Source organism: Anarhichas minor, unplaced genomic scaffold, assembly GCF_050575085.1.
Source record: "Anarhichas minor isolate MPS153535 unplaced genomic scaffold, ASM5057508v1 ptg000003l, whole genome shotgun sequence".
Lineage (NCBI taxonomy): Eukaryota > Metazoa > Chordata > Actinopteri > Perciformes > Anarhichadidae > Anarhichas > Anarhichas minor.
The window spans coordinates 7,077,175-7,210,000 of NW_027466449.1; the positions used below are offsets into that span (position 1 = coordinate 7,077,175).

Below are 132,826 nucleotides of genomic sequence, written 5' to 3' on the forward strand. Positions count from 1 at the left end.
ACAAGAAGAGACAGCCACTGAGGTTTGTCTCTGCTCAGTCTGCAGCATGTATTCATTCTTTGCAGCAATGATGTGTTTTTTTTTCTCCTTCTCTCTAACAGGATGATATTACATCTAGTGTTGTTCAATCCTCCTGGTAATGTGATGCAGGTGTACTTCATAATATTTCTTTTTTTAGCTTTCCTTCAAAGTTTACACAGACAAGACTTCACAATCGAGGCAAAAAGGAGCACATGATTACGCAAGTAAATGATCTTGAAGCAATGGCTATTCTTTTAGAAACAAGTATACCAACACAATAACTGAGTTTTGATTCTAATAATACTTTCTTTCAATTCTTTACTTTGAGGGATAAACACAATTTTTTATTTCAAAGTTGTTGTTTTTTTAACAAAAGAAACCAAGGTTCTCAAATGTTAAATGTACAATCTAATCTACAATCTAATATAGGCAATTAAATGTAATCCAGGCAGAATTGGTATTAAATATCTGATTAAAGATCAGAGAAGACACTTTTATATATACTCGCTGGTTCTGCTACTACAGACACATTTCAGTTGGTAGCAAAAAAGTATTTTGGTTTGATACTGAGCCCTTTTATTTATTTTATTGCTGAGCACCGCAGAGCCACCCAGTGCCACCACCACACTCCTTTACTGTAAGCAGCTGAGAAGCTCTGCACCAACTGGGAACTCAGTGGCTTGTGAAAGTGCACTTCGGAGAGGACAGAGTTCTAGATTTCCTCAACAAATAGGCAGATTTAAGCACAGAGGCTTTGCAGTCACCCGCCCATGTCTCCAACCTTTTGACTTGTGAAGATGCACCTTTACGATCTGTGTGCAGTGATAGCTGAGGCAGCATTACAGGCAGAGGTGATCATCCGGAGCCAGTGCAACCAGAGTAGGGCAGAGTGGATCAATAGGAAAGCCTCCCAGATTGATACTCCCTCTTGTCCCGAGCAGCTCCACCCTCCTCCTGCTCTAATGTTGCCTCTGGAAACTTTCTCCCTGACTATAATGAGCCCTTGGCAACCTATAAATAAACTCTTCCAAAGCATTTCAACACACGCAACGCAACTGCTTTCTCACCAAACACACAAAGTCCTCCCACTGACAGCAGCCAGGACAGAGGTTTAACAATTGGACACATCTTGTATCAGCCAACCGCAAAGAGAAATGTTACTGGTGCACTGAGGACAATGTAATGATGACAGAGAAGATGGCTAGTGGAGGAAGAGGAGCAGGACGCAGCGGTTCCAGCCAGGAATCTCTATATTTCATCCCCACTGTCGACTTGGCCTTGCAGGCATACGCTGTGCATACTTAGGCTGTTATCCCCCCCGGGATCCCTCAACCTGACTTCACCAAACTGCTTCAAAGTGCAGAGAGGCTAGAACTAACCCACATAAAGCTGTGTGCCCACAGTACAGAACATAATGGCACAGTGCTGCTGCATCCTTCATTAAATCAGATGTGTTTGTTACATGCTGACCTGATTTATGTTTCAGTTATGCCTAATTGGTGCGTCTTGGTGGGCTGAGCTAACTGAGGGAATGTCAGACTTATCAATATGTAATGGTGCCCTACATATTCACGCATTCCAGCTTTACATCTAAAAACAACGTGCTTTCTTTCAAGTTTGAATCGTAAACGTTTTTTTGTGACTAAACAGGGTTGGTTTATCAAAATGAAAGTAATTTGTGTGTACAGATCGCAGATGTTACAGCCAAGAACGAATGAATCAACTGGAGATGTTTAAAATGGTAGACTAGAGAGTTGTCCTAGATAAGACCAGCCAAACATACAGATGAATAAATGAGAGAGAGTATACATCCTTACGTCTTTAATAAGTAAAACACAATAAAAAGGCAGTGTTTCTAAACAGGAACTCAAACAGAAGCTGAACTGGAATCTTTGGTCATCTCAACATTGCTGGTTCATCAAATTTAATCAAGGCATTGCACACTGATGCGCCAACACCCACACACACACATATGCATGCACGCACACACACACACACACACACACACACACACACATAGAGAAAGCACTCCACTCCTCACGGGATAGGCTTTTAGTGCTCTGTCTCATGCAGTATTTAATTGACCCCACACAGGAAGCCTAGCGGTCCCAAATGCACTCCTTCCCCCCACCTACAGAGAAAGCATGAACGCCTGCAAGTATGCCCACAGCTTCCCACAACGACTGTCACACAACTGCACTAAATGCCATTTTCTGCTTTAGTGCAACTCAGACTTTCCACAGAAATGTCAGTGCTGACGGTGAAGAGCAAATTTGTTCAAAACGCTCCAAATGTAGATGGAAATTCTGCCATGCCCCTCTTTGAGAGCCGCATACATCAAGTCACATTTCTTAAACTTTCACTCAAAATTCCAATAGCAGAGTTGAAAGGATTTCCTGTTTCTTTGAAGTAAACCTGCGTCTTTCATCACCGTCTGATCAGGTACAACTCAATAAAGCATGTTTATCGTGGCCCATCAATGCAGTTTGCAGCAGAGATTAGATGCAGAGGAGATAGCGGTGTACTTACTCAGTTAGAGGTTGGAGAGCACACTCCCCGTCTCTCGTGTTCGCTCTCTCTGCTAGTCAGTCATGGTGTGCTCTCTCTCTTGGGTAACACTGAAGTGTACTGTAGCGTGCTTGTAAGCAGTCTATCCCTCTCTCTTTCTCTACAACCCCCTCCTCTCTTATTCTCCACCACTCTCAGTACACAACCCTTGGCTACGTCAGTGAGGCTCTCTCTGCTCTGCATATCATCCTTCCCACCCTCTTTGCTGCTCCCCTCTCTTACCTTCATCTCTACTTCGTCTGTCCAATGGGACTCTGTATCGCAACCGCATCTTAGGTTCATTCAGGACTCCATCACGACAGAACATCAGTGTGGTGAACACGATTACCGGGTCTTGGTATGTTGGATGGGATTGAATCTTACAACATGACATCTCTTCTCAATGCTTTTGTGATGCAAAATCAATGCACACTGTCAGATCCGGAATCTCATTATGAACAATGAGTCCACATACAACTTGTATGTGGACAAGTGAATAGTACAGCCATATGTGACTGTTGATCGATTTCCAAAATCACAGGCAATTACACGGCGCCTCAACTCTTCTGGAAAGGCTTTCCACATGATTTTGGAACCTGACTGCGGAGATTTGCATTTGCATCCATTCGGCCACCTGCACATTAGTGCTGATGGTGGGTGGGTGAAGGTCATGGCTTACAGCAATTTGCATTCCAAAACGTGTTCAGAGATCAGGTGTCTGGGCAGGCCAGTCAAAGTCAGGAAACTATATCTATTTATGCAAATAGCTTTGTGCACGCAGTCAATGTCATGCTGAAGCTGTTGGAAGCTCTCTATTGTCTAAAATATCATAAAAATGTCCCTTGATTGGAACTAACATATCAAGCCCAGACCAAAAGTACAAACAAGTAAGTGGACACTGGTATCTTCAACCATGTTCTGTACCTTACAAACACAAAGACAATATCTCAAAGAGGAAAATCAGCCATGTCTACAGTCCTATCACATTGTTATTTCTGCCACTAAGGATTTCAACGTGTCAAAAAGCCAAAAGTTTAGAGACTGGAGAAAGTGTGGCGGTGGTGAGGGGATATGGGAGACATGTAAGTTGTCTCTGTTCGACATGTGGAGGCGTCCCCAGTGTAGCCCTCTGTTCACCGAGTGTGTTTGCTAGATGTCATGGCTGGCTGTACTCTGACACCTGCTCAGCTGCCAAGTGTACAGTATATGTCATGGCTATGTATGGATGTGGATGTAAAACAAATACAAATAAATTAAAACTTACCAAACCAACTAAACATTTCAAGAGAAGAATAGCTGCTTCATGAATTCATTTCTGAGCAGAAAGTTGTGCGTAAGATAGAGTGTGAGATCCACAACATGCATCTAAAGACCAGTCTGACAGCATAAAATCATGACTATGGCTGGTGTGAAATTCTCCAGCAAAGCTGAGATTCATAATTCATAGGATAGGTTGCAGGAAACAGTGAGGCAGAGAAAAGAAGGAGAGAGAGAGAGAAAGAGAGAGAGTCGTTCGACTTCTGCATGAGCAGTAGATGTGAATAAAACATGAATGAATGAAGGTTTGAAAGTTAAACTCCACAGTGCTTTGCGCTGAGCGTGAGACAGGCAGGAGCAAGAGAGAGAGCAGCTTTAGGAGCTGCACCCAAGCATTGAGTGCAGATGTCTGTCAGTCTGTCCCATAAGAAGCGCCTCTGTGGGCAGAGCTGCTGCTGGTGCATTATGGATGAGGGGCTATTTTAAGGTACCAGGGATGCTGCGTTTTGATTTTTGAGTGGAGGTAGATGACACCCGGCTGCTGCCAAATCCTTTCATGAGTATGTACGGTACTTGATGGGTTCAGACATGCGGGTACAGCATGTGTTCCAACACAGACCTGATCCCTGTTTGAAGTGCGCACACCAAGAGGAGGGAGGAGGTAAGCAGACGGTAAAGTGAGTGATAGTGTCACCAAGCAGCTCTTCACACAGACAGAGTACTTTCTGCTCTGATAAAGCACACATACACATGCACATTATGTAATATCTGGTGGGTTGTTGGTTCTGAGCAGTTCATTATTTACAAAGTGAAATTTATCAACAACAAACAACAACACAAATTTACTCCGCAAGCTATTGCTATGGAAAGAATTGAATTGTACCAAATGCACCAAACTCCAGTTTTCTGTCTAATGCTACAATCTAAATTTGTTTAAATCAACTATCTGACAAATAAGATCAGATTTTTGTTGCTTATACTTCATTTTTCAAAGAACTCAGTAACTTCTGTTTTCTCGATATCATTCTAAACCATGTATCCAATACCTCAGTAAAAGTCATTTGCTGCTTGTTTAATGTGAAGTGCAAAACCTGCTCCAACATGACGCTGGAGAGACTTTTACCACACACCGGATGAATCTCGTGCAGAGAGAATGCATCGACCCCCTGCAGTTTGCCGACCAAACACACACTGAAGCAAATCATCTAGCTCATAGAGGACCTTTTCCCAGCTGGGAAAGGCTAGCAGCACGGTCAAAATCATGTGGTTTGACTTTTCAAGCACCTTCAACCCAGTCCAGACTCTCTGGGAGGGAAACAAGATCATGGAGGTGCAGATGGACGCCCCGAAGGTGTCCTGGATCACAGATTATCTCACAGGGGAGCCACAGTTTGTCAACCTTCAGCAATTTGTGTTCATTATGGAAAATACAGTATCGTTCTCTCTATCTCTGTCTTCTATAAATCAGCCCTGCAGGAAAGAGTGACCTATACAGCGTGTCAACCCTTGATCTCATGGCCAGGATGGTCAGGCTTAAGCAAGCAAGTCAGCAACCATCATAACAAACACACAAAAACAAAACGAATAAATATATTTAAAATAAAATTTGCATTACTATTTCATCCCACTGCATTTTCTTCATATGAAGAAAATGCTATTCATTCTATTCACCAGCTAATAGTGGATCACATTATCAAGAGATAATTATTACATTTGGAAACATACTGATATTACAATTCAGAGTCATTTAGATGAATTACATCATGTGTATGCATATTGTATTTACAATTACATTATCTATTACACACAACAATGTTACAGAGGACAGTCCAACTCTAAATGTCCCTCTTTATCATTTGGTGTTTCCCAAACAAACAAGCCTTTAACTGTTTTCTTTACATTGTTTCACTTGAGACCGTTTTAGTGAATAATAATCTTTTCCTGACGTCATTCTGTTGCAAACAAAATATACAGAATAAGATAAAGTAAGCCTCATAAGCATGCAGGTATAAGTCAGTCTCACGTGTACTGATATTACAGGAGAGAGTTGTTGGTGACAGTGGATTGATTCCTCTATAGTCATATGGAGTAGTGGAATATAAAGGTTTTTTCTCATTCAGATATAAGTAACAACTGTTTTATCACTCTGACTGCATGTTTGCTATGTGAGAAAATGATGATTATAACCTAAATGTAATTACCGTAGATGATTCTGGAGCAACACTGTAATCATTTCTGTCATAGCCTCATGAAAGATAAAGTGAAAGCATGGGCAGTCCCACAGCGCTGGATGATTGTTTTCATCTGTTGCTCCAGCAGACCAATTATTTTATTTTGCTCCAAATGTTTATCATGAACATTTTACATCCCGCTGCAGCTCATCTGTCCCTAATTGCTGCTGGCAGACGGACAGTGCCAGCGCATGCCTCCTATTCTCCGAAGTGAAAGATTCCCAGTGAGGTCAGCCAGCCTAATTTAATTATCGGTAGCTGCTTCTACCGCGACTGCATGTTTATGTCTGAAGGGACAGTGATGAAAGGCTACACGACGCATGCATATTGGTCTCCAACCCCTTCTTCTCGTTCATTCGTTAAAATACCTCGGAAGAGATCTGAAAGAAGAGAAAAGCTGAAAACAACCCACCTCGTTAAGCAGCAAGACGCTTGAATTGGTCAGGGACATCCGCAGTTAACGGGGATCTCGGTCACCTCAGCCACAACTTGGGTGTAAACAGACACTGTTTGTACAGTAAAAGGCATCAACTAAAGGCAGAGCACCGCGTCATGTCCAAACATTTTCACAACACAGGAGAAAAAAACGGCTCGGATGCTGTTCAGCGCTTCATCTGGATGTGGTGCTCCGGGGGAATCTGCGCTGTGAAATCTCTTGTTTCTGGATTCACGGCATGATCAATGACTGTACACAAAGCCATAGGCACGGACACACGGATGGATAGATTACAGCTTTCTCAATAAATTATGCAAGACCTGCACTTTTCACACAGCCCCGAGAAATGTCTGTTTTGATTTTTTGAGTTTGGCGTCAGCCCTCTTTAATTTGTGCCCGAACTCGCTCACTTATATTTTTTATTAGAATTTAACTATATGGATTCACATTAACGGAATTAAACTGGATGAAAATGTGGCCCTTGAAGCTCAATGTTAAGGATGTGTGGCTTTGCAACACATGAAAGAAATGGGATGACCCAATATTCTATACCTCTTATCATTACACATCGATACGACAATAATAGTCTACATTCTTACATCACTCTGAGATATTCCTTTTGTTACACGTATGAAGCATATATAGTAGTGGCATTAGTTGGGGTGCTGTTTTCAGCGGAAGGAGACGTCTTGTGTTCGCAGGCTGAAGATGTCCAAGCAGGCTGCAGAGCTGAGATGCAGGTCTTCTCGGTTTTCACTGATCCAGCACTTTGGCCCCCTCACATCCTGTAAATGCCTTCAATTTACGCAGGGTCAATCGACCGCTCCAGTCACTTTACACTGCCAATGTCAAAAAGACAGAAGAAAGTCACCACATACACACACACACACACACACACACACACACACACACACACACACACACACACACACACACACACACACACATAAAGGCCCATAAAGAAGACTGAAGCACAATTCTGGAACAAGCAGAAATAAAATGTTGTGCAAGACAAATGTAAAGATCCCCTTTTAAGATGCATATTAAATACTCTCTAAGTTTAGTTACTGGGTTAAAATGTGTTTGTTGAAAACTAAACTGAATAGCCTATAAATAGTGTTCCTTTCTTTATTAAAAAAAAGCTTAACTACTGTACACAAGATGATACCTTCAATCTCAGTGTATGTGCACACAGGATGCTACCAGTTACTGGAGCTAAATCCAGGTCAAAAGTTTTGTTCATTTGAAAAAAAAATGTGAACGTGAAAGTTCAAGTTGTGGTCTTGAACATTGAAAAATACAGCAATGTATTCAAAATAAAAATAAGTGAATGAAAAGTTTTTTTGGGTTGAATATAATTTTGATTCAGTTCTGGAATTTTTTCGAATACACTTTTTTTTTTTCATTTTTCACTTTCATATATATTTTGATATTTGAGTTCTTATATTTTTCAGTTTCAAATCTTTTTTTTTCGGTTTCAAATCTTTTTTTCAGTTCAGACTTTTGACCCTGATCTAACGTGGGGGGCGTGGTATCAACTGAGAGGGGCGTGTCATCATGAGTGACAGCATAACAACGAGGGCAGAGGACCGTCCTCAACCACGTTGTCTTCAGGTAACGTGGGCACCGCGAGAATTATGATTCAACACTTTCTATACACCATATTCACGTGATTGGAAGTAAAAAAGATTACACTAATGCCAAAATTCTGTTTAGCAAGCTGTTTTAGCCTCTACTTGGCACGAATCACAGTAAAAGAGCAATAAACTATGCCGTATTGGGCCGTTCAACTACCACACTTTAATATCTGACGTTTCACACTTCCACACACCACTGTGAACGCAGCGTAGTATCCTTACAACTTCCTGTTGTAAGCTGCAGCTGCCGCGGCAGTTTAGTCTTTATTTGTCGTTATCTGACACTATGTATGTAACAATACATTGAAGGTATGACTGTTGGTAGTTGTAATTGGTTTAGTAAACAAATGCCAAATTGTAATAGTATGGCTATTCGTTTTTATTAAGCTAAGCTGATGTAGGCTAACATCAGTTGGCACTTGTTGCCATAGCAACTACACCAGCAGACTAAACTGGGGTGAATGACGGCTATGCTAACGAATTTCATTGCACAATGGATTTATAAACTCATAAACATATATTTTCAAAAAGAAACAGAGGAAAACATCTCTGTACCTGTGGTGATAAATAAAACATATGTATGTGCCCTGCATTAGTTTACTGCTGACAGAAGCGCTCACTTAAAGGTAAACTCCCTCTTGTGGCCAAACGGGTCAATAACGCTGGTCTTCAATATGTACTATCCCTGGGTGCAGAAAGTGCGTAGTAAGGGTGTTAGCAGTCGTCAACGTTGTACTCCCTGGAAGTATCATTTCCATCATGTGATTTTTGCATTCATTTGCAAGGTTTCCTTGATTATTATTGATGTTCTTTATCAATATTTTTAGCAAGGTATCCATCCAGTTATATACTACAATGTTATTTGAAATTCGATAGTCAAATGTATATGTTAGGACAAGAAGTTCAAAGTTAATGGCAAGAAGCCAGCCCAACATATATGTTATTTTATTTTATTTCATCTCAATAAAGCTCCATGGCATGGTGTTGTAGTTTACAAAGTAGTGACTGTGGTCCAGTTGTCTGGACCACAGACAAGTTCGTTGTTATGCTGTCACTCATGATGGCACGCCCCTCTCAGTTGATACCACGCCCCCCACGTTAGATCAGGGTCAAAAGTCTGAACTGAAAAAAAGATTTGAAACCGAAAAAAAAAAGATTTGAATCTGAAAATATAAAATCTGAAACTGAAAAATATAAGAACTCAAATATCAAAATATATATGAAAGTGAAAAATAAAAAAATAAAATGTATTCGAAATAATTCCAGAACTGAATCAAAATTATATTCAACCCAAAAATTTTTTTCATTCACTTATTTTTATTTTGAATACATTGCTGTATTTTCAGGTTCACATTTTTTTTTCAAATGAACAAAACTTTTGACCTGGATTTAGCTCCATAGGTTTACAACTGTCACCTCAACAACAATTGTTTTATAATCTAACTTCTACTTAACTCACTAGACGGACGATAACTGTATAAATACTATTACTGCCACACGTGCAATAACTACATTTCAAGCTGCTAACACTGCCATGCACACACACAACACACTTTACCCACCACCGAAGTTCATTCTCTCAAGTGCAATTTTTGTATTTAATTATTATTAATACAATGTCCGTGTCTCTTTTTTAGGACTATGTTTCAACTCAATGCATTTGACAGTTACTATTTATGTTGGTATTTTTTTCATACTTGATGTAGATTTTAGTTTTTCAAAGTAACATATATATGTTCTTGTGCCTATAGCTACTGTATAGTGATCTACATGCTATGCAGTATATGGTGTAACAGCTTACTGTAACCTAATGTCTCATGTTCCCGGTGGGATCTTCCAGGGTGTGTAGTTGTTTTAAAGGGTGAAAAGTCAACATGTGCTTCTGTGTCAACACCAGTGTGGTTTTACTGGTTTGCAGATTAAACTTGATCACGTGATGGGCTGTTTACTGGCTGGTTGTACAGCCATTAAACGTGATACTCTTTATTTAATGTCTATATTGTTTTACTGTTTACTACTCTTCTAATGATTGAGTAGTTTCAGTCCGACTTCTTTGGGGATCTTTGCAGTGATTATACACTGTCTCCACTAGGTGGTGCTATAACGCTGTCTGAATGTGCAGTTTGACAGCACTGCTTGAGTTTTACATTGCTTCCTGCCACTTAAAAATGGAAATGCATATGTTTCTGATCTGTTTTTTTTTTGTGTGTTGTAATTTGGGTGACACTGTGGGCTGATGTGAAAGTGACAAAAATAAATTGGAGAACAAATGGACAATATTACAGCAAAGGGGTAAATCACACTCGCGCAGGAAGAGGCACACTCGTGCCACCTCTAGGGGGACTCCTGTGTTCACGAATGCAGGCTGTGTGTATCAATGCTTGTGTGTGTGAGAGAGAGAGAGCGCGCGAGAGAGAGAGAGAGAGAGAGAGCGAGAGAGTCGGGGAGGTCGAAGCGGTGGGAATGTACTGTAGCTCTGGCTGAGAAGAGCGAAGGTTGTCCGGCCAAAATCCGTAGTTTTTCCTCGCTCCCCTCTGAACCAGCCCCTCTCTTCCACGCCGACAGACCCGCATCTGAAGCGCGTGACGGCGGCTGCGTGAAGACTGAACACGGAGCTCCACTGCGGTGTTATATAGTTACTCATGTAACGAGGATGTCCAATGGTAAGTAGGCTACGCTGCCTCTCTTAAAGCTTTCCCGCGGCTGTGTTGGGCAACCGCTGTGCACAATGTTATTGTATTTGTTGCGGGTCGGCTGAACTGAAACGCAGTAAGAGGATTCAGCAGTCCGGGGAAAAAAAAAAAAATGCCAACAGCTGACTTGTACTACAGTGTTTTGCTGTGAAGATTGCGGCGGCGTTCAGGAGCCTGACCTGTACTGCAGGACTGTACACATAAGCATTGGTCCGTGTGCAGGCACAGGCAATTCATTTGCACTTTCTTTTTTTTTTTTTATAACGCGAAGCCGCGATTAAGAGGCAGATCAGCTGTTTTACACAGCGCATTTCGGCCCACAGCATTCTCACCAATTTCTTCTCGCTCAGTGACCTGTTTTGAGTCCAAACATAATGACGTACACGTTTATATTGAGGGAGACAGGCCCAGTATGTGGACCCCGTTATCACTGCACACTGGTTCCTGTGGACGGGGCTGCTATATCCCCGCGACGTCAGGAGATACGCTGCCAAGATTGAAGTTGCCCGACAGAATGTTTATACTCCTGATAAGTTGGTGAAAGGCGGCGATGTGTGTCGAGTTGTGTTCCTCTTGCAGTCCACAGACTCCAGGCTGACTTCGGGCTATCCTGTAGTACAGTGTCTCCATGTGCAGTGTGAGGCTTCATTCGAACACGGAGAGCTGTCGACTTCGCCCGTAGGCTACTTGGAGCGTCCTGTTATGTAATGCGCTTCGGCCGACTGCCTGCATCCAAACAGCCTGGGCCTACACGTGTAATTGCTAAAACAATATATATTTTCATTTTTTTTTTTTGACACCAGGCCTGTGTTAGCAGTGGTGATAGGAGGACTGTTGGCCAGTGTCAATGTGGCGAACACGGCAAGATGTTGTTTATCTTTCCTCAAGTGAAAAGCATCACCATCTTGATTTGCCATGCATGCAGGACGGCTGACTCAAATCGGCCCATATGTGGCACAGATTATGTTCATGTTCAATGGCAGACGCATGCATGTAGCCTACAGATTGTATAACATCCGCATGCCGCTTTTGAATGCATCAAAGGTGAGCCGAGGATTGAGGTTATTGCTGGAGGAAGCCTGCAAGCTCGGAGCAGAAGGTGAACATGTATTTGCAGCATCCCAGACTGGGTCATATGCTAAATTGATGCTCTCAATAGTGATATCATGCGGATTCTAGTGCTAGTGTAGTAGTTGCGGTTATTTATGACTAGATCATTACTTGAAGGAGTTTAATTAATTATAGCTATCCGGGAAAAAGGTTTTCCAAGCAGGAACACATTTCTAATCTTTAATATAAATATGTACTTTAGACACAATGCAGACACACATATTTTTGTACGTGTGGTGGTTGATCAACTCATATTACTAGCTGCTGTTGATTGTAAACACAGCCATGTGTGCACTTCATGTGAGCTCTTCCCACTGTTGTCTGCCTGGCAGAGATTTGCTTATTAAGTTTAGAGGTTAGCAGTGTCCTTGACATGTGCTGCCAGAAGCCAGCTATAGTGAGTCATCAAAGCTAATGGGTGGAAGCATGGGCAATTTAATCTGGACTGGATAGCTCTTGATCTCTGATGGTGCCCACTCAGTAGGCCTTTGTTGTCAAATAGAGCACACCTGTTCCTGCCCACTCAAGATGTTACGGGTAGATTGCAATGATAGAGCATAGCAGACCGTTATCAACCAAGATGAGTGTCCATGTAAAGGCCCCCTGTGGTACACGTTCAAAAGAAATCCAGCAATCAGTGGAAGGTTTGTTGAAATTGGACTGTGTTGAACTTTTTGGTTTGATGGCAAAAAATGACCAGTGGCACCTGCTGCATGAGGCAATAACTGGATGAGATTTTGTTGTCACGACCGAGTGTTTAGCAAACAAAGACAGCAAATAATTTCCATAGAAATGCTGTCCCAGCCTGGTGGGGGAAGGTGATGAGGTCTTGCCAAACGTTCTGCCAAAGAATTACACATAACGACATGCACATGCAAACAGAAATAAGTAACCCCATCAACATGTGTGTTTTTACTTGATGTTTACTTATCCATAATGACCCTCAGGGGATGTTAGCACAACAACATCATGTGTATTGTTTGTGTTTTCCCAGGAAAACAGGTGGTCTATAGAGGCACTCGATGGTGTATACTGCTGACACACTGAGTATTTCTCCAAAGAAGGACGGCTCAAATGCAGACACACCTCCGATGCCGCGGGTCAGTCTGAGCTCATGGTGCGTGCTCACTGGGATAAACTAGTGGCCTGGCCAAAGAGCGCAGTGTTGCTACACACAATAAAGCCCACACAGGTGAGAGGCTTCTCGTTTCTTTAAGCTATTATCTCTTAAAGTGACGTTTTGCATGCAGGATGTTTAAATTAAATGCCCCAAATTTGGCACTGCTTTTCTGCGTGTATGTTCTCTTAATGTCTTAATGTTTTGTTTAGGATGTCGTGGGCCAGAGGCCTCTTCGTAGGCACGGTGGATGAGCGGAAGACAGCATGGGGAGAGCGCAATGGCAAAAAGAGAAAGGACAGCTCGTCGTTGTGCAACCCCCACTACATGAGCTGCCTGAGGGACCCAGAGGACCTGGACCTCCCTAATGCGTCCCCCCAGCATTACCATCGCGGAGCAGGCACTAGTGGGGGCAACTTTGGCTTGCGCTGTGGCTGGCAGGAGGACCACTATGGGAAGAGGATGGGTGCCCTGGGTCCGAAGGCTGTGGACCTGGGCTTTGAAGATGTGGAGCTAAAGGGCAGGAAGGAGGAGGAATTAGGGGAACTAGCAGACGGTGGCTGCAAGGCGATGACTGCAGTGGACTGCTGGATGCGGGTTATGTGGGTTTTCCAGTCTAAGAAATTTCAGTCCGCCAAGCTGGAGCGTCTGTACCAGCGCTACTTCTTCAGGCTCAACCAGAGCTCTCTGACCATGCTGATGGGGGTGCTGGTGCTGGTGTGTGCGGTCATGATGGCCTTCCACTGCATCCACACGATCCCGGACGCGGCCTACATCTCAGTACTCTCTGTGGCCATGGCTCTCTTCCTGGCCATGATGGTGGTGTGCAACCGCAACGGCTTCCACCAGGACTACATGTGGATTGTGAGCTACCTGGTGATCGGGGTGCTGATTGTAGTGCAGGTTTTTGGGGTGCTGATGCTTTACCCCCCTAGTGCCTCAGAGGGCATCTGGTGGACGGTCTTCTTCATCTACATTATCTACACGCTGCTGCCGGTCCGAATGAGAGCTGCTGTGGTTAGTGGAGCTGTGCTGTCCACCATACACCTCGTGACCGCCTGGCAGCTCAACCAAGAGTACAAGTTCATTTTCAAACAGGTAAGTGAGAGCAGGAGTAACACAACAATAGATCAGGTCTGAAAAAAGAATGGAGGGAGGTATTCACTCGTATCTGTTAGTTTGTGTTCGGTGTGGGCGATATGGATATTATTCTGTCACATCACATTTAATCATATCAACATCAGTGATTTGACACGATTAAGCAACCAATTTACTGTTTGAGTAAAATTTCAAGAAAACGTTTTACAGGTATGCGAGTTTAATTTTCATGATTTTTTTCGGTTCCGTATAATTGTAAACTGAATGTCTTTGGGTTTTGGACTGTCGAGGAAAAAAAACTAGAAAGATGTGACTTTTGGGCTCTTGGAAATTGTGGTGTGATTTTTCAGAAATGTCTAACATTTTGAAAACAAAACGACAAATCAATCAATGAAGAAAATAGTCGCAACCTTGACAGTGATATTTTACGTTTTCTGGAAATTCAGTTTAGGGAGTATTCACAGTTGAAATAGCCTGATATGAAGATGACTGTTTTTGTACACTAAACACCTTACAAATCTTCATCACATTGATACTTAAAATCCAATCTGGTCATTCTCATACCACCAGTAGTCAAATAACTAAGCCAAATGCACCTTTAGTCGTACTTTTAACACATCAAATGATAGGTATACATTTATGGGTCTGTCTCAGTAAAATACTCCCAATTACATGTACAGTTGAATCTGTTGTAATTGTTCCTCCTGTCCATACTGGTTGTTTCTTAAAGCAAGGTCAGTGTAAGTGGTGTGAGACAATCAACAGTTTTAGTTTTGTGAAAAACTACATTCCAAAATTCAGTCAAAGTTAATACGAGGCTTGAGCAATCTGAGTTAGAGCAATCTAAGGGGAATCTTTCAAAGTTAGGGTCCTTATAATAAAAAAAACTCCCATCACAATTTCACATTAAAAAGACTTTGGAAGATTTAGACTTGATTTGTTCGACCGCTGAAGCCTCTTATCAGTTTTGACTGAACACAGGGCGGGATTTTGTTTCCCATCACATTAAAGTCACATGAAGTCTCTTCATGGCTAGCATGCACAGGAAGACCAATAGCAGCAGCCAATAACATACATTTCTGTACATTTAGACATGTGAATACTTATTTTAAGGCAGACCTTGAACGAATGTGAATCAATCCATCAATAGTTTTAAAAAGATGTGTTTGAGAAATGTGTCTTTTTGTCGCGTAGTTGCTGCCGAATAGACGTCTGTCTCTGAAAATGAAAGAGAACATTTATATTCATGAGAAAACAAGACACATGTCTCAGACTCGTGCTGCGAGTCAGGGCCCACTATCATCACCATACAATTGAGCACAATGTTGTCACTGTATTCACATGTGGAAACGCCCTACTTTCTCTTCCCATCAATATAGGACAAACATTGTACGGACTCCTCAACCACTTTTCCGTGTCAGAGGTGCCGTACTAAAAGTAGATGGTGCTGTAGATCTCGACAGTTTTTCAGATGAGATTTTTAATGAGCCCATGTTTTGTGCTGTAGGGCAGCTATTGGCAACTCTGTTGGGGTTTGTGGAAGGTCATCTGGGTTGAATGAGCCCGTTTAGCTGCATTGTGAGGGAATATCATGATAATGTAGCATGGTGCCATTCAGGCCGCAATTCCCTAAAACAAGGAGGCTATTGTAGTAAAATGAAACGGGGTGGGGTGGGATACTCGGATTGTGCAATGAATTTGATGGAAAACATGATGATTACTTCTTCGTAGTGGAGGCTGTGGAAAAAAATGCATAAATACCGAAGTAGACATTTATAATTCGGTTCACATTGGAGTTATTTCCTCTTTAGTTTTGTCTGTTTACTCTTTTTGTTCATGCTGTCAGATCCTCATAGCTTCTCTTATAATGTTCAGTGTGTTTGTGATAATTAGATTTACACTGTGTCAGATTGTACAATTTAATTTTACTTGGGGATTCAAAAACATTTTGTGAATCTGCTCCACCTCCAAAACAGACGTAATGAATAACCTTTTGTAGGACCGCAACTAACCATTATTTATTTTTAACAATTAATGCGTCGACTTTATTGATGTTTATTTGACGATTCCGTGATCTTTTAGAAAAGAGTAAAACAATGCACATCACAAGTATCCAATTGCTTGTTTTGACCAACATTGTTAAATTGCAATCTAACAAAAATAGAAGTCCCTGTGTGTGTATGTGTGTATGCATGTGTGCACTGTATGAATGTATGTGTGTTTGTTTATGTGTGTATGTACGGTATGCATGTCTGTTGATTTTCTGGACAACCAACCGTTTATCTGATCGACTTCACACTTGGCGGATTTATTGCTTCGGACCTAAAGAAGTGCAGTATTGAGTGCATATTTATTAGTAGTGTGTTGTGTGCACACTGTGAAGTGTATTGAGAGGGTATCCGTATTAACTGTTAAACCGCCTGACGGCATGTCAGCTTGCTCTCCGTCAATGTTTCTGAGAGCTTTCGACCCACATGACATGTAGCATTGCTAGAAGATGCTACTATGTCATGGCGGGTGTATTGCTCAGGACCCTCGGGAGCACAGAGTCATGTGTGAAGTTGTTTGAATGAGCGGTTCTCGAGAAAAGCTGCAAGCAGCAATAACGGAGGTCAAGCGATTGGCCGGTTCTGAACAGGCACTGCACTACTGATATACAACAGAGAAAAGGAGTAAACCCTCATATTTAGAGACCACAGCCAGCAAACGTTTGGCATTTTCCATTGTCAGGCGACTTCAAGGATTTTTCTGTTTATCTAGTATTAATTCATCATTTCAGCACCAAACCTTTAAAATATAGTTTTGAACTAGTCATGTTCATTGATACAATAGGCCATTTACATTTTGACATATCTCAGGAGGAAAATCACCGTTGTAAATGATAAAATGAATGGCTGTGTTCCATTTAGCTGCTTCGGTGTCAGGGTCCGGGTATTGTGCATGCTGGCTCACTGTCACGCTGGCTCACTGGAATACTTAAATAGAGCAGAGACATTGTTAATGTTTTTATTTTATGTTACACCTCTGATTTCCCAGTATGACAACTAAGACTATGAAGAAGGTGATTATCCCTTTTCAACATTATTCACTTAATTGTTATCCCACAATTTTCCTGCTATTTAATTGGTGCCAGAGGTCAACCTGCCGGTATGAGCTGTGTAGTTTAGTGTAAGAATTGCTGCAGTTTTCAGTGGGGAATTTGTCCCATAATGGCCTATGTGCTGTTTCAGATGCCTTTTCACCCTTACAATAATTCAAGAATCATGTGACAAACTCAAAATACATTTAGATTTGTTCCTGTTTGAAGTGGAAATGTTTGAAGACAATGCCTCAAACTAACTCCACTCAGTTGAACTTGCGTAACACTAGAGAGACATGTGATTGGTTTTCTCTACCAACCATCGCTATTAAGCAACCAGATGAATGTGGAGCCACTCTGAATAAGGCAATATTGACATAACTCTACTGGTCCAGTGAGCTTGCGTGTTGAGTCCCCGTGCCCCAGACTAGACGGGGCGACTACAGGCACATTGGTCTGTAGCCTCTATGTACTCCAGCCCTGGTTGGTTGCATTGGTCTGCCGATGATGGACTGCTGCCCTGCCTGCAGGCTTGGACCCCCAACACAGTGCGTTCCAGCTCTCTAAACAATCAATGATGGGACATGGGTTGCTCTGTCTCTCTCTCTCTTGTGCTCATAGGGTTTTAATAGAGATTGAGGAAAATACGTCAGGTTTGCTTGGGGTTGTTGGCAGACATATCTGTACATAAATCTTGTTAAATGAAGAGGATTATTAATTTCAGGCCGATTTCTTTGTGACTCTTAAGATTAGAGCAGCACTCGGTCTCAACGGGTATCTCGCTTCAAGCTTCTTGCAGTTTTATGAATACAGAAAGACTCCATTCAATCTGTCACTCCCGCTGTATCAAACACGTCGGCTCACACAACTTCTGTGGCTCCTGTCGTCACATGGCCAGACTCTGATCGGGGACAGCTGGTTTCTTCTTCTGGGACCTCATCATCCTCCAGCCGATTCTGTGTCCCAGACCTGTTTTTCCCTTATTTGTTTTTTCCCTGCGGAGATGTTCATGCAGGATCAGCGCTGAGAAGATGCGAGACCGATGATGGCGAGGACAAAGGGGGTCTTTGTGAGGGACCTCCTCGATGAAGCAGGGGAGGCATTTGTGTGCGTGTGTGTGGGTGGGTGTGAGGTTACAGTGGTGACAAGGGGACGGCCACGGATGGAGAGTGTGAAATAAATGCTGGGTTGACGCACTCTGCTGTAAAAGAGCTCTTCCCTCCTTCCACTTTTCTCTGAGTCATAATTCCGTTCTCACAAAATCCCTGTCAGATGGAGTAGCCTTTTATTTGTCAACGGGCTCAGATTGAGCTCACTCTACTCATGGGGATTGTTTCCATAGATCTCCATGTTTCTCCGCTGTGCTCTGAAGGGCCTCCTCTGACAACTAGAGAGAGATGAATGTAACTGCTCTCAGGAAGAAGCAAGTTACACCGCTGCTGTTCACTTGAAGTGCCTTCACTATCCCACAGGAACAGGATTCAGAGGGACCTCATTCAATGTTACAGGTGGCAAATGAAAGCGTTTGACTCAGACAGGATTAACTGGGCTGCACCTGAGTCCTGAACCCTCATGTGCTCAGCAGTAGCTACCACCCTGAACACACACCTTTGGTGGACAGATATTGAACTTTCATGACTTGAAATGTTGTGCAAGAATATTTCATTTCATAAAATATTTTTTAATTGGCACTTTTCTTTTTTCTTTTCTTGGACTCGGTGTTGACTCGGAGCTGCTCAGACTTGGATCTAGAAGTAACATATTAGTCTCATATAGGTGGCATTCGTTTTTTGCTTGTTTCGGACAAGCTTAATTTCAAAGCGAGCTGTTTTTTCCTCACAGAAAACATTCAACATCAGCCATTTATTTTACCGCTGGCTGGCTCGTCTTTGGCAACTCTTCATGCAATTCCTTCAAAAAGATCTTCTGGAAGTTGGATTCTTTATGAAATCAGTATTGGCGTAAGACTTAGAAATGCTGTAATAATGATTGCTCTTACTGTATCAAACGTCACACTTCATCGAAATATCATGTCAGTAAAACTATAACGTGAGGATAATGTATGTGCATTCAATCACAATATAGACGTTGAAACAGCATTGTCCTTAACTTCTGTATAATATAGTTATATTTAGTATATAGTTGTTTAGGAGTTCAATATACACAATGTCTATAAGTCAAGACGTCTTTTTTTAATGACAAAAACTAATAATTATTTCATGAAAAAAGTACATTTATTTTGTACATGAGATACACGTTATGTAATCTATATAATTTACTTTTGAACAACCTCATCTATCTTCATTTTCTTCTTCTTCGCATAATTACTTTTTTTTGTCAATTTGCTGTAAAGTGGAAGACGTGTCCACAGAAGGGTCCATTTATTATTCCCCCGCCTCCTCCCTGTAACTGGTTTAAAAGTTCTGCTGCTGGCTTCTCCGACAGCTGACGTTGTGGAAGCTGCTTTGCGTTCTACGTTTTTGACAGTTGTTTGACAACCTGCAGCCTTTTGGTTGGAAGAAGCTTCCAAATTCCTATTATTCTATTGGTGACGTCAATGTTTGTTGTCGTGTTTTGGTTTTCTAACATTTCTGTGTGTTAGCAATACTCGGCGTCCTCATGTCGAATCTTTACTCCAGCATATGAAGGCACCACACGGAGCCAGCAGTTTGTGTTGCAGTAGCTTCATGAGGTTTTGTTTGTAGACAAACATCTAAATTTTTCATCACCCAATGCATTCTCATCATGTTGGCTGGGGAGCAGGCAACACAATCGAGTGAGATTTTAGAGCATCACCCAAACTCCAAATTGAAAAGTGTCCTTACTAGAAAACGCCCCCTTTGCATTGGGGTACTTTTTACTAAGTTATGGTCTCATGGCGCTGAAGTCAGACACAGCGCGCGCACACACGTCACATGGTCCAAAACAGATTCCTTTGGCCTTTAGAGGGCTTCCCTGTGAGACCACATGTCCCTCATGTTTTTATTTTGTCATTCTCTCTTGTGGGAAACAAAGTTTTGCTTTGATATACCGTATTTTCCGCACTATAAGGCGCACTTCAAAGCCTTTAATTTTCTCAAAAAACGACAGTGCGCCTTGTAATCCGGAGCGCCTTATATATGGATCAATTGGTTAATTGGTTGATCCATACTGGTTGTACACGGCGCTCTGTCAAAATGTTTCAGTACGACTGGTAAACTACAAAGCCGCACCGCGGTAAACACCGGTACTGTGCTTACTCCTAGTCCAACACCACTTGTGTGTATAAAGACCCCAAAATGGCACCTTTCAAGAGACACGCTTACGACGCTATTCTATTCTATGCGCCTTATAATCCGGTGCGCCCTATATATAAAAACAGTTCTAAAATAGGCCATTCATTGAAGGTGCGCCTTATAATCCGGTGCGCTTTATAGTGCGGAAAATACGGTATATATTTCCATAAGTTAGGTATCAACAGCTGTGCATCCATACGCCTATATGTCGTAAGGGGGATTATGTGACTTACTGTGCCATTGTTTCATTCTACGATTTTATAAACAACCTTCGTGCAAGATGTCATACACGGATTATCAAGGAACTAAACTGAAGTTGTTCTTTTGTGTGCAGCAGGATATATTTGGATAGCCGAAATCCTAAATGTAGTCCTCTGAAGTGTGAGCTATCGACAGGCAGGTCAAGAAGAGAGTGAAGTCTTAAAGGTACATTTAGTTTTTATGTGCTGATCCAGCACTAGAGGAAAAACCTGTTCCTCTGGCAGATTGTTATGGGGTCAACGAATGTGGGAGTAGTGGAAACATACTGATCCCTCTGCTTAACATTGGTGGAAAAGATACCAATCAATGAAATGTCACATGACCAAGGCACGCATAATGCATTTAGGCCAGAACAATGGAGTTACCTTAGAAAAATCTGAAAGTAAACACACAGGCTAACTTAACCCTTTATGCAATTATTTATGATGCTTTTATTGGAAACTACATTACATAGTTCTTAGATGTACTGTAGGAGATTACCTTCTGCTCTCCGAATGGGATTGAAACGAACAGAAAATGTGACTTGTTGGTTCTATTTATATTCAAGTTTTATCACTCGGGATGTAATATATAAGATATAATTCTTATTTTTTGTTAACTGTATTAGAGTTCACTGTAGCTTATTTTTAGGACGAGGCATAATTCTTTTATAACTGAGTTTCGGCAACTGACTGAAAGTTTGAGGAATAAAAACAAAATCCTTTGTTTTAAGCATCAGCAATAATAAAGAACTAAACACAGCCTTACATTAGCTGTATTAGATTAAATAAGATTAAAACATATTTTCTGATTTAGATCATCATATACTGTAGGTGATCTAACAATAAGTAAACAAGACTAAGAGTAAAACATTTAATACTTGACGCTCATCAATGTGTGATTCTACAGACAGACTTTGGTCAGCACCCAATAAGTATTGAAGTTTGATACCCGGCCCTATTTATATTTAGCGGATCCGGTGTCCAGTGTACACATAGGCCAGCGGAGTGTGTGATCTGTGTCTGTCTGCGTGAGCTGCATGGATCAGACGAGCTCACTTGGCTGCTGTCAAATGGTGAGAACTCATCATCAGGTGCTGTGGCTGCCAAACAATGCACTGGCTCAAATAATAGATCCCCACCCCCCCACCCCCCTGTACTCCCAGCCCCACCCCCTGTCAGAGAGAGAGAGCTTGTGACTCATCCAGTTATTGTATTTCAACCAAAGGCAATGATACAAACCCGGATAACTTCCACCACCATGTTTGGGAGCAATTAAGATTAGCGATAAGCAAAATATTGCTCCTAAAATACAGCCAATGATAAGGGAAATAATAGCCGGACTAATAATAGCTGTGCAAGTCTGGGATGAGGAAGTGGAGGCTTCTAATAACAGCTCATGGTTTACGAACAATTGCTCTCTGCAAAAGTAAATACAGGGATTTACGGCTGAACTGCCACGGCGGCCGGCCAAGAGATATATATTAAGAATCCATTAGCGGTGTTAAATGTTCATCTGTGTGGCATGCAAGCATAGGCTTTTAAGGGCAGTTTTGCTCTGGATCCTGTTGAGCTTAGTGCACCCTATCCCAGTGCCGCTGACAGGAAGGTGAATGGCTCTCTGTCAAAGGTCACCACGCGTCACACTTGCCAACTGTCTTGTTATTGCACTATCCCAGTTACTGTTAAAACAGCCTCAACATATGTCGGGCTGGTGTGAGCACACATTACTGGAGGGAGCCTGTAATTAACAAACATGTCGCTATCGGTGTACAATCGCCTTCCTGCTATGAAATGCACACCACTGTGAATAACCCATGTCTCTATTGTCGAAAACATTATAGACCCTCTTTCACCTGCTCAGCCTCTTTGACTTTCACCTGACCAGCTTGTTAGATGGAAACAGCAGATCATCCTGATGATTTTGTCCAGTCAGTGAGGATAGTTTTTCCTGTTTAAAGCACCGAGCCTCGGTGTCTCACGGCATCATTTTCAGTGAATGACGTCAGATACAATAACAAGACCCTGGTCTCATGATGTAATTCCACACACTCGGGGTTAATCCAAAGGAAGTTATACTCTGTCTCTGCCTTCCACAGGATCCTCCCAATGAAGAGTGGTAAAAGCTCAGAAAGCCTATTGTCGTCGTGTCGTAAAGTATCACGCGCCCTTCCTCAAACGTAAAAAAAATCCATTTAAGGTGGCAGAAAGACGGTACTGTTTTCTTTATTTGTGATGAAGCATCACAAGCATCGTCTCATTGTAAAGAAGAGCCACGGCTGCTGGACTCCAATATGCCTGAATCACATTTCCCCTTTGTTTTGGTATGTATAGCCATTAAGGGCTGAGCAGAGATGATCAGGATGTCGTACAGTAAAGGCACTGAGACATATGCAGCAGCAGTTCAGCTTGTAGTTTTCAAAACATGCATTGAAATTCAACACCCGTGCTTTTATCTCTATGCAAAGCTGCTGATGTATCAGGCTTCACACACATGTGACATGTGACTTTTCCTGAAGATGGCCCGGCAGGCGGATGTGGTGCATGCATGAGTTTAGTATCGGCTCATCCTGGACCGAGCAGCTCACGGAAGCCAAAACTAGAGTTGTAGCATTTGACCGAACTGCTGTCGCGTGTCTGCTGTTTAAACTATAACCTGCTGTTCTTGTACCTGTATTGACCTGTATGCTTTGTAGTAAAAGTCAATATTGTGTATGGTTGAAGAGTTAGAACAGGGACGGGCAGCGGTTAACACAGGGTAGTGAATGGAGCAGCTTACATAACTGGACAGTGAAACTAAACTCTTGTATGTTTTTATTGGAGCTCGGGCATCTGGCCCACACACATTATCTCATTTAATGTAGCTTAATGCTCCCGCTCTTAATCCTGTTACTCAGTATTTAAAGACAGTCTGGCTAAAAGAACAGAAAACATGCTCTAGTGCTGAACAAATGTGGTCCCATGTAGTCACCAGCAGACATTTTCCCTTTTTGGAGTTATCTCCTGTTACATCGGTCTGTCAAAGCCAAATGGTGGCCTTGGGGTTTGTGTTGTGCATTGTGCTTTACAGGAGATGGAGGCAATACCAGCTGAAATGGGAATTCCTGCATGTTAAGCTCACAGTCACACATTTCAAGGTCTGGACTCCCTCACACAGTTCAAATCAGTGAGAGCAGCCAACAGAGGAGTGAATGGGGCTGCTTGATTTGTTTGGCTAATTAACCAAATCTTGTGTTCACGCAGCCGCCGTGCTGTAATTGCAGCTGTGGCTGTAAGGGTGTGAGTGGGCAGGAAGTGAGGGGTTAGTGAGGACACAGCTGGGAGGAGAGTTTCGTGCCCGCTCCCCCTCCCTCCCTCTCTCTGTCCAGCCAAACTGACCCCGGACCACTGAGCAGCCAAGACCACTGACAAGCAGACACGGGTGTATCTGTCTGTATCTGAAAACTCTCAAAAACAATGGAGCGTTCAATACTAATATGTGTTGATTATTACAGTTTACCCGTTGTATCATAATTCAAATGAGGAAACATGGACACAATGGACACCTGTTGGTGCTGTTACTAATGCTCCTACTCATACTATTACTCCCACTACTTTGATAATTTACTGTAGTAGTACGATAACCTCGAATTATTCTGATATTTGTGTAATTTTTAAAGCAAAAAAGCTAAACATTCTCTGACTCCACCTGCTCAAAAGTGAGGATTTGCTGCTTTTCTACGTCTCACTGCTTTACAGTGACAAATCTTGTTGATTGAACAAAAACAAGTTATTTTAAGACTTCTCCTGTGATTAACAGTTTTCACTAATTTATGGATTTTTCAAAACAAAACATTTAATTGATTAGTGAACATAACTTTTATTTGCAGCCCTAAAGTGAAAACTGAATGAACATTGGTTGAAGCTGCAGCAGTAGGACACGCAAAGCAAATACAAGCATTGAAAGCTTTAGGTTGCACACGCATGTGAGATTATGAGATAATGTGAGATTATTTTGTGGCTGTCCCTCTAGTTCACAGAGACCAGAAATGTTGGAAAAAAAACGGGAAGAGGGACAAATGATATTGTCCTCGGACCTAAACCCAGGGTGGTATAAAGTGAAGTAAGCCACAAGAAAGCGTTAGGCAGCAAAAATGTGAGTTCATATGACACTGCCGCTTTGTTTTAGGGAGCCGCCCTGTTCAAAGCTCTGCAATGACAGTGTAACTGCAACAACAAAGAACATGTTGTATCTGTGAACTGTTTTTTTCTAAAAGTCGTTCCCTTCTTTTCGCGGTCATTCTTTTTCTCAGTACGTCCTCTGTACTGTCACATCTTTTGTTAATGGCTGTCTTCAGGCTCTACAGGTTCAGATACAGTGTCAGAAGAAAAGTGGGAAAATCATGGCCAGCACATTGACAGATGCATATTGTCCTCATTGGAACTGTTGAACTCAAGCCATCAATAGCAAATAGAAGGTCGGGATATTGAACTAGAAGGACAGATGAGCATTCTACTCTTTTGATTAAAGGAAAAATGTGTTGGTCAAATTAGAAAAGTGGAGTGGGTTTCAGCTGTCGGTTGCAGTTTGTTCAGTAATTCCAGGATTGCTGGGAGATATCTTTTATCCTCATGTTTGGACAACGTTTATGTGCAAGTATTAATTCGGGGATCTGTTTTTATGACAGATGTGCGGCCTGGGTCCAGCTCCATTTAGCTTCGCGGAATATGCTTCAGCATTTCAGAAAGATTACTCCGTGGCCTCACTGGTCGCCTGAGACCAATTTTGGTTTTGCCCGAGCCATGACGAAAAACAAAGCTCCAGACCCACGATGGCCCTCCTCTGCAACTTTTATCTTTATAAGGAATGGCTTCTTTCTTATGTCTGTAATTACATATTATAGTAACCCCTGATTAGATCCGGACGAGTGCAACAAAGTCTCATAGTATTGTCTATTTTTATCTCTCTGGTACCACATGTTATCTTTTCAGGCTAAGATCATCCGTATGTGACTGGCCTTTGACATTCATCTCTTTAAGACATTTTAAAATCTCCAGATGCCTATCAAAGGCCATGTGCTGGAGAGTAGCCCCCGTGTCAACAGCAGTCCGGGTCCCAAGAGCCAGTGTGTTGACTTATGGGATGTAGCACTCTGGCCTTTTAAAGGGTTGGAGGGATATCTGAACTTATTTTTCGTTGCAGGCTCAAATACGCCTGGATAAAGCCAAACATTGAATATGTGGACAAAGCTTTTTTCAACAAGTGACAGTTTGTTGTATCTGAGGTTATGAGTTCAACCTTCGCTGAAGCTTCTTAAGAGTAAAAGAAACACTTGTACACTCGCCACAATGCCGGAAGGCGGAACAGTCGTGGAGACATCCCTAATTGATCAAGGCAACACATCAGTTGTGGCATAAGTTTTGCCTCTGAATGAATGGACCCTGGTGTGAAAAGTTGATTTATGCACATGTACGTTCCAGCATGCCTGTGCTTGAGGGAATTGTCCAGTGGGATATTATTAAAGACAGAACAGATTTTCTGTGTGTTTGCCAAGCCAAAATCTTTTCCATCCCGTTCCTTCATTCGTTCTTTAACATGTTATCCATCTGCCTTACTTTAAAAAGCACCTTGCCGGCAGCCGCACCTTATAAGCCAATGTTTGGACTCCTTTTAACTTCACCGCCAAGAGGTTCCTGCTGAAGTAAATGTCGAGCGAGCCTCGTCTTTGAGAGCCAAAAGTCTGGAGGAAGAACGGTCAGGAGAGATCAGGGGAAGAAACTCTTCAGTCCAGCTTAGTGGTTATGAAGAGAGTAGCAGTGTGCTAATGAAGAGAAGCTTCTACTTCTCTCTTTACACCACATTACTGTTTGGAGAGGGACGTGTCAGCGCTGCCGTGGGTCTGTGTCGGATTTGCAGGCCTGGGTGATATAAGTGCGGCAACAGACACAACACGCTTCAGGATCAAAGAGCTGCCAGTCCAAAAGGACCCCCTCCCCACATACACACACACACAAACACACACACACACACACAATATTTATTCCAAAGCCTCTGTGAATGCTTCTGCCTCTAATCTCCAGACCGTGTGGTGACTAAGCATAACTTGGCCCTAACAAAAGCATTGTTCATCATGTTTCCACACACTTTACTTTCATTTATTCGAATATATCAGGCTGTTGCATCGAGCTATCATTCAAGATGTAGTCAGTCAATTGCTGTTCAGCTCTAATAATGCTCCCTGAACGCACCATACCTGCTGATATTTTGGGGCTCTTGCGAGGTTTCAATAGACGCTGCTCATGCATTGGCATCACGTTTCTAAATAAACGTGTGTTCATGCTTTCACTGCCCTCCTGTGTGTTGTTCTGTTCAACAAAAACACACAACATCCTTAATGTGGGGCCTCCAGAGCTGCATTCAAGCACACGGAATGTTTTTTGCCAAGCTATCAAAATCAACTTGACAGGAATGTCTTTACTTGGATTGAAATGTGAGCGCGCTCACATGGGAAGCTGAATTGGCTGGATGTAAATTGAGTGCATCGCTAAGAAGTGTGGTCCTGGGAACTGCAGGTGGCCCCGTATCTCAGACAGGCCACTTAACGAAGTTATCTGGCTCACTCTGTTCAGAGCCATCTGTTTGGGATTAATACGATCAGGTTATATCAGGGCCCTTCAAGACTGGAGTGTCAGGTCGCCATTGGTGGTCTATAACATTACGATGCAGGGCTTATCAGGAAGCTCTGGCCTGTCAATGATTAATGAACACAACAGTTTAATCACTCGTTGAGTGACGGTGCGGCACAAATTCAATGTTGCACTTAAAAGAACAATTGCTCCGCCGGTCATGTAGAGATCAAGAGTCTGGTGTTCTCTGTAGGTCCTCACACCTGATCTTCAACGGCCTGATGAGGTGTCTCACACCTCTCGACAGCTTTGATCTGAATCTTTGAAAGTTGACTGATAGTTGGCATCAACCATTCTCTGTCATCCTGCATCAAGGAGATCAAAAACAAAAAGTGCGTCTTGGTCTTTCCTAAAAACCTGTTTGAAGGAACCTGGGTGCATCTATATCCGTCAGCAATGAAAAGTGAGGGTACATTTTGGATGCTCCATTGTTAGTTTTTGAAAAATGTTGTTGCTCTTTGCCTGCATCAGCTACATCAGGGATTTGGTATTTATGCAATACATCAAAAGCATGTTTGCTTTTGCACCTGCAAACCCTCAGTGCGTTTGTTTTTGCTTACCGCTGCGCTTCTGATCTAGTTCGACCATTTGTTTTCAGATGGAATAGGAAGCTACCAACGACTCTCTCTTCGAATAAACAGCGGAATTTGCCTGCCGCTGTCCTGTGGAAACGGTGTTGCGTTTCAAGAGCAGGCTGTTAGATTGCCTCTGTCTTGTTGTGACAACAAAGGGAGAGTTCTCGTGTGTACAGTGTAAACCTCGTCTCAGGACCACAGCGTGAAGCCTGCCGTCACTCGACAAGTTTGTTTTAGTCTGTCTCCGTTTAAGTCAGTGTATAGATGCTGAGTTAGTCGTTTAATACTCCTCTTTTTGAAAAGACCAAAGACACGTTCATGAAAATATGCAGTGTATGTATGCTGATAGTCATCATGATATCTGCAGTTCTCCATCTCTCCCCCACCGTCTTTCTCATAGACGCAACTTGGAAACACGCACACAAACACACTCTGGTTTGGCAACATACCAGCCGTGGCTCAGAAGTGCTGGTACTGGTGATGACATTTTTCATGTCATCCAGTTTAGTCATGATGATGATGATGATGTTAAGACTGATTCAAATTCCGCCTTTATGTGTGTGCTTTGCCTGCATGTCCTTTTCTCATTGTTGATGATATCATCTTCAGAGGAAGCACTCTGTGCTCTGGTCATGGGTCAAGTGACTTTCCCAGGCTGGAGTGTGTTTCTGAACATGGAGAGGACGTGTGTGCGTGTGCGTGTGTGTGTGCGTGTGTGTGTGTATTTCTGAGTGGAGGGGAAGTCCTGATGTCCAGTCTTGGCTGTGGACTAGTGAGAAGACGAATCATTAACAGACAACCAGAGACACACAGAATGCCGCTGCAACAGCTCAGAGGAACGTTTTTAAGGTTGATGACCCCACAAAGTTATATCTAAACTTCATTTACTTAAGCCACAGACTGTTTTACAGTTTGACCTTCTGCATTCTGCATTCTTTGACCCTAATTGTTCAACAAACCTCGCTGCACTGCGCACACACACATGAAAGTTACATTATTGGCTGCTTCTGTTTCTCACTATTATCTTTTCTAAAGTACATTCAAATATGAAAATGTCTCTCCCACACGGCTTTACGTCACTTTAGATTGCTCCATTTTTACAGCCTCATATCCTCTGTTTATGCCTCTCAAAAAAGTCATATTTTGACATGCGGAAAAAATCAGCCTGTGTCTTCCCTTTGATTGATTTGAATTGATTACATGTACGCAACATTAAATCAACTTTCTGCTCAAGTAGAACAAAAACTGGAGTGACGCATGTCACGTGTCCCTATAGGCATGCATCACATCCTCTGGGCTTCCTATCTGCTGTTCAGAGCTCGACGTGAGCAGAATGTCCTATTGCAGAGAAACTGAGGCCACCCACATGATATCTAACCAGATCACATCTTAATGGCCCCTCAGACGTTTGAGGAATTCTTCTCCTTGCAATAAATCCTATGACACGGGGTGCTATCAATTTCGTTTATTGACCTCACCCAGGTCAGGCAGAGTTCACTGTATTCCTGTGACGTCACATGTGCATGCATGTTCACGCTCTCTGTCATGTTTTGTGTGTGTTATCAGATCAGTGCCAATGTGCTGATCTTCCTGTGCACTAACATGATCGGGATCTGTACCCACTACCCTGCTGAGGTCTCTCAGAGACAAGCCTTCCAGGAGACGAGAGGATATATCCAGGCCAGACTGCACCTGCAGAGGGAAAACCAGCAGCAGGTACACTTATGCACACACACACACACACACACACACACACACACACAGCCACAGATGCATGTCCAAGCAAATAAGTGAGGGAGGCAGTCTTACCAGTGTCCTGCAGGAAAACTAAACACATGCACGAATGAAAAAGAGCAACAAATGGGTGTCTCCATTTTCCAGTCTAATTTTTTTTTGTCTCCATTTTTGAGGTCAACAATATGCTGAAAAGTATAACACGTATCCACACTCCTCGCTGTTTAACTAACACGTTCCCACGCAGATGCCAACGAGGCAGGGTGACTCATTGAGCATTCTTAACAGTAGAAACTGATGAAAATGAATGGGCTCTCTCTCTGTCATTCTTTCTTTAATTTCTCCCTCTCTCTCTCTCTCTCTCTCAGGAGCGCCTACTGCTGTCAGTGCTGCCAAGGCACGTTGCCATGGAGATGAAGGCTGATATCAATGCCAAGAAGGAAGATATGATGTTCCACAAGATCTACATCCAGAAACACGACAATGTTAGGTAAAGACGGATACATACATGCTTTCCACACAAGTGCGCTAACGCACACACTCGGGAAGATGTCGGAGAGCTTGTCTGCTCTGCCGTCACTGCTAGCACCAGTGGCTTTGACCTCACTCCGCTGACGGATGTGTCAGTTACAGAGTCACTCCAACAGCTATTTCCCTGACAGCATGTATTATGCATGTTGTTGTTTATCGACACTGACAGCACCGGCTGCAGTACCGACATTGACTTAGGCACACTGCTGTGCTTTCTGTAGCAAATGATAGGAGGCAGACCTCAAGTTTGCTGGACCCCTGTCTCAGCCCTCGCCACTGGATTTCCCCTCCCGAGCGGGAATAACTCAATACTAAACAGGTGATTGAAACTCTCCATCTATTAGCCCAGCGTTGATCCCAGCTGCTGCTGTTGATGTTGTGGCGGGGGATGGTGGTAGGGGACAAGGAAAGGAGGTTGCAGCAGCCGTCTCCTGTTAGAGGTTATCCAAATAGGTGCAGGTGATGCACTTAGTGGAGTAATCTGTTGCAACGTCGCTGCTTTACTACGGTGTAAATTTACGGGAGCAATCCATTATCCAAGTTTAAGACCTGCTGTCTTTGTACCAAAATAATGCAAAGGTAATTTTGTAAGAGCTTCAACACCAGACAACAACATTAATGTTTTCCGATCCTGTTCTTTACATCACTAATGCTTTCCTATGATTGGTATATATTACGGTCGGTCCATATACCCTCCTATGTATTATCAATAAGTTAAACTGGTTTATTTAGGGTGTGACTTTACCTGTAATTGTCATGGTCAAAAAAAATTCCAATCTGGCCTATAGAGGGTCAATTAACCCAAACTACAGAAACAAGCTCTTTACTCCTCGTAGTATCTGACCATTCAGAAAGGTTTGGGTTGTATTTGCACGGTACAATGGTGGTGAATCCACTACTTGTTGATGGTGCTCACATAATTGAAAAATCACAATATCGGCAATAAAATGCAACGTCTTTCTCCAGAAACAATTTACTGTGTAAAATCCACAGATCACGCAGTCAGTTTTCTTTGGGACCATTTTTTTACGGTAGAAAGTAGTTCAAGTGGAGACTGTTTTGATATCTCAAAACTTGGATGAATAAATCAAAGAACGGCATGCCAGTAACAACATCCACTGCATGGCTAGATAACACGAGGAGTAAGTGAGAAAATATGTTTCTGTGTTGTGTAAATTGTGTGAACCGACCTTTTAAAGATGATCTTTTGTGGCTCACAGTCTTGGTCAGGGTGGGAGATCCAGCTATAGGCTCAAGACTGCTGTAATTAAGGGCCAGTTCTCCCTGAGTGGATGACCTCAAGGGGCCAACTGTTGCCTTCAACTGGAACTCAGAATGTCCGTGGTGTTGTTTATCCTCGCTTTTTATTGCTATCAAAAGTTAGCAATGCAAGGCATGCAGACAGGGGGACGAGGGGTGGTGTTCTCAGAGGGACCGGCTGGAGGAGGTGACCTACATTGGCCTAGATGATGAGAGCCAGAGCTGAACAAATGTCTGCCTCTCTCCCTCCCCTGCTCACATGGCAGCTGGACAGTGAGGAGGGAGGGAGGCACTAGACCATGCTAACTAACTCTATACTTTATTGATTGATCCCCTCTGTCTCCTTTGTCTTTCTTTTCCTCTCTGTGCGTTTTGGTGACCCTCAACCTCTCCCTCGCTACCTACCTCCATCACCTCTCTTGCAGCATACTGTTTGCAGACATCGAGGGCTTCACTAGCCTGGCATCTCAGTGCACGGCCCAGGAGCTGGTCATGACGCTGAACGAGCTGTTCGCCCGCTTTGACAAACTGGCCTCGGTGAGCGCTGACAACCTGCCGCCGCCATTTTCGCAGCAGAACTTTGAGCCACAGTTGCTTATGTAACCGTACAGTCTGTTCCATTCGCTGTTAGAATGACAAAGCCAACATGATGTACTGGGGGGGGTTACTTAAGCATTGTGTAAGACATCAATAAGAGAACACTTGACTGATGAGGCATCTAAATTATGTATAAAAATCTTTATATTTGGTATGAGCATGCTGTATATTGGCTGTAATTGAAGGCCTAATACTTTATGGGTGTGTCTTTGCTGCACAGGAGAACCACTGTCTGCGTATTAAAATCCTCGGGGACTGTTACTACTGTGTGTCAGGGCTGCCTGAGCCCCGGGCTGACCATGCCCACTGCTGTGTGGAGATGGGAGTAGACATGATTGAAGCCATTTCGTGAGTCAAACACACACTAATGCACACACACAAAACGACAGCACACACACCCGTACAGTCATGTAGTAATACTCCAGTGAAGGTTAAGTTGAGATATCTTGCTTTGTTTATGTTACATGGGAGAACAGAAGAGACGCTGTGAACCCCGAAGGTGACACTATTTTTTATTTTTTATTTTTTTTAACAATAGTGTGCATGTGGTTTTGTGTCTGCAGGCTGGTGAGAGAGGTGACGGGTGTTAATGTGAACATGCGGGTGGGCATCCACAGCGGGCGCGTTCACTGTGGGGTGCTGGGCCTACGCAAGTGGCAGTTTGACGTCTGGTCCAACGATGTGACGCTTGCCAACCAAATGGAGGCCGGCGGGAAGGCAGGGTAAGCCCCTCCTACTCCACCTGCTACTGCACTGACATATTCTCCCATAGCCTGTTTTATTTCTTACACAGTGTGTGTGTGTGTGTGTGTGTGCAGGCGGATCCACATCACAAAAGCCACACTACAGTATCTGAACGGGGACTACGAGGTGGAGGAGGGATTTGGAGGAGAGAGGAATGCTTACGTGAAGGAGAACAACATTGAAACCTTCTTGGTGCTGGGCTGCAGCGAGAAGAGGGTTAGTACACACTCACTCTCTCACACACACACACACACACACACACACACACACACACACACACACACACACACACACACAAACGTCCGTGATTACCTGCTTGACTTCCTCAGAACTTCACACTAGTGCCATATTTCACACAAACAATATAATGGCTTGTCACCTGGCATAGAAGTCCTTGTTTGTCAAAGCCTTTACTCTGGTGGGGTTTCTTCACTTTCAGAAAGAGGAGAAAGCCTTGATGGCCAAGATGCAGCGGGCACGTGCAAATTCTGTCGAGGGTTTGATGCCACGCTGGGTGCCTGACAGATCCTACTCCAGAACCAAGGAGTCCAAGGTCTTCAGGCAGATGGTGAGATACACTCCGGGAGCACTTAGCTGAGCACATGGCACATGTTCTTCTTGTCTATATCTGATTTCCTATGTCATCCTTTCCACTCTTTGAAGTCAAACCATAAATATCCTTTCTAATTATGTCACCATTATGTTAATATTAGATTATTTTCTTACACGGTCCTTTAATGATCACAGGCCTGTTGTTAGGGCAAAAGCCTTTCCAACTTTTTCATCAATATACTTCAATATATATATCAATAATAATATATATATAATATATCAATATACACACTTTTTTCTCATAGAATCTCTGAAAACAAAAAGAAAATGTTGAACATGTTGTTACGCATGGTTCCAAGGATGGCAGTGTCTGAAATTTGGTACAGACATTCATGTCCCCCCACATGATGAACCGAAATAACTTTGGTGATCCTGTAGGGTTTCCTCTAGCACCATCATCTGGTCAAAAAGCCTGTCTAATACTTTTGATTTACAACCAAATACTTACAAAACTAATAACATTCTCATCAGCCTCAGCTGCACTTTGTGTCTACTGGGAATGTAACACCAAACTATTTATTACTTACAGGTAATAATAATGTTCCAAAGCTCTTCTGTTAGATACCTGTAAAGAATACCACGGGAGTCGAAGATAACCTTTTATGAAACTTTATGTGGCGTTCAACAACAACTCTTCTGTTCTTTGTAACTCTTCTTTCAATTTCTTGGGGCCACAATATTATTTCCATTTACATACAAATTAGCATATGTTAGCACGCTAACACACTAAACTAAGATGGTGAACATGCTTAACAATACACCTGTTTAGCATCAGCATGTTAGCATTATCGTTGGTAACTGATCCTAAATGTAAGGCAAGGCAGGGCAACTGTATCTTTAGAACACATTTCATCACAGAAAAACTCAATGTGCTTTACATTTAAAAGTATCCTCACAATGCTGACAACATGGCTGCAGAGTCTAATAACTCATATAAATGTGAATTTGAGTGCCTGAAGGTGTTGAATGTGTACTGAACTGTATTAATGGTGAAGCCTAAAGGAGACAATAGGAATGTGAGAAGAAGTATTGATCTGGTCCCGTCAAACAAACAGGAGTTACAACAGGGCTCCCCGGGAATTCTCAGTGCATCATATACTACTGAATCTGATGAGGCCGCAGCTGCAGATGTTTCTCTTTCTCACTCTCTTTCATATCCTCCCTCTCTTAACGCTAAAAGTCTAATTTCCTTGTCTTTCTCACTTTTTCCCCCTCTCCTCCTTTTGTCCTCTCCATCTCAGAGATTTTGAGCCCTCGGGGCAAAAAGGGTGTAATTTGAAGCCTCTGAGCATTAATTAAAACATCAGTCTGGCTCTCAGGGATTAGCTGTGCAGATGTCTGAGTCTCTCTGTCTATTTTTCACTTGTACTGTGGCTACACGATAATCTCTCTCTTTCCTGTACTTTCCCTGCTCTTAAGTCACATTTTCACTCGGTGTTTTTGTTTTTCTCAGGGCATTGATGAAGCATCCAGCAAAGACAAGTGAGTGTTTTGGCTCCAGTTTTTGTTATTAGGGGGGCTTTCGTTATTAGCGGTCGACTGGCAGACAGTCACTGTAGCGGTCTAACTGTAGAGCCCACTGTTGGTTTTATACAGTCAGATCCAACCCAGCACTAATACCATATTAGCTCTGAGTCATCCTGCCTGTCACAGCATAGGCCAACTCATACACACGGATACAAACACACACACAGTGACCTATTGTTCCTTCTACCTCATAGCCGCTGCGCTCAGGAGGCCCTGAACCCTGAGGATGAGGTGGATGAGTTTCTTGGTCGGGCCATCGACGCACGCAGCATCGACCAGCTGAGGAAGGATCATGTCAAGAAGTTCCTCCTCACCTTTCAGACCGCTGAACTCGAGAAAAAGGTTGCTATTTGATCAGAGTTGGTTCAAAATCCACCCAAATTCCATTTCTAATAACCTGAATTGATGAATTCCTCTGTAATAATTGCGCTAGAAGGAAACTTATATGTCATTGGTTTTCTATTTTCAGTACTCCAAAAAGGTTGATGATCGTTTTGGGGGATATGTGGCCTGCACACTCCTTGTTTTCTGCTGCATTTGTTTCATTCAGATTATCATTTTTCCAAAGTAAGTAGCTCTTTCTGGTATGTTGACTTTCTCAGTTATACTGCATTGTGGGCAGGAAATGTGCTCTTGATTAGTTTATGAGGAGTTAACGAGAGTTTTACATCCTAATGAGCCTGTTTTCTTCTCTTCCGCAGAACAACACTTATGCTCGGTCTTTACATCAGCATCTTCATCATCCTCATCAACATCCTCTTCATCTGTGCCATCTACTCCTGCATCAAAGTGAGAAACAAAGGCCATCTCCTCTATATGATTTCTCAAGCAGATGTCTTCAGATAAAAGTCATTATCATATATCTTCAGCCAGCATCACTAATGGTATTAACTCTCTCTTATCTGATCTTCTCCTTGCTGTCTGTATTCAAGCTCTTCCCAGCTGCCTTGCAGACTGTAACCAAGAAAATAGTCCAGTCTCGTGCAAACAGCACACTGGTGGGGGTCTTCACCATCCTCCTCCTCTTCATTTCCTCCTTTGCTAACATGGTAGGGACTACAGCTCTTCATTTTGAAATTTTTGTTTCATGTAACAGTTGTGACTTGTCGTTGCAAGTTGTCCCCCACAATGACATCAGGGAAGGGGCTACGAATCTGCCTCACTTCCATTTGTCTGTCCTTCCACTAATCACTTCATCTCAGATTTTCAAAAGGTCTCCGAGATTCTGCACCATGCTGGCATTTTTTAAATTAGACCAGTTTGCCTAAAGGGGGGGGCTATAATTAGTCACTGTGACAGATGGGGTTGTAGAAATAAGTCTATTCTTAACCATCAGCTCTTTTTAATGTTTACCAATATTATGTAGATCTGTTTAGCTTTGTGTTTGTGTATGCGTAGATTAAAACCAGTTTAATGCTAACACAACTATATATGCCAATACAAATGCCATGACCAAGAAAAGTCATGAAGATTATTAATTATTAATTCTGAAACCTTACCCATCATCAACATCAAATTTACATTTTAACAATGGTACATGCAAAACTGTCACCCACAGAAACTATGCTGTGACTACGGTTTAGAAAAGATGGTGTACTGTATGCAATGTGACTGTTATCTTATATTCTATAAATACCTACCGTATGAGTCAGAAATTATTTTCAAGCTAAATTGAAGGCATTTGATATTCTTTGTCAAAACATTTAAAAATGACCAGAAATTACAAATATTTCTAGGATGAACACCAGAACACACATGTCTGATTACAGTGTTTACTGACTAATGATAGTCTTGGGCTGTTAATTGGCATCGCCATTATAATTGGAAGATTTAAGATTATTGTTTTTTTTAATTATTATTATTTACGTACTAGTTTGTTCACCAGAGCACTGATAACCTTCTTTTTTTTTTTTCAAATGTAAAATGTCCAAAATATAATCTAAATTCTAACCAACAACATAGTGATCTCGATCACAAATGTCGATGTCATGTGCAAATAAATTGTTATTCGATTTACTTTACTCTCATAAACAATGTTGCCGTCGCCCTTATAAACTCAGTACCAGTTGGGCTCTACTTTCATTCAATAGGGACAAAATAAAATATTGAAACCTTTTATAATTGTGGCTTTCTGTTTTCAGCATTACATTTGTGTGTGTGTGTGTGTGTGTGTGTGTGTGTGTGTGTGTGTGTGTGTGTGTGTGTGTGTGTGTGTGTGTGTGTGTGTGTGTGTGTGTGTGTGTGTGTGTGTGTGTGTGTGTGTGTGTGTGTGTGTGTGTGTGTGTGTGTGTGTGTGTGTGTGTGTGTGTGTGTGTGTGTGTGTGTGTGTGTGTGTGTGTGTGTGTGTGTGTGTTGTTTCACTTTTACTGGCTGACAGTTAAATGACAGACTTTGGTGTCCTTTCCTGCCAGTTTACCTGCAGCAGAGAGAATCTGAAGGAATGTGTGGCCAACGAGCTGAACACATCGGTAAATCTCTGCCTGCTGCACAACCTGACCAAGACAGCAGAGGACGGTTTGACTCTGTGTTCGAGCCAGGCCAGGCCCTGCCATTTCCCCGAGGTCAGTCCCATAACATTTTAGCGTGTGTGTGTTGTCCGTGTGTTCAGACAAATGCCTACATGCATTTTTCTGTGTGCATGAAAAGTACGTTTGAATATTCACCCAAATCTTCCTCCTCTTCCCTGGCTGTCTCCTCTCTGCTGCAGTATTTCAGCTACTGTGTACTGCTGACCCTGCTGGCCTGCTCCGTGTTCCTCCACATCAGCAGCATAGGGAAGCTGGCTCTGATGCTGCTCATCCAATTCACTTTCCTCCTGCTGGTGGAGTGGCCTCAGGTGGCCTTGTTTGACAACGCAGACCTGCTGGTCAACACCCTGTGAGTCCTCTGCTAGGAACACACACACACATGCAATCACATACGGTACACTCACTCTTTTCAAACTGAATAGTTCAGCTCATGTGTCATAACACTGTGGTTTCGTTTGGACATGGCCTACTTTGATACGATAAGGTTTAGAAAAGACCTACTTTCTCATGTACCAGTTGGGCTCTATTCCTATTTTTGAATTTTTTTCCTCAGGCAATTACCACCTGTTAATGATTCCCTACAACAGTAAGTTATCTTCTTCTTATTTTGTACTCTCTTATTTCAATGACTAATATACTTTGTAGACATGACTTTCTCTTCTCTTTTCTAGGCATGGTTTCAATGAAACTGCAGAACAGTGGTGAGTAGCTTTCATTCGATGAATGTTTTAGTGTGTGTCAGCTTTCATACATTTTACTCCAATGCAAGACACTCGGTCATGTCTCTTGTCAAACCCTCTTTTTCTCCTCAGCCCGGAGGGCGTGACCACGGTATACTTAAAGGTCATGACCCCTGTTATCCTGACGGTGTTTGTTCTGGCTCTCTACTTGCACGGCCAGCAGGTGGAGTCCACCGCACGCCTTGACTTCCTCTGGAAGCTGCAGGTAAATTAAACTTAAACTGATTAAACTGAAGCTACTTTTATTTAAACTCACCAAAAGGCCTTTTTCAGAACAGACATTTTCACTGGTCGTAGCAGGAAAAGCACAGGGTTGGTAATAACATTAACAGTGGCTCCGTTCTATTCAAGTGTCCCAGTAAGTCAGGACAGTGAGACACTGAGCCAGCATGCACAATACCAGGACCCTGAAACTGAAGCACTTAAATGGAATCCAGTCATCCTTCATTTTCTGTTTTACACTTGTGCTTTTCCTACTGTGACATGCCAAACTATCTTGCACGAGAAAGACATATAGCAGCACATGACTACTTCAGGAATCCAGTTTTATGACAATGAGACTAAGCAACCACATCTCTCCCCGTCCCTCCTCAGGCCACAGAAGAGAAGGAGGAGATGGAGGAGCTGCAGGCGTACAACCGGCGCCTGCTCCACAACATCCTGCCCAAGGACGTAGCTGCCCACTTTCTTGCACGGGAGCGTCGAAATGACGAGTTGTACTACCAGTCATGTGAGTGCGTCGCTGTCATGTTCGCCTCCATCAGCAACTTTTCTGAGTTTTACGTGGAGCTGGAGGCGAACAACGAGGGAGTGGAGTGTCTCAGGCTGCTCAATGAGATCATCGCCGATTTTGACGAGGTGAGAAGAGACGAAAGTATGAGAGATAAAAAGATGAATGCAAATTGAATTTGTGTAGAAAGCATTTACTGAATATGTTCAGTTGTTTCATGCTCCTTTTATCTGCCTATTCCTGGTTGTCTGTGCTGCTCTGCCACTACAACACGTTTGTGTGCCTTGTCTCTAGATCATCAGTGAAGATAAGTTTCGTCAACTTGAGAAAATCAAGACCATCGGCTCCACCTACATGGCAGCCTCTGGCCTCAATGACTCCACCTACGACAAAAAGGGCCGTTCACACATCCTGGCTCTGGCCGACTACGCCATGAGGCTTAGAGAGCAGATGAAATACATCAACGAGCACTCCTTCAACAACTTCCAGATGAAGATAGGTAAGTCTGGAAAGAAGCAGAGATTGGGCTTGAAGCGTTATCTGATAAATCTTCTTTGGCAATTGTTTAAAAAAAAAATCCCTTTCTTGTGCAAATGAGAAACACAGTTATCTACTTTCTTAGAAACAGCATTATAATTGAGTTAATATGGTGTAAGTAGCATGATGTAACATGGCCAGGTGATTTGTTCTCAGGGTTGAACATGGGGCCGGTGGTAGCAGGGGTGATTGGAGCCAAGAAACCCCAGTATGATATCTGGGGGAACACAGTCAATGTGGCCAGCCGGATGGACAGCACAGGAGTACCAGACTGCATCCAGGTACTGCACCCAAACTCCTCTCAGCACCACCTCAGCAGTTTGTAACTTTATGTTCTCAAGAAGCATTTAGCAGTTTGTTGCTCAGTGAATCAGCCAATGCAGAATACCAATCCAGTTATTAATAAAATGATGCTGTTGTCATTAGTCATTCAACATGAAAGTGTTATGTTTAGTGTTATGTTTACTCATACCCTATTATTAAAAAAAAGTCCAATCTGCAGACATCTTTCCTCTAACCGAGAGATGTTTATCACTCTTAGGCATGTACTTTTGAAAGCATTGTTTGTGGTATCTGTAAGGGACCAAGTCATTTGATTATATTATATTCTGTGTAAAAGTTTCATAGAAGATACCAGTTCTACAGATATAATCAGTTTACAGTCCTTCAGTTTAAGGAATTAAGTTCAGACATCTGCTCTGCAGAAGTGCCCTTGAGCAACAATCCCTGTCAGTACCGGACATGCTGTTCTCTAGCAGAGATAGTGCTCTGAAGTCCTTCTGGAGGGGAGCATTATTCTATTCTTAAAGTCTTAAAGACAGATGAGCACTGTCAGTCAGGTTAGGCAAGTTATTTATACCTCTTATTCACGGTTATATAGTTGATGTTTACACTCATTTTGAAATGTGGGGAGAACACCAGCTTAGCTAAGAGCTGTAGTGAGTTATTTTTTGCCCCAAATCAAATCCATAATTTAACAATGCTGCCATCTGTTGAACAGTATTCGCTACTGCAAATGAATATGCCTTTTATAATACACACTACATAAATAAAAGGCAACTAATGGATATTTTGGCTGTCAATAATTCTGTTGATTATTCTTTATTAAAATTGATTCATTGTTTAGACCATAAAATAAGGAAATACCCATCTTGTTCATCTCAACCAGCAGTCCAAACCCCAAATATGTTATAAACACAGATGAGCAGCAAATCTTCGCATCTGAGATGAGTCCAAAGATATTCAGTTTGCATTTAAAATAGAGAAACGCTCCCACCTTTGCAAAGCTGGAACGAGTGAATATTCTGAATTTACTATTTGCTTGATAAACAAGTCAAATGATTGTCAAAGGTGTTGCTGATTAATTTGCTGTCGATTGACTATTTGTTTCAGCCCTAATAGATAAGTAGATCTATTTTCCTCTACTGCTATACAAAATGTACTACATTTTAAGCTTTTTATATCTGATCATCGCAGTCACATGAGGCAGATTACTCAATGTGAAACTGGGACTGACGGTGTTTCTCTACGGACGGGTTTAGCGTCTCACATTCTGGGTGTCAAATGTCCGTGTCCTCTCTTAGGTGACCACAGACTTATACCACGTGCTGGTCAACAACGGATACCAGCTGGACTGTCGAGGTGTTGTCAAGGTGAAGGGGAAGGGGGAGATGACCACTTACTTCCTCACCAGCGGTCCACCGGGCAGTTAACGACAGGCAGGCCGACCGCAGAGTGACTCCCACTGCACTGACAAGACAGAGACTGCAGAGAGACCGAGTGGTCAGCTCGGCGATGAGCACCGAAGCACGGTGCGAACACGCCGGGGGACAGAAGACGGCCAACGGAGACGAGCTCGGCCTGTCTGTATTTTGTCAAGTACTCAAGACGCACACATGTAGGACGTTGTTCATGTTCGAAAGGCTTTTTCCCAAGCTGCTCGAGAGATCACAAAGCCTAGTTGCCTTAGGACGGAAGCGACTTTGCTTGTGTTAATGAGCAATAGTACGAGTATTTCATCTGGAGTCGTTATTTATTTTTGTGCGGATGGATTTTCGTGATGACCTTGTAGAAAAAAGAATATATATACAATATACAAAAAAAAACTGTTACTTAAAAGAAAATATGCAAGGACAACATCAAGGATGAAAATGACCAAAGAACAAATGTTTGATATGAAGTACACCCTAATGATTCTGTTCAAAAGTACAGTAAACCGAAGTAATTTATTCATCTTTTGACAGCGAAGGCCACGGTAACGTCACTGTCGTTGATAGGGACAAACACTTTCTTTTGTTGTTGTGAACTTATTCATGAAGGAGAACACACGCACACATACGCAGATAGAACACACTCACAATAACCTTGGCTTGGACTTCTGTGTTTCTTATCAGGACCCTCTTTGTTTCTTTTAGCCTGTGATTAGCCACAGTCTGGCCACAAGGCGGTTTGTGGTTCACTGAAATGTGCAATCGATTACTCGCTCCCTGCAATGTACTTTTGGTTGAAGCCAAAAACAAGAAGTGTGAAATGAAGGAAGAAAAGTTGCATTCGTATCCCGGTACTGAAGAGAGATTCTGAAACTGTTCTGAAACGTTTTGTATAAGTGTGTGTGAGGACCGTGTGTATGGGTGTGTGTCTGTGTGGGTGTGAGCACACATAGCTAAATGCTGATCTTTATCTAGGGGCATACTGTAACTTTTCACTGTGAGGTTTTTATGATACTGTATGACAATGCTTTCTTGCCAAACTGGTTGCTGCAAGGCATGTTTTATATTCCTCAGTTGTGTCCATTTCTGATTTCTCGTGTCAAATCAATAATTCGAAGAGAGTTGTCTACTGCGCCTTTTACTGGTCTGTGACTGATTTCACTCCCACCTAAATAAGCAAACGCCTATGAAACGTTTGTTTTGGATTGTGTTACAACGTGTGAACGTTAAGTGGTTTCCTGACGGCTTCAGGATGAACTGTATGCAGGAATTCTCTGTCTGCTCACAAGTATTGCCTTGAGATTATGCAGTTCCAAAATCTGCATACTTCATGGACCAATATTCACAACTTTACACAACAGTATTTGACCCCATCTGGTTATATTTCGCACATGGAGGCTTGTTAACCCCCTAAAATTTGTCTTTTGAAACAATAATCATATGAATGTATGTAATAATTTCTATCTTTGTCCACAATTAAACTACTTCTGAAGGAAAACACTATACATTGCCTTTACATTGTACTAGAGGCCAAATTGATTGGACGCCACGTTTGCTGAAAAGTGAAGGTGTATTTTACATTTTGACAAGCGTTACACCTGATGTTGCTTTCACTCACTTTTCTGTCTGAGCCAAAACAAACGTTGCCTTAACAGGCTACAAAAAACGCCCTCGCTTTCTCTGTCCTTGTGAAAGGTCAACTAAACACTTGCATTGTCCTTTAAAAAGTGTCAGAGTTTAAGAAATAGTGCAATGATTGACTTGATTAACTTACCCTTGGACAATAAATTAATAAATTGCCGTTTTTACATTGATTGTGTTTATTTGTTTGTTTTTTATTTCTGTTGAGGCTCTTGGATCTCTTCAGGAGCAGTGGTAGTAAAGTAGTGAACGGCTCAACCAGCTCTCATGTCAATCAGCAGTCTGCAATCAAGATTTCTCCCTGTGACAGTAACCTGAGAGAAGCCTCCTTCTCCTTTTCTGAATAAATCAGTCTACAGTTTCAAGAGGGTGATGCAGGAGAGAGTATTTAATTGCTTGCACATGAATAATGAATTTCTGTTGAGGTAATGGCAATGTTCACACACAGCACTCTATGCTGAACATTAATTAAGAGACATAAATTCCTCCTAATCCCTGATGAAAAAGCACTAATGTTACTGTAATAGGCTCAAGATACAGGGACTTGTTATGTGTGTGTACTACACTGTCTACTTTTTCTTTTGTACACTGTGGCTATGTATCTCATATTCGGGTGCATCTCAAAGAATTAGAATATCATCGAAAAGTTAATTTATATCATAAAATATATTAGTCTGGTTCAGTAGGCTACACAATCATGGGGAAGACTGCTGACTTGACAGTTGTCCAGAAGACAGAAGACAGTTGTCATTGACACCCTCCACAAGGAGGGTAAGCTACAAAAGGTCATTGCTAAAGAAGCTGGCTGTTCACAGAGTGCTGTATCCAAGCATGTTAGTGGAAAGTCGAGTAGAAGGAAAAAGTGTGGTAGAAAAAGGTGCACAAGCAACAGGGATAACCTTGGGGATAACCTTGTGAGGATTGTGAAGCAAAGCCCATTCAAGAATTTGAGGGAGATTCACAAGGAGTGGACTGCGGCTGGAGTCGGTGCTTCAAGAGCCACCACACGCAGACTTATCCGGGACTCGGGCTACAACTGTCGCATTCCTTGTGTCAAGCCACTCCTGAACCAGAGACAACATCAGAAAGTAAATTTTGCATTTCATTTGGAAATCAAGGTCCCAGAGTCTGGAGGAAGAGTGGAGAGGCACACAATCAAAGTTGCTTGGGGTCCAGTGTGAAGTTTCCACAGTCTGATGATTTGGGGAATGATGCCATCTGCTGGTGTTGGTCCACTGTGTTTTATCAAGTCCAAAGTCAGTGCAGGACATTTTAGAGCACTTCATGCTTCCCTCTGCTGACAAGCTTTATGGAGGTGCTGCTTTCATTTTCCAGCAGGACTTGGCACCTGCCAAAAGTACCAATACCTGGTTGAATGACCACGGTATCACTGTGCTTGATTGGCCAGCAAACTCGCCTGACCTGTATTGTCAAGAGGAAGATGAGAGACACCAGAAACAACAATGCAGACGAGCTGAAGGCCCCTATCAAAGCAACCTGGGCTTCCATAACACCTCGGCGGTGCCACAGGCTGATCGCATCCATGCCACGCCGCATTGATGCAGTAATTCATGCAAAAGGAGCCATTACCAAGTTGTTGTTTTTTTTAATTGGTCTTATGTAATATTCTAATTTTCTGAGATACTGAATTTGGGGTTTTTATTAGCTGTAAGCCATAATCATCTAAATTAAAAGAAAGAAACGCTTGAAATATATAACCCTGTGTGTAATGAATCTATATAGTATATGAGTTTCACTTTTTGAATTGGTTTGCTGAAATAAATTAACTTTTCGATGATATTCTAATTCATTAAGATGCACCTGTATATCCTATAGTTTATATAATTTCAACATTTTAATATGAAATAATATTTTTACCCATTTCTGCTTCGATTTGATTTGACTTTATCTATTTATTTTTCCTTTATGTATTTATTTTTTTCCTCTCCTCTGAATCACAGGAACCGCGTGCTCTGTTTTCGATGAAAGCCGCCTTTAACGTGCTGCACGGAAGTAACTCGGGTAAGGACGCACGCGGCCAGCAGGGGTAGCCCTCACGCCCTCTGTCTCCAGCTAATCATTTCAACAAATGGCACCTGTGCGGTTCAAAGGAAAAGCCGGGAGGCAACGCAACTTCTGCATCCTGGTTCGCTGCTCGAAACTCCAGTCTTACAACTGGCAACCGGAAAGGTCGCTGCGTGTTCACTTGGAAACTTTCCAAACGCATGCAGAAATCCACCGTAACAGGTGTTGGCGGCGACTTCTTATACATTTTAGGTAAGTGGCGGAGTTACATTATATATTCACCTTTCAGCAGCGTATCGGTGTCCTCCGTGAGATTGACAGGCAGGTTTCATACATTCGTCACGTATATAATTTGTTAGAGCCGACAAGAGCTTAGATATGTCTTTAACGCTGACACATTCTGAATTACAGGAACGACACACTTCCTCTTTCATTTTTGCGGAATTTATTTTTGTGATTACGTGGGACCTTCTGTTGTTTACTTGTGTTTTCAAGTTACTTTAAGCTGTAGAAAAGTGTGAACAGTTGTTTGATTTGTAAAATGATGTTTCTGACAAGCACTTCCTGAAAATACAGAAAGTTAATCTGAGGGGGACATAATACTGATTTGCCACTCTATCCAGATTTACAAGCTCGCATAATATTGAGTTAAAATATTTTCTGATTGAATGATTTCTTCCTCTGTTGTAACTCTAAAAACTGGACCAACTGGTTATCGATTGGAGACGACTGCAGAGTGGTCTGTGGTGGTTTCCCTTTTGCTGGAACACCAAAAGAGTGTCCTCTTGAATTAATTATGAAGGAGGCTGGCTTGAGAATAGAGTAAATTAATTATGAACAAGTAAGAGTGAGTCTCTAACTGAACAGTGATCACCCACTGACACACACAGATGTCCTACATTGCAGTGATATCCTGTTTCACCTAGCAGGAAACAGACTCTTATTGTGCCAGGGCCGGCTTGATGTTGTGGTCCTGTCATGCATCTAGCAAACTCTGCTCCCTGTAGCAGATGACAGCTCTGATCATTATGGGTGTGGTGTATGTGTATGTGTATGTGTAGCAAGGCATTGTCACTTATTAACAGGTGAGGGAGTTGCGGGTTGTGTCAGCAGTGTCGTGGCCCACCTGCTGCCACGTGGGTCCTGGAGGACTGTGGCCGGAGCAGGTGAATGCAGGTGTTTACTGAGAGGTGTGGTGTGTTTGTTCGCACTCTCCGCCTCCGTGTTCTCTCCGCCAGCCCTGTGGGACTGTTTCCTAAAGAGACGAGGGGGAGCAATGTTGGCAAGATCTCCTGCTGCTATGACACTTGCAGAGATGCACAAACCGGTTTAAGAAATGTTCCTCTTGCTTGTCTTCTTCCCCCCCTCCATCCCCACCCACCCCCCACACTTCAGTAACAACTAACTGAATGATTAGTGAGTAAAACCAGGTAAGGCTGACAGAGCAGTTTGGTTTTTCAGAGCTTGGCTGAAACTATCAAGTCTTGGGACAAATTTTCGTTTTTTTTTCTGTTTTTAACAGCAACACCCATTGTGAAACATGCGCAAATTCCTACGCCGGCGTATGTCCCCCCTGAAACTGGTGCTCCTTGGGGGGACTGTCTTCATGGTGGTCTTAGTGGTTCTCCAGAGGGATGTTGGGTCCTCGTCTGCTGGTGACCCCTGGTTTCAGGAGCTGGTGGAGAAGAAGGATAAGGTGTTGGTCATGGTCCGAGAGGCTGTCAACAACATTGGCAACCAGATCATACCTCCGCAGGCACCGTCGGTACAGCAGCAGCCCACCGAGGATGCCAAATGCCCTGCTGGATTCTACACTCGGGCTGAGCTCAAACCTCACCTGGAGAGACCGCCTCAGGACCCCGAAAGCCTTGGGGCTGATGGGAAAGCATTCCAGAAAGACAACATGTCCCCAGAAGAGGTGAAGGAGAAGGAGGAGGGAATGACGAGGCACTGTTTCAACCAGTTTGCCAGTGACCGTATCTCGCTCAGCCGTAGTCTCGGGGATGACACGAGGCCTTCAGAGTAAGAGCATGTTCTCAAGATAATCTGAGATAGTTTGGAGTTTGCTGACATGTAGATACCAGGCCAGATAATACCCTGGGTCCCCGCTGGGGTCACGCTCGGAGCAGTCAATTATTTACATGCATTTTGATATTGTGTCTACATTTTCCTGGAAAATCACTTAGTTAAAAGACTCATCTGAGTCTAACTGCAAAAAAAAAAAAAAAAAAAAAAGCCTCTCAGTATGCACATGTTAGTATGGGTGTGTACTAAGTAATTGAGACTGAGGTATTATCTGGGATGCAAACACTTCCACTGACTGTAAACGCTTGTCAGACTTGACATCTAAACATATCACCGGCTCGATACGCCTTGAGCTGTTTCTTTTTCGAGAGGCTTTTTAAGTGAGCTGATTGTTTATGACTGTTTGCTCAAATGTGCTATTTAAAGTATTGGTGACCAGACCTTGAATATCTGTAATAACAATGGTCTGTTAATACGTGGCTCTGCAAGACCTTGTGTGACTTTCATTTCATCAGATGCGCCTCTCACTTTTGCACACTTCTTTGTCTCCTTGTATTCTGACCTGGCTCAGGTGCGTGGAGAGTAAGTTTCGTCGCTGTCCTCCTCTGCCTACCACCAGTGTTATTATCGTCTTCCACAACGAGGCTTGGTCTACCCTCCTCAGGACGGTCTACAGCGTCCTGCACACGTCTCCTGCCGTCCTGCTCAAAGAGATCATCTTGGTGGATGACGCCAGTGTTGCAGGTGCGAAAAACATAAGTACACACTATTGACACAACGTAACTGAGGCGTCACTGGCAGGAAAATATATAATACGTTGTTTACGACGTTGCCGACAGTAAGGGCAGTTCAGGTTTACGACTTTATCCATTCGTATTTACTTAATCGGGCAGGAAGTGAGGAACAAATTTGTAAGCTCAGCAGTTCTGCTTTCCTGTTGATGTTATCAATAAAGCGAATGCAAACTAAACATTTCACAGACATTGTGTTTTATAATGTAAAGATGATATTGAACACTGTGCATGTTTCACAGAAGAGTTGGACAGTGAAGAAACATTTTCAAACAACATGACAGAAAATCACCAGGAAGCTCGAGGAAGTAATTTCTTCAAAAAGGTGCAGGCAGGACACAGCTGCAGCAGCACAGTCTGAAAACCATGAAGTCTCAAGTTATTGGTGATTTATTAATTAAATTGACCTCCGGAGTTTATAGGGCAGCGTTCCAGTCACTTTAAGCTGTGAGCTTTGATAAGACTGGTGTTGGCTTGATACAGAGTATCAGGCTGGTGTCATACATGAAAATGATGTTGTGTATTTTACTATGGGTATGTCCACAAGGCTGGCCTCCTGTCAAATAGAAAGTGTTGCACACCAACTTAACAGAATCTCCAAGGCCACCTCCCCCTCAGTGAGAGTTGGTCAAAGTCAATAAAAGAAGCCTACCTTCGAGTTATGAATGCACCTTTGTCATATGTTTTGCATATGAAAGTGTTTTACAGTCCAATCTTTTGTGCTGCTGTGACTGTGAAAATGTCATTGGATTATTGCACAGCAGCAGCATATTGAAGTACAGGAAACATTCAAAATTCATGACTTATGGCTGGAGAAAATAGAGAATTTTTAACCTACTATCACTACCCGTGTGTGTGTTTCAACCTCAGTCTAAATATCCTCTTTGTCAGTTAACTGAAGCTAATGCACCGTTACATTCTGTACCCGCTGTATTTCCTACTAAAAATAAACTTCTCTTTTTTGCTACCAGAGCTGCCTCTCGGTCATAACGTTTAGACAATGTGGTTGCCGAATTCACCGAGACCGAAACCTTTGAGAAATGTGCGGCGTGCATTGCGGTCATTAAGACTCGTAGAGGGGAAGTGTGATCCAAATTTAACAGCAACTTTTCCACTTCATTGCTATTTCTTCTGGCAGTGGTCACACTGGTATACATTTAATTGTTTTTTTTTTTTTTCTTATCTGGGTCAGCAAGCTGCTTTATTATTTTATCTATTCATTATTATTATTGCTGAAAATGATAGTTCCTCTCGCCATAAAGTGTGTTGCAACCCTGACCAAACTCATTACCCAGCGCATTACGATTGGGTGTGGCTCAAAGTGAGCTCTGTTGCATCGGTAACCACATCCAACATTGTCATTGTTTTAAACAAAGACGAAACAGACATGCTAATGTTGTTTCCATTTTCCACAGATCACCTGAAGAACCAACTGGAGGTGTTTGTGCCTCAGCTGAAGATTGTCCGCGTTGTGAGGCAGCTGGAGAGGAAGGGCCTCATCACTGCCAGGCTGCTGGGTGCCAGCATCGCTCAAGGCGAAATCCTAACTTTTCTCGACGCACACTGTGAGAAAACGCGCGCGCGCGCGCGCGCGCACACACACACACACACACACACCACAACAACAGCCACAATGGCCGTTTTTTAAGCAGCTGTGTGTAGCTCATTGGGACAGTAGCACTACCAGGGTTAGGGGCTAATGTGTTGTTTTCCCTCTTTAATAGAAATGTACATACTTGCACTACTGCAAGAAAGTGATTCATATTTCCTATAGTTCTCTAGTTTGTTTGTGCCATATTATGGCAACATTTTGAATCAAATGATTATATTTTCACTTAATATTAAGGTCCATCCATAATACACATTTATCCATGTTTTGTTTCAACTTTAACTTTATCACGGTATTTATAAAGTTTTCAGTAAAACGTTCAGTAGATATATAAATTATCAAATAAAAATATAATTTACAGCAAAGATTTATTGGAAGCAGAGAGTTAATTACAACATCTCTGTTTGGTCTGAAAATGTACTTTGACTCACAAAGTATACACTTTGTCATTTAACTTAGGGAGCAAACATCCTTATTGTGATAGTAACATGTTTAATTGTTTATTTTAGATCATTTTCAGACGTCTTCCTCAGTATTCAGCTATCAGAAAATGGACCGAAGTGTCCTCTAAATGTAATGTAATAATATCATTTTCATGAAGCCGTGCTTTGCTCCGATCTTTCACCTGAAACGGATTTTTGTTAAATTGGTAATCCTTCAGATTTCTTTTTGAGTGAAATCAATGGAATTATCCTCAGAGTTTAGCAGTCTGGAGTCTTTTTTTTTGTTGATACATGAGCTTCAAGTTTTCAGAAACATGTGCATAGGTACATTTATCTGTATGGAGAAAAACTGCAATACAGCATTTTTTCCTGTAGTTGTCGCCACAGACACAGTTTGCACTGCAAATACAAACTAACCCTAACTGAGGTTAAGAAGTAGACATGAAGTAATCTCTGTCGTTCCTCCCTGTCTAGGTGAGTGTTTCCATGGTTGGTTAGAGCCACTGTTGGCCCGCATTGTGGAGGAACCTACTGCCGTGGTTAGTCCAGAGATCACCACCATTGACCTCGAAACCTTTAAGTTCAACAAGCCTGTGGCCTCCAATCACGCTTTCAACCGAGGTAACTTTGACTGGAGCCTGAGCTTCGGCTGGGAGACGATCCCCGAGGCTGCCAGGAAGCTGCGCAAGGATGAAACCTACCCTGTAAAGTAAGAAGGATCATGTTGGCTTCACTCGGATAATCCTGAATCATTTAAGTCTCTAAAGCTTTGATCTGACTCTGACAATTTCAGAACGCCCACGTTTGCCGGAGGTCTTTTCTCAATCTCAAAGAAGTACTTTGAACACATTGGAACATATGACGACAAGATGGAGATCTGGGGCGGGGAAAATGTGGAGATGTCGTTCAGGGTTTGTCTCTTTATCTATACTTCCACAGTTCCACACGTTTTGTTAGTCTCCTTCTCATTGTCAAGTTGGAGTCTGAATTGCTACCTGCATCACATTTGATTCGCAGGTGTGGCAGTGTGGGGGTCAGCTTGAGATCATCCCTTGTTCTGTGGTTGGACATGTCTTCCGCACCAAGAGCCCCCACACCTTCCCCAAAGGCACAGAGGTCATCACTCGCAACCAGGTACGCCTGGCTGAGGTCTGGATGGACGACTACAAGACGATTTACTATCGCCGCAACCAGGCAGCTGCAGTTATGGCCAGGGAGGTCAGTGTGGCACTGAGTAACACTGTTCAAATGTTAAATGCACATGGATACAATGACATTTATCACCCTTCTTCTACAACATTTTTTTATTTTTGACTAGAATGTTTACCCCGTGCTGCAACAAGTTGATATGAAAATGTAATTATAATATTCCCATTTCAATGTTTATAGCATAAGTTTGGGGACATCTCTGATCGCCTGAATCTGAGAGAGAAGCTGAATTGCAAGAACTTCACCTGGTACTTGAACACAATCTACCCAGAGGCCTTCATTCCTGACTTACACCCAGAAAAATCTGGAGCAGTAAGTCACGTTTCCCTTTGTCTGTATTTGCATATTTACCATATGACACACCGCTCATATTACATAACCGCGGCTGTTATTTGTGTCTGTGTTTGCACCAGATTAGAAACTCAGGATCTAAAACCTGCCTGGATGCTGGAGAGAGTAACAATGGAGGTAAACCTGTGATTATGTACCAGTGTCACAACATGGGAGGCAACCAGGTACGACTATTGACTCACGCATGTGAAATGTGAGATTTGAAGATGAATTGATGTTCTCTGGGACTGGTTAGGTCTCTGATTGGATGATTGTCTCTTCTAGTACTTTGAATACTCCTCTCATAAGGAGCTGCGTCATAATATTGGAAAGCAGTTGTGTCTTCAAGCCACGCCCCAACCAGAGGCAGTGACCATCGAGCTCTGCGAGCGGAAGGGGAAGGGCACCAGTGTGTTACCCAAACAGGAGTGGGTCTTTACAGAGGTGAGGGACATTTGGAGCCGAACTTAAGAAACTAGTATTATTTGAGAGTTTGATGCGCTCTTTAAATTAAGCTAAGCTAAACAGCAGCTGGCTGTAGCTTTATATTTACCGGACAGAATGAGAGCATTTATCATATCTAACTTGGAAAGAAAGCAAATAAGCGCAACATCCTGAAATGTTGCATTTATTTAGCATAGAATGGTGAAAGGAATAGTTCAAATGTAATCTATTGGTATGTTGATATTAATTTAGGCTTCTGTATTGAGTCACCTTTTTCTCTGACGCTCTCCAGGAAAATCTGGTGAAGAATCCCAGTAGTGGGAAATGTTTACGGCTGAATGGAGGCCAGCTTCAGATGGACAACTGTAATGCTGCCGACCTCTACCAGCACTGGACCTTCAGCTGAGCTCCCTGTCGGCCCATCAGGTGACCTCTGGCACCTTGTGTCCCCTTCCTCAGACTCTGCTCTGAGGATCCAACTCAACTTTGAACCAGAAGGACTTCCTGCTGTGGAGCTTGGAGCATTTGGCCATGCTGAGTGGACAGTTAACGATGGAGGACAAAGAAAAGACTGTTGAAGACGCTTGGGTTGGCCTTAACTTGTTTTAAATTTATTTATGATGGAAACTCAGAGAGATGTTTGAAGGTGGCTGGGAATTATGAGATGCTAGACTGTGGACTTTGCATGCAGGAGTGTGACTGTGGGGGACTGTGCGAATGATTTTACTTCAGTGAATTCACACTCCAGCTTGGAAAATAGCCATTTAGTGTTTTATTTTTGTTGTTTTAATGAATGTTGAAATGGGAAATATTCACTTAACTGATGAAATCAAGAGATGTCTGGTTTTTTTTAAAATAAAAAATATTATTTGTTGTGTCAGATAAACGATCAGTATCTAGAAAAAAGAGGTTTCACAGTTATACTGTGAAATATATTTAATTTGATGCGTATGTATGTGTGCACTACAGCTTATAATATTCTATTAACATATTTTTTTATTTTATTTGTTTTTACTTTTTTTAGCAGAGCAATGGTTGGTATTGATTCACCGGGTAATATTCTGACATGATTAACTTACTGTGGTTACTGATGCTACAAATATTAAATCATTTGAACTTAGATGGGTTTCCTGCCATGATTCATGACTCATCTTAGGCACCTATAAGTTTATGCAACGTTTGTCTAAGGAGCGGTTTAGGAGCAATAATCATTCCTGCCAATTGTTTTCAGCCTTGTCTGAACAGACCTGAAATGTGAGTTTAAATGGATAAGCGCGATTTCTTCCAGGTTGCCAAACCTGATCTGATTGAATGCGTTGGGTCTCACCATTAACCCAACCTGCTGAACCGGAGGGCCGAGGTCATAAATGCACGAGGAAGCGGCCACGCTAAGGCACTATATTGCTGTCCAACAGTAGGTGGCAGCATTAACTTGCTGAGTGTTTCTGCAAGGCGAGGATGACAATTGAAATGTCACCATGCTGCGTGTGTCATGTGGCAATAGGGCAATGAGAGTTGCCACAGTTCGGACCGACTGAGAGCAGATAGGCCCGAAGATGAGCTCTGAGCCTTTGACTCGCTCCGAGGTGTTTGGACAGCTCCGGAGGGAGCTCTATGGAGAGGAGCGGTCCAGTCATTCCAACACGCACATATTCATCGTCCTTGGAGCCTCTGTAAGTACAACCTGCACAATCTGTAAGACATGAATAGCCACCGTTTCCCTCTATTCCAATCCCTCGAACACAACTCAACAAAGATCTGTAGCAATGTTCTGTGGCGTGACAGTGGAAAAGAATGTTTGAAAAGAGATTTTAAAGTGACAGTGGCCCGACAGAGCTGACGCAGAGAGAACAATTCACAGGGGAATATTGCACCGTGGTAATCGGAAAATAAAAGCCCGTGAAAGAGCACCTGTTGACGGAAATGTGCTGCATCTACTTTTTTTCTTTGTCAAGCATTGAAGAAGGGGATCGATATGGAGCAAAAGCATTTAGTCAGAGCGTTTTCACATGGAGCCCGGCACAAGCTCCAACGTCTAGTTGTTTATATCTGTCGTCCTTGTTTGTTTAGCCCTTAATAGTTGAAACCAGTGATCTTTTTAGATTCTACCTGAGTCTCACAAACAGGGTGTGTCCAAAGTTCCTCCATTACGCAACAGATTCACCGACTGCACATTACCACTTGTGTTTATAGTTGACCTACTCTTTGGACTCTTGATCGATTCTTTTCATCCAAAGTGATTATCAGTAAGAGTTCACGACCTGGTCTCTTTTTTTTATTTATATATTTTGCACAGGGGGATCTTGCAAAAAAAAAGATCTATCCAACTTTATGGTGAGTGAAGGATTGCTGCTCTAACACCAAGTACACTCCCGGTGTCTTTAACGTTGTTTTCTCATTCTGTATTATGAGGAGTTGGACCTTTGGCCAGTGTTGTGCATCGCTGCTTTTTGACTTTCCCTTCTTCTTTAGGTGGTTATTCAGAGATGGCCTGCTCCCAGATGACACCTACTTTGTTGGTTTTGCCCGGTCTAAGCTGACCGTGGAGGACATCAAGACAGCATGTCTGCCTCATATGAAGGTAGGATCCGTATTGGCTATCTGGGACAACATTGTTGATTGTTTGGGGTGTCTTTTCTGGAAACTGGACACATTATTCTACATTTCCCTCAGGTCACTGATGAAGACATTGAGTGTCTCTCAGCCTTCTTCAGTAAGAACTCCTACCTGAGCGGCATGTATGACGACGACGGCTCTTTTACTCAACTTGACTCTCATCTGTCGTCTCTGCCCGGGGGAGCTGATGCCAATAGACTCTTCTACCTGGCCCTGCCGCCCACCGTCTACCAGCATGTCAGCACAAACATCAGAACCCACTGCATGAGCCGCAAGTCAGTGTCTGTTATAGGAAGCAATGGTTTACTTGCTATTCGATCACATTATTCTAATCAGCTATATGTGTGTGAAACAGAGGCTGGAGCAGGGTAATTGTTGAGAAGCCCTTCGGCCGTGACCTCCAGAGCTCAGAGGAGCTGTCAGCCCACCTGTCTACCCTGTTCACAGAGGACCAGATCTACCGCATAGACCACTACCTGGGCAAAGAAATGGTGCAGAACCTCATGGTGCTCAGGTAACAAGCTCTGTACATACATTCTCAAGCACTTTTCCACTAGTAAAAACCTAAATGCCATAGAATTCTGGAGTACTCATTATTTCTTTCTTCCTGTGTCACTGGTTTTGAGGGTTTTATTTCAGATGTGTTTTATTCTCTCACAACCAGGTTTGGAAATCGCATCTTTGGACCCATATGGAACAGGAACAGTGTGGCCTGTGTGGTCCTCACCTTCAAAGAGCCTTTTGGCACTCAGGGCCGCGGAGGATACTTTGATGCCTTTGGTATCATTCGGTGAGAGACGGTACATTCAGATAAAAGTGAAATTAATGAGTACAATGTTTTTGTTACACTAGAGCCTTCACTTCCCCTGACTCCTCTTCATGTTTCTTAATGTAGAGATGTCATGCAGAACCATCTCCTTCAGATGCTCTGTCTGATCGCCATGGAGAAACCTGCTTCCACCAGCCCAGATGACGTCAGGGATGAGAAGGTAACGCCAATGATTGAATGTAAATAATAATTTGTGCATATGTTTGGTCTGAAACACCAGAGCGTCTACGTCATTGCAGTCCCGTAATTATTGTTGTGCTGCAGGTGAAGGTGTTGAAGTGTATAGCTCCTGTTGCTGGGTCAGATGTGGTGCTCGGCCAGTATGTGGGGGACCCTAAGGGGGAGGGCCACTCCAAGCTGGGTTACCTTGATGACCCGACCGTACCAGAAGGCTCCTGCACGCCGACTTTTGCCACGGTTGTGCTTTATGTCCGGAATGAAAGATGGGATGGTGAGGCAAAACAGTTCTTATCTTCTTTTTTTTTTTACTCACTTGTCTTAGTCTGCACTGTGTGACATTCCCTCTGATGTTTTGCACCCTTCACCATCCATCATCCCATCAACCGCCCTTCCACCAGGCGTACCTTTCATTCTCCGCTGCGGTAAAGCTTTGAATGAACAGAAGGCAGAAGTGCGCCTGCAGTTCACTGATGTACCAGGAGACATTTTTGGCGAACGCTGTCAGAGGAACGAGCTGGTGGTGCGGGTGCAGCCGGACGAAGCGATTTACCTGAAGATGATGACCAAGAGGCCTGGAGTTTACTTCAGCCCAGAGGAGACTGAGCTGGACCTCACCTACAGGAGCAGATACAAGGTGCTACTCTTAACTCAAAGCATCCGTTGTGGTCAATCATTCAGGTCCAACTTTCAATCTTAAAATCTATTTTTGTCTACTTAAGTGAAATCTCTTTGTGTCGTGATATTGTCACTCTACTCTTCATATAAGTTGGTTGCACTTTATTTGAATAGTCAAATGTTGATCTTCAACATACTATAATATACTGTAACTTGAATGTCTATTCATTTGAGGTGATATTTGATTGATGTTCGGTGTCTTACAGTAATATTGATAGTGTTAGAAGAAACTAAAAATAGGGTGGAGATGTAGCGATACACCAAACACATTGAAACAAGTTTGTCAAAAGTTGCGAGTTGGCCACCTAATGGTTGATGTCGTATAAAAGAATATATTACCATTTCCATCATATCCTATTCAGAGACAAACAGCTGGTGTTGTTTTAAAGAGAGTTGCAATACATTCTTGTTTCTTTAGCTCGAATTAAGAAAGATGACTGAACTCGAATCAAGCAGGTGTTTTTTTTTTTTACATCTGCCATCTTCTTCTAGAACGTGAAGCTCCCAGATGCTTACGAGAGGCTGATACTGGATGTCTTCTGTGGAAATCAGATGCACTTTGTCCGCAGGTTGGTGGCATCATATACTGTTATCGTTTATTATAGGTATTTTATTTTAGTGTGGTGTTTTGTTTTTGACTTGGAGTGCTCTTCTTTCTGTTCCAGTGATGAGTTGCGGGAGGCCTGGAGGATTTTCACCCCCCTCCTCCACCAAATAGAGGGAGAGAAGACACACCCAATTCCTTACACATATGGAAGGTAAAACGTCGGTATTATGAAACCGAAATAAATACATGCATTTCCCTTTTAGTGATCTCATTCTCCTGTCTTTGCTTTGTCCGTCCACAGTCGTGGTCCAAACGAAGCGGATGACCTGGTGAAGAGGGTGGGATTCCGATATAGGGGAACATACAAGTGGGTGAAGCCCCACACAGCATGATTCAGACACACATTCATGCACACACACAATCGACAAGTTTACAAACAATAAAGTTTACTGCAATCTTTCACTGCTGTAAGTTGTTTTATTTTGTCTGCATGTTGAAAAGATACCACTGCATTTTATCCCTGATCACACAATGTGGAAATCAGTAGTCTGATTTAAGTGTTCAACTGTAAATTTCTAAACTTCTAGTAAATCTAACATCATCTTCTGCTTGCACTTCTTCCCTTTTTAACATAATTGGCCATATGAGACTTATTTACACTTAGGGTCATTTCAATGTTAAGAGTATAAACCTGTTCTCTGCTATCAGCAGGCCTGTGTTTACAGTCATCACCACGCCATGATGACACTGAATGCCACATGCAATTTACACTAGGAGGGCTTGTTGGTCTGTAAGAACAGGTGACTCTGAATACATGTTTACTGTAAATGTCCTGCTTCAGGTGACAATGACAGGTAGGTGCTTTAAGCTAAATTCAAATCAAATTTGTAAATGTTTGTTAATTACATTTGTAACGTTGAATCTGTCACAATGCATGTTAACATTACAACTTAAGATTTACTGTTAAATTTGACTTCTTTCAACTGCCTGCAGCAGACTGATGCTATTTGTTGTCACCTATGTCTGCCTTTGTCAGGTACATGGCCTAGCTGGCGGCCTTCCAACTACAAACACAAATACATACACACTCTGACGCATCATTTGGTCATCCTGCCAGTACTCAGAGGGCCGTGGGAAGTGCAGCAAAGACAGACATGTATTTAAGAGACTTGTCTTCTGTATCCCATAATAATATCATGATCTTACAGGTATGGTAAGTTATGTTTGGATCACACTAGAAAAAAAATAGGTCCCACTGCACAATTATTTATGTACAAGTTGTTGTTGCTCTTACTATGTTTCGAATGTACACTAATGTTGACAACAATAAAGCACAAAATGAGTCAGGTCAGTCTTTTTTATTGACTTAAGATGTTTTTTTTTGTCTTTTAACTTCTGTTGACATTCCCAATGATTATATTCTGTGGAAGCTCAAGTGAAAATAAATAAAATTCCCAAACCACAAATTGCATACAAACACTAAATACCCCCCAAAAGATCTGCACTACAGATAAGTCATCATTTAACAAGTCTCTTAATAGTGTTTTAAGTAGAAGAGTTCAACAAGCACACACTCATTTAAGAACAAATACTTTTTTTTTCATTATTGCAATGAGAAAATATGTAAAAGTACCTGAAATATTAAGAACTCTTTGGCCATGACGGACTGCAAGGCTGTCTCAGTAAATTCACAAACTTGCCTAACATGTCCATCGTCACTTTTCCCTCACCATTCAAAATGTAGGTAAGACTATTTGTGTAGGGTGTATCCACTGTCACACTTGTCATTTTCTTCACCGCAGTTGTGCACGGCTGCTCCGTCCTCGATACCCCTGGCATACAGACGCACCAGCTGGCCGTGTATCCTGAGAGAAGTGAACGTGGTTAAAAATGTTGCTGCTGAGAAACAATCATCTTTGCCACCTGGCCACCATTTTGTTTTGTTTTCTGTTGGTAAATGGCTGAGCTGAGTTGCAACAAAGTTACAACCAGACATTCATTAAAAGGATAATACAGTACCGTGTGAGAATACACTAAACAACACATGGATGCTTGAACTCTCTTACCTGCAGAGCATCTCTGTGGTGGGCAGAATCTCTCCGTCACAGTTCCACACTGACGCAGCAGGAGCTTTGCTGCAGCACAGACCACACAAGAAGGGGGTCGTTGTTTTCTGCTCATTTGTCATTTCTCGTCCCGTGCCTGCCTCTGCCAGGCTCACCTGAGATCCACTCCTGCTTACTGTCTCAATGTAGCCCGTCTCTTCATCTATCCCACCACTCGACCCTCCGATCTCTTCATATGCTTCTTCCTCTTTTTCGGGGGGGAGAGAGAAACGGACGGCCTTCACGCGATGCACCTCCACAAACGGCATGTCGAACTAAGAGAAGTGGGCAGAGAACGGGTCAAGCCATGTTCAAGCTTGCTAGCCCAGCTTCGGTGCAATGTGAAAGTGCTCATACCTGGTCCTGTGTGCTGGTGTGTCTGTAGAGGAACTTGAGGAATCCCAGCGGGTGAGTGTCCCATACCAGGATGAGGTCCCCTGTTCCGTCTGCGAGGTGAGCAGAGGGAGAGAGGCCCAGAGGACTCTTGGGGCACGAGCTGGACATACAAGTGAGAGACACACACCTGAACCTGCCCTCCACACTCACCCACTCGCCTGGACAAACAGAAAGAGAGGCATGATGCTACATTCAAAAACAAATCCCTACTGTACATCACTGCTGATTCTTAAAGGACCTTACTGCTGTTTTCGCATGTTTTCGCCCATCATGCACACTTTACTAGATTTACTTTTCAGGCGAGCGCTGGTTTGAGTTAGCGTTGCTTTGATTGGTTGGTCATTGAACATATTTCTGTTCTTAATGGATACTGGATAATGTCACCTCTCCAGCCCTCTATAAATGTTTCAAATAAAACAATCTTGCAATTAGCTTCATTTGAAGAGTTAACGAGCCAAAAACGCTACTTTAAAGTGTACATGATTTCTGCTAAATGGGCTTAAATATACAAATGCAGGACTTTTATGTGTGTTTGTGTTATTACCTTCTGCGTCACTACTGAACTGGTTGAAGTGGGAGCTGTACAAGGAGCCTGGATCTGAAGAGTGGGAGAAAAGTCTTTCTGTGCTTCGGGAACACACACTGCACCTAAACATACACACACGCAACACAAATTATTTTCACTCTGAAATAACAAGCTCCTTAACCTTGACACCCATTCATAAGAGCATTATAAACCTGGTGGATGCCTCAGACAAATACTGAGACAATGTCGACTCTAACAAGAGACAGAGGCTCACCTTTCCTCCGGATCAAGTTCCTCTTGCTATGGTTTCTACCCTCCTTAAGGTGCACCCAACACCTGAGTCCCTGCTGCAGGTGGTAGCAGTTACAGTGTCTCAAGCAGTGAATTTGAACCATTTTACTGGTGCCTTTATGACACTTTCTCTCTTTCTCATTAAAGGGGTTTCAGGTGTACAAGGTTAAAGTCACTCTCGTCCTCACACAGCTTGGATAAGCGTGAGGACTCACAGAAAGGCTGGGAGTAAGATTAGAAACCAAAAAATGTAACAGGCGTTCATCATTTCTGGAAATGTACATGTTCTCATGGGCTTCTTTCTTTTCATGTTGATGACACTTGCTATCCAGGAAGAGTCACTTCTAGGAGTTAAACAACTGGTAATTATGGAGAGATGCTACATAAAAACATCATTGTGGTGGTTTTGTTTACTTAAAGTTTGTTTCACCTCACATAACTCAGTCACAGTCACATAATAACAGAAACTAACACAATGGACAGTGATTCTCAATTCACACATATAGTCACCTCTGTGATACAGGAAGAGAACAGAAAAAAAACACACATGCAAAAAGTAAATACTATACTTGACAAATAACATTAAAGTGTAAATAGATAACACTCCCACGCTCCCAGATAGGGGTTGTGTAACAGTTGTAAGGTGTTAAAACACCTCCACATCACTAGAGTATGATCCGTTGTACACACTGTGATTTTCTTGCCTTTCCTTTTTTTTAAAGTTTGCTTTGTATTTATTATTTATTGCACTGTGTATACACCCTTCCTTGTGTAAGATCTTGTCAGTAGTGTGTGTTTTACCCTGAGAGGCAGCGTGTTCTATCTCTTGGGCTGGAGAGCAGCGGGTCTGCTGGTAGATACTGAACTATGCCTGCATAGCTTCTGTTGCTCAGGTACACCATAGTGCCTGGACAAAGAAGAGCAATATGGTTAGCAAAGAACACTTTGAAGAATATGCAGGGAATGTGGTTTTGCGACATGAAATGTTTTTTTTTAAAAGAGCGTGTGCACCGCATGAAGTGCTTTCATCTTAGTCATAGCGCTATTAGTGACAGGTTCAGGGTGAATTTTTAACTTTTAAGTGCAGAGAATACAACAGCATCGTATGTATCTCAGCGTGCAGTCATTTCTGTTCTCTAGATGAATCATCCGTCCACACCTGAATAGTCATATCGGAGAGGTCCCATCCAGCGGTGTTTTTCACTCTCCGCCAGTACGTCCCCGTAGAAGCCGTAACCCAACAGAGACACGGAGTAGCGCACCAGAGCAGAGGCATGATGCACTGAACACACATCCAAAGGCTGAGAGTCTCCTGCAAGGTATTGTGGGATATAAGAAGAACATACAAGCTTAACTATGGCGCTCGGAGTTTGGTATTTTTAAGAATTACATTGTTTTTCAAAAGAGTGAATTATTCTAATAAAAATCCTCACCAATGATGATGTGCAAAGCTGAAGTAACAGGGTCGATCACTCCAACTGTGGCATAGCACACACAGTCTGTCGAGCCTACATTAGATACATTAGAAGAGGATGAATGTGCCACTGCTCTAACTCCATTCGTTCATGAATTCCTAACAACTGTGTCCTTACCTGCAGGGACGATGCCAATATGGAGCGGACAAGGCTGTAAAGTGACCGTGGGATCATTCTCACAAAGGCCTGCCTCTTGTTGTGTCCGCCCAATCAAACCGTGAAGTATTTCGCTGAACATGCCATCCCCACCCACACACACCACACTGTTATAAACAAACACAAGAGTTCTGTTGTGAGAGCGCCTCCCAGAGAGCTTAGCTGTTATAATGCTCTCACACCACAGTGTTTACGCTGTGGTGATGATGGTTCTTACCCGTCAAAGCCTGTCAGGTCTTTCTTCAGGAGGTGGTCTCTGGCCTGGTTGGCCCGCTCAGTCACTGAAAGAGAAATGTTATAATAACATAGGCTGCAAGTCACTTTCATTCATTATTTCTTAAATGAAGTTAAGGCTAACTATGAGTCACAATTGTGTTGTCCCTTACCTATTACATGACAGCGGATACCAGCTAGCTCAAACAGAGGGGCCACCAGAGAATGGTAGATCTTTCTTCCTTTCTTCTTCCCTCCAAATGGGTTGATAAATACCAACAGCCTCTTTGGACGCAGCGGACCTGAAACATATATTTGGAATATTACAGATTGTTGCGAGCCATGTGGACTCTGAGGGAATTGAAAAAAAACAGTATCTAATCATCCATCCATACTGTGAGTTTTTAGAGCCGTTCTTAGGTGTTTTGTCCACTGGTCTCTGAGCACCCGACTGAGGCAGCTGAACTGGGTCCGGCCCAGTCTCCACAGTAACCCATAAGAGCTCCCACTGCTGCTGCGCTTCACGTAGAAAACTGGAGGTAAATGACAGATAAGGGAAACAAAACCATACTGTAAAAGCACCATATCAGGCATACGTTTGACTAAACTGTAAAGCTAGTGTGCTGTGCGCTTGTATGCAAATTACACATGTTCTCACATAGTTTTAAGCGCAATGGCAAAAGATGTGTAATGTTTCAGACTGTTCAGCATTGACTGTGGCCTTGGTATTTGTGATACCCGAGAGTCTCGCAAATGAACCCACCTGTGAAGTCTTTATCTGTGTCCTCGACGGACTTCTGGGACAGGATCTCCACGCGGCCCTCCTCCACTCCAATCACCTCAGCCACAGGTACTGAAATTTAATCACAGAGACACATACACACAACATTAACCTCATGTGGACATGCTTCTTTGAATACAATGTATGGGGTATTTTATTAATCACTGGAGAGACCTTCCTCACAGCTGATTGTTTTATGTGTCATAGCAGATGTCAAGGCATCCCAATTGGCTGCTCCTATATGCAAAGACTCTTATGGGCCTTTTTGTCACGTGACATTAGGAAAAGCACAGTTGTCACTAGTAACATTAATGATGACTGTTTTCTATCCAGCTGCTTCAGTTTCAGGGTTCTGATATTGTGCATGCTGACTCACTGGCACACCTATAAAGAGCGTCGCCATCATCCATATTATTAGTTACACCTCTTGATAATAATTGGGTTATAAACGACGGTTTGGAGCCTATGTTTTACACTTTGACTGTGTAAGAGAGATGAGGATGATACAGCTTGTTTGGAGCGTGAATATTTTTTAAATCAATTAAATTCAATGTAGCTTTAGTGGCATGAACGTTTTTAAAAAAAACAATGTTGTCAAAGCATCAAATTAAAAGTCAAAAGTATGCCATAATATTAATATGAACACAACATCAACGTAACATTGTAATTGTTATTTAATAATGTATATACAGTGGTAGTTATTTTCAACACGTCAGTATGTGTTTAAAAGGAGACACAAGTGTGTTGTCTTAAAGAAAACACTTTAAAAATGCCTTTAAAAACTGAAATCCCTTTGTTTTCTGTGCAGCAACAACAGATTCCAGAGTGCAGTTCTCTCTGTGTTGTGTGTGTGACAGCATGTGGAGCAGAGGCATTTTGGTGTTGAGAAAATATGCTCGGAAGTGTGTGAGTACTCGACAATCAGTGTTTTAGTCAAGTGTCTCAGCTAGTCGTGTTTCATGTTAGTGCTGTTTAACTTGTTTTTCACGTTTTCTGGTAGAAGCTATGGGATTAATTAAACCCTCCCTTTTCCAAATGACACGTAAAGTATAACACATATTGTTATGTTCGTGTTGTTTCCCAGGCTACTTCTACAAAATACATACTGTTTGTTTTACCATCATCAAGTTATGCCAGTTCTGTGCAGACAGGAAACAGGTTATGGCTTTTAACAAGTGTTAAACAGCAACAACGCTACTGCTGAGGTATTCCCCTGAGTGTGCGTAAAAGCCTTATTATTATATTCAGATATTATTTTTAAACAAGACCACGGGCCTCTATAGCGCGATGTTATAGATCGACTGATGCTTTGGAGACCAAAGAGACACCTACTTGTTTTCTTGCCGCTATTCTTCTTATCTACCTCGGTCCAGTTGAAATGCCAGCCCGTCAGGACCGCCTGGCATCTTTTATTCCCGACCCACAAACTTGACTCCAGCCTCAGATCTGTCTCCTCCATCTGGAAAAGCGCTTTTCATCCACAGCGTCGCTCTTTCACAGTTTCACAGAGAACTCTAACAATCACATTTAACAGTTGTAACTTTTGCATCTCTGAGTAGGAGCAGCAGGTTGACGATCTGCTGTCGCCGTCAGTCAACAACAGGTGTCTGAAACGAGAACGTTTTCATCTGCCTCTGAATTAATCCGAAGATGTTTTTTTTTTTTTTCAAGACACGTTTAGGATATGAGTCCTGTCAAATGTTGACGACGCCGCCTGTCACACGGGTGTTATTCTAAAAATATGCGTTTCCTCTTCGGTCCCTCCCCGGTGACACCTGCTCGATTTGCATGTTGCACTGCCGATTGGAAGCCAGTCAACGTTACTGAAGTATGAACAAGTTTCCAGTTATTGTGAGTGTTTATAGAAGTTGGTTATTTTTTACAGCAATATAAGTAATTTTATGGTTGAAAGAAGGATTGAATCTGGTTACAGTAAATTCTATTTAATTAGTAATTATTAGTAAAAGTATTATTATTATACCTTTGAGCAGTTTACTGGACAAGCAGGTAAAACTAATGATTCAGTTGTTTCTCAATTTAGCAATTATAAAGCTAAACGATGTGTTATAAAAGTGTCCACTTGACATTCAATCAGTAAGTGAAAAATATAGAAACAAGACAAACAAGAAAATAAACATTAGCCCCAACTTCCGCCCTCAGTGCACGGTGTGTACCCTGATCCCTCAAGTTTCCATCAGGTAGGCTACAGACTACTAAACAAATTCAGATGGCAGCTTCATTATAGGCCTATAGAGACCGGTGCCTTCATGCTGAAATAAATGTAAATTAAGAACCCAAGACTCCAACAGGGCCACAAGACCAGGTTAAAATGTGACCCATTTAGTTGATATTTGTACTTTTGTGGTGCACAGCACACAATGCAGCTGGGGTTATGGGGGGCCCCGGGGATCTGGGGCCCCACACAGTGATCCGCTTTGCCTGTTTGGTAATCCAGACTTGCTATGCTAGTTTGACGCTTCCTTTAAATGTATGTAAAGTGTACGACTATAATACACATTGTAATAACCGGGTTCTAATAGACGTGAGTGAATTCTTCAAAATAAAACTGATTTATGCCATGTTTTCGTGCCTCAAGCAAATGGTACTACTTTTATTGTGAAGTCCCAGCGCACACTGTGACCGGAAATGACTGGCCTTATTGTGGCACGCTCCTTCCTCCACTCCCCTCCCTTCCTTGCTAGCAAGTCGAGTTAGCTCGTTAGCGAGACAAGCTCTTTAAACTACTTGTAGTGTGATTATTATGAATTGATTGACCCTCGTGACGTTAGTTTATTTTATTTCTGTCTCCACAGTCCAGATAACAAGCAAACTAACAAAATGAACATCCGAAACGCGAGGGTAAGTGTGCTGAAACCCTTTCGACAGCCATGCTGTTTCTGATAACTATGCTAGCTAAGCTAGCATAGTTAATGCAGCCTGCCCGCTAGCGGTCCAAATATCGCTGACTAAGGGCTAAGCATTGTGTCATGCATCTTTCTGACTGTGTTTTTTTCCAGCCGGAGGACCTTATGAATATGCAGCACTGCAACCTGCTGTGTCTTCCAGAAAATTACCAGATGAAATACTATTTCTATCACGGATTGTCCTGGCCGCAGGTGATTCACTGTGCAGTTTCCCGTTTCCCGTTTCCCTTGTTTCTGCTAACACCGCTGCTCCTATGATCTAAAACCTGACAGTGTTTACGTTTGACCCTCGTTTTCTTTTCCTTTTATCCTTTCAGCTCTCATACATTGCAGAGGACGAAAATGGCAAAATTGTGGGTTATGTGCTGGCAAAGATGTGAGTCTGTGAATCTGTGACAATATATATATTTTATTTGACACCAGTTACACAAAGGAGATGTTTTATATGTTCCAAAAAACCTTTCTGGACTCTAGGGAGGAGGACCCTGATGATGTACCCCATGGACACATCACTTCTCTGGTGAGTCTGAACGAGAGACACCCCGTCTCCTCCATACATCTCCTCCAATCTTTATATTACATGTTTTATAGTACTGAGATGTTTGGCTGGTTTCAAAGGGCAACAAAACTCTTATCTTTGTCTTCCAGGCTGTGAAGCGCTCTCACAGACGTCTTGGTCTGGCCCAGAAGCTGATGGATCAGGCCAGCCGGGCCATGATAGAAAACTTCAACGCAAAATATGTCTCACTTCATGTTCGCAAAAGGTAAAGTCCACTGTTGCTCGCTGTGGACTTGGTTTCTCTTTGTTCTGTTGGGATGCATTATTGTCTGGGTTGTCCTGTTTCCAAAATGTTTAAGCTCTGACTGCGTGTGTGTTTGTGTAACCGTGTTCTCAAAGAACGTACCAATCTTTTCTCCCCACTGCAGCAACCGAGCAGCCTTGCACCTGTACTCAAACACACTGAAATTCCAGTAAGTTTCTTTCTGTGCCAACATTATATTAGTGTTTTAATTGTAAGGTACAGAACGTGCTCTTGTGATTTTATTACACAGTCAGTATGGCCATAGCCCGGCTCAGGTCATGGGTAGAGCTAGCCAATGAAGCAGTCTGATATTAGCTTATTCTCAGTCCATGAGAATATATGATCAAGAATCTTATCTTTCTTTTATTTAACACGGATAACAACAATTTGTTTTGCTCGGTGTGCCCCTTTTCTTTCGTTCTGACTACATTTTCATTTTGCCGCTGCCAGCACCACCCACTCTGCAGTACACACAGTGTGGAAAGCTTTTCCTTTTCCTCATTCATATTATCAGGCTCATTTAGGAACGGTGTTGTCTTGAAGACCTTCAGCTATTTTTGTAAAATTACTTTCTTCATGCCGACATTTTTCTTTTACAAAATCAACCTTCATGGATTCTTTTCAGCAATGTCGTATTGTCCTCACAAATCCATTATCAGTAGGGCCGTAGTCGTGAGCTCAAGTCCCCCCCCAACAGCTCCAGACACCAAAAACCAAGTCTCTAAATTGTTTCAATTATTTGGACTTATCTCTTGTTTATTAAGCTAAACTGTTGTTGAAATATATTTTCTGTCAATTTAGTTCTCAACATAAAGGTTTCAAAACTCTCAACAATGCCAGGAATTACAATTCTGTTGTGAAAACAAGCGCCCCTCATTCATTTATTTATGACTAAAATTAGTAACGTTTGAACATGTTACATCCTGAGCCCGGGCTTTATTTGTTGTGACTGCAACCAATTTGATACATTGTTGTTCCTCCCCAGGATTAGTGAGATAGAGCCCAAATACTATGCAGATGGGGAGGATGCCTACGCCATGAAGAGAGACCTGGCCCACCTGGTTGATGAAGTGACTTTATTTTCTACACTGACCTGATTTTCACAAGCTCCTTGTAACCTCGGGACCACGAGCAGATTCTAACTATCAATGTGTTCTGTTTTTCGTCTACATGCGCCGAAGCTGAGAAAGCCCGGAGTGCGTGTGACGGGGCAGGAGGCTCCGTCTGGCCAGAACCCGTCAGGATCTGTTGACCAGGAGAGGGAGAACGAGAGAGACAGCGGAGGAGAGAGCAAGGAGCTGAGTGAAGTCAGCGAGGCGACAGAAAGCACAGACGTTAAAGATTCTTCTTCTGATTCACAATGACCTAGACATTTTTTAATTCATCCCTAGCTTCCTCTTTTTATCCCTATTTGACAATATTTCTGGCTTTACAAACTGTGACAATCTGTGCGTCAAAGCCTTTCCCACATTTCCATCACTGGTTTTCCTTAAAACTTGCTTTCCACTGCAGTGATGAACAAAACGTCTTGGATAATGACATCGGGGTGTTACCTAAATGAAACTAAAATGAATAACTGGTCTAATTGTTTTTATTGGATTGCTGTTGTCATTACCAAAAGTCACACAAAGATCTGTGAGATTTAGAGAATTTAAAACAAGTTGTGCTTTTCAAGTTGTCTCAATCTGGTCTCTTAATTATTTAACAGAATTACTGCAAATAAATCTTTCAAATACTATTTCGGTATCACACTTGTTTCAATAAGTGATCATAAAGGCAGCTTAGTTGATTACTTCAAGTGGGTCAATAAAACATCTAAATATATTTAGTTAATACAACGCTAATTGTAAAGTGAGGAGCTTACTGATGAATTCACACTGCCACCAAAATTACCTCTGCTGGGCACAATCATAGGAGGTATACATGATCCATAGTTAAGGTTTCCATTGATGGTGAAAAAGCTGTGCGTGAGAGTGTATGTGTGTGTGTGTGAGAGAGAGAGTGTGTGTGTGAGAGAGAGAGAGTGTATATGTGTGTGTGAGTGTGAGAGAGACTATTTCCAACTTTGAGACTCCTGGTGGCGGCATCAAACGACACCGTGGCAGACGGTAACTCCACACAACCCGGTCTCCTATACAATTCCTATAAAACTAAACTGCACTCTTAATTATGTTTTGAGTGAAACGTATTTTCTCCCAGATTACGGAACATGTGGTTAATGTTGTAAATTTAAACAAAACAAAAAAATGTTACACAACTACTTGGTTAGGTTTAGCAATGAAACCTCATGGTTTGGCTTAAGATGGCTGCAAAGGTGAAACAAAACTTAAACTTATCTGTTTTTTAAAAGCAACACTGCACAAGTTTTAAACCAGGTTGTAGCATTTTTCTAAAAACAAAACATGCCATGATGATAAAAATAGTGCTGCATAATAATAGGGGGTTTAAGATAACTAAAAACATGCTACAGACTCATGCTGAAAGACTACAATGAATGTGTGACCTCCAAACTCAAACCCTCCTTTACAGCTCAGCTAAAAGATGCTGTGGGAATTCTTCAGTGTAAACTGGTGTTTCAAGGCTCTAAGTTAGCGAAGGCTTTAAACTGAACTGTAATACATTCAAACAATGTATAGTAGATACGGACTAGAAACTTCCTCAAATAAAACCAAGCTGGCCAAGCTATGTCAAGTTGTTTTTAAAGCATCATCATCCTATCATCATGTATGTTAGAGGAAGGAAACAGGAGTGAGAGAGAAGTACATAAGAGATAACATCAAAACAAACTTTCAGTAACTTTTGCTGTTTGTCACAAATTGGAAATAGTTAACTTTCAACTCATTTAATTTTGCATAGCTAAAAATCACAAATTTGCCTCAGAGGGCTTTATGATCTGTACACAATAGGGTCCACGCTTTCACACCTTCATGGCATTTTCACAGTTTTCAGAAAGAGGTGAGAGGAAACAATGCTGCTGCTCTTCAAAACAAGTGTTTGAGTTATCGTTTAATAGCATCAGTGGTTTCTTTTTCTTTTCTTTTTTACCAGCAGTGCACATGTGATAAAGGTTATTGGGGCCTTTCTCTGAAGTTATAATCCATTTTAGCATTTGTGTAACTGTTTTACTTGACATGAGGTGTTTCCACGGTTAGCCTGCTCACCATACATTACTCATCATAAACTGTGGTCATACAGTCTTATGCTAAGAATACCCCACAGTCTTCAGGAGTTTGTTTACCCCCAACTGAAGAATATAGCAGCTGATTTCCCTTAGTAGCCTGTGAATAACTGGGGGACTAATCAGGGAAAACAGCTGACGTTTGATTGGATTCAAAAACCTGCTGTGGAGTTCCAGTGGCAGCATGAAAGAGAAACTTGAAATGGTTTTCAACCCTCATCACACTTGCACAATCACACACTGACTCCTTAAACTGAACGTGTCAATGAAATGAGTGTTGAGAAAGAGAGCGGTAGAGCAGTGAGTGTGTATGTGAGAGTGAGAGAGAGAGAGAGAGAGAGAGAGAGATGAGTTCCACCCCACCCACATCCATCCGTGTCCAATGTGAGGGGGAGGTGAAACAGTTGAGAGCTTACTGCGCTATTAACTGGCATTATTTAGCTGCCTCGGTCTGGAGAAGAGACTAGTCAAGACTGATCCCCACCAGGTAGGACTTTTGTTTCTTGGATGGATTAAACTTTTATTGATTTTCATTTACTGACCTGTCTCATCAGAAGAAGACAGGTTGTCAGTTTAGTTATAATAAACACATGTTTGTACAGCAAAGTAAGTGCTGTTATGAAGGTTTGTTCAACACAGCCCTCAGGCTGTTAACGTCTCATAGCTCAGGCAGCATCTATATGTTGGTACTTGTTAGAACCCAGAGTGAAACACCCAGAATTACAAGAACAGCAACCGAACAACCAGTTTCTGTAAGGTTAAGACTATCTTTCATTAAGTAATCCAACAGTTTGTGACGACAGAAGGTGGTGATTCACTGCTGATCACACAGTGAAAGAATGAAAAGGGCTAATGGAAAAGGGTGATAGGTTGGAAAAATGAGACACTCCTTTTCAACAAGGACTTTTGTGTTTGCTTTAGCAGCAGACTGATTTTAGGAGGTCAGTTGATCATTTTCTCTGTTAGAAAGGAGTGCAGAGAGCACAGTTCAGCCAAAGAGAATGCTGATGAGTGATGTTTGGCTTTTGAAAAAAAGGGAAGTCGGGGGGTTAAGAAGAGTGTGTGTGATGGCTGTGTACAAAGAGTTATGGTCCAGCAAAAATAACACCCAAGTCTTCCCCTTTCTGGTGTGTGGTAAATGTTGTCCTAATAGTTGATATCTTGCAGTCATCAGAGGCTAAATTGTTGATTCTCAATCTATCAAAGGCCTTTTAGATGATCATGCGTTTAAATTACTGTCATGCATTGTAGAAACCAAAGCCAAAGTTTCTCAAATACATGTTTTTCAGTGAAGACTTCATTTTTATGTTTATCTGGTGGCCTATAGTCTGTCGTATACACAAACCCAAATTCTTAGCCTAAACTGTAATAAACTTTTCTGTAAAGATTCTCAGTCATCCAATTGGTAAGATATCTAGAAATGGTTGTTCTAGTTGTTTTGTTAGAAGAAATACAGGATACCAAGTCTGCATCAGTAAACTTGAGTATCATTGGTGAAACCATCTGTAGTTTTTGAGAACAAACATCTCTACAGAGTTTTACGCCTTGTGGTTCATCCTATTTTTAGGGCAGCAGAGATGTTGCTAGAGCTATTTTTGCACCTCATGCAATTCTGCAGCGTGACCGGTGCTGCAGGCAACACATGCCAACTGGTTTTCTAATTGGTTGCCTGCAGAGCATTGCAGCGGGTGACCAGTTTGAAGAGATGTGTTGCAGTAAGATGAACATGCTCTTTTCTCTCTTTCTGTTGCAGCAGGAAGTTGGCATGGTCTGTGGGTGGGTGGGGGGGTTCAGCACTTGAGAGTGTGAAAGTTTGTAGAGTAGCATGCTTGGGTGCAGCAGCCGGTCATAGGCCTTGATTCTTTAAAAAGACTTTGTCCAGCGAAGAAGATCAGAATAGCTTGCATGCCCACAAAGAACGCTGTGATTCTGCAATGGAGATTAAAAAAAAAAGGAACAGAGCAATTATTTTATACTGCTAATAAAATATTCACTTCCTTTATCCAGAATTCCACCCAGTTGGAGCAACAATGACTGCCCATGTGAAACTCCGGAAGGAGAGGGTCGGTATGGTGGACTACGACACTCCAATCAAAGGTGAAATAATGACTTTTATCTGCACTACTGTCCCTCTTAACACACCCCATCTTCACTGTGACTGTGAATTCAGTTTGTCACCCACAGCAAGAGTTTCAGAATGAGTCACATTCTCTCGTATGTTTGTTTCTCTTTGCCTGATCGGTTGTTCTTTTGACCGTTCTTTCTTTCGCTTGCAGAGGTGCGTAGCCAGCTTGTAGATCAGTTGAAGGTGTTAGACTTGCAACTTGAGCAGAAGAGCCAGCAGCTGCAGGATCTGACGGACTACCTGCGTCGGCGGGGTGAGATTGAAAGCGAGTATGCCCGCTCCCTCGAAAAACTCGCTGAAAGGTTCACTTCCAGGATCAAGAGGTAAAGATGATCTTTAGCACATAATGTAACACATTCGTTAGCAGTTCATCTGAGGACGCTGTTGTGAAGTATTTTTGGTTGTACCTGACACACTGTTTGTCTTTGTCTCTTCCTTTCCTCCTTCACATGCTCAGGAAGGAGCCCAGTAGTCACTCGGTGTCCCAGGTCTGGCTGGCTCTGCTGTCCCAGACCCGCCAAGAAAGTAGGGACCACAGTGGACTGAGCGAGCGCTGCAGCAACTTCCTCATCCAGCCCCTCACACACTGCCTGGAGTACACACAGCGCCTTGCCAAGAAGGTACTGATATGAGCACTGGCACCACCAAACACAAACAGTCTTTCATTATGGGACAAGTCTGTGTATGTACAAGGCAATTGCCTGACTGGTTTGCTACAACTTTAAATTCTTTGACTCTCGCCCTTGTATTTCTGTTAAACTCTTGACATTACAAATATATTTTGTTGCTCTCCGTGTTGTTCCATCTCTTTGTGGTATTTTGTCTCTACACCAGAGTAAAGACATCTGTACTCAGCTACAAGATGGACTGCTCAAGGTTACCACAGAGCTTCAGACTGTAAGTGAGAACCAATCACCCAAAACCTTTTCTGTTTCCTAACCAAATCGAGGAAAGCATAGCTGTATGCGTCTGTGTGCAGGCATGGCGGACGTACTTCCAATACCACTCGGACTACGTGTGTGCAGAGGGGAAGCTGAAGGAGGCGGAGGAAAAGCAGAAGCAGAGTGCTGCTAAGAAGCTGGAGAGGTTGATAGAAAAAGTAAATAGACATGTATGCACCTTATACTGCATAAAAGGTATGTCGACTCCTTTTTGATAATTGTTTATTTCCCATAGAGACAAGGTAAAGTCCAAGAGATCGACTTGAAGTGCAGCAAGGCCCGAAACGATTACCTCCTAAACTTGGCTGCAGCCAATGCCTCCATGAATAAGTACTACCTCAAAGACATCTCTGCTCTCATAGATGTGAGTGCATCATCTGTTTTGATCTTTTTGAAGTTTTTTTTAAATGCTGTCCTTTTTTTTTAAATTTTTTAATTTTTTTTACCATGCCCTATTGGGCCAATCATCAAACTATCAAAACATTTGAGCATAGTATGACTTAAGATCAGATATCACTTTAAAAAAAAAATCATGTTTAAGGACATGATCTTGATCCCCCAAGCACCTCAATTACAAACGTGAAGTTGAATTGTTTCCCTCAGTGTGCAGATGTAGGGTACCACCTCTCTTTAGGTCGGGTGATGCAAGCGTACCTGTCCAGTCGGTGGCGGACCCAGGAGAACCTGAGCACGGGGCTGCAGCAGCTCCAAGGCACCGTGTCCGGACTGGACCAGAGCCATGACAGAGACACCCTCCTAAAGGACCATTATAACACCTTCTGCATGCCCCTTCGCTTCCCCTATCAGCCCCATGATGGAGACCAGGTCTGTATTTTGTTTGTCAGTATTAAGTGGATTATTCAGCTGTTCAACTCTAAACGTTCGTGTGTCTCTCAGGTTTCCGAGGTGAGCGCAGAGGGTGAGATGAGGTGCGAGCTGGAGACCAGATTCAAACAGATACAAACCAGACTTAAAGCTGTTACACACGAAACAGAGGAGGTAGAGTACATCACACAACCGGAAGCGCCTCTTTATCACCTTTTTTAGTGGGTCTACTGGATACACCAGTGTTAATATTTCACCACGCCAGAGTCCAGGGCAGAGTTCAATCGCAGCTCTTTTGCTTGCTTCCTAAATCTTTATTTCATTGTAACAAAAAGAGTAGATGAGTTTCAGTAAATTCAACTTATTTTGTGTCAATGAAACATTTTCTATAGAAATGTCATCACTCGCTCAATCAACAGGCACTTGAATGCAACAAAGATTTGCACACCATCACCATAATGCTTATTTTTACCAGTGCCCCAGGACATTAAATAAGTCTATTAGAATGACTAGAACTGTGTGCCGTATTGCCAATGCATAATATTCCCATGTTATCTCTGCTGCTGTCACACAGGCTAGTAAGAGCATGTTGGCGTCCCAGTGTTCCCTGCTGGAGAGTATCGGAGATGATGATCTGGAGCTCGGCAGTGCGTCGTCTCAGCAGGGCAGCACAGAGAACCTGACAGTCAAGCCCAGCGTGGCCCGTCGCAGGGCCAACGTCCAGGAAATAGAAAACTTCTACTTCACTGTGAGTCAGTTTGTTAAGTTATAAACCAGAATAGCTTGCTGTTTTGGGAGGTTGTAATCGTATGCAGCTGTGGATATGCAGACACTTTATTTTAAATTGTAGGGTTTTGGTTGACGATGATCAGTGAATGATGGTGACAGCATGATAATGACTTTAAATCACATCTGATTTGTTTTTACAGAAGGTAAAAGAGCAACTCGTAGGCAGCTCCCTGGTATCTAAACTGCAAGCAAAACACGACCAGCTGAAAGGGGCTGTGGAAAAAGGTATCAGTTCTGCATTTCACACAAAACAATGCTGAAAGGCAAACTGCTGACCCGAAGTGTTCTGTGAATACACTTCACAGAACACTTCTCCTGCATTTCTCCTTACTGGTTGCTTCTTTTTTTTTTTCTGCTAGCAGAAGCATCAAATGGACATCAGCCTAGGTACATATATAAATGTTTTAAGTGGTCTTAGAGTGTTTTTGTTTAGTTGTGAAAAATGTTGTATACTTTAGAAACATTGTATATATTCTACAATTGTAACAGAATGAAGCTCACATTATGGCATCTGGCTTTGCAGACATAATGGAAAGTCAATGCGTGTCAGGAAAAATCACTCAAGTGCCAATTTGATGCACAACCACAAACTTTTCAGTGGAGACATGCTGTCCTTCATACAGGTCAGCATTTCTCTCTCGACATTTTTCCAGCAAATTAGTTATCAGTAAAGTATTAGACTTGAAGTTTGTGACATTAATCACTAAATTTGCTCCATTCAGGCATCACGACAACAGATTCCAATTGTTGTGGAGAGTTGCATTTGCTTTATCAACCTTAACGGTACGTATTCAAGACTGAAGGAACGATAAAATGGGAGCTGCACATTTGCATGTCTAATGCAAAAATGTATTTAAGACATTACAAAACGAGCGCAAATTTGCAATGGGCTGCGACCACATAACACTGTGGCCGCCAAATAGTGGTGAATCTTTTGTGGACTGACAGACCGAGTAAGCTATAGAGCTGCTTGTCGTAGCTAAAAATAACAGTTAGAATTGTGTACCCTTAGAAATCTCCCAGTTCTAGAGCCCCCAGTGAATATATTAAAAAGCCATTGAATGGGCTTAAAGCAACACACAGAGTGCAGTAATATATTTATAATATGTACCTTCATTATCCCATTCTTCTACAAACAAGATACTTGTTTTACTTTCTTTTTTTTACACATAATGACTAAATATATGTTTGCATTGGATCTACTCTCACTGCTTTAGAGCACTTATCTATTTGTCCATCAGGTCTCCACCATGAAGGGATATTTAGAGTTCCAGGGTCTCAGATGGAGGTCAACAACCTGAGGGATGCATTTGAGCGAGGTATACCTATATGTTTTTGTGTGTGTTGGCATGACCCTTGTGTTTCTTTTTTCTAAAATGTAGATTAGCTCCTCTCACTGTGGCGCATTAATAATGTGGGGCAGTGTGCTGTGCGCTTCTCCTGCAGGAGAGGACCCCCTGGCTGAGGGGAGATATGACCTGGACTCTGTTGCTGGAGTGCTGAAGCTCTACTTCAGAAGTCTGGAGAATCCCCTCTTCCCCATCGACAGCACCAGCCAACTCCTGGAGCATGTCCGTGAGTGTGTGGGTGCATGTGTTTTAAATGTCTGCGTGTGGCCGAGAGCGCACGGCAGGAGCTTACTTTCTTTCAACACATTTTCTCAGAAATAATGAACGAGGCAGAGAGAGCAGCTCAGCTCAAAATGGTCATCTCTTCCTACCCTGAGCCCGTCATCATCGTCATGAGATACCTCTTTGCATTCCTTCAACAGTGAGTATTGCAACTCATCACAGTCATCACCATTCAGGATATGATGCATCTAAAGAAAAAAAGAATTGCATCACAGGATGTTTCTTTCCAGGAAGAGAAAAGACCAAATATTTGTACCTGTTGGCTGATGTCCTAGTTCATCTGACAGAAGTGTGGTGGATTAGGGTGGTTTCACATTATACATTTATAAGAGCAGCACATTTTTCCACACGACAAACTGGATTGGGGACTTTTAATTGAGATGGGTTGAGGTAAAGTTTTGATATTGTCTTTTGTAAACACGTGTGTGTATTTGATGAATGCAAAAAACAAATTTTAGTTTGGTCTCAACTTTTATTCTTTCGACCCCCCCCCCCCCCCCCCTCTCTGCTCCCTGCCTCTAGTGTGTCTCAGTACAGTGACGAGAACATGATGCAGCCTTACAACCTGGCTGTGTGTTTTGGCCCCAGCCTGGTAAGGGGGGCTGACGATGATGACGTCGTCACCCTGCAGCCTCAGATCAACGCCCTGGTGAAGATCATCATCCTCCAGCACGAAAGCATCTTCCCCAGTCAGAGCGAAGTACAAGGACCGGTGTACGAGAAATGCATGACTCTGGAACAGGATGACTGGTAAGAGGAAAAAGATGTCCATACACATAACAAGGATACAATGTATGGTGGAACGATTATCTCACGATGTTATTCTTCACAGTGAGCCTATCATTGAAGAAGGAGATGTAGAAGCGGAGTACAAAGATGGTAAGTGTTATGTGCCCATCTTCTCTAAGGCTGTGATGGTGCTTCTGAATAGAATAACATAATGTGTCAATGTGATGTACTACAGAGTTGCAAGCAGGATTCTCAGCTGACTTCAACACCAGCTCGTCTGCAGCATCAACGCAGAGAGAAGCAGAACGTCCAAGAGCGAACAGCAGCGGTTCAATTGACCAAAGCAGGTTGACAGCTGGACTCGTTACTTCAAGTGGAAAGTTAATGCTCCAGATACCCGTTGGACCACAGTGCAAGCCACGGCGAGGCCACTCTCCTGCCCATGTGCGCCGAGAGTGAGTAGCACTGGATGTTGCAGGATTCCAACTGACTTATGTTTGAGTGAGAAATTAATATTCAATGTCTTCTGATCTCTTCTTCTCCATACAGATGTCAGGGACGCTCATCTTGTGAGGATATTGTCGTTAAAGTAGACAAGGTCTGTCTTGTTTCTCATGTCAAATGGCTGGTTTCACTATGTGATAAGGCTCTGTTATTAAGGGTTTGTAAGATGTAAATAATGGCTTCAAAAAGAGTACATGCATAATTTACCACTGCTTTATATTAATAAAAGGGTTCATCATTTTTAAATAGGTGTTCTACAACTTATCGTTGTGAACTCTGTCTTTGAAGGATTTTTTATAACAAACGGTCAAGTCTGTAGTTGTAAATGTTGTAATCTAACAATTACAAATGAATGGATTTTTCTTTAAATGTTATGCAGCACTTTTCCAGATGGCAAGAGGGACAAATCAAGCACTAGCCTATAACCGATTTATATTTTTTCATACTTAAGTGATTAGTTATAACTAAAACACCCTTTAATAAATTGTCTTGTTAGAAAGCAGCAGCATATCACCAAGGATTTAATGACAATAGTATGTTATGGTTTATGTGCATACTTAACATCTTCAAGGGAGACCAGAGAACAAAGAGTTTTGTCTCTTTCCTCTCTCATCGCTGTCATTGTTTATTTCATCTCATAGGAGGTTTGTCGCCAGATGGACTCTGTCTTCATGGAGCTTCTCTCGCGGCAAGCACTGCAGGATCCCTCCTCCACCGCCTCCTCTCCCTCTGCCCAAGCTCCCCAAAGGAAAGGGAAGCGGGATGGACGTAGGTGAAGAGAAGCGGGGCTCTTTAGAGCAGCAGATCCACTGGAATGAGAGGACTGGCATCAGTAGATGAACTGAAAAGAGAGCGATTAAACAACTTAAATGGAGGTGCTCTGACGGTAGCTTTCAGCACATCTATTTCTAGAAAAGTAAAACTACTGAACCATGGTCACTTCTCTGAGGGGCTTGAGATTGGTCTGGGCTCCCCACTCAGACCTCCGCATTTATGTTTCATACGGCAGAACTCTGCGGTGACTGCAGACCTGCAGTACAATGTGGAAAGTGTGGATTACTTGAAATGCACAGATGCGTTTGTGTGCAGCTGAATGTGGTTGGGCAGCTTATGGCTTTATGTCTGCATCTGTGTGTTGATATTCAACTGTTTCCACTTTAAATCAAATGTGTTTACCAACATTAGATGGGCTTGCATAGTTGCTAAAACTGTGAATACTGTAGCTGTAAGGAATTTTGTATATAATTATTCATAACTTGTAAAATACCTAATTTGTCTGTATATCTAGGCTACGTGCCAAATAAATATTTAGTTTATTTTTAATGGAAAATGTGGTCGGGTTTCATTCAATTTATTTTACTTTAAGCCTTGATTATGAGCGTTTTAAAATATTTCTTCATCATTGGTTCTATTTTTATGAAAAGCTGAGGGCATTTAGCATCAGCTGTATTGTGATAACTGATTAATGAAACAAGTCATACCACAGATCGTATCACAAAAACAGAAAGTAAATGGGACTGTGAAAAATAAAATATGGTCAAGATATTTTGGTAAACGACCTTTGTTGCAACAGACATTTTGACTTTCATAGCAAGTGTAACTGAAGGCATTTAATTAATGACAGCTCGATGTATCAGTAACCCTTCAAAGGGGATCAGAATGCACAATCCCTCTACATTTACATATAGGGAAATCCACATGTTTGTTTTGTACTGCGTTACATACATTCTTGGTATGATTTTAACTATATCAATGGGTTTGTTGAGTTATACATTTGAGATGTTCTTCTATATGTTAGTAGTACGGTGCCAAGATTATCCTCTAATATAATTATCAAGACAACACTGTTTTTAAAACATGTGATCATTTTAGTGAATTATATCTACAGAGTGAATATTCACACCCCCTCTCCAGGCTTCAAAATAAACCTCTCGACTGTGTTCATTCATTCATTCATTCAGGCATTTTTGTAAAGTAGCCATGTAAAATTGCTCCCCCACAAGTAAAACTCCTGCATTCAAAATCTACCAAAGATAAAAGTACTGATGTTTTATTTTTCTAATAGTTAAAGAACTCATTAGTCAACAAATGTATTCCTGTCACTGCTACATTATATTATCATATATTCTAATCCCTATTGTTATAGTCATTACTGTATTCATTCTTTTTATTTTCCTTAAACAAAATAATAGATTCAGTATACAAGGGATAGTAAATAGAGCAAAAACAAAAGAGCCCGGTTGTATATCACATTAAACAAACATATCAAACATACAGGTACTCTGTCTTGATAGCCTTTTTGTTAGTCAAATTGGAAAGCAGTTTCATACATTGCTTGACATCCTAAAAAACAATGAAATAAATGTAGGTGTAGGACTGTTTCTGAATATTTACCACAGAGCAGTATGTGTTTATGTATTCTTTATCTTTGATCAAATGTCTATCTTCTGTTTCCTTTTTTTTTATTGGTAAAATTGAATAATTGATAATTCAGGTTAACTTCAGCAAACTGTCTTCTGTTTTGAGGTTCTGGCTGTGGGTTTTGGTTTTGGGTTTGACGGTGGACGCACGTTTTACACTCTGATGACGTGTCGACAGAGTCATTTCCCAGAATGCCCTGCGTCTTAACGGCCCACGTCATTGATGCGCAGCCGCAGAGGCGTCGCATCAGTGAGCTGATGTGGACTTCTTTCCTTCAGTCAGTGAGGAACACACAGTGCAGTTCAGCTACTGGACCTCAGGAACAACACGAAACCTACCGGACAACCTCTCGGACTCCACGATGACTCGTATAGCCGCCTTCCTCGCTCTGCTCGTGGTCGCCTGCTCCGGTAAGTCCGCGGGGGAACCGGTGGAAGAGATTTAACGAGGTTAAGTAGCCTATAATGTTAACCAACTAGCTAGTAACGTTAGCTGGTTTATTAAATCACCTCCATGTGTCTTCTTAATTAGGTGGAATATAGATCTTAGAGAAATGTGAATGAAGTGTTAATGCTGTGAAGATGATTCACTGGTGTTCAGGAGTTTAGCTAATCTCAGCTCTGCACTGACAGGAGAGACCTGCACAGACCCAGCGATCACCCCGTCGGCCTACACCACCTCTGACGCCGTCATCTCCTCTGAGTCGGTCTTCATCGTGGAACTCAGCCTGGCCTGTGCCAACGGAGCACAGGTAGTAACAGCCCACCTCCAACCCGTCCAACGGACATTGTGATTTAGATATGGATGTTATTGAGCAAATGACTCACTGAAGATCGTGTCTGTCTTCTCCAGAGTGTGACTCTGTATGCTGATGTGAATGGAAGACAGTTCCCTGTGACCAGAGGCCAGGATGTTGGCAAGTACCAGGTATGGTAGTGACCTCATAATCACATGTATTTGCTCTCACTGTATCTGATTTGGTAGTTGTTGTTTTTTGAATGGTAAGTACTAGATTACACTAGATAATGACATTGATCATGTAGCCACAATTGAGCATTGAATGTTGCCTAATTAACAATCACAGTTACACTATTCTTATTTCAGACCACCCTGAACCTCTTACCTTTTAGGACACAATTCGCATCTGAAGTCCAAAGCTTTGTTGTTCATTTTCAGATGAACAGTCTCTTAGAGCCTAGAGCCTTTTAAAGCAGCTTTTGTCAACATGTGATTTGTTCCCTCAGGTGTCCTGGAGTCTTCCTCACAAACAGGCCAGCTCTGGAACATATCAGGTTAAGTTCTTTGATGAGGAGTCCTACAGTGCCCTGCGCAAGGTTAGTGTTTGATGCATAGTTTAATAAGCTCATAGTTCACTGCCAGTAAGCTCCACTGCATTTGCAGCGTTCAAGGTTTAACGGTTGTCTAATTTGAATTATATGTGTGATTCTCCTTTTTGTTCCAGGCCCAGAGAAACAACGAAGATGTAAATGCCATTGAGCCTCTCTTCTCTGTCAACATTGACCACAGGGTGAGTCTCTTAAAGCCTCTGAACAATTTTAGTATAGAGCAAAACAAACACTGTACACTACCTACCTAGTACCAAAACAGGAAACAGACAAAGTAAGTGGCTAGCTGGTAAACTAGTGGTGCATTTAGCAGAAATAGAGAGGAGACCCAAAACAGAATTAAGACAGAGTGAATGTTGGACTTACATTCCCCCGATGAATGTTAATGTTTCTCTGCGTCTGCTGGATGTGTAAATAACTGTCTGCCAACATGTTCATGATCAATTTAGAAGGTTATAATATGGCAGTGATGGGACGTCCAAGAGGCCAAAATCATTTATTGCAGCCAGTTTCAAGTTAGTGTATTATTCCCCAAAGAGTCTTAAGAAAACGTCAAACATGTAATGACTTTAAGGCATACTTTTATTAGACACAGTCCGTTAAGAACAAGGATTTGCACTCATTCATGTTTTATTAAGACAAGTATTTTGTTTAGGATTTCAATCCTCTGTACAACATGTTTTTTGTTGTATATGACTCGACGTCATAGAAAAGGGTCGTTTTAAAATGTACAGAGGGAATCCATACATTCCTGGAAAAAAAAGAGACACCGACACACTCGTTCATTCAGTTGAAGCTACACCGGGAGGCTTTTTTTTGACAGTTTGGGACAATATGTTGTTAATGCTCCTTAAGAAATGTATCCTCTACAACAGTCATTCCCAAAGACTGGTTCAGGGCCCACCATTGGGTCACAGGAGATTTCATTAGGGTCTCCCAAAAATCTTTTAAGATTTCCATCTGCAGTACAACCTTTAGCCACATGACGGAGCCTGAATACCATGGTTTACCTGTTCATGGTAATATAAGGTGGTGCAGAAATGGTGGCAAAAATGGTCAAGAACGTTAATTTACACTCGAATTCGCTCTTCTGGTGATTTATAGAAATGGCCTCTTGTGAATTGGGTCACGACAGTTGGACTTTTAAAAAGTGGGTGCCTAGGGAAACTACTCTACAGTGCTGTTGTCTTGTAATTATTTGTATTATTTAAACGCTCCATTAAGAGTAACGTCATACCTAATAACTTGATTTATCTTTGTGAACAATTTGATCTGAGGCCCGACCTGAGCAATCACCCATGTTGCTCTCCGCCTCAGAGTATTTCTAGAACCAGGTGTAACTTGAGTGTATAATTTATCATTTGATAACTTTTCGTCTGAACCTGTGATGCGCTTTAAAACAAGTTTCAAATCTCTTTCCAGGGTGTGTGGAACGGCCCGTGGGTGGCTACAGAGGTGGTGGCTGCCCTCATGGGTATCCTGGTCTACTACCTGGCCTTCACTGCTAAGAACACCATCCAGGCATAAACGATTCATGATCACTGGATTGCTAAAGACTGAATTCTGGTGGATCTCGACCAACGATCCGTCATCCGTTGTTGCGGCGAGCCAATAGGATTTTGCCACTTGATCTGCTTTGGGACAAGGAGCAAGAGCAGCAGTCTTTATATTTTTTTTAATTCAGACTGTGTCTGAATGCCATCAGTCTTATCAATTTTTCATATGAATTTCGTCACAAGTTTGTCCTGTCAATAAGGGATGGAGTTTTGTAACTTTTTTTTTTTTTTTATAAAACCAAACTATAAATCTGGACCACAGAAATAAACAAAACAGATAATGTGCTGTATTGAGTTCTGCTTAAAACCTCTTGCTACGTTTTGATCAGATTATCTTTTGTCCTTCTGTGTCGATGCACTGGCAGGAGTGGGACTTGTATAGACGTGCTGAACACCAACGAAGAGCTGTCAAGACCTCAATGCATATGAAATGTCAATAATGCGACTGCACTGGCTGGCCTGAACAGGTCTAGTGTATATGTCTCTTCAAGTTAATTCAATAAATGGCTTGTTTTTTTTATCCAGTGTAAAGTGTTGCTTCAAGTGACAGACCGCCTCTTCTATAAATTCCTCTTTCTCTTAGACAGACTGGCAGATTCATCATCTCTTGTTCCATAGCAACAATATGCCATCTCTGAAGCTTGTGTTTGGCTGCCAATAGTAAACTGGTTAAGTCTGGATGAGTCAACAACCCCTGACCTCATCTAGATCAAACAATAACTGGTTCCAAGCAGATTTAGCGTTCACTGACTACTTGCTAGTGTCTCTACTCCAGATCTAAGATTTATATCTACTGTACTGATGGAACATTACAACTATAGTAGAAGATTTGATTCATTCGAGAAGTTATTTTGTTCTTATTCTAAAACGCTCACCCCATGTGCTCATTTAATAGGATCTATAGCAGTTAACAACCATGAAGAGAAATGCTGCTGTTGTGGCTGAAGTCTCGGTGGACGGGGGGGGGTGCTATTTCTGTCTGCATGACTGCCCTATTGGCATTCCTAGGTAGTCATGGCAAGGTATGTGTTCCAGCAGCTGATGTCCTGTTCTGTTTTCTCTCCAACAGTTAACATGTCATATGTGTTACATCAGTAAAGAGGTGCTGGAGCTGCTGTTACCTTCCTGACTGGCTGTGGTGCAGTGCTGCCAGTTGAACACACTGTGGCAGCGTTATGCTGATCCTTAAAGCCCGGGTATCGTCCAGAGCGTTGCCAGCTGTTGCCTCATGGACAGATTACATGTGATTTTTACTGGTTCATTACCAGCTGTTGCTTATGTAATGCAATACGTTGCATAATGCATTACAAGGCCCTGTTCTGTTTGTCACATTTCTAGGTACTATCTTGCCTGTGTGATCTGGTTTGTTACAGACATTTAAACTTAGCATGTCTATTTCTGTAGTTGGCCTGAATCAGTGTGCAACACAAACTGTACGGCACATGCAGTGCTGCTTTTTTCGTCTATAAGAGCAGCACAACTGCAACTTTTCACTGACTCCCATGAGACTAATCTAAACTTTGTATACGGGTAATGTGACCCGCACACATAAACACTGCACAGTATACAGAGTACGCAAGTACTTTATCATAGGTCTGTAGCTTTGTCAGCACAAACACACACACTGTCATGGTGTAAGCACACCACAGCTTCTGTCTCCTGTCACCTTGGCAAGGATACAATAGAGACTTCACAATGTTGGTAACTGTGTAAGACATGAGCTGGAGTGATTCCAGAAACTCCCCCGTGGAGTCACCTATTAGGCTGTGGGACGGCTGGATGGAGGGATATAAATGGAACAAACAAACAGTTAAAGTAGGCCACTGAGTTGATGCTGACACAAGACTCTTCCTTCTCTTGTGTGATGTGAGTCCAAAGTGTTCAACGACTCCAACCCACACATCAGGACATGATCGTGGATGTAGAATGAAATATTTTGAGATTGTTGATGTTGCACTAACAGGAAGTTGCAAATTGTTTTTCTGCAGATTGTTATTTTGTTTCAAACTGTAATTTACAAGGTCACGTAAACATTCAATTACACAACACATGGTTTTTATCTTGATTCACCAGTCCAACTTTGTATTTATAAGTAATGAGCACATGTGCTTATTATTATTTAGTTCATCATCATAACAAAAGACAAATATTTTTACTGAGACCTAGGAGTTGGAGGCATCTGGGTATGTATGCGAGTCCTGTGAGGCAGAGAAAAGCTGCTTTGACAGAGGTGTGTAAAACACCAGCCGGGGGAGGCAGACGCTGACGGGCTTGGTGCGATTCAGCAATGTGGAAACTGGCGTCGCACGAGCGATCCTCACTGGAAGTCACACTTTCTGGCTCTGATGTAAGCATTGTTTCTACTGCCCGTTCTTCACACTTTCTGGAAGGCAGAACAAAGTCAACAAACTGACGGCTAACTCAATAATCAGAAAACAGACTATCTATTCATGCTGGCTTCCCCTTCCTCACTTTACAATAACAGTTATTGTTCTGGTTATTTCATGGATGTGTATGTACAGTGAGGCATGCTGTATAGCTGCTTCCACCACAACAGTTGGATTATGTTTGGAGTGAATAAACTCACTGTCAGTTCCAAGCTTTTGGGCTTCACTCTGTGTTATATCCCTCTTCCTGCTGTCCTGTTTAGGCATCCTCAAATGCGCTGTTCCTGTTGATGCAGTTGCCAGTCAAGAACCAGCCATATATGGGGAAATGCCCTTTCCTCTCTCTCTCTCTCTCTGTCTCTTTCTTTTCCTCTATCATATTAGACATCCTCTCGACATTTAACACTAAAGGTCAACCACTGCAATTGAGCCTTTTTTTAAATGAATTTACATGCATTGCTCATAGCTGGCCGGTTGCCATAAAATATTGTAGATTGACCAGACACAAACTGTTGTAAATCCTGTGAAAGCATGTTGACTGAGCTCCCATAAAATGGATTTTATCAGACACTCTCCACATGCCTGTTTTTACTTGGATCAAAGAAATTACAGGGTCTTTGTTGAGGTGTAAAAACAACCACGCTTTAAGTAATGAAAACAAGGTGGGCGAGAGTGATAAAAGCTAACCTTGATTCTCCTGGCTCTCAGGGGAATAACCCATTTCAAGATAAATAAAAGCTTCATCTTCTGTAAAGTATGAGGCAACCTTTTTGTAGGATCATAACTGCTGCTAATAAAAACAAAAGTGTGGCTATATTTGGCAAAAAGCACATAAACACAGCTGCAGTCAAATCGTTGCAGTAAATAAAGGCCTATCTCTATGAAGATACCTTTTATGTGAGAAAAATGTCTCCCGAAGTAAACTCCCAGCTCGTTTGACAGACAGAAAGTATGAAAAAAATCATGCAGTTGAAAGATAGTTAAAGTGAAACAGAGAAAATAACTTTATGTTCCGAAAAGGAATGATGAATTGCCTGGATCATTTTTCTTTTGCTTCCTCTGTTTATATAGTATGATGCTCCGGTGCGCTCCGCTAACACAGACTGTAGTTTGTTGTGTAAGTTGGTTGGGGCCTCCCGGTGTCTTGGAATGAGCTCAGTAGAAGCCTCGGCAGTCATCAGGTCTGTTAAACGGTCATGAGTTAAGCAATGCGGACACATTGCTCAGTGTTGTAAAGCTTCTGGCTCCAGGTCTGATTTATTCTAACTTTGGTCAGGGCTGGGGAGCTCCGGCACTCGTCAGAGCTACTGGGTGCACTCCTTACCCTAAATTGATTCGAAGAGGGACATTTACCTATTTTCCTGCCCTTGTGACAGCCACACAGAGGAGTCATTTATTTCCTTTATACCCCCATCACAGCCACAGGGCTGGCCGGAAGCTCTGCCCCACTGTAATGAAGAAGTGACCTTGAGTTTAGACATCAACCTTGCTTCGGCTCGAAAACCATAAGCATGAGGACATTCAGCATAAACACACCCTCACGAACACACACGCTGCAGGATTACAAAAACGCAGTGACCTACCCTATAGACCATCTATCATATGCTCTGACAAGGGGGGATGATGGTGGTTGGGGTGATATTAGCTACTGTCAGCTCTTCTATCCTCAGGATAACAAGACAGAGTCACCGGGAATTTCTCTGCAATGATGAATCACATTTTAGTGGGTGTTTGTACCAGCAAATTCTCCATTTACCATAGAGCATTCATTATTTAGCGGTCGTTAACGAATGGCTGTGCAGACAGTATAATGCCGAATGAAAGTGTGTTTGGCCTCTCCCATCAATCTGAAAGGCTGGGAGGATCAGAAATCTGACCATTTCATCATAAAATAATCATCCTCTGACCTCTGAACCTCCTGGCAGGAAGCAGAAAAAACATGAACACCCAGAGGGTTTGGGAGAAGTTAATCTATTTCCTGATACAACAAAGTGATACACGGAACGTTGTTGCCGTAGATTTCTGTTTTGGCAGAGAATCAAAGTGCTTGCGTCTGGCGATCAAATGCACAGTGGCGTGCTGAAAGCCCAAGCACTCCTCCTTCAACCTCGACGAGTAGTCCTGGGACACATAAAAGCTTTCAAGTATTGTCCAGCAGAATAGAAACGCTGCTCTGTCACGAACAAAAGGCTGTGCTGAAGCTCAAAGTGAGCGAACAGCATTTAAAAAAACATATCACTATTTACTGGAACATCTAATCGGAAATTAATATACCACAAACAGTAAATTCTAATCTTTTTTTATACACACAGAAAGTTATCACATATTTGTACAGATATGCGTGTACAGTAGCTTATATAATCATACTTTATAAAAAATGTCATAACATTACTATTCTAAGTCTGTCATGCAGTTCAGGGGCATAATACATTACTCTTTACGCATAAAAATGTAATATAAAACTACATGAAAATAAGGCAGTACTAGGAACTAATAACTATATATATATATATATATATATATTAGTTATTGTTAAAAACACACACATATAGAGATATATATATATAATTTTTTTCAATTATACAACAATAAATAAAAATATAAAAGAACACATGGCTCTTGGTGTGATATAACCAATGGTCCTGTCTAAGAATAACATGGCTGACATCACCATTCAGAGATTACTCCAGTGAGGGAGGCCCCTCTGAAAATGTCTACTGACATTACAGGCACTTGGTTTGACTGGAAGTATTTTCACTGTTTTTCTTTTCTTAAACCGACGTGCAGTAGTTTCTCTTTACACTTTACATGTCTGCTGAAGCGTTGTAATAACCTTTTTAGGACCTCAATTGATTCTACAGTCGAGCTTTAAAAAAATCTTTGGTTTGACACCCCATTGTTTTCTACTAAACATATCAGACCAATACAACTGTATGATTTACATTCAACATTTATCCTACACAAAATGTGATATCTAATGTGCCTTACATTTTCAATAAATATATTTTACATTGTTCATCACTGTACATGGAATGCTGTTTGTTTCCTTCCTGTGTCTTCTTCATGTTCTTGTTTCATTTATTCAGAAGAGCATAACGAGAAGGTCATTTTATGTAGCTCATATGCTGTGTTTGTGCCAAATATAATCACACAATTGGGTCCAGGTTGGTTGCAGAAACCTGGATTGTCCATTTGTATTCTTCTAGGCCTAATCGTTCTAATGGTATGTGAGTGCGTTTCTGTCTGCAATAATCCACAGTGGCCCTCATGAATGAATCTCCATGCAACAAATCACTCTACTTCCTTGGAACTGGATTCCTCCCGAGCAAATATATATTCAGCCTCAAGCATCCGCCTTTAATCCACTTTGTTTGATTCAACAAAGTTTGTTCAGATTATTAGATTTCTACTTCAGCCTCCGGACTGCTCCTGCAGCTGTAACATCCATGTCGTTCCATCTGTTCTCAGTCCAACAGCAGTCTCGCTCTCTCGCTGTAAATTTGCGTCTCTCTCTCTCTCTTTCCCTTGGCCTGCTGCTTTGTTTTCTCTACACCCAAAGCTTTGTCTGCTGCTTTGTACATTAGGTGTGCTGTAAGGCTGTTAATGCAGTGAATCACCATTTGCATTCCTACTGCTCTGCGCTGTCTGAGCAGCGAGAGAATTTTTCTCGTATGAATCAAAGCGCAGGGTCCTACTCAACTGCAGCTGAGGTGAAAACCTCTTTACTTTCAAGGCCATTTTGCATTGCAGATGCTGTCACTGACAGCCACTGTATATTCTACAGTGCCCTCATAAAATGGTGTTGACATCCTCGATGACACCATTCTTCTCTGCTGGGGTGGAGAGGACCAGTGATTACAGATACAGGACTTGTTGACAGTACAGCTGTCCTTTGTTGTTGATAACATCTGGTAGAGGTCAGCGCGCTGTGTTGTCAGGCTGCGACGCTGTAGGTAGTGATAGAAGAGTTCTGTGCAATAGCACGTCCTTTCATCGGGCCCGTGTGCACCCGTGCATTTCTTTTCGAACATGTCTCTTTGTTTGTTTCTGCTTCATCAGTCTCTGTCAGTACATGCTGTCCTTGGTGGTGGAGGTGTGTGTGGTAGTGGAGTCGTCAGGCAGGGAGCCCCGGCGGCCAGTTCGTGACCCACACTGCAGCAGATTCTGCAGCTCTCTGGACACGCTGCTGGAGAAAGCTGTGTAGATCCACGGGTTGGTGCATGAGTTCAGACTAGCCAGCAGCATCAGGATAGTGAAGGCCACTCCTGCCGAGGACACACACACAAGGCACACATAAGGCAAGTGTACATGCAAATGTACAAACATGAAAATGTAAAATTTCCCATGTAACTGAGGACAGATGATCACATTGTTCTCTTCTTTCTTTTGAAGCAAACATAAATATGTTCAACAACTATTGAGTTAAAATGGTGAAAATCTCATCATTATTTTCTTTAGGAATAGCTATAAATATCCAAGAGGGACAATATTCTGCATACTTCCTTTTTCACTTTTTTTCACAAAATGATGCTTATTTCACAATGGCCAAATAAGGACAATTGACCAGGAAAAACTATTTTTTTGGAATACAAAGCTGATAACACACTGTCATCAGCTAGATTATTGTTGATAGCGTGTCAACATCTGGCCATGTTGCTTAAATCAGCATTGACTGGCTTTTGTTGTTTGTCTTTAGCTTAAAATCAGAAGTCACACATCCAGTCCAAACCATCATCCACAACCTAAGGCTCCACTAGCATTACTTGCTTCATCATCGGTTGCCAGTAAGCATATCAACAGATGCTGTCTGTGTGCCAAAATGTACAAAGGCCAGGGTTTTCAACCAGGGGTTTCTAGTTGACCTTGTATTTGATTCACTGTAACCACATCTGAGCTGGAGCTAGATGTCCTTGGAATAATGCGTATTTAGACACATTGAGATGGACAACAGCATCAGAGGTTGTTGCCTTAAACAAGACCCGACCATTTAGCTTTTGTTTGTGGCTGTGTGAATTGCAAAACAGATAGGGTTTGCACATGTTGGGTAATTAAATGGATAAACTGGGCTGAAGAGGATCAATCCATCTGAGAAAAACAACTCTAATGGCAATGGTTATAACCCAGGTGTCTGTTTCTCATTGTTTTCTGAGGGCGAACGGCGTACATAAGGGAATGTTGCAATTTTGATCCAGATCTCTGAAATCAGGCAGGTATCTGGATAAGCACTACCCGTAAAGCATGTGTGACTGACCTTGGTCTGGAGGGTTGGGGTCCCAGGCCGCCCAAAGCTGGACGATGAAGAAAGGCGACCAGCAGATAGTATAGACCAGCACAATCACCAGGGTCATTCTCACTGTCTTGGACATGGCTTTTGTGATGCTTGGAGGCGGAATGGCTGGAGGGGGAGGGCGGGTGTAGTCAAGGGAGCAGCGTGGTGAGCCAGAGGCCACCTCGTAGGACGTGTAGGAGTCCTGGCAGTCTGGGCAGTTCAGTGTTTGCTGCTGCGTAGGCAATGCTGTTGTCGTCACATGTTCTCCACGGCAACTGTGATACTGGACAGCGGATGGTGCATTGTCGTAGCACTCTCCAACTTGGCTATTATGAGTGTCATTGTGAGGGTTGTTATTCACGCCCTTTAAGAACTGTCCTCCTCTGCCATCCCTACCTCCTCCTCCGGACGCCCGTCTTCCCCTCTCCCTCTCCCTGGCTTGCTCGTCCTCTTTCTTAAAGCTATGGAAGCGGAACAAGATCTCACTCTTCTTTAACTCAGCCTTCACCATCCTTTCTGACTTATGGTAGATGTTGTTGTGAAGCTCTCGGAAGATTCTTATCTAAAAAGTAAGATTATTTTTAAGAATTAGCACAGTTTCATATGTGGGAAACAAGACAAACCATCACTCAAAACACCCAAGGGCCTGAGGACTGAGTTGACTGGAACGTGCCAGAATCAGATGCTTTTCTTTGCTCTTTGCAGACAATCTTGTTTGTATTTTATTAACAGTGGCAGGACATTTAAAAAGAAAGAGATTGTGTGTGTTGGCTTTCACCATCAGCCATAAACCATTGTCAGACATATTTATGCAATACCGCTACTCTTCCACTGTTTCTACCAAAAAAGGTGCTATCAAATTTTATTTCAGCAAAACCATTCTTCACGCTATCCTGAGAAACAATAATTTTGAATTGAAAAATAATAAGTCATGTATACTTTACATTATAAGTTATTTTAAGGTATGTTGCTGCAAACTGTTCTTCTGAAAAGGTGTCGAAATAGGCCTCTAAACTTGAAATCTGATAATGAAAAAGGGTCAGGGATCTATGTTTGGCAGAGATCTGGTATATTCCACTTCTTGGCGGGAGGTTCTCAGAGTGGGAAGATTTTCTGAGCAGCCGTCTCAGCAGTGGTTCTGCAAGTGCTGTGTTAATTAGGGGAAATAGCAGGACCCTGGAAATATCTTTCCCTAAATAGAGCAGCAGGCCTGATGGGAAACCCGCCATGGGATGCTACATAACACCAACCACAGTCCCCCACAGGGTTATCAAACAATGCCGGCCAAATGCACCCTCCGTGAAAACAAGAGAGAATTGAATTCATGCCACACGGTTCATTATTGAATGATGTTCCATTCAACATGTAATCCTCGTCAATGGACTTTGTGGGCGATGCAGAGATTGAGAGCCAAACCGCTATATTATATATATATATTACCTGACAGATGGTAATGATGAAGGCAGGTAGGACGAAGACAGCCACGGTCATCCAGGTGATGTAGGCCTTCAGCCCCCACGGCTCAGCAAAGTGACCCCAGCACTCGAACACGCCAGGAGACACTTCTGGATTCACTTCTGAGCGAGAGAAGATGAACACCTGACAGACCAAACAAAAGGAGGGTGGTCAGCACACCCGCAGATATGACTGTCAGTTTCGTCTTCCATTAGCTGAACTGCAATGACCTCAACTGGCTAAAAATAGACTAACATCTTGAGTTCTACTGTAGAGATCAGGGTGTGAACTCCCGCTTAGTTCTCATTTCCTATTTCACCATGTGTTGTGTTTGTGTAAGGTTTTGTTTGGATGTGTGTTCATCCCTCCCTACCTGTGGTATGCTGAGGACAAGCGCCAAGGCCCAGGCCACCATGACAGGGGTGTTCCAGCGGGACATTGCTCCACCACGGTAGGCCTGCAACGGGCAGCAGATGGCCTGGTGCCGGTCTACCGTCATAGCAACGATCATGTAGGGGGAAGCAAACATGCCCACAATCTGCAAGTACTTGATGGACCGGCACAGAAAGTCAGGCCCCTGAAACCTCTCTGTGATGTCCCATATTAGCTGTGGAAGAACCTGGACACACAGATTAAAAAAAAAGGGACCAATATTAAATTGGCTCTTAGAATAGTTTTTTTCTAGTTTGGCCTTAAGAAATGAGAGAAAAACTAAAAGGCAAGTCTGATTATACACTGATTAATGTAAAAACACCCCCTACATGTACATCCTATGGGTACACCCTTTAAATAACTTAAATCGCCCTCCTTTTCCAACTGCAGTCATGTTGTGGTGTATCCTCATTGTCACCGTTCTGCAAGTTTAAATAGACAAAAATGGTGTTCTTATATTCTCTATACGGCTATGCACAAGAACAGACATGTTTGTGCCCACGTACACATACGTTCTTCAGCCATAACAATTAAATAGTGCCCATAAATGCACTTTTTACTTTGGTTTGAGTTGAGTAAGGTTTACATAAAACTACAGCGTCTATAGCGGTTTTAGGAAGTGACTGAGTTTGTACTATCTGTTTATGAGCTGTTTAACAAAAAAAGACTTGCATCTTCAGAGGAACCCCTGGGTTTAGGGCTAAGAGAGCCACATAGTTATGATGAGAGATGGACTCATTATTGGATTGGTTAACAATAAGAAGGGTGGAAGTGACAAATGACATTTACTCTCATTACTGTAGTTGTTTTTGTGTACTTGTACTTTTCTGAGCATTATTATATGTAATTTTACTTTTACTTAAGTATGTATTGTGTATTTATGATTGATAATCAGTTGTATGCACTGGCAGCAGAGTGCCCGTCTGTAGGTTTGGATATATAATAGGGTTGTTGCTGTTGTCTCACTTAAGTTGACCAAGGGTGTAACCATGATACAGACAGGGGGCGGAGAAAGCCTGGGTTAATTGTAATTTAAGGATTCATTTTGGGAGATCCTTTGTCATTGTTTAAATCACCAGAAGAGAGGAGTCATATTTCAAAAAAATGTTGTATCTAAGTTTGTCTATTATTTTGCACACTCTCATACTTTACATTCCTGTCATGGTCTCAAGTAACTCATGAACTGACCTGAAAGAGGGCCACCACCAGGTCAGCCACACACAGGTTGACCATGAACACGTGCATCGGCGCATTCTGCTTCCTCCTTCTCAGCAGCACCCACAGCACAAAGCTATTTCCCAGGGTGGTAAGAGCCAGCACCACCCCGAGAACTGCAATCTCCGCCCGAGCCAGACCCGGGTCCCTCATCCTGGGCTGGGGCAAGGTGTGAGGCGGGATGGTGGAACCATTCTCAGGGAAGATCCCAAAAAATGACCCCCCGCTGTGAGAACTGTTGAGGGAGTTCAGTTCAGAGACAAACAGAGACGAGGAAGAGAAGTTGTTCCTTCCTGTGGCACCTAGAGAGGAGAGGGCTAACCCATCCCAGTCCGTTTCCACACTGATGCTTTCCATTCCTGAAAGACAGACAGCAAAGGGTTAATGTGTGAAAGCTTTTACAATCTTTGTCTGATTTGTTTAAATGATCCCATGCGCAAAATGGTCACCAAGAGTCACACTGGTGCTCGGTCACAAGACTGTGTACGCACAAATTATACCAGGCGCCACATGTTATTAATACACAAACACTTTACTTGTTCAGTATTATCACCATATCAAAGTCATGCCTTGGCTCGTTATTAAATTTCCTCTGGTTGTCCTCAGCTTTGTCAGCTGAGAAATCTTTCCTGATCATATCGCTGAGAATCCAAACCAAAAGACTGGGGCCTCTTATTTAAGACACTTTATTAATTTAATGACATGAGATGAAGGACTAAACACATGTTGGTGTATCCATTATATTTGCACACTATAAATAGCTTCTGTTATGCAATTTTATAAAATCTGACTGAAAGTAATGGGAGCCAGAGACTATTGCAATCATGCTGCCATGTAAATATTGTTGTCTTTTAATTAGTCTTCAAAGCTGTCAGTTCTGTTTGACGCAACTCCAGAATGGTTTATTTTCTTTAATATATTTTCTCAAGGTTGATTGACAGCTTTCCCTTGTATCCCACCCCTCTTATTCCTTCACCTCCACTCTCATAATCGCTCTCATCCCATGCTTACCCCCTTACATTCCTGCTTTCCCCTGTTTTTGTTCAACCCCCCTCTCTTTCTCTTCTCTCATACATCCAGTCATTCCTTTCTCTTCTACTTCTCACACTCTCTCTTGATCTCAACAAACTTTACGTTTATTTTTCCTTGCTTATAAATAACTGTCTCAAAAGAACAGAAAGTTCTTGAGATGACAATTTAAGAAACAGAGTCGTGGGATGCCGGGGGGACGTCTTAATAATAATGACCCGTAGAAGAAAGTCTGGGAGGAAAAATTAAGGAAGAAGAGTGATGAAGGCAGTGTGAAGAAAAGGCAGGAAAACAAAAACGGCACAGAAAAAGTAAAAGAATAGAGTTGTGGAATGAGAACAATAATACACGGAAAGAGAAGGTGGACAAATATACTTCTAAAGAGAGCTATGTGCTGTTACTTAACACAGAGTGTGTCGTTTGATACCATATTGATGTCATATTTTGACTAATGTGCAAGGAGCAGTTAGGTATACAAATGTTACACTTAATGGGTGCTTGGAAAGTTTCCACGTCTCAAAATAGGAGGAAAACTATATTTATAGTATTACGCTATTGAGTACGACTAACAATATGTTACAAGGTTGTTCTCACTACTCCTCCGAGACCTAATGGCCAATTTGTGAGTAATGGCATAGTCACTGCTGGGTGCGAGAGATAACACAGCTGAACATATTGTCAAGCGTTACATGCTGGCTTCACCAGAGGAATGTATTCAGATGAACGCATGATGAGCCAGGCCAGCTGGACCTCTCCACCCAGCATGAAGGTAGAGCCTCGGGTGAAAGGAAGAGAATCTGAGCAGAAGCATTTCTCTTGAGTCAGAGAAAGACCCTTCGGTTCTAAGTGACTCCCTGCTGCCCTGGCAGACGACCACAACAATATCATAAAAAGCTTAAGGGTTGGTGACTTTTTAGTAGTCTGCTCAAATGTTGGCCCTGTCCTTTAGATCAAAGCTAGTAATATTCTTTCTTATTATCTGTTTATTATTTTTTGCTTTTCAAGTTTTTTTAAATTAATTACAGGGTTAGATAACGCAGCCCTTTTTCATCAAGGAATCTCCTGGCCTCTCTTTGTCAGGGCCTGAGGAGCCTCGTGCCCCTCTCTGTAATTACAGCATAATTCATGAGAGGATTCTTTGTGCTGCTGCAGTCCTTTATACAAACTATACAATCTCACTATGTTGCCTATATTTGCCAATTTGATACATTTCTGATATGGAATACCTTTTTTAAGTACGCCTCTGTGAAGATAAGGTGTAATGACTTAGGGAGGAGGTAGAAATAAATCCACACTATTATAGTAATGTTAAACTAATACCCCCAAATTGCGAAATAAAAGGACTAATAACTGGTAGGAGGAGCCCTCTATGGTGTCTGGACTTATATGGGGAAGTGTGTGAGGCAGATTGACAAAGCATTGTTGCATCTCTAAGTGTTGTTATGATTCTGAATGAGCCTCTGAACACTGAACTCCTCAAGGACACAAAATATGTTCTTCAAATATGCGCATGTCTCATTTGCATTGCGTGTGCCTCCAAGAAATCAAGATGGATTGTCTTCAAATTGCTCAATAGCTCCACAGGAGACCCAAGCGAAGCTCAACATTACTGGCACTGATGTTTCCTGTCCTCAGAGGAAATTCCTTAAACTGAGGGTACAGAGAGAGGGTAAATGTTGTCTGTAGAACAGTGCTGGATGCAGTTTATGTATTCCTTTACATACCCTGTCTCTGAAAATGGATTCTGCTTTGCTCTCTCTTTAATAACAAAAAGCACAGCAGAGCTTCCCTATCTGTCTGATTGAGTCACTGTAAAGCACACATTATTCCATCTCTCCATGCTGGATGGACTGTAGACACTGCTTGTAGTAGTTAGTGCAGTACAGTAGCTTCCTCTCGTTACTTTAAGGATTTCATTTTGATTAATGGTGGAGTTGATTCCTCTCTTGCTTTCCTCTGCAGAGGCAAACCGGTGTTCAACCATCCATTTTCATGTCCTCTCCATCCTACACCGCTTTCCCACACACAGGACTAGTGCCTCAGGGATGACAGAAACAGGTAATTAAAGTGCGCAAGAAAATGTTATACCGAGCATTAACATCTTTCAACATCTCAGTCCTCTTTTCTCGCTGTTCACACATGTTTTGGTCATTCCCTTTGATGAACTACGTCATGTTCCAGCTATGCCGAGATCCAAGCACGATCTGTTTGTGTCAAAGTTCTCTTAAACCATCCTAAAGTATGTTGAGTACCAAATGTCTTCAAGAGACACATTTTTGGGGTGAGAAAATCACTACTTTGTTATTTTGTCAAAATGACGCATTTGGCCATATTTATCATGTGACAGAGATTCAGAACAAACAGAGGTTATTAAGCATAAACCTGGTTAGATATAAGAAAATACAATGTGAATTCAACTCATAGACATATAGGGCTGAGGCTGATTTAAGGCCAAAACTAACAGACAATAACTTTGAATAAAAGTAGAAAACATGAGGTTGACTCTGAATGTCCCAGGCGTACTTCCTGTGTTTTGATGTCAAACTATTGTCTATTGTCTATTGTCTTTAGTTCTGTCTCGCCATCTCTTGATTGGCAGAGAAACGCATACCTCTCATGGTGTTTTGCACTTGTTTGCATTTCCAGACAATGACCTCAACCTGGTTGGCCGGTTTATGACTTATCAACATGAAATGAAGGCGGCATCAGTGGCAGACAAACAGGTAAGTCAACCCTGGGTGCAATAATGCAAACATAATGAAAGGTCCATCCCTTCCTTGCCTGTCTTGTGCGTGCATGTCAGTCCCTTGATTAGTTCCCTTTGACCAGGTTTAACCCGATCTGATAAATGAGGACCTCTCAGTCCTCATTAGCAGCCCAGTGTACACTCACACAAGCTGTTGCTAATTCCCCCCTCTAATTTGCTCTTCTTCCTCTTTTCTATTTCTTCCCCACACCTGTTAGTTTCTCCTTTTCACATTCACCCACACACTTCATTTTCTCTCCTTCTGTCCAAACCAATCAACCATCTCATGTCATTAAGGATCAACATTGTTTCTGATATGCTAATTGTTTCCGTTGGATTTTCATTATCATCCTCATTAATAGACATTGGCATCAGGAAACAGGATTTAAATAGCTAGATCCAATCTGTGAATAATATATATGAATCTAAGATTAGACTGCACCATGCGATATCCTTAAGCATTGGTATTCCTTTCTGCTTTTATTGGTGTGGCGGGAGACTTTATTTACATACCGATCAATAGATCCGTAACAACGGTCTGGATGAGTCATGTGGCGCCACACGCAGGGCTGTGCAGCACTTCATCTGCATGATAAGGCCGCTATGACCACGCTTTCTTCTTCAAGCCCCATATCACTAAATTAGATTCCCATTGGCGCTCTCACATGCAGAGGATATATTCCCCATCTGAATGAGTCAATTCAATGACAGGTGAATACTCTGTATATACTTATGCATTTCAATTTGTGGAGGCACCTGCTGCACTTATTAATTCACAGCTCTGTATCCATGATTTATTCCTCTCTTTCAGAGGGTATCACTCAGGTTCTAGCCTCCTGGCTGCAGCCCATGTGAGCAATTACAGTAAACACTTGTTCTTTCACTGTCTTGTACAAACAACCCATTCAATGTTAATCATGTGGAGACACACCTCATTGCACACTCATTACCTGCCCACATTTCAGCTGTGAGTTTTGTATTCACAAACATCGGCACGAGTTTATTTCCACAATTCTCCGGCCGGTGGACAGACCTCCTCTCGGTCTGGTGTTGCAGAAGGCACAAGTCCCGTTATCAGCACTGATAACGCCTGTTCGCAAGACCACTGGTTGTTGTTCTTGTTATGTATCATTAACCAGCACACTGGCAACATGAATGTGACCCAAACAAAAAGAAGAAAATGTTCACGTTTCACAACTGGTTTAAAATTGAGAGTATTTTCCAAGAAGAATGGAAACTGCGTCGCAGTGTTAACACATCAGCTAAAACAGGCCTGCACGTTTTGTAGCTGATATGGTTAGATTCGGCCACATGATGAAATGATTACCCATTAGAGACCAAACTAAATTGACTGTGAAAATAACTGTGACAATAATGATGATGATTATTCCGGGTGGGGGCTGGCTATACTCAGGGAAGTCATTTTGTTGATATTACAGACTGTGCCAAACAAAAAAAGACAGAAAGTGTATGATTAATGGAAAAACTCTTTTTTAAAGCAATTTGATTGATACAGACACTTCCTGCTCTAAATCACATGCAGTAGAATATTCTTCCAAACAGTAATTCTTAGAAAGAAATCTAGAGAGGTTTCTTTTATTGTTAAATTGCTATTACACTAGTGGAAACTGGTAAGACAGGCTTCTGCGATGGTGGAGATACAGGCTTTCACTTAGAATTAAAGCTAAAGAGACATTTTAAATGTCATCTATATATTAAGCAATTAGTTGTTCTGTATACAAATCATGTCATGTCATAAATCAATTTACTTTGAAGGTACACTCTTGTGTGCACCATAAACACACAGTTGGTCTGGGGGCCACAAATCTCTTTTTAATCATCCAAAGACCTTTTGATCCTAAAATATGGGCAGGACACACAAATGCACGATAAAAAAGGCACAAGCACACACAAGCACGTAAAAGAAGAGCACTCCAAGGTGAGTATGCCTCTGTCGCCTCTCACCTTGTTGTCAGTGCATGGTAAGTCTTCTCACGCGTGTCCTTTTCTCTTGGTCTGTTTCGCTCTCGTCTCGATGTCTGTGGGGACAAAGCATTTAGAGTCGTCACCATTACAGTCCATTAACATTACATGAGAGAGCAGATCACATGAACAACCTGGTGATTCCCTTCAGCTTTTTTAATCCATGGAAAACTTAGAGGAGCACATGCATTTTCAATTAGGCTGTGCCATAAAATATTTCCGATCAAGTACATCCGTCTGTGCCAGACATACTGTGTGTGTTACTATACTGATACTGATGGCATGATAAATACAAAGGCTACTGTGAGTTACAATACTTCATCAAAAGCTTTATTCAAAATGTATCACTTTTGTTGTCAAATCAACTTCATGTAATATTCAATCGTTTGAAATAAACAGATGACTACACTCAGAAAATGTGTATGTAAAAATCATATATCTATATATATGCTATACAAGCTTATTTTCATGCCAGTAATCGTTTATGTAAATGTTTCCTAATGTATTATCAATACATTAATTCACTTTCCAAAACAGGTGTACTGATATGGCACTGTGTCTGAAAATACGATTTGTTTTGTGTTCCTCTATTCAATCTAATGAACATTAAATTACACAGGTTTCCTTCTATTTTTAAAAGAAAAAACAAGACATAGAGCTGTTAGGTTAACAGTACAAATGTTACACGAGTCAGAAGAATAATGATACTGATGATGACAGCATGACAAATAAGTGAAAATAATATTTAAAACTATTTATAAAATACTGAATCTGTCACGAGTCTCAAGCGGACCTGAAATGCTGTAGATGACCTAGATTAATCGGTAAACAAATCCATTCACTCACAATGTGACCAAGTTTAAGTTCCTACAGATCCCTGGGATGTTAAGTGATTTCAATGACAAGAGGACAATTTTTGGATGATTTTAATTTGTATTAATTTAAGTATAAATATCACTATCAGTTCTAGTATTCAAATCAAACAATCGCCACAGATAAAATCAAAAGCACTCACTTATGATCCACTTGAGTGGTGCAGCCGGGTGACACAACACATTCAGAAATTCACCCAAAACATTCACATTGTCAGTGCTGTCAATCCAAGTCCCTCCGCGCAGCGTGATATCAGCTGGCTCCTGAATGAATGTGTCTTCATCAAATTCAGGTATTTCTTTTTAAATGTTCGGTTAGTGGGACAAACAAGTTCTTCAAGCTCTGTGCGAGTCCTTTGTGTGCCTCCTGACTGTATTGTCCTTGCTCAGTCTGAGTTCACAGGTGTATGTCAGAATAATCCATTCGATAGCCATGCGTGTCCTAGCTCCTTGCGCGTCACGTTATGCTCTTGCAATGTGCTGTGCTGTGCCTCCAGCACCACCAGCAGAAATGAATCTGAGCTCAGTCTGCTCCTACCTCTCCCTCCCTCCCCCGCTATCCCCTCCTCCTGGGTCAACCAGCCTGTCCTCTAGGGCTGAGGGTGGAGCGTGGAGCCAGGGGTGGAGAGAGGCTGTTATACATACCTATGAAGTGTATCAGAGAGAGAGGGAGGTGGACAGTGTGACCGAGTACTGGGTTTATCTGCATGTACACATGGTGTATCTGTGTGTGCATGTGCATGTATATGTGTGCAAGCTTGTTTTGAAGTTTGGGTGTGTGTGACAGAGAAGCTCCTCCCCTCATTGTAATGATTTATGTCTGCTGTGAGTCATTGATACACACCACTGTTGTTTTTATTCAAAGCTCTCCCCTGTTTTATCCTCTGTTACCTTCCATCGCCTCTGTTGTTGGTGGAATAGGGCCAGTGCACTTCCACCTATCCAGGAATGCTGAGTCAACCGGCCAGCAGCAGCAGGTCACGCCCTTAGTATACACATAGTATAGCAGTAAAGGGTAGTGCAAAGAAAAAAAAAGTCCTTTAGTCTTAATGTCAAAGCTCTCACACACATGTACACGTGATGGTAAGAAAATAAAATTGGCATAAACACATATACACAGTGTGTGAATTCATCAATTCATGCATACGCATGCACCACTCTTATACACACACACAAAAATCCAACCAAACAGGCAGATGTTGGAGATTGACGCACATTTATTTTGACAAGTAAATTGTACCCTCCTCCTACTTTTTCCCCAAAAGTTGCAGTTAACAAGGAAACTTCACTTCATTGGCATTTTACAAGTATTATATCATTCCCATTCAGTGGCCCCCAGCAGCAACAGCAGCACACACACACACACACACACACACAGACAGCATGCTATACCCATCAGGCAATCTTGGTCTGTCTAGCCCAAAGCCAATGATTCTTGACCAGCAGAGACTGGATTGTCCCATGATGTCAGAAAACCTGGTGGTCTTCCTCAGTGCTGCGAGGTTCACATCAGATGTCTACCTCAGTCGACCCATGCTGCCCTGCCGCCGAGGAGGCGGGGCTGTAAGCTCCCTGAGAATCACTCTAATATGATTATCCGGGCTCCTCTGGTCTTAGAGGACGTTTTGTCACAAAGCGGTAAAGCAGCACAATTACTCCACAATCTACTTAGTTCACATGACGACTGACAAGCGACAAGTGATAAGGGAGCGGCAACAAAGAGAAAATGCATTCATTAGCTGGACAATAAAATCACGTTGAATGTGTGACAGAGAGATAATGAACAATTGGCTCCGAGTTTTAAGGTTATGAAAATACAAACTTGTAGAGAACCTGTATGAAGAATTTTATCTGGGAACACATCCACCCACAATACATTACTATTATCTATCATCAGGTAGAGCATCTCTTGCACATCATATTCAGGCGCCAAGCGGCAGTAACGTTTAAACGGAATGTTGAGACCTTTAAATATCTCAATCTATGACAACCTTTTCCTCAGAGATTTCTGGCTTGACATTCTCCCACATGTTGAGGCTTATTTCCAGCTCCTAGTATTGTGCCAGAAATAAATAAAAAAATGACAGCTGTTTTCCTCTGAGAGGGGGTGTCTTCTGCAAAGACCTTTCATTGACTCTTTTCAGGGAACTCTTTATCCAATCAGAGGTGTTGACAATCGTATGAAACAAATCTTGCATTTACATAGGTTATTTAAATCAGCCGTGTTGTCAATCAGGAGCTGTCCTCTGCCTGGACAAGAGAAAAATGGAGACAGTCCTGGAATACACTGAACCAAATCCCAAAACAGTCACTCAAACAAGTTCACTTTTCAGTCCATGTCCGACTCTGTCAGAAATCCCAAACATGACTACCATCAACCTCAACACAGATATATGAGGCTTAACTAAATGTTCACTCAGAGGGACAAAAAGTCAGACAGAGCCATTTGTCTTCCTGTGGGATGGCCAAATTAGGCCATGTCTTCGGGCCGAAAAGTGCACAGAGCACAGAACACCTGGTCTTACAGTTGGCACTAAACAGTTAAGAAACATCTGAGGGAATCATTAACTGTGAGCCAACCCAATGAAGAACAGAGGCAGAAGAAGGATTTGGGATTCACCTTGCGTGTATCCATAACCAGGAAAATATACTGTGGGAGATTACTTTGTCAATAAAGTGCAGTTTTATTTCTATCAAAGGCCCTATTATGATCATTATTCTGCAAGCTTTTTTCCTTAAGATGCTACAATCATAACTCACCTTTGCAAACCTGTCACTAACTATTAACAATACACATTCCACCTTTATTTTGGGCATTAAAGTAAATGCTCTTATACCGAACTACAGGTAAAAAAGTAAAGTATTTTATTTAAGTAAGTACTATATCTATACCAAGATAATACAGTACTTAATTTATAGGGCTGCTTCACCTTTATCCAACACAGTTTCAGTTTTATTTGAAGTTTTTACTATCCTGTCTACCCATCCTTCTTCTCTACCTCCAGCACAGTGCAATGAAATTGAAGGGAATTTTGATTGTGGTATTCAAGAAAACTAGATTTCTACTGAAAACTATTCACAGTGTGTTGTGACACATTGCTGTTGATTTTTATAAAATCACAGTTCCAATGCTGTTGGTGTCACAAACAAACTCCATTCAGTTCCATTATATTGATGGGGCAGCCGAAATCTCATTTTTTGTAATCTAGGTGAACCGACCATTGTATGAACCCGGCCTGCATGAATGTAGTGTAGGCTAATATGTTGTAGGCTAATATAATGGGGTAACGAACGGGGTAACGTCAGTTGCAGTGGAATGTCCTTATAGAGGAAATCCAGAGATTTTACACAACAAAGTCTGTTTACTTGGGGAGTTCTGCTGCATATGAGAGAAAAATAAAGACCTTTTTATTAGCTAATCAAATGTTTTGCATGACGCTAAACTCAATTTTATAAACTAACTAGAGTGGTGAGGTTGATAATGTGAAGACATGTTTAATAATGAGGCACTGTGGCAGGATACTGTTGTTGTGATCGAGTTTATGATCTACAAGTGCTACAAGAGCACATTAGATACAAGATACAAGCTACAAGTGCTGTATCCACAACAGCCCTGCTGTTAGAAAGTGCAGACATTATGAATGTGCGTCTTGTTTACTTGATGTTCGCCTCAAAAGACAGATTGTCCATGACAGTCTGTTTATGAAACTTGAAAGCATTAAGCGTGGAGTGGTGAATACATACATCATCTCTTAGAAAGCTCTGCATATGGTCACAGTATGATAGCCATACCCACTTTTCATAGAGGAATACTGCTATTATCTCGGTGTGCTTTGTCATTCTAATAGCTGTAGAAGACATAGACAAATATGCTGAATGACAGACCTGCGACTCTCACTGCCAAGTTGAATGTTAATGGAAGCTTGTGAAGACTGATCTGATCCCCTTGCTGGATACATGGATGGTGAATTGATGCAAAAAAGAAATTACACTAACAGTGCTGTATGAACACGATCCAGATCTTTGGCCAGCTACAGTAAATTGCATATTTAAGATAACTGGTAAAAGTATGGAGGCTACATGTGTGCATGTGGACATGTTCTGAGCTATCAGGTGGCTCGGGATCTGCCCTGATCCAGGCATTTTGAATGGCTTAATCAATATTGGCTTTATGCATCCAGCCTGTTTCTGATCCTTTGTTTATTTGCTCGAGACACGCCAGCTGTCAAACAAGTTATCAAACTGTTTCTGAAAACACAGATCCTTGTGAGAAACATTTTGTATGTGGCTGCAATTGGTTGAAAATTGCCTTTTATATATAATTAATTGAGTTTATTGAGTTTATAAGAGCTTATTTTATATATATTGATATCGTCAGTTAATGAAGAGAGACTGTGACGATTCTGTCAAAACGTTCCTGCCACAAGAATTCCATGCGGACACAGATACTGTATATTATCCAATATCATAGCACATAATAATATAGGAATTACCATTAAAGAAAAGCGTTGATGCAGGCCATGCAGAATATATTCCCAATACAGAGCCAATCAGCAATCAAAGAAATCATTGTGCAGCTGAATATTAGATATATTACCAAAATCGGTAGCCTTTCTAATTTGAAAGCAAATGCGCTGTATCAATATTTATAGTATGCGTACCACACAGTCCAGAGAACTGGCCACTCCTACAGAAGGGTCTGGGATACATGCGTATTTTCCTCTGCGCCTTTGTAACAGTCAAAAATTCAAACCTGTCATCATTTGCATCTGTTTCTTCTCCTCTTTGTGGCCCCTCACTTGGTTTATATAGTCTGTTTTTTCTGCTCAACCTGTCCGAGCCCCCTTACTGCTAGATCAATGTTGGATTTGTTGTAGTGACAGCAAACATACAAAAGGCTCAGATAAGGGCAGGATAAACAACAAAGCAAATGTATTGACAGAAAAGAGAGGAAAACAGAAAAAGAACCTGGTAGAGAGACGCACAAAAGAGAGGAAAGAAAAAACACTGAGAGAAATCAGCCGGTTAAACAATGACGGGAGCAACCTTTTCATGGTTTAACTCAGCATGAAGATGCGGAGGTCCCATTTGAAATGTCCAACAGGGGAGGCTGCTACAAAAACAAAGTTTGAAAGCTCTTTGTCCCAGGAGTATTTTCCTTCCCTTATTGAACATGATTTGTCCATCCTGCTATATCCTGCATCTCCTCTGCATCTCCTCTGTGGCGAACAAAGTGGTTAGGAACAGGAAAACCAGGATTGTCTGTAATCCAAGTGTAAAAGATGGATAGAAGGCAGTGGAATGGTAATCTGCATCCTGGAAAAAGAAAAACAGACACCATGAGGAGAAATAATTAGAGGGATTAAGTGGAAAGGAAGAGCGCGGGGTAAATTAGCGGAGGAGGAGTTGGACTGTCAGTGTTTAGTGAAGAGAGAGCAAGAAAAGGAAACACCAACGACATCACAGCGGAATAAAGTGCACGGTTCAGGAGCATCGTGCCTGTGGAGCCTTGAACGTGATCGTCCAGAGAAAACAGTCTGTAAGCACAACGTGGTGGTTGTGTGAGGCAGTGTGTACATGAGTGAGCAGCGCAGTGGAGCATGTTTCCATGCAGATGGAAGTTTGTTTAGAGTAGCGTGAGTGTGAGAAGTGAGTATGCAGATGGAGATACAGATGTGGTGAATAGCACTCTGTGCGCTTTGGGGGTCTCTGGGATAAACTGGCAGTGTCGAGACATTTTTGCCCCCCAAATTTCCACCACTTTCTCAGGGTCAGCCAACACCCCTACTGGATCTGGGCTCACAACCTGCAGTGTGTTTATATGTGTGTGTGTGTGTGTGTGTGTGTGTGTGTGTGTGTGTGTGTGTGTGTGTGTGTGTGTGTGTGTGTGTGTTATGTGTGCATGTGCAGCAGAGGATGCAGTATTCACAACATATTGCATCTTCATGTACATTATATGCAAGTGCACATCCAGGGGTCAAGTTGTGCCTCTGTATATGTTATCTGAATGTGAAATAAGTGGTGTTTTAGTCTGTGTCATGCTTGCATTTTAAGCGTATAATCTTGTTTGTGTTTCATTGTATTTATAGTTTACTGTGTAGTGTAAAAATGTCAATTTGCTGTTTTACGATGTGACAGACTCGAGCTGCGTTCTGAAATCGCATACTATGCACTGCAAACTCAACATGTGAACTACTATTTTCCCGAAAATAGTATGCATTTCGCATGATTTTGGTTTTGGAATTACAAAAACAATCGTACATATAGCCGATGCAACCTATTTTTTTGGAGAGACAGTAACTCCGTGGAGTTCCTGGTTGCCTCGCAATGGCTCGGAGAAGACACTTAACAACTTGTAAAACAGCACATTGTTGTTTTTACACTTTGAGTTTTAAACCCAAAAAGTAAAGTATTAAACAAACAAGCTATAACGTGTTAATTTGTGCGCTTTAGAGGTGCTGGATTCTGTTACTTTTGGACAGCTCCAGGCTAGCCATTTACACTTGAAGCTACTCTTTATGCTAAGCTAAGTGGCAGTAGCTTCATATTTAACAGACAGACAATCAAGTTTCTCATCTAAATGTCCACCAGAGAGCGAATAAGGATATATCCCGAAATGTGCAAACTTGTGCTTTAAGTTAATTGAATATAATTTTTTTATTTTCTTATACATATATTCAATGCTCTGTTGAATCTGTGTTCTATACGCTTTGGATATACACATGTATATTGTATTACCCAGTATTGAGGCGCTGTCTTGCGTCATCCTTTTTAGTTGATGTTGTGCTTACACAGTGCATATTCCTGTATATAAGTTTGTCACATTACCACAAACACACAACAAACCTCGGGTCACGTGGTATTCCAACAGAGGACTAATAGTTGGTTTCTGGTGCTCCAGGCAAAATATATTCAAGCTGCCATGTGTAGTCGGCAGTGTGCTCTGCACTTGATTGATGCAGGCGAAAAGCAGGGTATATACACAATGCACAGAGAGCAGGAGGAGTTGGGGGTCAGGAGCCCATTAGCTCAATTTTGCTCAAGGCTGCCTACAGCAGGTTAGTCTGGCCATTTGTATCTGCATGTCTTGACACAGTACACATTTTAAACAATCAGGGACAGTGGTGTGTGAGGAGAACAATGGCAGTGGAGTCCAGATTACCATTTGAGCTGCAGCTATTTGTTTAGACGGATCTCATTGAATCCTGGAATAGAGGTGTATCAATTTCACTTTGTAAATACAAAGTCAGACAAAGAGGAAACCCGGAGGAGAAAAGCAAGCCTTCCATTCAAGCGTTATAGCAAATGAAAGCTACATCAACATCAAGACAAAATAAATTCAGGTTGGAAATCATCTCTAGGTGTTTCACCTAACAAGGACTGAAGGTGGAAGATGGATTTTAGCGGACACACACATAAAAACATACACTCATGCCACCTTAAAGGTTCTATCAAAATGAGCATTTGTGTATGCCATATCAAGAAACCAGTGTTCCCCTTTGGATCCAAGGTGTGTGTTTGCGTGTATGTCTGCACCAAAGCATGCACTCTCAAAAGCATGTATGTTTCCACATACCTACTTATCTTGCGCAGTGCATGAGACTGCTGACGTCATAGTGTTAATGATGATTAGGATGATGGTGTTATCGTGGAAAAAGGTAGACGAGAGTTGAATGAGTGCAGTGTCATGGGCTGCAGAGAGCGGAGTGCGAGCCAGGAAGAGAGGGAGCGAGGAAGAGGGAGAGTGGTGAAGACGGGTGAATAGTTCTCTGTGTGGGGAGCGAGAGAAAAGAGAGAACCTCTTGTGGTATGTTTACATGTCAATGTAGTTCTTCATCTGATTGATCGTATGTGTGTGTGTGTGTGTGTGTGTGTGTGTGTGTGTGTGTGTGTGTGTGTGTGTGTGTGTGTGTGTGTCAGCGAGTGGGTTTCCACATTTAAATACTGGGCTTCCTCATGATATAATTTAAGTGGGACCATTATGTCTATTATGTACTAAGTGCAATGATATGTGGCTGCATGTAATTTAATTTACTAACTCCTTGGACACTAGGTTATTCTAAGATGGGGAGAGTGTTAAAGCCTTGCTCCTGGGTATTAAACCATTATGATTCATCCAGCGTGAACCTACAGACCTCCTCCATGTGGCAAGCGGAGTAAGTCCGAGCTTGGCTAGATGCTACATTGGACTAACAGACACCAGATTTTTTAGAAGAATGAACCAAATCTAATGTGCTTAATGGAAATTAAAGGAAACCTCAAGTAACAACTCCACAATTACTGAGCTGTATTTACATCCAATAGTTAAAGAAGAAAATGTTTGTTTGCTTATTTCCTAAATGGTGCTGACCACTTCAATGCAATTGTCTACTATAATCAATCTACTTAATTGGACATATGTGTTGGTAAAAGGGTGTTTTCAGGAAATGATCTATCACCAGCAGACACGCTCTGCTCTGCTTTGAAGCACGCTTCAAATAATGTGGGAACAATTGCTGCGAGTCATGTGCACAGATCTCAGTGTTTCCTGAGTTTATAGCCGCTAAGGGGCTGGTTAAATCAAGCTGTTTGTTATTATTCAACAAGAAACGACGGGGAGGAATTGAGGATTGTCTCGAGATGGAAGGATGGAAGAGAGGATGGAAAGAACCAAACAGAATATGCAGAAAAGGAGAAAAGGAGTAGTAAAGGAGTCAATGTTTTGTTTTTTGCCTTAAGGAAGAATCTGTTTGGTTATGTAGTGGAAAACCTCTGACATGATAATAGGGGCCAGGAAATGTAAGAAAATGGAGGAGAGTGATTAAAAAGGAGGGAGGCAGACACACAAACACACTGACATACACAAACAAATACGCACCTAACAGGAGGGTGTTCAGGAAGATGGTGTTCATCTCCTGTTGCAGCCAATTAAACATTAAGTGTATCAGTCACCATAGTGTGTTTGTGAGGTGTCAGGTTAATGCCCTTTACAGAGGCCGTCCTCAGTTGCGAGTGTGTGTGTGTGTTTGTACGTGAAGTCATGTGCATGTATGCCCTCCAGTTCCTGTTTGTTTTTTGGAGCCCTCTCATGTGTACAATGAGTCTTAACACCTGATCAGCCTGACTAACGGTGCTAATCTGATACAGTAACTTTGTTCGACCACGTCTAGACACACATGTATGGTAATTTTGTTTCTGCTATAAGCAAAGTAATGAAATCATGACCAACGGTCAGCAGATAAGACACTTAAGGCTCACATCAAACATATAGTCTGATGGTGCCAATGTATATGCTGTTGTGTGACAGTGTTTCCATAGCTTTTTCAAGGAGCGTGACGCTACAGTTCCCAGGGAGAGGAGACTGAGCATGCTGTGGAAACCGGGCAAGTTTGACCAATCAGACCAAAAAAAAAGATCTTGATATACCAGTATGCTCCTTCTGTCCTGGGACAGAGGCGTCACCTCGACTCAAGAGTTTGGGATGTTGGAACAAACTGCTTTGTGTCTTGCCGAGTGGCTTAACAGACCTTGCATAAGGCAAGTGTACTGGCAACCCAACATAGCAGCGTGAGCTCTGTCTGTTTCTCCATCTGCTAGTGCTCAGTCTGGCCTCCTGTGTTTATGATGAAAAGGCTGTGACAGGGCTGTAATGACGCTGTGTCCACGCGGGCCAAATGGGATGGACTGTCAAGTTTCAGTGAATGACAGGGGATTCGTTTTGCCCACGTCCTTTCTGCTGTTATGGACATGTTTTGTGATGCAGTGAATGCCATCTCTTTGAAATATGCCACGTTACACATTTCACGAGTAAATGAAGAGTGTTAAAGGAGAACATATAGATTGCTGTATCAGGGACTGAGGTTAGGCTCTTTCTAAAAAGTAAACCCTCCCTGGGTGGTCCCCAATCTTCCTAGCTCTTCAACGGATGTCCTGAGTACAATAGGTCATATAGAGACTAACATAAACAACCCAGCCCGGCTCACAGGGTCATTTAGCCATAATGCAGGCAATTATCTTGAATAACTCCATAGTTATGAATACAAACCCCGTCATTTGTCGTTGATGTTCAAACATGTTCTAAAGATTGAAGACATCCTTAGGAAGAGCAACATGTCCAAGTAAAACCAAGTAAAACCCAAAGGTCTTAATTAACTTTTAATGGGATTGTGTACAACACTGAATGGGTGTGAACAAGGGTGTAAAGACAGACAGAAAGAGATATATTTAGAATGCGGTCTTCTGCGTCTCCTCTGTGAGTTAGTGGAGCAGAGCAGGGATTAGGGCTGATTTCGGTATCGTATTTCTTTGGAAAATGAGCCGGCGATGAAGGGATTTGACCGTGAACGAAAGGCGTCAGAGCTTGTGCTTTGTGACTGTCCTCACTCCCTTTGTCATCCCACGCTCAGTTTCTCTCCTGCGTCTTTATTCCACCTGCCTACTGGAAGGACTACCTCCTGTTTCCCTCCCTCCACAGGCTGCCTCTCTTAAAAATATTTAAAACTCCCTTTAGGGAAACGCATGAACAGATAACGTTTGAGGACTTTTACCACTATTTGGTATAATCATTTAATGACTGATATTTAATTAATGACACACAAGGAGAGAGTAGAAGAAGAAGTTTGTTGGCCTGAACACGTCACAGTAAGTACCACACATACACATTGTGCACTACTAAAGTTAGTGCAGGAGCTGAGATATGGCAAACTAGATAAGAGCTTAACCTGTGTGAAGACTAAACGTTTAACACTAATGCTTTCAAGAAAGTGCAACATCTAGTAATTGCTTGGAAAATTACAGCATGATGTCATAGCAAAATCTAGAAAATAAAGCCATATGTTGAACCCATAGTCTATCTTCTGGGTTCTGTGCTTTGTCTTTCTAAGATTAGGCAATAGGATGATAGGAAGCCATGGATAAGGATGGTGGAGGAGCTTTGAAGTGGGTAAAGGGAAGGGGGGCCAGGTAGGTATGTGCATTTGAAGAGTTGCTGAAAGAAACATCAGGTCAGTAGCAGTGAAAGAATGTGAGAGAAAACAAAGTTGCCAAACTTTTCTCCTCAGAGCCAATAACAACTCAAGGATATGAATGTTAAAAATCCTATATTTCAAAGCCGGTCTCTTTATCCGTTAATAAAGCCTACACAAGCGCAACATAGTGCTACTGCTACTACGTCTGTTATTGCATTTTCATCCCTTCCAAAAGCAGGATGAAGGTTGGTAATAAAAATATAAACACTGTCATTGTTTCAACTAAGAAATATATCCTAAGTGATAAAACCTAATGGCAGTACATCAGTCGAGAAGGGTAAAGTCAGAGACAGAGGCGACTTACTGCTTCATTCCCTCTGTATTTACCCAAAGACAGGATTGATTGGTTGACTATTCAAAAAGGGCAGGATAAAAGAGGCGATGGATGGTAGGTCATCGCTAGACTGTGTTTTCATATTTGCCTTGTCTTAGGTGGCTTTGCACCGAGTCGCATCAGGTATGTCACTGATTAGCCTGCCCCGAGGCCAGGTGTGTTCCTGGCGCTAGTTAAAATCTCACTGTGCTTCCTGTCTGCAGCCTCACAGTTGGTTCACCAGTTCCGTGCACTCCACAAACAAATCTCACAGTGTAAAATCAGCATTTTTTATGAAAAGTTACAAGTTGAGCTCAACAACACACCAAGACATGACAGGAAGATAGTGATGGGGGATCTGAACACAAAAGTCAGAAGTGACAACACCGGCTATGACAGGGGAGGACAGGGCTGTGGCATCATGAATGAAAATGGGGAAAGATTAGTGGAACTTTGTGCCAGCTATGACCTTGTCATCAGAGGGACCTTATTTCGACACAAGGATATACATAAATAGACTTGGAATTCACCTAATGGGCGAGACAGGAACCAGGTGGATCATATGATGATTAATGGAACCTGGAGACGCTCACTGTTTGATGTCAGGGTAATGCGAGGAGCAGATGTTGTTAGTGACCATCACCTTGTGTTAGCAGTGCTGAAAGTAAAGTTAAGGAAAGCTGGTAGCAGAAAGATAGGAAGACAACAGTTTGCCACTGAAAAGTTACAAGATCCTAAAATGAAAAGCTCCTTCATAGTGCAGCTAAAGAATAGATTGCAAGCACTATCTGACCAAGGTGATATGCATCAGGATACAGACACAGATACAGATGAGATTAACACCAAATGGGAAGGATAGAAAGGAGTGGATAACCGATGATACATGGCAAGCCATTGATGTACGCAAGAGAGCAAAGAAGAAAGGCATGGAAGCAAAATCAGATCGGGTAAAGGAAAGATATAAAACTCAATATCGAGATGCAAACGAGGCTGTGAAGAGGAAGACGCGAGCTGACAAACGGGAATATATGGATGACCTTGCAAAACAAGCAGAAGAAGCAGCCAAAAAAGGTGAGCAAGGAAAGGTCCACAAGCTAACCAAGATTATTAGCGGCAAATACAGGGGGACATCTGATATACCAATAGAAGATAAACAGGGAAAGCTTCTTACAACAGAAGCAGACCAAGAAGCTAGATGGGCGGAGCATTTTAGCGAGGTGCTGAACAGGCCTCCACCAACAACACAGGCTAACATCCAAGATGCAGAAGCAGATTTGGATATCAGCATTGAACCACCAACCAAAGATGAAATTATAACAGCGATTAAATCCTTAAGAAACAGGAAAACCCCTGGTCCAGATAACCTCAATGCAGAGCTCTTCAAAGCAGACCCTACAATACAGCTACAATTCTTCAACCACTTTTTACGTCTATATGGGAGAATAAGAAAATACCTGATGACTGGTCAAAGGGGATCATCATCAAATTACCAAAGAAAGGTTCTCTAAGAAATTGTAACAACTGGCGTGGAATTACACTTCTGTCAATACCAAGTAAGATCATGGCAAAGATTATTATTAATCGAATAACAGATGCCGTAGACCAACATCTCCGAAAAGAACAGGCAGGTTTCAGAAAGGGTAGAAGTTGCAACGATCACATATTCACATTACATAACATCATAGAGCAGTGCACAGAGTGGCAGAGGGAACTGTATATAAACTTTGTTGACTTTGAAAAAGCATCTGACTCCATTCATCGTGAAAGCCTTTGGCGTATATTGCGGCATTATGGGATCCCTGAAGATATAGTTCATGTGATCCAAAGTTTTTATACCAACTTCACATGCAGGGTTGGAAACACTCTCCAAAAATTCCAAGTAAAAACAGATGTGAGACAAGGATGTGTGATGTCAGCTTTGCTCTCCAATATTATTATTGACTGGGTAATGAGACAAATAACTGAAGACCAAAATAGAGGCATTCGATGGACACTCTTTTCATCAGTTGAAGATCTAGACTATGCAGATGATCTCTCTCTCTTCTTTCACATACTCATCGGCACATGCAGGAGAAAACATCCCGCCTCAGTGATTTTGGTCAGAAGACTGGCCTGAAGATCAGCAAAAAGAAAACAGAAGCTGACTCTGAACATTCCAAATCCCTCACCAATTCAGGTTAACGGAGAAGATCTCTCTAAAACTGACGAGTTCACATTTTTGGCAGCACTGTCAGACACGATGGGGGCACAGATAAAGACATCAAGAATCGTCTTAAAAAGGCAAGGAACGCTTTCAAAGTACTAAATAACATATGGAGGTCGCAGCAGTACACCATCAAGACCAAACTTAAATTGTATCAGAGCTGTGTTTTATCCACCCTATTGTACGGTTCTGAATGCTGGAGAATGACACAAGAAGACCTCAACAGACTATCAATCTTCCACACCAAGAGTTTAAGACGAATACTGCACATTTTCTGGCCAAACACCATTTCACATGAAGAACTGTATGACAAATGCCAACAAGAATGCATGGAGACCATCCTAATAAGAACAAGATGGGGATGGATAGGACATGTGTTGAGAAAAGATCCTGCTGATATTACAAGAACAGCCTTACATTGGACAGAAGGGAAAAGAAAAAGAGGCCGACCAAGAAACACATGGAGAAGAACTGTGGAGAAGGAGATGCAGAGCCTAAATGGTGCCTCATGGGGCACCATGCCCCCTCCATCCCCGCCCTCCAGACTTCAAATTTCAGATGCTGTTTATGAAGAGCAAGACTCCTGCAGAGTTGTCACAGTGACTTGAGATATATAATCAAAGCATGTGTTTTCTGGTGGATTTGCAGAAATCTGTTTTCATCAAAACTCTTTTGAGATGCTTCATCCGAGGAGAGTGTGGAGAGCACTGCATACATTCAAAACAAGGGTGGGGGTCAATATAGGTAGAAAAGAGGAAATAGTGTCCGATTATATGAGACAGAAAAAAGGGTGAGACGTAAGCGAAGCAGCTCAGGATTACGTTTAACTAATGCTGTTAAGTACAAGATATGGATAATGGTACAGCAGGAAGGATTTGGATTTAAAGTGATTGAAAAACACAACATTTTAATGCACATTTCTCATTTTGGGAGTTTTAGAGGGATTGCACATGTATTTTAGCATGACATAGTATTTACTCTCCTAACATGTGTCTGGCTGCAGTGTGGGGTCCCGGCCAGTTCGAGGAAATGAACGCGCACAGAGCTGAGTCACTGGTCGGGGATGAGACTGAAGACATTTATTAGATTAAACTACAAGAGTGTTGCTAGCTTTATTTTGCCAACCAAAAGAACACACTGTTTTTTTTTTTTCAACTGGTGAATACAGAACTGGAAAGTGGGGGGTTGTCGAGTTGTCAAAGTGCCAAGATGCTCCAATTTCAGGGGAGCAGAGTTGTGATGACATCAGGGCAGTGTAATGCAGGTTGTCATGAATGCAGCATGCTTGCCTTGATGTAATGTAACTCTGGCAGTGCCACCTGAACTCGCAGCACAGATGGTAAAACATTTAATAGCATTATAGAGAGACATCAAAAGAGAGAGAGAGAGAGAACAAGAGAGATTGAAAGCGAGAGAGAGAACAGGGGAAATATTGGCAAGCATGGAAGAATGGTTTCAGATGGAACAAATAGCCCATCAATAGCCACTCAATCACTGCTTTACCTCTCCTCCCTCCCTTTCTTCCTCTCCAGTAACACATCTGGTCAAAGTGCAGCAGTGACCTAACTGTTTCTCTCTGATGAGGGACAACACATCAACATTCTCAGAAGGCCTAGCTAGCAACACAACTAATTTATCATAAACATAAAACCAAACAGAAATAGCTCACAGGCTCCCCTCACTCTCATTATGCCAAGAAGCTTTCAGTGCCGAGGAGAGGGGGGAAAAAAAAGTGTGTGAGGTAGGAAAAGTGAGCAAGACAGACAGGTTCCTATTTGGACACAATGCAATAAAGCACCCCCTGGTCAGCATGCATGTAGAGGGTTTCCTCATGTAGCACAGCTGGAATCAGTTTGTCTGCCTGGATCTAAGAGCACGGCTCCAGTAAAAGTATATGTAAATGTGTACATGTGTATATATATATATATATATATATATATATATACACAGCTATGCACAGAGCTTCAGATGTCCTCCCCTAAAGGAATAATAGAAAGCACTACAGACTTACAAATGTATTTTACAAGGTGCAAGATAAGTGCTGGAGTCACATAAAACAAGTATGTGCGTGTGTTTATTTTCAAATAAGTCACTATGTACTATATTTTAACAACGAGGTCAGAGTGGGGAGTCCCCTATATCTACTTTGAGGGGTATTAGAGTGGTTGGTCAAGAAAGAGAGAAAGTCTCTCTGCGTGACCCCAGTTCAAGCATGTTGGCCTGCACATGATCCTTGGAGTGTCCTTATGTAAGGTAGTGCAACCCTAGCAGTTGGAGTGATACATGCTCTGCAAGTGGACGAGCAGTCAGCCTTCAAATAGGACTAGTCGAGCTACCAAAACAGAAAACGGATAAATAAAACTGCTCTGATGCATCACTTCACTTTTAGCAGAGCTCCGACGATAAGCGCCTTATGCCCTCACTAGGTAGTAACCCTCTGGTGTTAAAACCAGCCGTGTAAAAAGTAACAGTGTGCAGCTCCTGATAAAGAGGCAGGCAGGAGTCAGAAGCTTTATTGCTGCCTTTCATTTTGAAAGATAAGGTGGTGATGAAGTCTGTCTACAGCTAACTGCCCAGTGAACTCCCATGGTTATCAAACTATATCTGCTACATATATCACACTCTTCTTCCTCCCACTTCCAACCAAAAACTCACAATCCTCCTTCAATTAGCCCAATACCCCCCCCCCCCCCTTATCCTCCAGCCAAGTCCGTGCTCTCTCCCCCCCTCAGTCCTCTGCATGCTATCCCCCTTGACCTTCTTTCTACATCCATTTCTGCCAAGCAAACATCACCGCTAACCTCTCCCAACTACTCGTTCATAATTCTTCTCTCATAGGGGCTGTCACTGCTGAGGAAGACACTGGATGCCCACATGTAAAGAGAGAGACACACTGAGAATCCAAAACACACACAGCCAGGCCCAAGTAATGGAGAATAACTGACCACTGACGTAGCATAATGTAGCTAAGCCATAGCTGCGAGGGGAGGAAAAAAAAGCTCCATTAACAGAGAGCAGAGCCGGCTGACTGGATGCAGCTGTGCTCGGCAGAGCCTGATCAGAGGCAAGTTGACTGATTATGATTACCTGCAATGCACTGCGTAGCATAGCAGAGCTGCTCAACATGAGAGGAGGGGTCATGTTCATATGAAGTGTAAATTACAGGCTGGATATTGAATTACACTAAGTGACTAGTAGTGTGTGTGAGAAAGAGAGAAGAGGGATGAAGGTAGTAGGGAGGAGGTGCGGGTGAAGGAGCAGAGCAAAAAAAAAGACATCTAAACTAGGGAACCAGCCAGCAGCCGCAGATTTAAAAACACGCCAGTATGAGTGTACATGCAGAAATTAAGCTCTTCTTAATTACTATTATTTTGTATGCTTAGGCCTGTAATTAATTTCTCATGCATCCTGCCATTCGCGCCTCTCAGGCACTACTCACTCATAAATTCCTGCTGCCATCATCTGGGGCCGTCAATCATGTCACGTCAATCAAATAGTACAGCAACACACCTACATTGTTAGCCTATCATCTTGCCGCCTTCACTTTTTTAATACGATATGGTCTCTGCCTTTAGTATACGTTCATGCTGCTGTTAAACGAGCGCCCATCTATCCCCCCATCACCACCCAGTCATCACAGATTCATCCGCCTCATCAGCCCCCCAGTCTCAGAATCACCAGACTCCATGGGGGGATTTATCTTGCTGCTGCTCAAGGCAGATGCCCCTCGATCGCAAATCTCTTCGTCACTATTGTCTAGAACACCGGACATTTGTGGAAGAAAATTTAAAACTATATAAATTCTCACATACATCTAAGTATCTGGCCATACCGGGATTGTGAATACAATGTTTTGTGGTGCTCAAAGTTTGAAACATTGCTTTTAACATCTTGCAACTTCTCTTTTGCGTCCCCATTATTCTGGACAATCACAACATGCTGTGAACAGTTTTCATAAGGACTATTTAGAGCTCTGGGATCTAGAGTATCAGGGACACTGTTTCTGGAAAGAAAAGCTGGCGTTGAATTTTCCAAATGTGATTTCTCAATGCTGTCAGCACCACAAATGAAATTGCATATACACCTCATTTGTATCGGAATGGCGGCACAAACCTCAGAGATAGAAATCTATAAAAATAGGCACATGAAACCAAAACTATCTCTATGGTTTGATAACATTGGGGGTAAGAGTTTTTTGTTTCTGAAAGTTGGGTGAACTAACCCAATCTCTTGCGGCAAAAACTGCACAGCTGGACCCCTTCACAGGTTTATACAAGGGCTGAATGGTGGCCCATTTTGAAATGGCCGGTGATTCATTGCAGCATCTGCCTCTCTCCACAAACGTCTGAACATCTGCCTCATGGGCCGGATCCAGCGGGGACTCAGGGGACTCAGCAGCTCAGGGGGGGGAGGGAGGGGGGAGGTCGAGAGGTGAGGGGTGAGAGGGAGAGAGTGTGTAGTGATGAGAAGGGATGTGTGGTAAAGTGAGGTAAACAAGTGTAGAGGACGATGAGAAAAAGCTTTTTCACCTCTGACAGAAAGTACGACAAAAATTGATTACTTCTAAATCGTTGTAGAGTGAATAACTGACATGAATGGAGAGGGAGTAATACAGTTGACAGCCAACTGGCAGAGGCCAAAGTACACACATAGTAATTCCCTGCACATTTCACAACCATTGTATATATGATTGTTGATTCCCTAGGACAACTAAATCTAAAAAGAAAGAGCCCCAGCACTAAGTATTTCTTCGCTCAATGTGCAAACACTTTAAACCGAGGGAACATTTTGGAACGTTCTCACAGAATTAGACACATGATGGATTGGCAAGTGCAATTACAATGATGGGATGTGCCCGTGTTGACCGCATCTGAGAAAGAGAGGCGAGCTGGGAGATATGTGAGCAGGAGGTCGCAGCTGAACCGCTTTAGAATCTATGTGCTCCTCTTCCTGCAGCTGCTGGCTAAGAGAACCAGGGCAGATTTTCTTATAGTGACTGTGTGGTCAGAGTATTAAAAAGAAAATAGATGGAACAATAATTGATGGTTTGGTTTTACCAGGTGAAAGTATAATAAAGGGTTTGATTCCATGCTAAATGAGGATAAGCCAAAATCCTTGCTTGTCTTAGAAACTTGTAGTCTGAAGCCAAGAGTCCGATTCCTAGAAATCACAAGAACCAGAATCATTTTTAATGTTGCCAATATGGGGATCAATCTGTCTTCTGCTTCCCTATGGCTTTTTCCCTCCGTCATTGCAGGACATAACATCCACACATAGTGATCCACAGTGATTCATATACGCTGCGTTTCTGCCCTTGCCAGACAGTGCATGTAACGGAGCGCATGTACATATCTGTGCACAATTTGCTCCAAGTTAGTTTAGTGGCAACGCTAGAAAGTGGTGTTGCCACCTAGTGGTGAAATGTAAAACAGCAACTTGTCCTTCAAAGTTACGAGTAAGATGTTTATGGCGCGTGAAATTGTAAAACCAACTCAAGGATCAGTGAGCTTTATCTAATTTAGAGAAACATAATCTTTATTCCCAGCAGGAGGCCATAGAGCTTCTTTCTTTGCAGCTGAGGCAAAGAATCAAGATAAATATTAACAATGAAAAGCTCCTGTTTTACCAAGGCTTTATACACTCAGCTGCCGGTTTATTAGGTACACCGAGCCAGTCCTGCTATACATCTTACCTTCATGAAGGTTATAACATTAAGGTGCATGTATACTTTACCTTTAAAACTCATTTGAGAGATGTTTCACATTCAAACTTAAGTCCAAAACAATCATGATATGGTAGATTATTTCTTTATTGATATTTGTGTTATACAGTGTACATAACCGCCCACAGATATGATAAAATAAGTCTCTTCATATCCGGCTTTAAGAGCTCTTGCCTAGTTAGACTAAAAGACAACAGCGTATTTTTTGTGATGACCCAAACTTACATTCCTTAATGAACTCTGATGCAGTATATCAAATAGCGACATCATTTATTAAGTACAGTTAAACTGATGTCAACACACAGGACATTTATAACAGGCAACCCAATATTTAAGTTACAGTATGACAAAAAAAAGGCATTAAATGAACATAGCACTTTTTTGTTGAATAAAAAGGCTGTAACATCATCGGAATTTGGAAAATAAATAATGAGTGGAAAATGCATGGTCATATCAGGATATTTTAAATATTTCTGACCCCAGCATGTGTCAGGCCACAGCAAGAGTCATTTTCATGTTTCATAACAATTTGTAAGACTACAGATTTTCAACTGAATGAACCTGATGAACTCAGGAAATGTCCTTACAGTAGGATTCATCATCTGATGGGAGTGATGATGGCATTTGATCAATGGTAAACCGTTTGTTAATAAGTCTTGCGAAGGTCATTACTATATGTGAAACACACAGTTGTGGATAAACGGTTGTTTGGACAGTTATCAGTAAGCTTTGTGAACGACAAAAAATAGGAAACATTCTGATGTCAGTAATAAGACCCAGCACTATGGCAACAGACATGCATGGATAACCGTTCAAACTCACACTGAGTGTGTGTGTGTGTGTGTGTGTGTGTGTGTGTGTGTGTGTGTGTGTGTTTACAGCGCAGATGTGAGCGGCCCTGTACTATGGATGAACCTCATGATGGACTGGACCACATCTGACGTGGTGCCCTGACCCCCAATATCAGCTGTGTGCAACTGCAAAAAAAAAAAAAAACAAGGACTTAATTAATGTCAATGCAACACAATGTAAAATCAGAGACAATGTAAAATCAGAGACCATACAGTGTAGCACTTCATAAGAGCTTTGTGACATTGAAAGGGCACGATGCTGCTTTGTGTAAATGTATTGTGATGCCCACTGGGAAGCATGCCAGACCTGCAACCAGGGCCTCTAAGCCTCTGTCACACAACAATGCTTTGTTAGCTTTGTGGCAGCGCGACAGGTGAGGGGAGAGGCCCGTCAGTGACCGAAGACTTACCCTGGTTTCATTCATAGTAGTGAGGATTGCATTTCGGATCAGAGTGGCGTAGTCATAAAGCCTGGAGACATACAGGAGAAAGACTTGTGTATTTACTGGTATACCCCAGTGACACGAGCATCACATCTCAGATGGAACCACAGGAAGGTGTATAGTAAAAGTATTTAGGCAGCTTACTTAAGGTGGTCCAGCATCATGCAGCCGGCTAGCAGCATGGCAGTGGGGTTAGCAATGTTCCTCTGCGCAATACTCTTCCCTGTGTTCCTTGTGGCCTGAGAGACCCAGAAAAATAAGACAAGAAACAGAATCCTGAGTCAAAATATATCAAATTTAATATCATATTTGTAACCTAATCCAAGTATCACAACATTAAAGAAAGTCACTTGATTGATTTCCTTTTTGGATTACCTCAATACCAAATATGCAAACAAAGACAAGAGAAAACAAACTTCACCATTATTTTGTACATAAAGCAGAAAAGGGGAACATCACCACAGTACAGTGCAAGTTATGCCTTCCAGCTGTGAAAATGTTGTCATCATCATCATCCGAGGACTATAATTATCTGGCACATTAGTGTTGCCGGATTTTAACTTGGAGCAGCAGCAGTACACATTTTAATCAAATTAGATGGAAATTTCCTGGTTTGTCCTGTTTTATTTTTGCTGGACCAGAAAGCGATTTGCTCATTTCCTACAAACCTTCTCTTCACGCTTGAATGCCTCTCTGTAAAAAGAATAATCTCGATGAACTGGAAAGTGCGCAAACTCTCCTGCTTTGTGATAACTTGCACTGTGCTGTGATCTTGTTCCCCTTTTCTACTTTACATACCACATAATGGGGAACTTTCCCCCCAGCTAAACCATTTATTAAAGGCCATTAAGGCCCTTGTGGGAGGCTTGAGTCGGGAAGTGCTACGCGTGCACATGGTAGTGTGAACTGCCAAACACTCACCGTTTCAAAGACGGCATAGTCCCGGCCGTAGTTAGCCCCGGGCACGAGGCCAGGCCCTCCCACCAGGCCTGCGCACACGTTGCTCACCACGTTGCCGTACAGATTGGGCATCACCATCACATCAAACTGCTGGGGCTTGGACACCAGCTAAAAACACAGACAAGCAAAGTAGTGGGTGGATCATTTAGATATAGAAGCATTTAGAAACTTTTCCAAACAATGTATGTCATTGTATGCTCTGTCACCTGCATGGTGGTGTTGTCCACAATCATGCTGTCAAACGTGATGTCCGGGTAACCAGAAGCCACTTCCCTGCAACACTGCAGGAACAAGCCATCACCAAGCTTCCTGTTGGAGCAGAAAGGCCAAACTCAACACTTCCAGCGCCAAGAAACTCACAATATCGTGCAAGATTCAGGTGGCCAGACAGGTCCGGCACAACACCGTCTGCCTCAGAGTAACTCACATGATGTTAGCCTTGTGTACGGCAGTGACCCTTTTACGACCCTTCTCCCTGGCCAGTTGGAAGGCATATTCGGCAATCCTCAAGGAGTTGACCCTGGTGATGATCTTGAGACTCTCCACTACACCTGATACACTCTAAAAGAAGACAGGAAGGACAATGACTGATAAATGACAGCAAACGTTCAAGTGGTTGGTGCTGCTAATAATGTGGTAACATTGTTATTTGTGAAGCAGCATGTAGAACTGACACGGATCCTTCTTCTGTGTACAAGGTAACATCAGGCTGTGTGTGAGTGAGTAGAGGTGTATACACACACACACACACACACACACACACACACACACACACACCAACATACATTTTAAGGCGTGTGCAAATTTTATATTAAGGAAACAGCATTCAATGTGGATCTGGCATCTCTTGGCAATACCAGTCTGTTTAAGTGATGCCAGTTTGATAATAAGAATAAATAAATGAAAGCTAATCATCACTTAGCTAATTGTCTAGCTACGAATGAACATTGAGAATAAAAAAGCAATATAGATTGTTTTCTTAATTGTCTTTTTTCTCACAATATAATCAAAAAGAACCGTTAAGCAGTATCGATAAGAGTACTAGTATCGATATCGATAAAACGATACCCATCCGTAGCACCAATAATCAAGGATATCAGATCAATGTTGTTTCCTCTTCGTAAACAAATGTTGTACTTTAATAAACAGTACATGAGTAGTACCTCACTCCCATGTCAAAAAGAGAATAAAAAGCGGGGAGTAAGACGGACATAGAGAGGAAAGAAGTCTTTTAAAGGAGGGAGTATTAAGCGTGTGTTTCTGTTCTGTCTGACCTCGTGCTCCAGACTGCTGTACTCTCCCTCCGTGTTCTCCCGGATGATCATGATGTCGATGTTCTTGTGGCGAGTTTGAACTCCGGGGAGCGACTGGCAGTGCATCACATTGGCATACAGGTCTAAGCTTGTGCTGTTAATACACACATGGAACAAGAGAGAAAGAGAGAGAGAAGCAATAAATACACAATAGGCCAACTGATATTACCAGACACAAAGGCACATATGATGGAAGAAATGTCAATCAAGGGAACTGAATATGTCCTTAAAACTCTTACCGTAGGAGATTATTTCTGGATTTGACAGATGGCGCCATGGTATGTTTGGTTTCTATGTTACCTACCAGGAGAGTTAACAAAGATAAACATTAGTGTCATGTTCCTATTATATACTACATTCTTCTCACAGCTGTGCTCTGCTCAAATGATCGGCTTGTGACACAGAAAAAAAATAAAGAGTTAGCTTGCCTTTGAGGGCAACCCCATTACGGCGAATGGCAGTGATGGCGTCGTTGATATCATCCTCCGTCTCCACAGCAGAGTTGACGTGCACCACCTCAAAGTCCACCGGGACACAGCTGAACCTACGGCATGAAGAAGGGAAACAGAGGCCGAGTCTGAGAGCAGCCTGTAGTCGACACTTTGAACAGGATTTAGTTTGAGTCCAACCAACCTGAAAACCTCTCTGACATGATTGAGCAGCTCTGGACCGATTCCATCTCCAGGTATGAGGGTCACCGTGTGTCTGCCTCCATACTTTGCAGGAGGGGGCTGTAAAAATGGACATTTTATACATCATTACCTGCACTGCATTTAAAAGGACAAAAAAACGTTACAGTAGGTCTTCTCGTCATAGTAAGACATCTTTTTTTTTTCCTACACCACACAGCGGCCAGCATGAAAAAGTAATGTCCTGTTATGAAAGTGATGCATTGTGGAAGAGGAAACCATGTCAGAGTCGGCTACTTACAATGTCGTCTCTCTGTTGTGGTTGAAGACAGACAGCAAGGAAAGCAGAAGAACAAGAGTTAGATAGTAGCAGTTTGAGAGCCACGTAAAAGAATCCAGGTAGTAGCGAGTACAGAGGTATTATAACCTCTCCTCCACTAACAGGGTGGGAAACAGGTCTCCAGCAGAACCAGGTTACATTAAAACAAATACAGACAGTACAACCTCTGCCAAAGATGAACCCAAAGCGATACAGCTTGGAAATAAATAGCTAAATGAGAACACCATCACAAACCAATCACGTCAATCTGATTCACTTACACTATTTCCGGTCTTATTCCTGTGACTTGTCAGAGATGTTCCAAACACCTGAAATACACAACATAGAGAGATGGGTTACTGCGTTTGTAAATGCATTTCTATTATCGGAGGGTCCACGTTGTTCAGCATAACTTCAATGCAACCAACTCTATATCTGCGCTGTTGCAGAGATGTGGAAGAAGACTGCTATATTCACTTGTGACGCTATATTTACCATATGACCTTGTGTTCAGATGAAATAATCTGAGGCAGTCATATAATTAGACTTTTATTCGGAGCCGGACAACAACAACGTTCACAGCCAACGTGACTGCCGAGACGTCTCTAGTCTTACTTTGACCGTATTTCCAAGGCGTCCACCCCAGAAGGGATTAAGGATTTTGGACATCGACAGCACAGCAGTGTGGGCAGCCATCTTGACGTTCATGAACTGGGCGCGTGCACGATTAGAAGGCGTTGTGCTCGCGCAATATTTACAATGTTGTTTTTTTGTCGATGCAAATATATATTAATTCAAAGATAGATTAATAGGTTTGGTGACAATATACGTTTAATTACATATCTGTTCAACAATAAAAAAATTGTTATTAGTGGTTTAAATCTGACATAAATCTGGGTCACGTGAACAACTTCGCGCAGACTCAGTAGTAGCGGTCTATATACGGAAGACACCACAGTTTGGGAAGACAATTTTGTTTCCATGCTTGTGAATTGCGAAGTGACGTTATAAGACTTATGGTCGACCGGGGGCATTGACTGTAGCCCGTCTTCTCACTGAAAGAGGATTCATAGCAGAGGAGCCTCGATGAGGAAACAGCGCAAGAAATAGCCAACGTCCCTTGTGACGAGAGCAACGGCTCCCATTTACCGTGTATCACCGTTACATGGTAGCAGAGCGGAAAAGAAAGGGGCAACAACTTTAACGGTACTCGCCTGAAGCGTGGACACAGGAGGTGAGATCTGCCATGTCTCGTGTGTACGTTCTTATGAGTTCTTATGTGCTGTTGTCATGTCAGCGATGCTTTGGGTTCATGTCGCCTCTGCAGACATTATTGCTACAGAGCCATCTTGAATGCTCACTGTGATACATATAAAGCTATGTCATACTTAACTTTGAATGAAATGTTCCCAAATTAATTGTATTTGTAAATGTTAGGATTTTAAGGGTTAAATGTAGTCTTCACAAGCACCTTTTTGATACAAGAGTACACATCTTTTCCTTTTAAGACTTTGTATATTTCGCAAAACTCTTTAGAGTTGCATAAAACAATACAATATAGACAATGGAATAGGGTCATTGCCTTTTATAAAAACTTAGAATTGAATCTGCCTTTATTTTATTGTATTTGTTTATTTTTCCTCCTTTACTGCAGTTATCCTCTACTTCATAAATAATTAATTTATAAACTATGCCTTTTATTTACACAATTTTGAACTTCTGTCATGCTAAATGGAACAATGGAAACGTATTTTGATTTTTTTGGCTGAAATTGAAACTACTTTAATTAATGTACCTTTTTGTGTCTGTGTGTAGGTCTATGAGAGGGTGAATCATGCGGTTAACAGGTTGGTTAAAGTAGTTTGTACCTTCTAGTAACACTGCAGGGGGGACTTGTTGGTCCACGTTCCCGGACCTAACTAGTGTGACCTGTTTCTCTCGGCAGCCCCCCTTAGAGCTGCGGCCCTGCTGCTGTTGGTGGGGCTCACCTGGCTGTTGGCAAACACCTTATTTGGAGGAGACGGTGGTTCGTCTGTGCGGCATTTCTTCAGCGGTAAGAGAAGTAGTTCTGCAATTATATGTTAATGGACCGGAAATGTGTTGAGAGCAATTTATCAAACTCAACTGGCTCCAGCTGCTTAAAGTGAGGCTTTGGGGAGTGAGTTCCTCTGTTTTCTAAAATGAATAATTGAGTATCTTTGTGTTTTGTACTGCTGACATCACCATGGGCTCTGGGCAACGGCGATAAGCATTTTTCACTGTTATTTTAGAGATTAATTGATAAAGAAAGTAGTCGTTAGCGACGCTAAAGATAAACAGTGATGGTTGACATGTCTGTGGTGAGGCGTGTGTGTGTATAATACGATCAAACAAAGTTCATTTGAGTGTGAACATTTTGTATTTTTCAGGCGCAAGCGAGAAACCAACAGATGGTAAGTAAAAGAAACTATGACACAACATTTTATGGTTGCTCTTCCTGTCAACGGTGTGTCTTAATCGTACTCCTTATCACCACTGACAGCTGTATCGTGTATTCTAGCTGAACCCCGCCCTCGACGGTTTAAATGTGGACTTTCGGCTCCCTGTCCCCCAAAACATTTGGCTTTCCGCCTGGTGTCTGGTGCTGCCAACGTCATAGGACCCAAGATCTGCCTGGAGGACAAGATGTGAGATTCAGTGCTTCTCTGTTTCTTTCTGTTCATCTATGTCTTTGTCTCCCCTGCTGTCTGTCTTTCCTTTTTTTTTTTTTTCTTTCTTTCTTTTTTTGGTTTCACACTCTGTTCTTTTTTCCCCCTGTGCTGTCATAACCAGGCCTCCAAGCCTGTCTGGGGAGCTGAATGCAAGTATTCTTTCAGTCTCTGTCCCCCATTTCTCTGTTTTTGTCTCCAGTCCTGGTTCTTGTTATATATGTTTTTGTTTCTCAAGTGCCAGGCAGTGTGTACAAGTGTGTAGATTTAACGTGTATGTGCGAGACAAGATAGTGTTCTCCTTAAGTGCCTCAGCTAGCGTTTGAATAATATGTTTCTCTCTCAAAGGTTAATGAGCAGCGTGAAGAACAACGTTGGCAGAGGACTCAACATAGCTTTGGTGAATGGTGAGCGTGTCCTCATCCCCTTTTTTAACACATTGTGTTGCCTTGATGTTTTAAGCTCCCAACATCTAATGGATGTTTCTTTGCTCCAGGAGTGACAGGAGAGCTTCTGGATACGAAGACCTTCGACATGTGGGCAGGAGGTAATAGAAACACTAATGTATGATACATATTTCACATCAGGTGCGCAGGGCTTGGCAATAACGCGCTACAAACCACAGTACACGGCTCTTCTGATGTGCGTTCGCAGATATTTCTGACCTGTTGAAGTTTGTCCGGCCGCTCCACGAAGGAACACTCGTGTTTGTGGCATCCTTTGATGATGCAGCTACAAAGTAAGAAGCCACGATGTGCTGTCGGGTCCAGTCCAACACCCCTCACATGCACCTCAAAAAGCAGTTTTCACAGGCGCGTTGTCAGCTGGAGCTAAAGAATATTTCATGATGCAACTTGGGAAATATTTTGTTCATAATTGTGTGGCACTGCTACAGAGAAAAGCATTTTTAGAGCGTATTTCCATTGCTAAACATATCAGGATCAATGTTCAACCAGTCCAATAAACCAACATCTCATGCCTATCAGTTGATCTGCTCTCACCATGCAAGACAAATTCAACAATATAATCTCCACTTGTGTAAGAATCCATATGTAATGAGCTCATTTGCATTTGGTACATACTATACATCTTTGAAGTTTTAACACCCTGAAAGAGCAAAGCTCTAATTGTTCTAGTCTCTCTGATATCAGGTAAGGTTAGCGGAGCAGTCGAAAATTTAGATTTGAAGACCAATGCCCTGTGGGTAATGATGAGGAATCAAGATTTGATTTTGATAATTGCATTGAAGTCTGGCAGATAATTCTTTGTTATTGAACACTTGATGCCTTTTGGCATGAGTGTAAATCTCTCCATTAATTAACCTCAGAGAATCTCATGGCTTAAAAACGCATCAGGGTTGTTGGTGGTTGAACCAGACAGATGAACTCTGAGACCGTATTAAAGCCCAGGAGGAGCCGCCTGAGAAATGCAATTGGCCTGCAGTTCATTTCAGTAAACCTAAACAGAGGATAAGTCCTTCATTTAAACCATAAGCCCCCTTTGGTTCAGGAGAATGGACTTTATAAAGCGCCTTTCTAGTCTCCCGACCACTCAAAGCGCTTTCCACTACATGTCAACATTCACCCACTCACACACGCATTCATACACTGATGGCAGAGGCTGCAACATGCCACCTGCTGTAATCTAAAGGCTCATTCACACACAGGGACACACCGATGGCACTATTTGGGGTTCAGCATCTTGCAGAAAAAGGACATTTCAACGTGCAGACTGGAGGAGACGAACCCCCTTAATAACCCCTAACCTGCTACCTTATCCTCATTTCCGGTCGACAGGTTGAACGACGAGTCTCGGCGACTGTTTGAGGATCTCGGCAGCACTGCGGTGAAGGAGCTGGCCTTCAGGGACAGCTGGGTGTTTGTTGGAGCCAAGGGCATCGAGAATAAGAGTCCCTTTGAGCAGGTATGTCACTATCGCTGCTAAACTGAGGCCATGGGTAGAAATCATCAGCTCCCTTTTGATGCAACGCTCATTTGCCTGCAGTTAAGTTATTAAAGATGTTGTAAAAAATAATTCACCCCCCTGTGTCATCATATGAAGTAGCATGCAAAAGGACTCGGCAGTCAATATCTTAAAGATTAGTTGCTTACAGTTAGAATGGTATTATGATACAGTTGCTTTAAGTTGCAGTTCCTTTTACATATGCAATAAAATAAGGAGGGATTATACCCATATCACAAGAGAGAGTCTCTTAGTATTGGTGGTAGTGTACACTGGAGATAAGATATCACAATAGACTTAATCCAACATTTTCCCATATTCAATATCCATTCCACGTCTAAATGTGATAACGCATGATAAGTGGTGGTGCTTCTATCGTACACCTTTTTTTTTTTTTTTTTTTTTTTTTTTTTTTTTTTTTTAAATTATTTACATTAACATGGTTAATGCATGCAGTGACAAACAGGTGATTCCCGTCCTGGTACCTGTCTGTTTTGTTGACATTGTGTTTGTTTGCCCATGGTTGTTCCCATTAGCGTATGAAGAACAGTAAGAGCAGCAACAAGTATGAAGGCTGGCCCGAGTCTCTGGAGATGGACGGCTGTATTCCTCTGCGGCCACCCCTGGAAGGATAGTTCTGCCTGACTCTCTCTCTCTCTCTCGCGTACAGTACAGTAACACCTGGGGTGGCTCCAAGTGAATGTTCAAAAAGCCAGGGAATGACTAAAACCACCCGAGATCTGGGCCACAAACAACATTTGATCCCCCCCCCCCCCCCCCCCCCGTCTCATGGCAGTGGCATGAGTTGACTGCAAGGATTTTCTTGGGACTTAATGTATTTAAAATGTGCTGTAACTTGTTATAAAGGATTTGTGCATTAAGCTTTGTGAGCCATTTTTGAGCAGATGTAATATTGTAGAAACGAGGGAGTTGTTTGTGTCGGGTGAAGAGAAACTTGAGAGGCCAAATGTTTGATGACCAAAGTGTAACAGTGACGAGTGAATGAATGCAGCTGGAGCAGGTCTTCCAAAGCCCATTGCAGGAAGTGGACGTGTTTCCTCTCTGCAGGCCTGTCTGTAAGGTGTCAATATTGCTAAGTAAAAGATTTGAGGTACACTAATACTTTAAATGTCCTACCAGACACCACGTCCGTAGGCAGATTTTAACCCGTAAATATACTTTCATCGTGTGATACATATTTCAGTGATATTGTTATGTCTGGTGTTAGCTGCCATTGCTTCCTTTCGAACTTGACACACTGCAGTTATTGCTTGCCACATGTTTACATATTCCTTCAGACAAATTTGGCCTATAGGTCATTTTCCTCTGATAAAACTATTTATTTGAATACTCTATTAGAAAACACAGGAGATTCATAGTGTGGGTTCATCATAACACCGCCCGTGGTTTTAATGTTGTCTCAGGCCTGCAAGCAATCTTCCAACCCGAGTGCTTTGTTTAAAGATCCTGAGTGCTTTGTTTAAAGATCCTAAGTGTGTGTGTGTGTGTGTGTGTGGTTGTGTTTTTCATGTTTATTGTATCCACCTGGCATCTTGCAAGCCTAACAATGAAATAAATATATTTTACATGGATGGTTAGATGGCAATTTTAGCTGCCTTTTTGTCTGAATTGTTTTATTTTACCTCTAAGTGTAAAGATTTTTATACAAAGCGTCGCAACCAGTCTTTCTAATGTGACAATAATCATGAATAAAACGGTCCGAGTATTTCTTGTGTTTTTTTTTCACCTCTGGGTCCGGAGTGGTCTTGAATCAACTGGCATACTAGAAGAAATGCACCAGAGGGCGACAGCAGTCTGAGGTTACTCGGTTCATTCTGCTCAAGGCATTAGTTCTACTGAACGGAGGCCTCGGTGGTGAGAAACGCTGCGGACACAATGTAGAACATTTAAGGTTTGACGGTGTGTTACGACCCGTTCAAGTGCTGTTAAAGAAGTCGGGATTTTGAGGAATGAGTACAGTGTCTTCAAGGACTGTGGGTTATGTGATGTTCAAAGGGAGAGGCGCAGACCACGAGCATTATTGAGGTAGAATTTAAGTGCCACAGCAGAACAACTTTGATTATTTGTACATAATGAGCATTGAATGAAAATAGAGGTACTGAATAGAAACTCTGTTTTGTTTTGAAGGTAATTTGTTTGCAGCCTCCACGTGTCTCTCAAGAAAACATTAAAAAAATACAAATTTAAACATTACGTAACAATAACAATAAATACTGACTACCTTAGACAATGTAATTCAATGTCACGGAATAAACTGCAGTACGTACAATAGCTCAACTAGCTCCACCTATACCAACTACAACAGTGAAATGCTACATGCACATCCGTAATAATAATTAATATATAGTATGATAACAAAACACCCACACACACACACACACTCTACATAGTATTCAAAATTGTTACAAAATCCTTTACAGACTTTTTTTATTGCCAAAGATTGCCAAAAACGGTCGAATACTATTTCAGGTTTAACGGCTGCTGTCCTGAAACTGAAGCTTACGAGGAGCATTTGAATGCAGCATTAAAGTCCCACAATAAACCGCTGACATGAACGTGTAGCACCACCGCCCTCTTGTGGCAGAGCGAGGTAACTGTCGGATGTGATCGTCCTCAGCACGATGAGGAGCCCGGTGACAAATGAGAGCAGGCAGGACAGAGCGCGCTCAGGAGGCTTCACACGCGAACCTGCTGAAGGCCGTTGGAGTCGTGCGTTGTAAATTATGTACATAAGTTACTGATATTATTCGGGTCTGCATGAATGGCGAGCCGCACAACTTGGAGCCGTTAAACCGAGTAGCGAGTGTGAAAATCTGTAAACCAGCGGCTAAACCGAGTAGCGAGTGTGAAAATCTGTAAACCAGCGGCCAACATCGTCTGAATTATACACCAGGTGCTCTGTGCCCGTCTCTCACACGGACCGAGGCTCGACGGCTCCGGTGGGGATTTTCAAGCCGACAACACACGCAATGAAGCGTCTGAAATGCTAAGAGAGAGAGAAAAACGGAACCGCAAATTTTCTTTTTCTAAAGCTTTTTTTTGTAAAAATGTATTTTTTCAGTGGGTGTAAAAAAATAATTTTCTAGGCAGAAAGCCCCGTGTAATAACGTTTGTAAAAAAAAATAAGCTATCTGGGCTGAGCAGTTCATTTTTTATATTAAAATACCGCTGGACCGGCGAGGTACTGTGTTACAATCGGGTGAGTGATGTTTGTTATTTTCATTTACATTTCAAATAGTCATTTTGTTATTCCAAGTGAGGTATTATTATTGTTGTTCTGTCTGTTTAAGTAGAGATTGCTCATTAGTAGCCTATTTATCCTCTCCTGTGGCTGTTTATTGTGCTGATTATGCTGATTTAAATTATAACACTCGAGTCAAGTGCAGACCGGCTGCAGACTGACTGACTGACTGACGGGCCCTCATTCAGCACACGTTTGGCCCGTGATTTTAAGGATTTACACTAAAGGCCAGGAGGTTTTGGGGTTTTGTTTTTTTTCTGATTTGCGTCAGTCGCCTCGGTCACTATGCTCTTGTCTTGTGTGCTGACTGTAGCCTACTTTGTGTCTCTCACCGTGTGCATGGCGTTTTCTAAAGTCAGCTGATCTACCAGTGATCCAATGGCTGCTCTCCGTGCTGCTCGCACGTCCAAGGCATCACCGTGTCGTAGCCTATAAATAACACAACATACATTAAATGCATTTCAGACCCAGTGGCTGCTACATGACCAGGCGCGTCATGGGCTCTTTGCTCGAAGCAACTTTCACAATATATATGTTAAAAAATTAAAATCAGGTCGGCCTACATGAACACAAAATAGGAACAACATCAAGCGCTCCCTCCTCAACGCCTATTGTATTGATTTTTTATTATATATATATATATATATATATATATAGAGAGAGAGAGAGAGATTTATATATTTATTTGACAACATTGCATCTCTTAGTCTCTCTGGAAGCGATAGTGTTCTACTCAAAACATGAGGGAGGATGCTTCCTCCTCTAAAGCCTGACAGCTGCTAAACATGGAAATCAACACATGGCTGATACAAGTTCAGAGAACCGTTTGCAGGCGTCAAAGAGGCTCAGGTGATATGAGCTCCAGGAGTAAGCTACTTTAGTAACATGTAATCCCGAGTCATCATTGGCTGATTAAGGAGCCTTTCGCTCACCTGGATTAGAGGAATCCTTTCGGTGTGGGATGGATGTGCTCGCTGAGGGGAAAGAAAGGGAACAAAACGAGGGGTTAGATAACACATGTTCTCTCTCTGGGTGAACAGTGCTCTCTGTGTGTGCTACCTACACTCTCCCATGCTTGACCTGGATTGGACAAAAGTCCTTGTTGTGTTTTGAGCCTTGAGTTCCCCTAATGGGAAGAGAACAATCACTGTGTGTTTGGTTCTAGTGGCCAGCATTAGATATTTCTCATCAGATTTCAAAACCTCGCCTATGACTGAAGACCCACAGGGAAGCAACATGTCCTGAACCAAGTAGTCAGAGCAGCTTTAATTGCATATTATACATATTTCATTTGCACATGCTCTTACATGACTGCGCTGGTGCTGCATGGGTTTGGATTGCTTTTTACAATCTGTTCATTAAGGCTTTATCTTGTGGGTTCAAGCTGTAGTGTTCTCTCTTCCTCAGCTGCGTGTATTGCATTGAACGTGTCCTGAATATTGTAATTAATTATAATTGT

At 42.1% G+C, this 132,826-nt stretch overlaps 11 protein-coding genes and 1 long non-coding RNA gene across 32 annotated transcripts in view; 8 read left to right on the forward strand and 4 right to left on the reverse strand.

Annotated features, from left to right (window-relative positions):
- The first annotated feature begins 13,262 nt into the window (after nucleotides 1–13,262).
- Nucleotides 13,263–41,233, forward strand: LOC142949234 (adenylate cyclase type 6-like). Of its 2 annotated transcripts, XM_076090956.1 has the most exons (22): nucleotides 13,263–14,147; nucleotides 29,548–29,697; nucleotides 30,084–30,205; nucleotides 31,932–32,043; nucleotides 32,324–32,451; nucleotides 32,667–32,825; nucleotides 32,922–33,063; nucleotides 33,287–33,415; nucleotides 34,913–34,941; nucleotides 35,181–35,328; nucleotides 35,456–35,553; nucleotides 35,688–35,775; nucleotides 35,919–36,035; nucleotides 37,398–37,547; nucleotides 37,694–37,863; nucleotides 38,068–38,100; nucleotides 38,186–38,215; nucleotides 38,327–38,459; nucleotides 38,849–39,112; nucleotides 39,279–39,483; nucleotides 39,678–39,802; nucleotides 41,105–41,233. In XM_076090956.1, the coding sequence occupies exons 1-22, from the start codon at nucleotides 13,263–13,265 to the stop codon at nucleotides 41,231–41,233; spliced, it is 3,546 nt and encodes a 1,181-aa protein (XP_075947071.1). The 2 variants fall into 2 exon arrangements, with proteins under 2 accessions (XP_075947071.1, XP_075947072.1); XM_076090957.1 differs by lacking the exon at nucleotides 38,068–38,100.
- Nucleotides 41,234–43,236: 2,003 nt separating this feature from the next.
- Nucleotides 43,237–45,285, reverse strand: LOC142954348 (uncharacterized). The gene is made up of 2 exons (XR_012955692.1): nucleotides 45,179–45,285; nucleotides 43,237–44,293 (listed from the first exon to the last, which is right to left on the reverse strand). It is a non-coding gene; the product is annotated as an uncharacterized LOC142954348 (long non-coding RNA).
- galnt6 (UDP-N-acetyl-alpha-D-galactosamine:polypeptide N-acetylgalactosaminyltransferase 6 (GalNAc-T6)) lies at nucleotides 44,589–52,867 on the forward strand. Of its 2 annotated transcripts, XM_076095278.1 has the most exons (11): nucleotides 44,589–45,148; nucleotides 46,419–46,918; nucleotides 47,493–47,665; nucleotides 49,128–49,277; nucleotides 50,239–50,473; nucleotides 50,558–50,675; nucleotides 50,782–50,982; nucleotides 51,154–51,285; nucleotides 51,387–51,488; nucleotides 51,589–51,747; nucleotides 52,040–52,867. In XM_076095278.1, exons 2-11 carry the CDS (start codon nucleotides 46,437–46,439, stop codon nucleotides 52,151–52,153), a joined length of 1,866 nt encoding a protein of 621 aa, XP_075951393.1. In that variant the 5' UTR covers nucleotides 44,589–45,148; nucleotides 46,419–46,436; the 3' UTR covers nucleotides 52,154–52,867. The 2 variants fall into 2 exon arrangements, with proteins under 2 accessions (XP_075951393.1, XP_075951394.1); XM_076095279.1 differs by lacking the exon at nucleotides 44,589–45,148 and having other exon boundaries at nucleotides 45,232–46,918.
- A 116-nt stretch (nucleotides 52,868–52,983) lies between these two features.
- LOC142954330 (glucose-6-phosphate 1-dehydrogenase-like) lies at nucleotides 52,984–57,054 on the forward strand. 2 transcript variants are annotated; one of them, XM_076095282.1, is made up of 12 exons: nucleotides 52,984–53,420; nucleotides 54,044–54,081; nucleotides 54,220–54,328; nucleotides 54,421–54,638; nucleotides 54,719–54,877; nucleotides 55,028–55,153; nucleotides 55,259–55,352; nucleotides 55,457–55,643; nucleotides 55,771–56,006; nucleotides 56,540–56,616; nucleotides 56,713–56,805; nucleotides 56,896–57,054. In XM_076095282.1, exons 1-12 carry the CDS (start codon nucleotides 53,304–53,306, stop codon nucleotides 56,984–56,986), a joined length of 1,545 nt encoding a protein of 514 aa, XP_075951397.1. In that variant the 5' UTR covers nucleotides 52,984–53,303; the 3' UTR covers nucleotides 56,987–57,054. The 2 variants fall into 2 exon arrangements, with proteins under 2 accessions (XP_075951397.1, XP_075951400.1); XM_076095285.1 differs by lacking the exon at nucleotides 54,044–54,081.
- Nucleotides 57,055–57,937: 883 nt separating this feature from the next.
- LOC142954314 (ceramide kinase) lies at nucleotides 57,938–64,384 on the reverse strand. The gene is made up of 13 exons (XM_076095280.1): nucleotides 63,870–64,384; nucleotides 62,520–62,609; nucleotides 62,152–62,289; nucleotides 61,930–62,058; nucleotides 61,761–61,824; nucleotides 61,505–61,650; nucleotides 61,346–61,420; nucleotides 61,072–61,224; nucleotides 60,714–60,819; nucleotides 59,640–59,743; nucleotides 59,057–59,253; nucleotides 58,661–58,974; nucleotides 57,938–58,459 (listed from the first exon to the last, which is right to left on the reverse strand). Exons 1-13 carry the CDS (start codon nucleotides 63,994–63,996, stop codon nucleotides 58,345–58,347), a joined length of 1,758 nt encoding a protein of 585 aa, XP_075951395.1. The 5' UTR covers nucleotides 63,997–64,384; the 3' UTR covers nucleotides 57,938–58,344.
- An 835-nt stretch (nucleotides 64,385–65,219) lies between these two features.
- Nucleotides 65,220–68,002, forward strand: naa10 (N-alpha-acetyltransferase 10, NatA catalytic subuni). The gene is made up of 8 exons (XM_076095306.1): nucleotides 65,220–65,396; nucleotides 65,555–65,653; nucleotides 65,779–65,837; nucleotides 65,936–65,981; nucleotides 66,110–66,225; nucleotides 66,389–66,433; nucleotides 67,250–67,334; nucleotides 67,430–68,002. Exons 1-8 carry the CDS (start codon nucleotides 65,376–65,378, stop codon nucleotides 67,514–67,516), a joined length of 558 nt encoding a protein of 185 aa, XP_075951421.1. The 5' UTR covers nucleotides 65,220–65,375; the 3' UTR covers nucleotides 67,517–68,002.
- Nucleotides 68,003–69,826: 1,824 nt separating this feature from the next.
- Nucleotides 69,827–78,320, forward strand: LOC142954359 (rho GTPase-activating protein 4-like). 2 transcript variants are annotated; one of them, XM_076095320.1, is made up of 22 exons: nucleotides 69,827–69,929; nucleotides 71,450–71,539; nucleotides 71,719–71,890; nucleotides 72,025–72,187; nucleotides 72,402–72,464; nucleotides 72,547–72,666; nucleotides 72,744–72,872; nucleotides 73,112–73,333; nucleotides 73,406–73,507; nucleotides 73,908–74,081; nucleotides 74,263–74,347; nucleotides 74,482–74,509; nucleotides 74,646–74,745; nucleotides 74,845–74,905; nucleotides 75,364–75,441; nucleotides 75,569–75,697; nucleotides 75,787–75,892; nucleotides 76,276–76,503; nucleotides 76,586–76,632; nucleotides 76,718–76,937; nucleotides 77,032–77,080; nucleotides 77,628–78,320. In XM_076095320.1, the coding sequence occupies exons 2-22, from the start codon at nucleotides 71,473–71,475 to the stop codon at nucleotides 77,760–77,762; spliced, it is 2,478 nt and encodes an 825-aa protein (XP_075951435.1). In that variant the 5' UTR covers nucleotides 69,827–69,929; nucleotides 71,450–71,472; the 3' UTR covers nucleotides 77,763–78,320. The 2 variants fall into 2 exon arrangements, with proteins under 2 accessions (XP_075951435.1, XP_075951444.1); XM_076095329.1 differs by having other exon boundaries at nucleotides 74,485–74,509.
- Nucleotides 78,321–79,633: 1,313 nt separating this feature from the next.
- Nucleotides 79,634–82,829, forward strand: ssr4 (signal sequence receptor, delta). The gene is made up of 6 exons (XM_076095340.1): nucleotides 79,634–79,817; nucleotides 80,040–80,158; nucleotides 80,260–80,334; nucleotides 80,652–80,741; nucleotides 80,870–80,935; nucleotides 82,176–82,829. The coding sequence occupies exons 1-6, from the start codon at nucleotides 79,769–79,771 to the stop codon at nucleotides 82,278–82,280; spliced, it is 504 nt and encodes a 167-aa protein (XP_075951455.1). The 5' UTR covers nucleotides 79,634–79,768; the 3' UTR covers nucleotides 82,281–82,829.
- A 5,932-nt stretch (nucleotides 82,830–88,761) lies between these two features.
- On the reverse strand, nucleotides 88,762–93,424 carry avpr2aa (arginine vasopressin receptor 2a, duplicate a). The gene is made up of 5 exons (XM_076090958.1): nucleotides 93,041–93,424; nucleotides 91,794–92,039; nucleotides 91,406–91,564; nucleotides 89,948–90,527; nucleotides 88,762–88,961 (listed from the first exon to the last, which is right to left on the reverse strand). Exons 1-5 carry the CDS (start codon nucleotides 93,422–93,424, stop codon nucleotides 88,762–88,764), a joined length of 1,569 nt encoding a protein of 522 aa, XP_075947073.1.
- A 25,586-nt stretch (nucleotides 93,425–119,010) lies between these two features.
- The window catches only part of idh3g (isocitrate dehydrogenase (NAD(+)) 3 non-catalytic subunit gamma), a 15,320-nt gene continuing 1,504 nt past the window's right edge, over nucleotides 119,011–132,826 (reverse strand). Inside the window, exons 1-16 of one of the 6 annotated variants that reach the window (XM_076095420.1) lie at nucleotides 132,675–132,826; nucleotides 132,300–132,341; nucleotides 131,700–131,796; nucleotides 124,072–129,990; nucleotides 123,738–123,785; nucleotides 123,439–123,450; nucleotides 123,142–123,239; nucleotides 122,937–123,052; nucleotides 122,748–122,808; nucleotides 122,470–122,602; nucleotides 121,623–121,756; nucleotides 121,402–121,504; nucleotides 121,157–121,303; nucleotides 120,380–120,474; nucleotides 120,203–120,263; nucleotides 119,011–119,918 (exon numbers count right to left, since the gene is read on the reverse strand). The exon at nucleotides 132,675–132,826 is cut by the window's right edge and continues 1,504 nt beyond it. In XM_076095420.1, the coding sequence (XP_075951535.1) occupies nucleotides 119,817–119,918; nucleotides 120,203–120,263; nucleotides 120,380–120,474; nucleotides 121,157–121,303; nucleotides 121,402–121,504; nucleotides 121,623–121,756; nucleotides 122,470–122,602; nucleotides 122,748–122,808; nucleotides 122,937–123,052; nucleotides 123,142–123,239; nucleotides 123,439–123,450; nucleotides 123,738–123,785; nucleotides 124,072–124,164 (1,203 nt within the window). In that variant the 5' untranslated portion in view covers nucleotides 124,165–129,990; nucleotides 131,700–131,796; nucleotides 132,300–132,341; nucleotides 132,675–132,826 and the 3' untranslated portion in view covers nucleotides 119,011–119,816. Of the gene's footprint in view, nucleotides 119,919–120,202; nucleotides 120,264–120,379; nucleotides 120,475–121,156; nucleotides 121,304–121,401; nucleotides 121,505–121,622; nucleotides 121,757–122,469; nucleotides 122,603–122,747; nucleotides 122,809–122,936; nucleotides 123,053–123,141; nucleotides 123,240–123,438; nucleotides 123,451–123,737; nucleotides 123,786–124,071; nucleotides 129,991–131,699; nucleotides 131,797–132,299 lie in introns of all 6 variants that reach the window. The other 5 variants (XM_076095430.1, XM_076095411.1, XM_076095447.1 and 2 more) reach the window with 5 other exon arrangements.
- On the forward strand, nucleotides 124,396–129,831 carry fam3a (FAM3 metabolism regulating signaling molecule A). Of its 4 annotated transcripts, none has more exons than XM_076095485.1 (10): nucleotides 124,396–124,713; nucleotides 125,272–125,303; nucleotides 125,402–125,509; nucleotides 125,865–125,888; nucleotides 125,978–126,122; nucleotides 126,492–126,550; nucleotides 126,640–126,690; nucleotides 126,798–126,882; nucleotides 127,940–128,066; nucleotides 128,642–129,831. In XM_076095485.1, the coding sequence occupies exons 2-10, from the start codon at nucleotides 125,291–125,293 to the stop codon at nucleotides 128,738–128,740; spliced, it is 711 nt and encodes a 236-aa protein (XP_075951600.1). In that variant the 5' UTR covers nucleotides 124,396–124,713; nucleotides 125,272–125,290; the 3' UTR covers nucleotides 128,741–129,831. The 4 variants fall into 4 exon arrangements, with proteins under 4 accessions (XP_075951600.1, XP_075951582.1, XP_075951592.1 ...); XM_076095467.1 differs by having other exon boundaries at nucleotides 124,396–124,690; XM_076095477.1 differs by having other exon boundaries at nucleotides 124,396–124,662.
- The window catches only part of wnk3 (WNK lysine deficient protein kinase 3), a 36,243-nt gene continuing 34,371 nt past the window's right edge, over nucleotides 130,955–132,826 (forward strand). For all 9 annotated transcript variants that reach the window (XR_012955701.1, XR_012955703.1, XR_012955702.1 and 6 more), the window contains exon 1: nucleotides 130,955–131,325. The gene's annotated coding sequence lies outside the window, so the exon portion shown is untranslated. The remainder of the gene's footprint in view (nucleotides 131,326–132,826) is intronic.

Bases quoted from the DNA above. Each gene is read 5' to 3' on its own strand.
- galnt6 (XM_076095278.1), top strand. From the start codon at position 46,437: ATGCGCAAATTCCTACGCCGGCGTATGTCCCCCCTGAAACTGGTGCTC. The intron at 51,489-51,588 runs GTACGACTATTG...TGTCTCTTCTAG, and splicing joins ACAACATGGGAGGCAACCAG to TACTTTGAATACTCCTCTCA. The intron at 51,748-52,039 runs GTGAGGGACATT...GACGCTCTCCAG, and splicing joins AGGAGTGGGTCTTTACAGAG to GAAAATCTGGTGAAGAATCC.
- LOC142954359 (XM_076095320.1), top strand. From the start codon at position 71,473: ATGACTGCCCATGTGAAACTCCGGAAGGAGAGGGTCGGTATGGTGGAC. The intron at 72,465-72,546 runs GTAAGTGAGAAC...GTCTGTGTGCAG, and splicing joins TTACCACAGAGCTTCAGACT to GCATGGCGGACGTACTTCCA. The intron at 72,667-72,743 runs GTAAATAGACAT...TATTTCCCATAG, and splicing joins TGGAGAGGTTGATAGAAAAA to AGACAAGGTAAAGTCCAAGA.
- fam3a (XM_076095485.1), top strand. The intron at 126,551-126,639 runs GTGAGCGTGTCC...TCTTTGCTCCAG, and splicing joins CAACATAGCTTTGGTGAATG to GAGTGACAGGAGAGCTTCTG. The intron at 128,067-128,641 runs GTATGTCACTAT...TGTTCCCATTAG, and splicing joins ATAAGAGTCCCTTTGAGCAG to CGTATGAAGAACAGTAAGAG.
- avpr2aa (XM_076090958.1), bottom strand. From the start codon at position 93,424: ATGGAAAGCATCAGTGTGGAAACGGACTGGGATGGGTTAGCCCTCTCC. The intron at 92,040-93,040 runs GTCAGTTCATGA...CTGTGTGTCCAG, and splicing joins TGGTGGTGGCCCTCTTTCAG to GTTCTTCCACAGCTAATATG. The intron at 88,962-89,947 runs GTCAGTCACACA...TGTCCTCGGCAG, and splicing joins CCCCAACCCTCCAGACCAAG to GAGTGGCCTTCACTATCCTG.
- ssr4 (XM_076095340.1), top strand. From the start codon at position 79,769: ATGACTCGTATAGCCGCCTTCCTCGCTCTGCTCGTGGTCGCCTGCTCC. The intron at 80,159-80,259 runs GTAGTAACAGCC...TGTCTTCTCCAG, and splicing joins CCTGTGCCAACGGAGCACAG to AGTGTGACTCTGTATGCTGA. The intron at 80,936-82,175 runs GTGAGTCTCTTA...ATCTCTTTCCAG, and splicing joins CTGTCAACATTGACCACAGG to GGTGTGTGGAACGGCCCGTG.
- LOC142954314 (XM_076095280.1), bottom strand. From the start codon at position 63,996: ATGGAGGAGACAGATCTGAGGCTGGAGTCAAGTTTGTGGGTCGGGAAT. The intron at 61,421-61,504 runs GTAAGGACACAG...TATCTAATGTAG, and splicing joins TATTGGCATCGTCCCTGCAG to GCTCGACAGACTGTGTGTGC. The intron at 58,460-58,660 runs GTAAGAGAGTTC...CACTTCTCTCAG, and splicing joins ACCACAGAGATGCTCTGCAG to GATACACGGCCAGCTGGTGC.
- LOC142949234 (XM_076090956.1), top strand. From the start codon at position 13,263: ATGTCGTGGGCCAGAGGCCTCTTCGTAGGCACGGTGGATGAGCGGAAG. The intron at 32,044-32,323 runs GTGAGCGCTGAC...TTTGCTGCACAG, and splicing joins GCTTTGACAAACTGGCCTCG to GAGAACCACTGTCTGCGTAT. The intron at 39,484-39,677 runs GTAAGTCTGGAA...ATTTGTTCTCAG, and splicing joins CAACTTCCAGATGAAGATAG to GGTTGAACATGGGGCCGGTG.
- naa10 (XM_076095306.1), top strand. From the start codon at position 65,376: ATGAACATCCGAAACGCGAGG. The intron at 65,838-65,935 runs GTGAGTCTGTGA...TCTGGACTCTAG, and splicing joins GGTTATGTGCTGGCAAAGAT to GGAGGAGGACCCTGATGATG. The intron at 66,226-66,388 runs GTAAAGTCCACT...TCCCCACTGCAG, and splicing joins TCACTTCATGTTCGCAAAAG to CAACCGAGCAGCCTTGCACC.
- LOC142954330 (XM_076095282.1), top strand. From the start codon at position 53,304: ATGAGCTCTGAGCCTTTGACTCGCTCCGAGGTGTTTGGACAGCTCCGG. The intron at 56,007-56,539 runs GTGCTACTCTTA...ATCTTCTTCTAG, and splicing joins CCTACAGGAGCAGATACAAG to AACGTGAAGCTCCCAGATGC. The intron at 56,806-56,895 runs GTAAAACGTCGG...GTCCGTCCACAG, and splicing joins ATTCCTTACACATATGGAAG to TCGTGGTCCAAACGAAGCGG.